Source organism: Dama dama, unplaced genomic scaffold, assembly GCF_033118175.1.
Source record: "Dama dama isolate Ldn47 unplaced genomic scaffold, ASM3311817v1 ptg000051l, whole genome shotgun sequence".
Taxonomy (NCBI): Eukaryota; Metazoa; Chordata; class Mammalia; order Artiodactyla; family Cervidae; genus Dama; species Dama dama.
This window is the reverse complement of record NW_026870882.1, coordinates 922820-1066998: the sequence shown is the minus strand read 5'-3', so window position 1 is coordinate 1066998 and position 144179 is coordinate 922820.

Here is a 144179-nt window from a genome sequence, read left to right as displayed (position 1 = left end):
TCATATTTTTCACATCATTTCAGGCTCTTCAAGTTTTTGAACATCGCTACAATGCTCCTCCTATTTTTCAGACCGTTTCATGCTCCTCATATTTTTAAAACCTTTTGAAGCTCTTCATATTTTTCACACCTTTTCAGGCTCTTCATGTTTTCCAACACCGCTTCATGCTCCTCCTATTTTTCAGACCGTTTCATGCACCTCATATTTTTGACACCTTTTGAAGCTCTTCATATTTTTAACACCTTCTCAGGCTCTTCATGTTTTTCAACACCACTTCATGCTCCTTCTATTTTTCATACCGTTTCATCCTCCTCATATATTTGACACCTTTTGAAACTCTTCATATTTTTCACACCTTTTCAGGCTCTTCATGTTTTTCCACACCACTTCATGCTTCTCCTTTTTTTCAGCCCGTTTCATGCTCCCCATGTATTTCACACCTTTTGAAGCTCTTCATATTTTTCACAACTTTTCAGGCTCTTCATATTTTTGATCACCGCTTCATACTCCTCCTATTTTTCAGACCGTTTCATGCTCCTCATATTTTTGAACCTTTTGAAGCTCTTCATATTTTTCAGACCTTTTCAGGCTCTTCATGTTTTTGAACACCGTTTCATGCTCCTCCTATTTTTTCAGACCGTTTCATGCTCCTCATATTTTTGACACCTATAGAAACTCTTCATATTTTTCACACCTTTTCAGGCTCTTCATGTTTTCCAACACCGCTTCATGCTCCTCCTATTTTTCAGACCGTTTCATGCACCTCATATTTTTGACACCTTTTGAAGCTCTTCATATTTTTCACACCTTCTCAGGTTCTTCATGTTTTTCAACACCACTTCATGCTCCTTCTATTTTTCATACCGTTTCATCCTCCTCATATATTTGACACCTTTTGAAACTCTTCATATTTTCACACCTTTTCAGGCTCTTCATGTTTTTCCACACCACTTCATGCTTCTCCTTTTTTTCAGCCCGTTTCATGCTCCCCATGTATTTCACACCTTTTGAAGCTCTTCATATTTTTCACAACTTTTCAGGCTCTTCATATTTTTGATCACCGCTTCATACTCCTCCTATTTTTCAGACCGTTTCATGCTCCTCATATTTTTGACACCTTTTGAAGCTCTTCATATTTTTCACACCTTTTCAGGCTCTTCATGTTTTTGAACACCGATTCATGCTCCTCCTATTTTTTCAGACCGTTTCATGCTCCTCATATTTTTGACACCTATAGAAGCTCTTCATATTTTTCACAATTTTTCAGGCTCTTCATGTTTTTCAACACCGATTCATGCTCCTCCTATTTTTCAGATCGTTTCATGCTCATCTAATATTTGACACATTTTGAAGCTCTTCATATTTTTTACACCTTTTGAAGCTCTTCATATTTTTAACACGTTTTCAGGCTCTTCATGTTTTTCAACACCACTTCATGCTCCTCCTATTTTTCAAACCGTTTCATCCTCCTCATATATTTGACACCTTTTGAAACTCTTCATATTTTTCACACCTTTTCAGGCTCTTCATATTTTTGAACACCGCTTCATGCTCCTCCTAATTTTCAGACCTTTTCATGCTCCATATATATTTGATACCTTTTGAAGCTTTTCATATTTTTCACACCTTTTCAGGCTATTCATGTTTTTGAACACCACTTCATGCTCCTTCTATTTTTCAGAGTTTCATGCTCCTCATGTATTTCACACCTTTTGAAGCTCTTCATATTTTTCACACCTTTTCAGGCTCTTCATGTTTTTGAACACCGATTCATGCTCCTCCTATTTTTCAGACTGTTTCTTGCTCCTCATATATTTGACACCTTTTGAAGCTGTTCATATTTTTCACATCTTTTCAGGTTTTCATGTTTTTCAATACCGCTTCATGCTCCTCCTATTTTTCAGACCATTTCATGCTCCTCATGTATTTCACATTATTTGAGGCTCTTCATATTTTTCACACCTTTTGAGGCTCTTCATATTTTTCACACTTTTTCAGGCTCTTCATGTTTTTGAACACCGTTTCATGCTGCTCCTATTTTTCAGATCGTTCTATGCTTCTCATATTTTTGACACCTTTTGAAGCTCTTCATATTTTTCACACCTTTTCAGGCTCTTCATGTTTTTCAACACCGCTTCATGGTCCTCCTATTTTTCAGACCGTTTCATTCTCCCATATTTTTGACACCTTTTGAAGCTCTTCATATTTTTCACACCTTTTCAGGCTCTTCATGTTTTTCAACACCACTTCATGCTCCTCCTATTTTTCAGACCGTTTCATGCTCCTGATATTTTTGAAAATTTTAGAAGCTCTTCATATTTTTCAACACCACTTCATGCTCCTCCTATTTTTCAGACCGTTTCGTGCTCCACATATTTTTGACACCTTTTGAAGCTCCTCATATATTTCACACCTTTTCAGGCTCTTCATGTTTTTGAACACCACTTCATGCTCCTCCTATTTTTCAGACCGTTTCATGCTCCTCCTATTTTTCAGACCGTTTCATTCTCCTCATAATTTTCACACCTTTTTCAGGCTCTTCATTTTTTTCAACACCACTTCATGCTCCTCCTATTTTTCAGACCGTTTCATGCTCCTCATATTTTTGACAGCTTTTGAAGCTCTTCATATTTTTCACATCATTTCAGGCTCTTCAAGTTTTTGAACAACACTACAATGCTCCTCCTATTTTTCAGACCGTTTCATGCTCCTCATATTTTTAAAACCTTTTGAAGCTCTTCATAGTTTTCACACCTTTTCAGGCTCTTCATGTTTTTCAACACCGCTTCATGCTCCTCCTATTTTTCAGACCGTTTCATGCACCTCATATTTTTGACACCTTTTGAAGCTCTTCATATTTTTCACACCTTCTCAGGCTCTTCATGTTTTTCAACACCACTTCATGCTCCTTCTATTTTTCAGACCGTTTCATCCTCCTCATATATTTGACACCTTTTGAAGCTCTTCATATTTTTCACACCTTTTCAGGCTCTTCATGTTTTTCAACACCAGTTCATGCGGCTCCTATTTTTCAGACCTTTTCATGCTCCTCATATTTTTGACACCTTTTGAAGCTCTTCATATTTTTCACACCTTTTCAGGCTCTTCAAGTTTTTGAACAATGTTACAATGCTCCTCCTATTTTTCAGACAGTTTCATGCTCCTCATATTTTTGACACCTTTTGAAGCTCTTCATATATTTCACACCTTTTGAAGCTCTTCATATATTTCACACATTTGCAGGCTCTTCATGTTTTTCAACACCACTTCATGCTTCTCCTATTTCTCAGACCGTTTCATGCTCATCTCATTTTTGACAGCTTTTGAAGCTCTTCATATTTTTCACACCTTTTGAAGCTCTTCATATTTTTGACACATTTTCAGGCTCTTCATGTTTTTCAACACTGCTTCATGCTCCTCCTGTTTTTCAGACAGTTTCATGCTCCTCTCATTTCTGAAATGTTTTCAAGCTCTTCATATATTTCACACATTTTCAGGCTCTTAATGTTTTTCAACACCACTTCGTGCTCCTCCTATTTTTCTGACGTTTCATGCTCATCTCATTTTTGACACCTTCTGAAGCTCTTCATCGTTTTCACAAATTTTCAGGCTCTTCATATTTTTGTACAACGCTTCATGCTTCTCCTATTTTTCAGACCGTTTCATGCTCCTCATGTATTTCACACCGTTTGAAGCTCTTCATATTTTTCACACCTTTTCAGGCTCTTCATGTTTTTGAACAGCGTTTCATGCTGCTCCTATTTTTCAGACCGTTTCATACTCCTCAAATTTTTGACACCTTTTGAAGTTCTTCATATTTTTCACACCTTTTCAGCTCTTCATGTTTTCAACACCGTTTCATGCTCCTCCTATTTTTCAGACCGTTTCATTCTCCTATATTTTTGACACCTTTTGAACCTCTTCATATTTTTCACACCTTTTCAAGCTCTTCATTTTTTTCAACACCGCTTCATGCTCCTCCTATTTTTCAGCCCGTTTCATGCTCCTCATAGTTTTGACACCTTTTGAAGCTCTTCATATATTTACACCTTTACAGGCTATTCACCTTTTTCAACACCACTTCATGCTACTCCTATTTTTCAAACCATATCATGCTCCTCCTATTTTTGACACCTTGTGAAGCTTTTCATATTCTTCACACCTTTCAGGTTCTTCATGTTTTTCAAGACCGCATCATGCTGCTCGTATTTTTCACACCGTTTCATGCTCCTCATAATTTTGACACCTTTTGAAACTCTTCATAGATATCACTCCTTTTCAGGCTCTTCATTTTTTGAACACCACTTCATGCTCCTCCTATTTTTCAGACCGTTTCATGCTCATCACATTTTTGACACCTTTTGAAGCTTTTCATATTTTTCACACCTTTTCAGTCTCTTCATGTTTTTCAAAAACGCTTCTTGCTCCTCCTATTTTTCAGACCGTTTCATGCTCATCTCATTTTTGACACGTTTTGAAGCTCTTCATATTTTTCACAGCTTTTGAAGCTCTTCATATTTTTCACACGTTTTCAGGCTCTTCATGTTTTTCAACACCGCTTCTTGCGACTCCTATTTTTCAGACCGTTTCATGCTCCTAATATTTTTGACACCTTTTGAAGCTCTTCATATTTTTCATACCTTTTAAGGCTTTTCATGTTTTTCAACACCGCTTCATGCTCCTCCTATTTTTCAGACCGTTTCATGCTCCTCATATTTTTCACACATTTTGAAGCTCTTCATATTTTTCACACCTTTTCAGGCTCTTCATGTTTTTCAACACCGCTTCATGCTCCTTCCATTTTTCAGACCGTTTCATGCTCCTCATTTATTTCACACCTTTTGAAGCTCTTCATATTTTTCACACCTTTTCAAGCTCTTCATATTTTTCCACTCCGCTTCATGCTGATCCTATTTTTCAGACCGTTTCATGCTCCTCATATTTTTCACACCTTTTGAAGCTCTTCATATTTTTCACATCTTTTGAAGCTCTCATATATTTCACACCTTTTCCGGCTCTTCATGTTTTTTAAACACCTCTTCATGCTCCGCCTATTTTTCAGGCCGTTTCATGCCCATGTAATTTTTGACACGTTTTGAAGATCTTCATATTTTTCACACCTTTTGAAGCTCTTCATATTTTCCACACCTTTTCAGGCTCTTCATGTTTTTGAACACAGCTTTATTCTCCTCGTATTTTTCACACCTTTTCATGCTCTTCATCTTTTTCAAAAAAGTTTCATGCTCATGCTATGTTTCATACTGTTTCATGCTCCTAATATTTTTGACACCTTTTGAAGCTCTTTATATTTTTCACACCTTTTCAGGCTCTTCATGTTTTTGACCACCGCATCATGCTCCTCCTATTTTTCAGTCGTTCCATGCCTCTCATATTTTTTACACCTTTTGAAGCTCTTCATGTTTTTAACACCTTTTCAGGCTCTTCATGTTTTTCAACCCAGCTTCTTGCTCCTCCTATTTTTCACACCGTTTCATGCTCCTCTCATTTTTGACACCTTTTGAAGCTCTTCATATTTTTCACACCTTTTCAGGCTCTTCATGTTTTTCAACACGGCATCATGCTCTTCCTATTTTTCAGTCGTTCCATGCCTCTCATATTTTTTACACCTTTTGAAGCTCTTCATGTTTTTCACACCTTTTCAGGCTCTTCATGTTTTTCAACCCAGCCTCTTGCTCCTCCTATTTTTCACACCGTTTCATGCACCTCAATATTTGACACCTTTTGAAGCTCATCATATATTTCACACCTTTTCAGGCTCTTCATGTTTTTCAACACGGCATCATGCTCTTCCTATTTTTCAGATAGTTTCATGCACCTCAATATTTGACAAGTTTTGAAGCTCTTCATATTTTTCACAACTTTTCAGGCTCTTCATGTTTTTAATACCGTTTCATGCTCCTCCTATTTTTCAGAAAGTTACATGCTCCTCATATATTTGAGACCTTTTAAAGCTCTTCATATTTTTCACACTTTTTCAGGCTCTTCATGTTTTTCAACACTACTTCATGCTACTCCTATTTTTCAGACCGTTTCATGCTTCTCATATTTTTGACACCTTTTGAAGCTCTTCATATATTTCACACCTTTTCAGGCACTTCTTGTTTTTAAACACCGCTTCATGCTCCTCCTTTTTTTTTGACACATTTTGTAGCTCTTCATATATTTCACACCTATTCAGGCTCTTAATGTATTTGAACACTGTTTCTTTATCCTCCTTTTTTTTGACACATTTTGAAGCTCTTCATAATTTTCACACCTTTTCAGGCTCTTCATATTTTTCAACACCACTTCATGCTCCTCCTATTTTTCAGATCGTTTCATGCTCCTCATGTATTTGACACCTTTTGTAGCTCTTCATTTTTTTCACACCTTTTCAGGCTCTTCATGTTTCTCAACATCACTTCATGCTTCTTCTATTTTTCACACCGTTTCATGCTCCTCATATTTTTGCCACCGTTTCAAGCTCTTCATATATTTCACACCTTTTCAGGCTCTTAATGTTTTCAACACCGCTTCATGCTCATCCTATTTTTCGGACCGCTTCATGCTCCTCATATTTTTGACATCTTTGGAGCACTTCATATTTTTCACACGTTTTCAGCCTCTTCATGTTTTTCAACACTGCATCATGCTCTTCCTATTTTTCAGATCGTTTCGTGCTCCTCAATGTTTGACATGTTTTGAAGCTCTTTATATTTTTCACACCTTTTCAGGCTCTTCATGTTTTGAACAACGTTTCATTCTCCTCCTATTTTTCGGAAAATTTCATGCTCCTCATATATTTGAGAACTTTTAAAGCTCTTTATATTTTTCACACCTTTTCAGCTCTTCATGTTTGTCAACACCACTTCATGCTCCTCCTATTTTTCAGACCGTTTCTTTCTCCTCATATTTTTGACACCTTTTGAAGCTCTTCATATATTTCACACATTTTCAGGCTCTTCATCTTTTTGCACACCGCTTCATGCTCCACACCGTTTCATGCTGCTCTCATTATTGACACATTTCGAAGCTATTCATATTTTTCACACCTTTTCAGGCTTTTCATGTTTTTCAACACCGCTTCATGCTTCTCCTATTTTTCAGACCGTTTCATGCTCCTCATATTTTTGACAACTTTTGAAGCTCTTCATACATTTCACACCTTTTCAGGCTCTTCATGTTTTTCAACACCGCTTCATGCTCCTCCAATTTTTCAGAAAGTTTCATGCTCTTCATATTTTTAACATCTTTTGAAGCTCTTCATATTTTTCACACCTTTTCATGCTCTTCATCTTTTTCAAAAATTTTCATGCTCATCCTATGTTTCATACAGTTTCATGCTCCTAATATTTTTGACACCTTTTGAAGCTCTTTATATTTTTCACACCTTTTCAGGCTCTTCATGTTTTTGACCACGGCATCATGCTCCTCCTATTTTTCAGTCGTTTCATGCCTCTCATAATTTTTACACCTTTTGAAGCTCTTCATGTTTTTCACACCTTTTCATGCTCTCCATCTTTTTCAAAACCGTCTCATTCTCATCCTATTTTAAAGACTGTTTCATGCTCCTCATATTTTTGACACCTTTAGAACCTCTTCATATTTTTCACAACTTTTCAGGGTCTTTATGTTTTTCAACACCGCTTCATGCTCCTCCTATATCTCAGACAGCTTCATGCTCCTCATATTTTTGACACCTTTTGAAGCTCTTCAGATTTTTCACAACTTTTCAGGCTCTTCATGTTTTTGAACACAGTTTCATGCTCCTCCTATTTTTCAGACCGTTTCATGCTCCTCATGTTTTTCACACCTTTTGAAGCTCTTCATATTTTTCACATCTTTTCAGGCTCTTCATGTTTTTCAACACCACTTCATGCTCCTCCTATTTTTCAGACCGCTTCATTCTCATCTCATTTTTGACACCTTTTGAAGCTGTTCATATTTTTCACACCTTTTCAAGCTCTTCATATTTTTCACACCTTTTCAGGCTCTTCATGTTTTTGAACACCGTTTCATTCTCCTCCTATTTTTCAGACCGTTTCATGTTCCTCCTATTTTTCAAATCATTTCATGCTCCTCATATTTTTGACACCTTTTGAAGCTCTTCATATATTTCACACTTTTTCAGGCTTTTCATGTTTTTCAACACGACTTCATGCTCCTCCTATTTTTCAGACCGTTTCATGCTCACATCATTTTTGTCACCTTTTGAAGCTCTTCTTATTTTTCACATCTTTTGAAACTCTTCATATTTTTCACACTTTTTCAGGCTCTTCATGTTTTTCAACACCGTTTCATGCTCCTCCTGTTTTTCAGACCGTTTCATGCTCCTTATATGTTTGTCTCTTTTTGAAGCTCCTCATATTTTTCACACCTTTTGAAGCTCTTCATATTTTTCACACCTTTTTAAGCTCTTCATATTTTTCACACCTTTTCAGGCTCTTCATGATTTTCAACAGCGCTTCATGTTCCTCCAGTTTTTCAGACCGCTTCATTATCATCTCATTTTTGACACCTTTTGAAGCTTTTCATATATTTCACACTTTTTGAAGCTCTTCATTTATTTCACACTTTTTCATGCTCTTCATGTTTTTCAACACCGCTCCATGCTCCTCCTACTTTTCAGACCGTTTTATGCTCCTCTTATTTTTCAGACCGTTTCAGGGTGTTGATGTTTTTGAACACCACTTCATGCTCCTCCTATATTTCAGACAGTTTCATGCTCCTCATATTTTTGACATGTTTTGAAGCTCTTCATATTTTTCACAACTTTTCAGGCTCTTCATATTTTTGAACACAGTTTCATGCTCCTCCTATTTTTCAGACCGTTTCATGCTCCTCATGTTTTTGACACCGTTGAAGCTCTTCATATTTTTCACACCTTTTCAGGCTTCTCATGTTTTTGAACACCGCTTCATGATCCTCATATTTTTCAGATCGTTTCATGCTCATCTCATTTTTGACACCTTTTGAAGCTGTTCATATTTTTCACACCTTTTCAGGCTCTTCATGTTTTTGAACACCGTTTCATGCTCCTCCTTTATTGTCAGACCGTTTCATGTTCCTAATATTTTTCAGATCATTTCATGCTCCTCATATTTTTGACACCTTTTGAGGCTCTTCATATATTTCACACTTTTTCAGGCTTTTCATGTTTTTCAACACGACTTCATGCTCCTCCTATTTTTCAGACCGTTTCATGCTCACATCATTTTTGACACCTTTTGAAGCTCTTCTTATTTTTCACATCTTTTGAACCTCTTCATATTTTTCACACGTTTTCAGGCTCTTCATGTTTTTCAAGACCGTTTCATGCTCCTCCTATTTTTCAGACCGTTTCATGCTCCTTATATGTTTGTCTCCTTTTGAAGCTCCCCATATTTTTCACACCTTTTGAAGCTCTTCATATTTTTCACACCTTTTGAAGCTCTTCATATTTTTCACACCTTTTCAGGCTCTTCATGGTTTTCAACAGCGCTTCATGTTCCTCCAATTTTTCAGACCGCTTCATTATCATCTCATTTTTGACACCTTTTGAAGCTTTTCATATTTTTCACACCTTTTGAAGCTCTTCATATATTTCACACTTTTTCATGCTCTTCATGTTTTTCAACACCGCTCCATGCTCCTCCTATTTTTCAGACCTTTTCATGCTTCTCGTATTTTTCAGACCGTTTCAGGGTGTTCATGTTTTTGAACACCACTTCATGCTCCTCCTATATTTCAGACAGTTTCATGCTCCTCATATTTTTGACATGTTTTGAAGCTCTTCATATTTTTCACAACTTTTCAGGCTCTTCATGTTTTTGAACACAGTTTCATGCTCCTCCTATTTTTCAGACCGTTTCATGCTCCTCATGTTTTTGACACCGTTGAAGCTCTTCATATTTTTCACACCTTTTCAGGCTTCTCATGTTTTTGAACACCGCTTCATGATCCTCATATTTTTCAGATCGTTTCATGCTCCTCATATATTTGACACCTTTTGAAGCTCTTCATATTTTTCACACCTTTTCAGGCTCTTCATGTTTTTGAACACCGCTTCATGCTCCTGCTAATTTCGAGACCGTTTCATATGCTCATATTTTTGATACGTTTTGAGGCTCTTCATATTTTTCACACCTTTTCAAGCTCTTCATGTTTTTGAACAACGTTTCATGATCTTCCTATTTTTCAGAACGTTTCATGCTCCTCATATTTTTGACACCTTTTAAAGCTCTTCATATTTTTCACCTTTCAAGCTCTTCGTGTTTTTGAACACCGCTTCATGCTCCTCCTATTTTTCAGACCGTTTCATGCTACTCATATTTTTGACACCTTTTGAAGCTCTCATATTTTTCACACCTTTTCAGGCTCTTCATGTTTTTGAACACCGCTTCATGCTCCTTCTATTTTTCAGACGGTTTCCTGTTCCTCATATATTTGATACATTTTGAAACTCTTCATAGATTTCACACGTTTTCAGGCTCTTCAAGTTTTTGAACACCGCTTCATGCTCCTCCTATTTTTCAGACCTTTTCATGCTCCTTCTATTTTTCACACCTTTTTAATCTCTTCATATTTTTCTCACCTTTTCAGGCTCTTCATGATTTTCAACAACGCTTAATGCTCCTCATATTTTTTAGACCGTTTCATGCTCCTCATATTTTTGACACCTTTTGAAGCTCTTCATATTTTTCACATCTTTTGAGCTCTTCATATTTTTCACACCTTTTCAGGCTCTTCATGTTTTTGAACACAGTTTCATGCTTCTCCTATTTTTCAGACCGTTTCATGCTCCTCATATTTTTGACACTTTTTGAAGCTCTTCATATTTTTCACACCTTTTCAGGCTCTTCATGTTTTTGAACACTGCTTCATGCTCCTCCTGTTTTTCAGACCGTTCCATGCTCCTCATATTTTTGACACGTTTTGAATCTCTTCATATTTTTCACACCTTTTCAGGCTCTTCATGTTTTTGAACACCGCTTCATGCTCCTCCTGTTTTTCAGACCGTTTCATTCTCCTCATGTATTTCACACGTTTTGAAGGTCTTCATATTTTTCACAGCTTTTTAGCCTCTTCATGTTTTTGAACACCGCTTCATGCTCCTCCTATTTTTCAGATCGTTTCATGCTCCTCATATTTTTGAAACCTTTTGTAGCTTTTCATATTTTTCACACCTTTTCAGGCTCTTCATGTTTTTGAACACCGTTTCATGCTCCGCTTATTTTTCAGACCGTTTCATGCTCCTCATATTTTTGACACCTTTTGAAGCTCTTCATATTTTTCACACCTTTTGAAGCTCCTCATATATTTCACACCTTTTCAGGCTCTTCATGTTTTTCAACACCGTTTCATGCTCCTCCTATTTTTCAGACCATTTCATGCTCATCTAAATTTTTAAAACTTTTGTAGCTCTTCATATTTTTCAAACCTTTTGAAGCTCTTCATATTTTGCACTCCTTTTCAGTCTCTTCATGTTTTTAAACACCGCTTCAATGTCCTCATATTTTTCAGACCGTTTCATGTTCCTCATGTATTTCACACCTTTTGAAGCTCTTCATATTTTTCACACCTTTTCAGGCTCTTCATGTTTTTGAACACCGCTTCAGGCTCCTGCTAATTTCCAGACCGTTTCATACTCCTCATATTTTTGATACGTTTTGAGGCTCTTCATATTTTTCACACCTTTTCAAGCTCTTCATGTTTTTGAACAACGTTTCATGATCTTCCTATTTTTCAGAACGTTTCATGCTCCTCATATTTTTGACACATTTTAAAGCTCTTCATATTTTTCACACCTTTCAAGCTCTTCGTGTTTTTGAACACCGCTTCATGCTCCTCCTATTTTTCAGACCGTTTCATGCTCCTCATATTTTTGACACCTTTTGAAGCTCTCATATTTTTCACACCTTTTCAGGCTCTTCATGTTTTTGAACACCGCTTCATGCTCCTTCTATTTTTCAGACCGTTTCCTGTTCCTCATATATTTGATACATTTTGAAGCTCTTCATAGATTTCACACCTTTTCAGGCTCTTCATGTTTTTGAACACCATTTCATGCTCCTCCTTTTTTTTGACACATTTTGAAGGTCTTCATAATTTTCACACCTATTCAGGCTCTTCATGTTTTTCAACACCTTTTCATGCTGCTCCTATTTTTCAGACCGTTTCATGATCCTCTTATTTTTCAGACCGTTTCATTCTCCTCATATTTTTGACACTTTTGAAGCTCTTCATGTCTTTCAACACCGTTTCATGCTGCTCCTATTTTTCAGACCGTTTCATGTTCCTCATATTTTTCACACCTTTTGAAGCTCTTAATATTTTACAAAACTTTTCAGGTTCTTCATGTTTTTGACGACTGCTTCATGCTCCTCCTATTTTTCAGACCGTTTCATGCTCCTCATATATTTGACACCTTGTGAAGTTCTTCCTATTTTTCACACCTTTTCAGGCTCTTCATGTTTTTCAACACCGTTTCATGCTCCTATTTTTCAGACCGTTTCTTGCTCCTCATATTTTTGACACCTTTTGAAGCTCCTCATATTTTTCACACCTTTTGAAGCTCTTCATATATTTCACAACTTTTCAGGCACTTCATGTTTTTCAACACCACTTCATGCTCCTCCTATTTTTCAGACCGGTTCATGCTCCTCATATTTTTGACACCTTTTGTAGCTCTTCATATTTTTCACACCTTTTGAAGCTCTTCATATTTTTCACACGTTTTCAGGCTCTTCATGTTTTTCAATGCCGCTTCATGCTCCTACTATTTTCAGACCGTTTCGACCTCCTCATGTATTTCACACCTTTTGAAGCTCTTCATATATGTCACACCTTTTAGGCTCTTCGTCTTTTTAAAACCGTTTCATGCTCATCCTATTTTTCACACTGTTTCATGCTCCTCATATATTTGACACCTTTTGAAGCTCTTCATATTTTTCACAGCTTTTCAGGCTCTTATTGTTTATCAACACAGTTTTATGCTCTTCCTAATTTTCAGACCGTTTCATGCTCTTCATATTGTTGACACTTTTTGAAGCTCTTCATATTTTTCCACCTTTTCAGGCTTTTCATGTTTTTCAACACCGCTTCATGCTTCTCCTATTTTTCAGACCGTTTCATGCTCCTCATATTTTTGACAACTTTTGAAGCTCTTCATACATTTCACACCTTTTCAGGCTTTTCATGTTTTTCAACACCGCTTCACGCTCCTCCAATTTTTCAGAAAGTTTCATGCTCTTCATATTTTTAACATCTTTTGAAGCTCTTCATATTTTTCACACCTTTTCATGCTCTTCATCTTTTTCAAAAAAGTTTCATGCTCATCCTCTGTTTCATACTGTTTCATGCTCCTAATTTTTTTGACACCTTTTGAAGCTCTTTATATTTTTCACACCTTTTCAGGCTCTTCATGTTTTTGACCACCGCATCATGTTCCTCCTATTTTTCAGTCGTTTCATGCCTCTCATAATTTTTACACCTTTTTAAGCTCTTCATGTTTTTCACACCTTTTCATGCTCTTCATCTTTTTCAAAACCGTCTCATTCTCATCCTATTTTAAAGACTGTTTCATGCTCCTCATATTTTTGACACCTTTTGAAGCTCTTCATATTTTTCACACGTTTTCAGGCTCTTCATGTTTTTCAACACCGTTTCATGCTCCTCCTATTTTTCAGACCGTTTCATGCTCCTTATATGTTTGTCTCCTTTTGAAGCTCCTCATATTTTTTACACCTTTTGAAGCTCTTCATATTTTTCACACCTTTTGATGCTCTTCATATTTTTCACACCTTTTCAGGCTCTTCATGGTTTTCAACAGGGCTTCATGTTCCTCCAGTTTTTCAGACCGCTTCATTATCATCTCATTTTTGACACCTTTTGAAGCTTTTCATATTTTTCACACCTTTTGATGCTCTTCATATTTTTCACACCTTTTCAGGCTCTTCATGTTTTTCAACACAACTTCATGCTTCTACCATTTTTCAGACCGTTCCATGCTCCTCATCTATTTCACACCTTTTGAAGCTCTTCATATATTTCACACCTCTTCAGGCTCTTCATGTTTTTGAATATCGTTTCATGCTCCTCCTATTTTTCAGACCGTTTCATGCTCCTCATATTTTTGACACCTTTTGAAGCTCTTCTTATATTTCACACCATTTCAGACTCTTCATGATTTCCAACACCGCTTCATGCTCCTCATATATTTCAGTCCGTTTCATGCTCATCACATTTTTGTCACCTTTTGAAGCTCTTCATATATTTCACACCTTTTCAGGCTCTTCATGTTTTTAACAACCACTTCATGCTCCTCCTATTTTTCAGACCGTTTCATGCATATCTCATTTTTGACACCTTTTGAAGCTCTTCATATTTTTCACACTTTTTCAGGCTCTTCATGTATTTGAACACCGCTTCATGGTCCTCCTATTTTTCAGATCGTTTCATGCTCCTCATGTATTTCACACGTTTTGAAACTCTTCATGTATTTCTCACCTTTTCATGCTCTTCATGTTTTTGAACACCGTTTCATGTTCCGCTTATTTTTCAGACCGTTTCATGCTCCTCATATTTTTGACACCTTTTGAAGCTCTTCATATTTTTCACACCTTTTGAAGCTCTTCATATATTTCACACCTTTTCAGGCTCTTCATGTTTTTCAACACCGTTTCATGCTCCTCCTATTTTTCAGACCGTTTCATGCTCGTCTAAATTTTACACCTTTTGTAGCTCTTCATATTTTTCACACCTTTTGAAGCTCTTCATATTTTTCACTCCTTTTCAGGCTCTTCATGTTTTTGAACACCGCTTCATGCTCCTCCTATTTTTCAGACCGTTTCATGCTCCTCATATTTTTGACACCTTTTGAAGCTCTTCATATTTTTCTCACATTTTGAAGCTCTACATATTTTTCACACCTTTTCAGGCTCTTCATGTTTTTGAACACCGCTTCATGCTCCTCCTGTTTTCCAGACCGTTTCATGCTCCTCATATTTTTGACACGTTTTGAAGCTCTTCATATTTTTCACACCTTTTCAGGCTCTTCATGTTTTTCAACACAACTTCATGCTTCTCCCATTTTTCAGACCGTTCCATGCTCCTCATCTATTTCACACCTTTTGAAGCTCTTCATATATTTCACACCTCTTCAGGCTCTTCATGTTTTTGAATATCGTTTCATGCTCCTCCTATTTTTCAGACCGTTTCATGCTCCTCATATTTTTGACACCTTTTGAAGCTCTTCTTATATTTCACACCATTTCAGACTCTTCATGATTTCCAACACCGCTTCATGCTCCTCATATATTTCAGTCCGTTTCATGCTCATCACATTTTTGTCACCTTTTGAAGCTCTTCATATATTTCACACCTTTTCAGGCTCTTCATGTTTTTAACAACCACTTCATGCTCCTCCTATTTTTCAGACCGTTTCATGCATATCTCATTTTTGACACCTTTTGAAGCTCTTCATATTTTTCACGCTTTTTCAGGCTCTTCATGTATTTGAACACCGCTTCATGGTCCTCCTATTTTTCAGATCGTTTCATGCTCCTCATGTATTTCACACGTTTTGAAACTCTTCATGTATTTCTCACCTTCTCATGCTCTTCATGTTTTTGAACACCGTTTCATGCTCCGCTTATTTTTCAGACCGTTTCATGCTCCTCATATTTTTGACACCTTTTGAAGCTCTTCATATTTTTCACACCTTTTGAAGCTCCTCATATATTTCACACCTTTTCAGGCTCTTCATGTTTTTCAACACCGTTTCATGCTCCTCCTATTTTTCAGACCGTTTCATGCTCGTCAAAATTTTCACCTTTTGTAGCTCTTCATATTTTTCACACCTTTTGAAGCTCTTCATATTTTTCACTCCTTTTCAGGCTCTTCATGTTTTTGAACACCGCTTCATGCTCCTCCTATTTTTCAGACCGTTTCATGCTCCTCATAATTTTGACACCTTTTGAAGCTCTTCATATTTTTCACACCTTTTCAGGCGCTTCATGTTTTTAAACACCGCTTCATGATCCTCATATTTTTCAGATCGTTTCATGCTCCTCATATATTTGACACCTTTTGACGCTCTTCATATTTTTCACACCTTTTCAGGCTTTTCATGTTTTTGAACACCACTTCATGCTTCTACTATTTTTCAGACCGTTTCATGCACCTCATGTATTTCACACCTTTTGACGCTCTTCATATTTTTCACACCTTTTCAGGCTCTTCATGTTTTTAAACACCGCTTCATTTTCCTCCTATTTTTCAGACCGTTTCATGCTCCTCATGTATTTCACACCTTTTGAAGCTCTCCATATTTTTCACACCTTTTCAGGCTCTTCATGTTTTTGAACACCGCTTCAAGCTCCTCCTATTTTTCAGACCGTTTCATGCTCCTCATATTTTGACACCTTTTGAAGCTCTTCATATTTATCACACCTTTTCAGGCTCTTCATGTTTTTGAACAACGCTTCATGGTCCTCCTATTTTTCAGACCGTTTCATGCTCCTCATGTATTTCACACCTTTTGAAGCTCTTCATATTTTTCACACCTTTTCAGGCTCTTCATGTTTTTGAACACCGTTTCATGCTCCTCCTGTTTTTCAGACCGTTTCATGCTCCTCATATTTTTCACAACTTTTGAAGCTCTTCATATTTTTCACAACTTTTGAAGCTCTTCATATACTTCACACCTACTCAGGCTCTTCATGTTTTTCAACATCACTTCATGCTCTTCCTATTTTTCAGACCCTCTCATGCTAATCTAATTTTTGACACCTTTTGAAGCTCTTCATATTTTTCTCACCTTTTGAAGATCTTCATATATTCCACACCTTTTCAGTCTCTTCATGTTTTTGAACACCGCTTCATGCTCCTCCTGTTTTTCAGACCGTTTCATGCTCCTCATATTTTTGACACTTTTTGAAGCTCTTCATATTTTTCACACCTTTTCAGGCTCTTCATGTTTTTGAACACCGCTTCATGCTCCTCCTATTTTTCAGACCGTTTCATGCTCCACATATTTGTCACACCTTTTGAAGCTCTTCATATTTATCACAGCTTTTCAGGCTCCTCATGTTTTTGATCACCGTTTCATGCTCCTCCTATTTTTCAGAACGTTACATGCTCCTCATATTTTTGACACCATTTGAAGCTCTTCATATTTTTCACACCTTTTCAGGCTCTTCATGTTTTTCCACACCATTTCTTGCAGCTTCTATTTTTCAGGACGCTTCATGCTCCTCATAATTTTCACACCTTTTGAGCTCTTCATATTTTTCACACCTTTTCAGGCTCTTCATGTTTTTCCACACCACTTCATGCTTCTCCTATTTTTCAGCCCGTTTCATGCTCCTCATGTATTTCACCCCTTTTGAAGCTCTTCATATTTTTCACACCTTTTCATTCTCTTGATTTTATTCGACACCACTTCATGCTACTCCTGTTTTTCAGACCGTTTCATGCTCCTCATATTTTTGACACCTTTAGAAGCTCTTCATGTTTTTAACACCTTTTCAGGCTCTTCATGGTTTTGAACACCGCTTCATGCTCTTCCTATATTCCAGACCGTTTCATGCTCCTCATTTATTTCACACCTTTTGAAGCTCTTCATATTTTTCACATTTTTGCAGCTCTTCATATTTTTCACACCTTTTCAGGCTCGTCATGTTTTTCAACACCGCTCATGCTCCTCCTATTTTTCAGACCGTTTCATTCTCCTCATATTTTTGACACCTTTTGAAGCTCTTGATGTTTTTCACACCTTTTCAGGCTCTTCTTTTTTTTCAACACCACTTCATGCTCGTCCTATTTTTCAGACCGTTTCATGCTCATCTCATTTTTGACACCTTTTGAAGCTCTTCATATTTTTCACAGCTTTTCAGGCTCTTCATGTTTTTCAACACCGCTTCATGCTCCTCCTATTTTTCAGACCGTTTCATGCTCCTCATATTTTTGACACCTTTTGAAGCTTTTCATATTTTTCACACTTTTCAGGCTCCTCATGTTTTTCAACATCATTTCATGCTCCTCCTATTTTTCAGACAGTTTCATGCTCCTCATATTCCTGACACTTTTTGAAGCTCCTCATATTTTTCACACATTGTGAAACTCTTCATATATTTCACACCATTTCAGGATCTTCATGTTTTTCAACACCACTTCATGCTCCTCCTATTTTTCAGACCGTATCATTCTCCTCATATTTTTGACACCTTTTGAAGGTCTTCATATATTTCACACCTTTTCAGGCTCTTCATGTTTTAACACCACTTCATGCTCGTCCTATTTTTCAGACCATTTCCTGCTCATCGATTTTTGACACCTTTTGAAGCTCTTCATATTTTTCACACCTTTTGAAGCTCTTAATATTTTTCACACCTTTTCAGGCTCTTCATGTTTTTAAACACCGCTTCATGCTCCTCCTATTTTTCAGACCCTTTCATGCTAATCTAATTTTTGAAACCTTTTGAAGGTCTTCATATTTTTCACACCTTTTGAAGCTCTTCATATTTTTCACACCTTTTCAGGCTCTTCATGTTTTGGAACACCGCTTCATGCTCCTCCCTTTTTTCAGACCGTTTCATTCTCCTCATATTTTTGACATCTTTTGAAGCTCTTCATATTTTTCAAACCTTTTCAGGCTCTTCATGTTGTTGAACACCGCTTCATGCTCCTCCTATTTTTCAGACCGTTTCATGCTCCTCATATTTTTGACACCTTTTGTAGCTCTTCATATATTTCACACCTTTACAGACTCTTCATGATTTCCAACACCGCTTCATGCTCCTCATATTTTTCAGACCGTTTCATGCTCATCTCATTTTTATCACCTTTTGAAGCTCTTCATATTTTTCACACCTTTTGAAGCTCTTCATATTTTTCACACCTTTTGAAGCTCTTCATATTTTTCACACCTTTTCAGGCTCTTGATGTTTTTCTACACCACTTCCTGCTTCTCCTATTTTTCAGACCGTTTCATGATCCTCATATTTTTGACACATTTTGAAGCTCTTCATATTTTTCACACCTTTTCAGGCTCTTCATGTTTTTCAACACCGCTTCATGCTCCTCCTCTTTTTCAGACCGTTTCATGCTCCTCATATTTTTGACACCTTTTGATGCTCTTCATATTTTTCACACCTTTTCAGACTCTTCATGATTTTCAAAACGGCTTCATGCTCCTCATATTTTCACACCATTTCATGCTCATCTCATTTTTGACACCTTTTGAAGCTCCTCTACTTTTGACCCCTTTAGAAGCTCTTAATATTTTTGACAACTTTTCAGGCTCTTCATGTTTTTCAACACCGCTTCATGCTCCCCCTAATTTTCAGACCGTTTCATGACACACATATTTTTGACACCTTTTGAAGCTCCTCGTATATTTCATACCTTTTCAGACTCTTCATGATTTCCAACACCGCTTCATGCTCCTCATTTTTTTCACACCGTTTCATGCTCATCTCATTTTTGACACCTTTTGAAGCTCTTCATATTTTGGACACCTTTAGAAGCTCTTCATATTTTTTACACCTTTTCAGGCTCTTCATATTTTTCAACACCGCTTATTGCTCCTCCTATTTTTCAGACCGTTTCATGCTCATCTCATTTTTGACAAATTTTGAAGCTCTTCATATTTTTCACATATTTTGAAGCTCTTCATATTTTACACACCTTTTCAGGCTCTTCATGTTTTTCAACACCGCTTCATGCTCCTCCTATTTTTCAGAGGGTTTCATGCTTCTCATATTTTTGACACCATTTGAAGCTCTTCATATTTTTCACACCTTTTCAGGCTCCTCATGTTTTTGATCACCGTTTCATGCTCCTTCTATTTTTCAGAACGTTACATGGTCCCCATATTTTTGACACCATTTGAAGCTCTTCATATTTTTCACACCTTTTCAGGCTCTTCATGTTTTTCCACACCACCTCATGCTTCTCATATTTTTCAGACCGTTTCCTGCTCCTCATGTATTTCACAACTTTTGAAGCTCGTCATATTTTTCACATCTTTTCAGGCTCCTCATGTTTTGTTCACCGCTCATGATCCTCCAAATTTTCAGACCGTTTCATGCTCTTCATATTTTTGACCCCTTTTGAAGCTCTTCATATTTTTCACACCTTTTCAGGCTCTTCATGTTTTTGAACACCGCTCATGATCCTCCAAATTTTCAGACCGTTTCATGCTCTTCATATTTTTGACATCTTTTGAAGCTCTTCATATTTTTCACACCTTTTCATGCTCTTCATGTTTTTGAACACCACTTCATGCTTCTCCTGTTTTTCAGACCGTTTCATGATCCTCATGAATTTCACACATTTTGAAGCTCTTCATATTTTTCACATCTTTTCAGGCTCCTCATGTTTTTGCTCACACTTTCATGCTCCTCCTATCTTTCAGACCGTTTCATGCTTCTCATATTTTTGACACCATTTGAAGCTCTATATATTGTTCACACCTTTTCAGGCTCTTCATGTTTTTGAACACCGCTCATGATCCTCCAAATTTTCAGACCGTTTCATGCTCGTCATATTTTTAACACCTTTTGAAGCTCATCATATTTTTCACACCTTTTCAGGCTCTTCATGTTTCCACACCACTTCATGCTTCTCATATTTCTAGACCGTTTCATGCTCCTCATGAATTTCACACCTTTTGAAGCTCTTCATATTTTTCACATCTTTTCAGGCTTCTCATGTTTTTGATCCCCGTTTCATGCTCCTCCTATTTTTCAGACCGTTTCATGCTCTTCATATTTTTGACGCCTTTTGAAGCTCTTCATATTTTTCACACCTTTTCAGGCTCTTCATGTTTTCCACAGCTTTTCATGCTGCTTCTATTTTTCAGGCCGTTTCCTGCTCCTCATAATTTTCACACCTTTTGAAGCTCTTTATATTTATCAAAACTTTTCACGCTCTTCATGTTTTTGAATACCGTTTCATGCTCCCCCTATTTTTCAGACCGTTTCATCCTCATCTCATTTTTGATACCTTTTGAAGCTCTTCATATTTTTCACACGTTTTGAAGCTCTTCATATTTTTCACAGCTTTTCAGGCTCGTCATGTTTTTGAACACCTCTTCATGGTCCTCCTATTTTTCAGAACGTTTCATGCTCCTCCTGTATTTCACACCTTTTGAAGCTCTTTATATTTTTCAAACCTTTTCAGGCTCTTCATGTTTTTGATCACCGTTTCATGCTCCCCCTATTTTTCAGACCGTTTCATGCTCTTCATATTTTTGACACTTTTTGAAGCTCTTCATATTTTTGACACCTTTTGAAGCTCTTAATATATTTCACACCTTTTCAGGCTCTTCATGTTTTTCAACACCACTTCATGCTCCTCCTATTTTTCAGACCGTTTCATGCTCATCTAATTTTTGACACCTTTTGAAGCTCATCATATTTTTCACACCTTTTGAAGCTCTTCATATTTTTCACATTTTTGAACCTCTTCATATTTTTCACACTTTTTCAGGCTCTTCATGTTTTTCAACACCGCTTCATGCTCCTGCTATCTTTCACACCATTTCATACTCCACATATTTTTGACACGTTTTGAGGCTCTTCATATATTTCACACATTTTGAAGCTCTTCATATTTTTCACATTTTTGCAGCTCTTCATATTTTTCACACCTTTTCAGGCTCTTCATGTTTTTCAACACAGCTCATGCTCCTCCTATTTTTCAGACCGTTTCATTCTCCTCATATTTTTGACACCTTTTGAAGCTCTTGATGTTTTTCACACCTTTTCAGGCTCTTCTTTTTTTTCAACACCACTTCATGCTCATCCTATTTTTCAGACCGTTTCATGCTCATCTCATTTTTGACACCTTTTGAAGCTCTTCATATTTTTCACACCTTTTTAGGCTCTTCATGTTTTTCAACACCGCTTCATGCTCCTCCTATTTTTCAGACCGTTTCATGCTCCTCATATTTTTGACACCTTTTGAAGCTTTTCATAATTTTCACACTTTTCAGGCTCCTCATGTTTTTCAACATCATTTCATGCTCCTCCTATTTTTCAGACAGTTTCATGCTCCTCATATTCCTGACACTTTTTGAAGCTCCTCATATTTTTCACACATTGTGAAGCTCTTCATATATTTCACACCATTTCAGGATCTTCATGTTTTTCAACACCACTTCATGCTCCTCCTATTTTTCAGACCGTATCATTCTCCTCATATTTTTGACACCTTTTGAAGGTCTTCATATATTTCACACCTTTTCAGGCTCTTCATGTTTTAACACCACTTCATGCTCGTCCTATTTTTCAGACCATTTGCTGCTCATAGATTTTTGACACCTTTTGAAGCTCTTCATATTTTTCACACCTTTTGAAGCTCTTAATATTTTTCACACCTTTTCAGGCTCTTCATGTTTTGGAACACCGCTTCATGCTCCTCCCTTTTTTCAGACCGTTTCATTCTCCTCATATTTTTGACAGCTTTTGAAGCTCTTCATATTTTTCAAACCTTTTCAGGCTCTTCATGTTTTTGAACACCGCGTCATGCTCCTCCTATTTTTCAGACCGTTTCATGCTCCTCATATTTTTGAAACCTTTTGTAGCTCTTCATATATTTCACACCTTTACAGACTCTTCATGATTTCCAACACCGCTTCATGCTCCTCATATTTTTCAGACCGATTCATGCTCATCTCATTTTTATCACCTTTTGAAGCTCTTCATATTTTTCACACCTTTTGAAGCTCTTCATATTTTTCACACCTTTTGAAGCTCTTCATATTTTTCACACGTTTTCAGGCTCTTGATGTTTTTCTACACCACTTCCTGCTTCTCCTATTTTTCAGACCGTTTCATGATCCTCATATTTTTGACACATTTTGAAGCTCTTCATATTTTTCACACCTTTTCAGGCTCTTCATGTTTTTCAACAACGCTTCATGCTCCTCCTCTTTTTCAGACCGTTTCATGCTCCTAATATTTTTGACACCTTTTGATGCTCTTCATATTTTTCACACCTTTTCAGACTCTTCATGATTTTCAAAACGGCTTCATGCTCCTCATATTTTCACACCATTTCATGCTCATCTCATTTTTGACACCTTTTGAAGCTCCTCTACTTTTGACCCCTTTAGAGCTCTTCATATTTTTGACAACTTTTCAGGCTCTTCATGTTTTTCAACACCGCTTCATGCTCCCCCTAATTTTCAGACCGATTCATGACACACATATTTTTGACACCTTTTGAAGCTCCTCGTATATTTCATACCTTTTCAGACTCTTCATGATTTCCAACACCGCTTCATGCTCCTCATTTTTTTCACACCGTTTAATGCTCATCTCATTTTTGACACCTTTTGAAGCTCTTCATATTTTGGACACCTTTAGAAGCTCTTCATATTTTTTACACCTTTTCAGGCTCTTCATATTTTCAACACCGCTTATTTCTCCTCCTATTTTTCAGACCGTTTCATGCTCATCTCATTTTTGACAAATTTTGAAGCTCTTCATATTTTTCACATATTTTGAAGCTCTTCATATTTTACACACCTTTTCAGGCTCTTCATGTTTTTCAACACCGCTTCATGCTCCTCCTATTTTTCAGACCGTTTCATGCTTCTCATATTTTTGACACCATTTGAAGCTCTTCATATTTTTCACACCTTTTCAGGCTCCTCATGTTTTTGATCACCGTTTAATGCTCCTTCTATTTTTCAGAACGTTACATGGTCCTCATATTTTTGACACCATTTGAAGCTCTTCATATTTTACACACCTTTTCAGGCTCTTCAGGTTTTTCCACACCACCTCATGCTTCTCATATTTTTCAGACCGTTTCATGCTCCTCATGTATTTCACAACTTTTGAAGCTCGTCATATTTTTCACATCTATTCAGGCTCCTCATGTTTTGATCACCGCTCATGATCCTCCAAATTTTCAGACCGTTTCATGCTCTTCATATTTTTGACCCCTTTTAAAGCTCTTCATATTTTTCACACCTTTTCATGCTCTTCATGTTTTTGAACACCACTTCTTGCTTCTCCTATTTTTCAGACCGTTTCATGATCCTCATGAATTTCACACATTTTGAAGCTCTTCATATTTTTCACATCTTTTCAGGCTCCTCATGTTTTTGCTCACACTTTCATGCTCCTCCTATTTATCAGAACGTTTCATGCTCCTGATATTTTTGACACCTTTTGAAGCTCTTCATATTTTTCACACGTTTTCAGGCTCTTCATGATTTTGAACCCCGCTTCATGCTCCTCCTATCTTTCAGACCGTTTCATGCTTCTCATATTTTTGACACCATTTGAAGCTCTATATATTGTTCACACCTTTTCAGGCTCTTCATGTTTTTGAACACCGCTCATGATCCTCCAAATTTTCAGACCGTTTCATGCTCGTCATATTTTTAACACCTTTTGAAGCTCATCATATTTTTCACACCTTTTCAGGCTCTTCATGTTTTTCCACACCACTTCATGCTTCTCATATTTCTAGACCGTTTCATGCTCCTCATGAATTTCACACCTTTTGAAGCTCTTCATATTTTTCACACCTTTTCAGGCTTCTCATGTTTTTGATCCCCGTTTCATGCTCCTCCTATTTTTCAGACCGTTTCATGCTCTTCATATTTTTGACGCCTTTTGAAGCTCTTCATATTTTTCACACCTTTTCAGGCTCTTCATGTTTTCCACAGCTTTTCATGCTGCTTCTATTTTTCAGGCCGTTTCCTGCTCCTCATAATTTTCACACCTTTTGAAGCTCTTTATATTTATCAAACCTTTTCAGGCTCTTCATGATTTTGAACACCGTTTCATGCTCCCCCTATTTTTCAGACCGTTTCATCCTCATCTCATTTTTGATACCTTTTGAAGCTCTTCATATTTTTCACACGTTTTGAAGCTCTTCATATTTTTCACACCTTTTCAGGCTCTTCATGTTTTTGAGCACCGCTTCATGGTCCTCCTATTTTTCAGAACGTTTCATGCTCCTCCTGTATTTCACACCTTTTGAAGCTCTTTATATTTTTCAAACCTTTTCAGGCTCTTCATGTTTTTGATCACCGTTTCATGCTCCCCCTATTTTTCAGACCGTTTCATGGTCTTCATATTTTTGACACTTTTTGAAGCTCTTCATATTTTTGACACCTTTTGAAGCTCTTAATATATTTCACACCTTTTCAGGCTCTTCATGTTTTTCAACACCGGTTCATGCTCCTCCTATTTTTCATACCGTTTCCTGCTCCTCATATTTTTGACACATTTTCCAACTCTTCATATTTTTCACACCTTTTCATGCTCTTCATGTTTTTCAACACCGTTTCAGGCTCCTCCTATTTTTGACATCTTTTGAATCTCTTCGTATTTTTCACACCTTTTCAGGCTCTTCCCGTTTTTGAACACCGTTTCTCTCTCCTGATATTTTTGACACCTTTTGAAGCTCTTCATATTTTTCACACCTTTTCAGGCTCTTCAAGTATTTCAACACCGCTTCATGTTCCCTCTATTTTTCAGACTGTTTCATGCTCCTCATATTTTTGCACCTTTTGAAGCTCTTCATATTTTTCACACCTTTTCAGGATCTTCATATTTTTCAAAACCGCTTCATGCTCCTCCTTTTTTCAGCCCGTATCATTCTGATCATATTTATGACATCTTTTGAAGCTCTTCATATATTTCACTCTTTTCAGGCTCTTCATGTTTTTCAACACCGCTTCATGTGCCTCCTATTTTTCAGACTGTTTCAGGCTCCTAATATTGTTAACACCTTTTCAGGCTCTTCATATTTTTCAACACCGCTTCATTCTCCTCCTGTTTCTCAGAGCGTTTCAGGTTCCTCATATATTTCACGCCTTTTTAAGCTCATCGTATATTTCACACCTTTTCAGTCTCTTCATATTTTTCAACACCGCTTCATTCTCCTCCTGTTTCTCAGAGCGTTTCAGGTTCCTCATATATTTCACGCCTTTTTAAGCTCTTCATATATTTCACACCTTTTCAGGCTCTTCATATTTTTCAACACCGCTTCATGCTCCTCCAATTTTTCAGACCGTTTCATGCTCCTAAAATTTTTGACACCTTTGAAGCTCTTCGTATATTTCACAACTTTTCAGGCTCTTCATATTTTTCAACACCGCTTCATTCTCCTCCTGTTTTTCAGAGCGTTTCAGGTTCCTCATATATTTCACGCCTTTTTAAGCTCTTCATATATTTCACCCCTTTTCAGTCTCTTCATGTTTTTCAACACCGCTTCATGCTCCTCCTATTTTTCAGACCGTTTCATGCTCCTCATATTTTTGACACTTTTTGAAGCTCTTCATATTTTTCACACCTTTTCAGACTCTTCATGTTTTTCAACACCGCTTCATGCTCCTCCTATTTTTGAGAACGTTTCTGCTCCTCATATATTTGATACATTTTGAAGCTCTTAATATATTTAACACCTTTTCAGGCTCTTCATGTTTTTTGAACAGCGCTTCATGCACCTCCTATTTTTCAGACTGTTTCATGCTCCTCATATTTTTGAAACATTTTGAAACTCTTTATATTTTTCACCCCTTTTCAGACTCTTCATGTTTTTCAACACCGCTTCTTGCTCCTCCTATTTTTCAGACCGTTTCATGTTCCTTATATTTTTGACACCTTTTGAAGCTCTTCATATTTTTCACACCTTTTCGGGCTCTTAATATTTTTGAACACCGTTGCATGCTCCTTCTATTTTTAAGACCGTTTCATACACCTCATATTTTTGACAGCTTTTGAAGCTCTTCATGTTTTTCACACCTTTTCACTCTTTTCAAGTTTTTCAACACCGCTTCATGCGCCTCCTATTTTTCAGACCGTTTCAGGCTCCTAATATTGTTAACACCTTTTCAGGCTCTTCATATTCTTCAACACCGCTTCATTCTCCTCCTGTTTCTCAGAGAGTTTCAGGTTCCTCATATATTTCACGCCTTTTTAAGCTCATCATATATTTCACAACTTTTCAGGTTCTTCATATTTTTCAACACCTATTCATTCTCCTCCTGTTTCTCAGAGCGTTTTAGGTTCCTCATATATTTACCGCTTTTTTAAGCTCTTCATATATTTCACACCTTTTTAGGCTCTTCATGTTTTTCAACAACGCTTCTTGCTCCTCCTATTTTTCAGACCGTTTCATGCTCCTCATAATTTTGACACCTTTTGACGCTCTTCATATTTTTCACAACTTTTCAGGATCTTCATGTTCTTCAACACCATTTGATGCTCCTCCTATTTTTCAGACCGTTTCATGCTCCTCATATTTTTCACACATTTTGAAGCTCTTAATATATTTCACACTTTTTCAGGCTCTTCATGTTTTTGAACACCGTTTCATGCTAGTCCTTTTTTTCAGACCATTTCATGCTCCTCATCATTTTGACACCTTTTGTAGCTCTTCATATTTTTCACATCTTTTCAGGCTCTTCATGTTCTTGAATACCATTTCATGCTCCTAATATTTTTGACACGTTTTGAAGCTCTTCATATATTTCACACCTTTTCAGGCTCTTCATGTTTTTCACAAACACTTCATGCTCCACCTATTTTTAAGACCGTTTCATGCTCCTAATATTTTTAACACCTTTTCTGGCTCTTCATGTTTTTCAACACCGCTTCATGCTCCTCCTATTTTTCAGACCATATCATGCTCCTCAAATTTTAACACCTTTTGAAGCTCTTCATATATTTCACACTTTTTCAGGCTTGTCATGTTTTTCAACACCACTTCTTGCTCTGCCTATTTTTCAGACCGTTTCATGCTCCTCATATTTTTGCACCTTTTGAAGCTCTTCATATATTTCACACATTTTCAGGCTCTTCATGTTTGCAACACTGCTTCATGCTCCTCCTATTTTTTCACACCGTTTCATGCTCCTCCTATTTTTTCAGACCATTTCATGCTCCTCATATTTTTGCACCTTTTGAAGCTCTTCATATTTTTCACACCTTTTCAGGATCTTCATATTTTTCAAAACCGCTTCATGCTGCTACTATTTTTCAGACCGTTTCATTCTCTTCAAATTTTTGACACCTTTTGAAGCTCTTCATAATTTTCACACCTTTTCAGGCTCTCCATGTTTTTCAACACTGCTTCATCATCCTACTATTTTTCAGACCGTTTCAGGCTCCTCATATTTTTGACACCTTTTGAAGCTCTTCATATTTTTCACATCTTTTCTGGCTGTTCATGTTTTTCAACACTGCTTCATGCTCCTCTTGTTTTTCAGACCGTTTCATGCTCCTCATATTTTTCACACCTTCTGAAGCGGTTCATATTTTTCACACATTCACAGGCTCTTCATGTTTTCAACACCGTTTCATGCTCCTCCTATTTTTCAGATCGCTTCATGCTCCTCATATTTTTGACACGTTTTGAAGCTTTTCATATTTTTCACAGCTTTTCATGCTCTTCATGTTTTTGAACACCGTTTGATGCTCCCCCTATTCTTCACACCGTTTCATGCTCCTCATATTTTTGACACCTTTTGAAGCTCTTCATATTTTTCATACCTTTTCAGGCTCTTCAAGTTTTCAACACGGATACATGCTCCTCCTATTTTTCAGGCCGTTTCATGCTCCTCATATTTTTCACACATTTTCAGGCTGTTCATGTTTTTGAACACCGTTTCATGCTCCTCATATTTTTGACACCTTTGGAAGGTCTTCTTATTTTTCACACCTTTTCAGGCTATTCATGTTTTTAAACACCGCTTCATGCTCCTCCAATTTTTCAGACCGTGTCATGCTCCTCATATTTTTGAAACCTTTTGAAGCTCTTCATATTTTTCACACCTTTTCAAGATCTTCATGTTTTTGAACACCGTTTCAAGCTCCTGCTATTTTTCAGACAGTTACATGCTCCTCATATTTTTGACACCTTTTGAAGCTCTTCATATTTTTCATACCTTTTCAGGCTCTTCAAGTTTTCAACACGGATACATGCTCCTCCTATTTTTCAGGCCGTTTCATGCTCCTCATATTTTTCACACCTTTTCAGGCTATTCATGTTTTTAAACACCGCTTCATGCTCCTCCTATTTTTCAGACCGTTTCATGCTCCTCTTATTTTTCACACTTTTTGAAGCTCTTCGTATTTTTCACACCTTTTCATGCTCTTCATGTTTTTCAACACCGTTTCATGCTCCTCCTATTTTTCAGACTCTTTCATGCTCCTCATATGTTTGACACCTTTTCAAGCTCTTCATATATTTCACACCTTTTCAAACTCTTCAGGTTTTTCAACACCACTTCATGCTCCTCCAATTTTACAGAGGGTTTCATGCTCCTCATATTTTTCACACCTTTTGAGGCTCTTCATATTTTTAACACCTTTTCAGGCTCTTCATGTTTTAGAACACCACTTCATGCTCCTCCTATTTTTCAGACTGTTTCATGTCCTCATAATTTTGACACCGTTTGAAGCTCTTCATATTTTTCACACATTTACAGGGTCTTCATTTTTTTCAAAACCACTTCATGCTCCTCCTATTTTTCAGACCGTTTCATGCTCCTCCTATTTTTGACACGTTTTGAAGCTCTTCACATTTTTCACACCATTTCAGTCTCTTCATGTTTTTCAACACCGCTTCTTGCTCCTCTTGTTTTTCAGACCTTTCATGCTCCTCATATTTTTCACACCTTCTGAAGCGCTTCATATTTTTCACACATTTACAGGCTCTTCATGTTTTTCAACACCGCTTCATGTGCCTCCTATTTTTCAGACTGTTTCAGGCTCCTAATATTGTTAACACCTTTTCAGGCTCTTCATATTTTTCAACACCGCTTCATTCTCCTCCTGTTTCTCAGAGCGTTTCAGGTTCCTCATATATTTCACGCCTTTTTAAGCTCATCGTATATTTCACACCTTTTCAGTCTCTTCATATTTTTCAACACCGCTTCATTCTCCTCCTGTTTCTCAGAGCGTTTCAGGTTCCTCATATATTTCACGCCTTTTTAAGCTCTTCATATATTTCACACCTTTTCAGGCTCTTCATATTTTTCAACACCGCTTCATGCTCCTCCAATTTTTCAGACCGTTTCATGCTCCTAAAATTTTTGACACCTTTGAAGCTCTTCGTATATTTCACAACTTTTCAGGCTCTTCATATTTTTCAACACCGCTTCATTCTCCTCCTGTTTTTCAGAGCGTTTCAGGTTCCTCATATATTTCACGCCTTTTTAAGCTCTTCATATATTTCACCCCTTTTCAGTCTCTTCATGTTTTTCAACACCGCTTCATGCTCCTCCTATTTTTCAGACCGTTTCATGCTCCTCATATTTTTGACACTTTTTGAAGCTCTTCATATTTTTCACACCTTTTCAGACTCTTCATGTTTTTCAACACCGCTTCATGCTCCTCCTATTTTTGAGAACGTTTCTGCTCCTCATATATTTGATACATTTTGAAGCTCTTAATATATTTAACACCTTTTCAGGCTCTTCATGTTTTTTGAACAGCGCTTCATGCACCTCCTATTTTTCAGACTGTTTCATGCTCCTCATATTTTTGAAACATTTTGAAACTCTTTATATTTTTCACCCCTTTTCAGACTCTTCATGTTTTTCAACACCGCTTCTTGCTCCTCCTATTTTTCAGACCGTTTCATGTTCCTTATATTTTTGACACCTTTTGAAGCTCTTCATATTTTTCACACCTTTTCGGGCTCTTAATATTTTTGAACACCGTTGCATGCTCCTTCTATTTTTAAGACCGTTTCATACACCTCATATTTTTGACAGCTTTTGAAGCTCTTCATGTTTTTCACACCTTTTCACTCTTTTCAAGTTTTTCAACACCGCTTCATGCGCCTCCTATTTTTCAGACCGTTTCAGGCTCCTAATATTGTTAACACCTTTTCAGGCTCTTCATATTCTTCAACACCGCTTCATTCTCCTCCTGTTTCTCAGAGAGTTTCAGGTTCCTCATATATTTCACGCCTTTTTAAGCTCATCATATATTTCACAACTTTTCAGGTTCTTCATATTTTTCAACACCTATTCATTCTCCTCCTGTTTCTCAGAGCGTTTTAGGTTCCTCATATATTTACCGCCTTTTTAAGCTCTTCATATATTTCACACCTTTTTAGGCTCTTCATGTTTTTCAACAACGCTTCTTGCTCCTCCTATTTTTCAGACCGTTTCATGCTCCTCATAATTTTGACACCTTTTGACGCTCTTCATATTTTTCACAACTTTTCAGGATCTTCATGTTCTTCAACACCATTTGATGCTCCTCCTATTTTTCAGACCGTTTCATGCTCCTCATATTTTTCACACATTTTGAAGCTCTTAATATATTTCACACTTTTTCAGGCTCTTCATGTTTTTGAACACCGTTTCATGCTAGTCCTTTTTTTCAGACCATTTCATGCTCCTCATCTTTTTGACACCTTTTGTAGCTCTTCATATTTTTCACATCTTTTCAGGCTCTTCATGTTCTTGAATACCATTTCATGCTCCTAATATTTTTGACACGTTTTGAAGCTCTTCATATATTTCACACCTTTTCAGGCTCTTCATGTTTTTCACAAACACTTCATGCTCCACCTATTTTTAAGACCGTTTCATGCTCCTAATATTTTTAACACCTTTTCTGGCTCTTCATGTTTTTCAACACCGCTTCATGCTCCTCCTATTTTTCAGACCATATCATGCTCCTCAAATTTTAACACCTTTTGAAGCTCTTCATATATTTCACACTTTTTCAGGCTTGTCATGTTTTTCAACACCACTTCTTGCTCTGCCTATTTTTCAGACCGTTTCATGCTCCTCATATTTTTGCACCTTTTGAAGCTCTTCATATATTTCACACATTTTCAGGCTCTTCATGTTTGCAACACTGCTTCATGCTCCTCCTATTTTTTCACACCGTTTCATGCTCCTCCTATTTTTTCAGACCATTTCATGCTCCTCATATTTTTGCACCTTTTGAAGCTCTTCATATTTTTCACACCTTTTCAGGATCTTCATATTTTTCAAAACCGCTTCATGCTGCTACTATTTTTCAGACCGTTTCATTCTCTTCAAATTTTTGACACCTTTTGAAGCTCTTCATAATTTTCACACCTTTTCAGGCTCTCCATGTTTTTCAACACTGCTTCATCATCCTACTATTTTTCAGACCGTTTCAGGCTCCTCATATTTTTGACACCTTTTGAAGCTCTTCATATTTTTCACATCTTTTCTGGCTGTTCATGTTTTTCAACACTGCTTCATGCTCCTCTTGTTTTTCAGACCGTTTCATGCTCCTCATATTTTTCACACCTTCTGAAGCGGTTCATATTTTTCACACATTCACAGGCTCTTCATGTTTTCAACACCGTTTCATGCTCCTCCTATTTTTCAGATCGCTTCATGCTCCTCATATTTTTGACACGTTTTGAAGCTTTTCATATTTTTCACAGCTTTTCATGCTCTTCATGTTTTTGAACACCGTTTGATGCTCCCCCTATTCTTCACACCGTTTCATGCTCCTCATATTTTTGACACCTTTTGAAGCTCTTCATATTTTTCATACCTTTTCAGGCTCTTCAAGTTTTCAACACGGATACATGCTCCTCCTATTTTTCAGGCCGTTTCATGCTCCTCATATTTTTCACACATTTTCAGGCTGTTCATGTTTTTGAACACCGTTTCATGCTCCTCATATTTTTGACACCTTTGGAAGGTCTTCTTATTTTTCACACCTTTTCAGGCTATTCATGTTTTTAAACACCGCTTCATGCTCCTCCAATTTTTCAGACCGTGTCATGCTCCTCATATTTTTGAAACCTTTTGAAGCTCTTCATATTTTTCACACCTTTTCAAGATCTTCATGTTTTTGAACACCGTTTCAAGCTCCTGCTATTTTTCAGACAGTTACATGCTCCTCATATTTTTGACACCTTTTGAAGCTCTTCATATTTTTCATACCTTTTCAGGCTCTTCAAGTTTTCAACACGGATACATGCTCCTCCTATTTTTCAGGCCGTTTCATGCTCCTCATATTTTTCACACCTTTTCAGGCTATTCATGTTTTTAAACACCGCTTCATGCTCCTCCTATTTTTCAGACCGTTTCATGCTCCTCTTATTTTTCACACTTTTTGAAGCTCTTCGTATTTTTCACACCTTTTCATGCTCTTCATGTTTTTCAACACCGTTTCATGCTCCTCCTATTTTTCAGACTCTTTCATGCTCCTCATATGTTTGACACCTTTTCAAGCTCTTCATATATTTCACACCTTTTCAAACTCTTCAGGTTTTTCAACACCACTTCATGCTCCTCCAATTTTACAGAGGGTTTCATGCTCCTCATATTTTTCACACCTTTTGAGGCTCTTCATATTTTTAACACCTTTTCAGGCTCTTCATGTTTTAGAACACCACTTCATGCTCCTCCTATTTTTCAGACTGTTTCATGTCCTCATAATTTTGACACCGTTTGAAGCTCTTCATATTTTTCACACATTTACAGGGTCTTCATTTTTTTCAAAACCACTTCATGCTCCTCCTATTTTTCAGACCGTTTCATGCTCCTCCTATTTTTGACACGTTTTGAAGCTCTTCACATTTTTCACACCATTTCAGTCTCTTCATGTTTTTCAACACCGCTTCTTGCTCCTCTTGTTTTTCAGACCTTTCATGCTCCTCATATTTTTCACACCTTCTGAAGCGCTTCATATTTTTCACACATTTACAGGCTCTTCATGTTTTTCAACACCGCTTCATGTGCCTCCTATTTTTCAGACTGTTTCAGGCTCCTAATATTGTTAACACCTTTTCAGGCTCTTCATATTTTTCAACACCGCTTCATTCTCCTCCTGTTTCTCAGAGCGTTTCAGGTTCCTCATATATTTCACGCCTTTTTAAGCTCATCGTATATTTCACACCTTTTCAGTCTCTTCATATTTTTCAACACCGCTTCATTCTCCTCCTGTTTCTCAGAGCGTTTCAGGTTCCTCATATATTTCACGCCTTTTTAAGCTCTTCATATATTTCACACCTTTTCAGGCTCTTCATATTTTTCAACACCGCTTCATGCTCCTCCAATTTTTCAGACCGTTTCATGCTCCTAAAATTTTTGACACCTTTGAAGCTCTTCGTATATTTCACAACTTTTCAGGCTCTTCATATTTTTCAACACCGCTTCATTCTCCTCCTGTTTTTCAGAGCGTTTCAGGTTCCTCATATATTTCACGCCTTTTTAAGCTCTTCATATATTTCACCCCTTTTCAGTCTCTTCATGTTTTTCAACACCGCTTCATGCTCCTCCTATTTTTCAGACCGTTTCATGCTCCTCATATTTTTGACACTTTTTGAAGCTCTTCATATTTTTCACACCTTTTCAGACTCTTCATGTTTTTCAACACCGCTTCATGCTCCTCCTATTTTTGAGAACGTTTCTGCTCCTCATATATTTGATACATTTTGAAGCTCTTAATATATTTAACACCTTTTCAGGCTCTTCATGTTTTTTGAACAGCGCTTCATGCACCTCCTATTTTTCAGACTGTTTCATGCTCCTCATATTTTTGAAACATTTTGAAACTCTTTATATTTTTCACCCCTTTTCAGACTCTTCATGTTTTTCAACACCGCTTCTTGCTCCTCCTATTTTTCAGACCGTTTCATGTTCCTTATATTTTTGACACCTTTTGAAGCTCTTCATATTTTTCACACCTTTTCGGGCTCTTAATATTTTTGAACACCGTTGCATGCTCCTTCTATTTTTAAGACCGTTTCATACACCTCATATTTTTGACAGCTTTTGAAGCTCTTCATGTTTTTCACACCTTTTCACTCTTTTCAAGTTTTTCAACACCGCTTCATGCGCCTCCTATTTTTCAGACCGTTTCAGGCTCCTAATATTGTTAACACCTTTTCAGGCTCTTCATATTCTTCAACACCGCTTCATTCTCCTCCTGTTTCTCAGAGAGTTTCAGGTTCCTCATATATTTCACGCCTTTTTAAGCTCATCATATATTTCACAACTTTTCAGGTTCTTCATATTTTTCAACACCTATTCATTCTCCTCCTGTTTCTCAGAGCGTTTTAGGTTCCTCATATATTTACCGCCTTTTTAAGCTCTTCATATATTTCACACCTTTTTAGGCTCTTCATGTTTTTCAACAACGCTTCTTGCTCCTCCTATTTTTCAGACCGTTTCATGCTCCTCATAATTTTGACACCTTTTGACGCTCTTCATATTTTTCACAACTTTTCAGGATCTTCATGTTCTTCAACACCATTTGATGCTCCTCCTATTTTTCAGACCGTTTCATGCTCCTCATATTTTTCACACATTTTGAAGCTCTTAATATATTTCACACTTTTTCAGGCTCTTCATGTTTTTGAACACCGTTTCATGCTAGTCCTTTTTTTCAGACCATTTCATGCTCCTCATCTTTTTGACACCTTTTGTAGCTCTTCATATTTTTCACATCTTTTCAGGCTCTTCATGTTCTTGAATAGCATTTCATGCTCCTAATATTTTTGACACGTTTTGAAGCTCTTCATATATTTCACACCTTTTCAGGCTCTTCATGTTTTTCACAAACACTTCATGCTCCACCTATTTTTAAGACCGTTTCATGCTCCTAATATTTTTAACACCTTTTCTGGCTCTTCATGTTTTTCAACACCGCTTCATGCTCCTCCTATTTTTCAGACCATATCATGCTCCTCAAATTTTAACACCTTTTGAAGCTCTTCATATATTTCACACTTTTTCAGGCTTGTCATGTTTTTCAACACCACTTCTTGCTCTGCCTATTTTTCAGACCGTTTCATGCTCCTCATATTTTTGCACCTTTTGAAGCTCTTCATATATTTCACACATTTTCAGGCTCTTCATGTTTGCAACACTGCTTCATGCTCCTCCTATTTTTTCACACCGTTTCATGCTCCTCCTATTTTTTCAGACCATTTCATGCTCCTCATATTTTTGCACCTTTTGAAGCTCTTCATATTTTTCACACCTTTTCAGGATCTTCATATTTTTCAAAACCGCTTCATGCTGCTACTATTTTTCAGACCGTTTCATTCTCTTCAAATTTTTGACACCTTTTGAAGCTCTTCATAATTTTCACACCTTTTCAGGCTCTCCATGTTTTTCAACACTGCTTCATCATCCTACTATTTTTCAGACCGTTTCAGGCTCCTCATATTTTTGACACCTTTTGAAGCTCTTCATATTTTTCACATCTTTTCTGGCTGTTCATGTTTTTCAACACTGCTTCATGCTCCTCTTGTTTTTCAGACCGTTTCATGCTCCTCATATTTTTCACACCTTCTGAAGCGGTTCATATTTTTCACACATTCACAGGCTCTTCATGTTTTCAACACCGTTTCATGCTCCTCCTATTTTTCAGATCGCTTCATGCTCCTCATATTTTTGACACGTTTTGAAGCTTTTCATATTTTTCACAGCTTTTCATGCTCTTCATGTTTTTGAACACCGTTTGATGCTCCCCCTATTCTTCACACCGTTTCATGCTCCTCATATTTTTGACACCTTTTGAAGCTCTTCATATTTTTCATACCTTTTCAGGCTCTTCAAGTTTTCAACACGGATACATGCTCCTCCTATTTTTCAGGCCGTTTCATGCTCCTCATATTTTTCACACATTTTCAGGCTGTTCATGTTTTTGAACACCGTTTCATGCTCCTCATATTTTTGACACCTTTGGAAGGTCTTCTTATTTTTCACACCTTTTCAGGCTATTCATGTTTTTAAACACCGCTTCATGCTCCTCCTATTTTTCAGACCGTTTCATGCTCCTCTTATTTTTCACACTTTTTGAAGCTCTTGGTATTTTTCACACCTTTTCATGCTCTTCATGTTTTTCAACACCGTTTCATGCTCCTCCTATTTTTCAGACTCTTTCATGCTCCTCATATGTTTGACACCTTTTCAAGCTCTTCATATATTTCACACCTTTTCAAACTCTTCAGGTTTTTCAACACCACTTCATGCTCCTCCAATTTTACAGAGGGTTTCATGCTCCTCATATTTTTCACACCTTTTGAGGCTCTTCATATTTTTAACACCTTTTCAGGCTCTTCACGTTTTAGAACACCACTTCATGCTCCTCCTATTTTTCAGACTGTTTCATGTCCTCATAATTTTGACACCGTTTGAAGCTCTTCATATTTTTCACACATTTACAGGGTCTTCATTTTTTTCAAAACCACTTCATGCTCCTCCTATTTTTCAGACCGTTTCATGCTCCTCCTATTTTTGACACGTTTTGAAGCTCTTCACATTTTTCACACCATTTCAGTCTCTTCATGTTTTTCAACACCGCTTCTTGCTCCTCTTGTTTTTCAGACCTTTCATGCTCCTCATATTTTTCACACCTTCTGAAGCGCTTCATATTTTTCACACATTTACAGGCTCTTCATGTTTTCAACACCGTTTCATGCTCCTCCTATTTTTCAGATCGCTTCATGCTCCTCATATTTTTGACACGTTTTGAAGCTCTTCATATTTTTCATACCTTTTCAGGCTCTTCATGTTTTCAACACCGATACATGCTCCTCCTATTTTTCAGGCGGTTTCATGCTCCTCATATTTTTCACACATTTTCAGGCTCTTCATGTTTTTTAACACTGTTTCATGCTCCTCCTATTTTTCAGACCGTTTCATGCACCTAATATTTTTGACAACTTTTGAAGCTCTTCATATTTTTCACATCTTTTTAGGCTCTTCATGTTTTTGAACAACGCTTCATGCTCCTCCTACTTTTCAGACCGTTTCATGCTCCTCATGTATTTCACACCTTTTGAAGCTCTTCATGTTTTTCAACACAGTTTCATACTCTTACTTTTTTTCAGACTGTTTCATGCTCCTCTTATTTTTCAGACCGTTTCATGTTCTTCATATATGTGACACCTTTTGAAGCTCTTCATATTTTTCACACCTTTTCATGATCTTCATTTTTTCAACACCGTTTCATGCTCCTCATATTTTTGACACCTTTTAAAACACCTCATATTTTTCACACCTTTTCATGCTCTTCCTGATTTTCAACGCCGTCTCATGTTCCTCCTATTTTTTGACCGTTTCATGCTCCTCATATTTTTGACACCTTTTGCAGCTCTTCATGTTTTACACACCCTTTCATGTTCTTCATGTTTTTCAACACGGTTTCATGCTCCTCCTATATTTCAGACCGTTTCATGCTCCTCATGTTTTTGACACCTTTTGACGCTCATCATGTTTTTCACACCTTTTCATGCTCTTCATATTTTTCAACACCGTTTAATGGCCTACTATTTTTCAGAACGTTTCGTGGTCCTCCGATTTTTCAGACCGTTTCATGCTCCTCTCAAGTTTGACACCTTTTGAAACTCTTCATATTTTTCACACCTTTTCAGGCTCTTCATGTTTCTGAACACCGTTTCATGCTCCTCATATTTTTGACGCCTTTTGAAGCTCTATATTTTTCACACCTTTCCTGGCTCTTCATGTTTTTTAACAGCGCTTCAAGCTCCTCCTATTTGTCTGACTGTTTCATGCTCCTCATATTTTTCACACATTTGAAGCTCTTCACATTTTTCACACATTTTCAGGCTCTTCATGTTTTTGAACAACGCTTCAAGCTCCTCCTATTTGTCTGACTTTTTCATGCTCCTCATATTTTTCACACCCTTGGAAGCTCTTCATATTTTTCACACATTTTCAGGCTCTTCATATTTTTGAAAACCGCTTCATGATCCTCCTATATTTCAGACCGTTTCACGCTCCTCATATTTTTGACACCTTTTGAAGCTCTTAATATTTTCACACCTTTTCAGGCTCTTCATGTTTTTCAACACCGATTCATGCTCCTCCGATTTTTCAGACCGTTTCAAGCTCCTCATATTTTTCAAACCTTTATTGGCTCTTCAAGTTTTCAACTCCGTTTCATGCTCCTCCTATTTTTCAGACCGTTTCATGTTCCTCATATTTTTGACAACTTTTGAAGCTCTCATATATTTCACACCTTTTCAGGCTCTTCATGTTTTTGAACACCGTTTGATACTCCTCCAATTTTTCAGACCGTTTCATGCTCCTCATATTTTTGACACCTTTTTAAGCTCTTCATATTTTTCACACCTTTTCAGGCTGTTCATGTTTCAACACTGCTTCATGCTCCTCCTTTTTTTCAGACCGTTTCATTCTCCACATATTTTTGACACCTTTCGCAGCTCTTAATATTTTTCACACGTTTCCAGGCTCTTCATGTTTTTCAACACCGCTTCATTCTCCTCCTATTTTTCAGACCGTTTCATGCTCCTCATATTTTTGACACCTTTTGAAGCTCTTCATATTTTTCACACATTTTCAGTTTCTTCATGTTTTTCAATACCGCTTCATGCTCTTCCTATTTTTCAGACCGTTTCATGCTCCTCTTATTTTTCACACTTTCTGAAGCTCTTCAGATTTTTCACAGCTTTACTGGCTCTTCATGTTTTCAACACCATTTCATGCTCCTCCTATTGTTCAGACCGTTTCATGCTCCTCTCAATTTTGACACCTTTTGAAGCTCTTCATATTTTTCACACCTTTATTGGCTCTTCATGTTTCTGAACACCATTTCATGCTCCTCATATTTTTGACGCCTTTTGAAGCTCTATATTTTTCACACCTTTCCTGGCTCTTCATGTTTTTTAACAGCGCTTCATGCTCCTCCTATTTTTCAGACCATTTCATGCTCCTCATATTTTTCACACATTTGAAGCTCTTCACATTTTTCACACCTTTTCAGGCTCTTCATGTTTTTGAACACCGCTTCACGCTCCTCCTATTTTCAGACCGTTTCATGCTTCTCATATTTTTGACACCTTTTGAAGCTCTTCATATTTTTCACACCTTTTAAGGCTCTGCATGCTTTTCAATACCGCTTCATGCTCCTCCTATTTTTCAGACCGTTTCATGCTCCTCATATTTTTCACAACTTTTATGGCTCTTCGTATTTTTCACAGCTTTTCATGTTCTTCGTGTTTTTCAACACTGCTTCATGCTCCTCCTATTTTTCAGACCGTTTCATGCTACTCATAATTTTCACACCTTTTGAAGCTCTTCATATTTTTCACACATTTTCAGGCTCTTCATGTTGTTCAACACCGCTTCATTCTCCTCCTATTTTTCAGACTGTTTCATGCTCCTCATATTTTTGACACCTTTTGAAGCTCTTCATATTTTTCACACGTTTTCAGGCTCTTCATGTTTTTCAACACCGCTTCTGGCTCCTCCTATTTTTCAGACAGTTTCATGCTCCTCATATTTTTCAGACTTTCTGAAGCTCTTCAGATTTTTCACACCTTTTCAGGCTCTTCATGTTTTTTAACACCGTTTGATACTCCTCATAATTTTCAGGCCGTTTCATGCTCCTCATATTTTTGACACCTTTTGAAGCTCTTCACGTTTTTCAACACCGTTTCATGCTCCTCTTAATTTTCAGACCATTTGATCCTCCTCTTATTTTTCAGACCGTTTCATGCTCCTCATATTTTTCACACCTTTTCAGGCTCTTCATGTTTTTCAACACCATTTCAAGCTCCTCATATTTTTGATAGCTTTTTAAGCTCTTCATATTTTTCACACCTTCTCAGGCTTTTCATGTTTCTGAACACCGTTTCATGCTAATCCTATTTTTCAGACCGTTTCACGCTCCTCATATTTTTGAAACCTTTTGAAGCTCTTCATATTTTTAACACCTTTTCAGGCTCTTCAAGTAATTCAACAACGTTTCATGCTCCTCCTATTTTTCAGACCCATTCATGCTCCTGATATTTTTGACACCTTTTGAAGCTCTTCATATTTTTCACACCCTTTCAGGCTCTTCATGTTTGTCAACACCGTTTCATGCCAATCCTATTTTTCAGACCGTTTCACGCTCCTCATATTTTTGACACCGTTTGAAGATCTTCATATTTTATCACATTTTCAGGCTCTTAAAGTTTTTCAACAACGTTTCATGCTCCTCCTGTTTTTCAGACGTTTACATCCTCCTCATTTTCTTGAAACTTTTTGCAGCTTTTCATATTTTTCACATCTTTTCATGCTCTTCATATTTTTCAACACGGTTTCATGCTCCTCCTGTTTTTCAGACCGTTTCATGCTCCTCGTATTTTTGACACTTTTTGAAGCTCTTCATATTTTTCAACACCGTTTCATGCTTGTCCTATTTTTCAGACCGTTTCATGGTCCTCATTATTTCAGACCGTTTCATGCTTCTCATATTTTTGACAACTTTTGCAGCTCTTCATATTTTTCACACCTTTTCAGGTTCTTCATGTTTTTCAACATCGTTTCATGCTCCTCCTATTTTTCAGACCTTTTCATGCTCCTCATATTTTTCACACCTTTGGAAGCTCTTCATATTTTTCACACCTTTTCAGGCTCTTCATGTTTTTGAACATCACTTCTTGCTGCTTAATTTTTGGAGATCGTTTCATGCTTCTCATATTTTTGACACCTTTTGAATCTCTTCATATTTTTCACACCTTTTCATGCTCTTCATGTTTTCATACAACGTTTCATGCTCCTCCCATTTTTCAGACCATTTCGTGCTCCTCATATTTTTCAGACCGTCTCATGCTCCTCTTATTTATGACAGCTTTTGAAGCTCTTCATATTTTTCACACTTTTTGAAGCTCTTCATGTTTTTCAACACCGTTTCATGCTCCTCCAATGTTTATGACCCTTTCATGCTCCTCATATTTTTAACATCTTTTGAAGCTCTTCATATTTTTCATACCTTTTCAAGCAATTCATGTGTTCAACACCATTTTATGCTCCTCCTATTTTTCAGACCTTTTCATGCTCCTCATATTATTGACACCTTCTGAAGCTCTTATTGTTCACAGCTTTTCAGCCTCTTCATGATTTTCAACACCGTTTCATGCTCCTCCTATTTTTCAGATGGTTTCAGACTCCTCATATTTTTGACACCTTTTGAAGCTCTTCATGTTTTTCAACACCGTTTCATGCTCGTCCTATTTTTTAGACCGTTTCATGGTCCTCATATTTTTCTGACAGTTTCATGTTCCTCATATTTTTGACACCTTTGAAGCTCTTCATATTTTTCACACCTTTTCAGGCTCTTCTTGTTTTTGAACACTTTTTCATGCTCCTCCTATATTTGACACCTTTTGAAGCTCTTCATATTTTTCACACTTTTTCAGGCTCTTCATATTTTTAAACAGCGCTTCATGCTCCTCCTCTTTTTCAGACCGTTTCATGCTCCTCATATTTTTGACACCATTTGAAGCTCTTCATATTTCTCACAGTTTTTCAGGTTCTTCATGTTTCTCAACACCGCTTCATGCTCCTCCTCTTTTTCAGACCGTTTCATGCTCATCTAATTTTTGACAACTTTTGAAGCTCTTCATATTTTTCACACCTTTTGAAGCTCTTCATATTTTTCACACCTTTTCAGGCTCTTTATGTTTTTCAACACCGCTTCATGCTCCTCCCATTTTTCAGACCGTTTCATGTTCCTCATATTTTTGACAACTTTTGAAGCTCTCATATATTTCACACCTTTTCAGGCTCTTCATGTTTTTGAACACCGTTTGATACTCCTCCAATTTTTCAGACCGTTTCATGCTCCTCATATTTTTGACACCTTTTTAAGCTCTTCATATTTTTCACACCTTTTCAGGCTGTTCATGTTTCAACACTGCTTCATGCTCCTCCTTTTTTTCAGACCGTTTCATTCTCCGCATATTTTTGACACCTTTCGCAGCTCTTAATATTTTTCACACGTTTCCAGGCTCTTCATGTTTTTCAACACCGCTTCATTCTCCTCCTATTTTTCAGACCGTTTCATGCTCCTCATATTTTTGACACCTTTTGAAGCTCTTCATATTTTTCACACATTTTCAGTTTCTTCATGTTTTTCAATACCGCTTCATGCTCTTCCTATTTTTCAGACCGTTTCATGCTCCTCTTATTTTTCACACTTTCTGAAGCTCTTCAGATTTTTCACAGCTTTACTGGCTCTTCATGTTTTCAACACCATTTCATGCTCCTCCTATTGTTCAGACCGTTTCATGCTCCTCTCAAATTTGACACCTTTTGAAGCTCTTCATATTTTTCACACCTTTATTGGCTCTTCATGTTTCTGAATACCATTTCATGCTCCTCATATTTTTGACGCCTTTTGAAGCTCTATATTTTTCACACCTTTCCTGGCTCTTCATGTTTTTTAACAGCGCTTCATGCTCCTCCTATTTTTCAGACCATTTCATGCTCCTCATATTTTTCACACATTTGAAGCTCTTCACATTTTTCACACCTTTTCAGGCTCTTCATGTTTTTGAACACCGCTTCACGCTCCTCCTATTTTCAGACCGTTTCATGCTTCTCATAATTTTGACACCTTTTGAAGCTATTCATATTTTTCACACCTTTTAAGGCTCTGCATGCTTTTCAATACTGCTTCATGCTACTCCTATTTTTCAGACCTTTTCATGCTCCTCGTATTTTTGACACTTTTTGAAGCTCTTCATATTTTTCAACACCGTTTCATGCTTGTCCTATTTTTCAGACCGTTTCATGGTCCTCATTATTTCAGACCGTTTCATGCTTCTCATATTTTTGACAACTTTTGCAGCTCTTCATATTTTTCACACCTTTTCAGGTTCTTCATGTTTTTCAACATCGTTTCATGCTCCTCCTATTTTTCAGACCTTTTCATGCTCCTCATATTTTTGACACCTTTGAAGCTCTTCATGATTTTCCAACCTTTTCAGGTTCTTCATGTTTTTCAACACCGTCTCATGCTCCTCCTATTTTTCAGACCGTTTCATGCTCCTTATATTTTTCACACCTTTGGAAGCTCTTCATATTTTTCACACCTTTTCAGGCTCTTCATGTTTTTGAACATCACTTCTTGCTGCTTAATTTTTGGAGATCGTTTCATGCTTCTCATATTTTTGACACCTTTTGAATCTCTTCATATTTTTCACACCTTTTCATGCTCTTCATGTTTTCATACAACGTTTCATGCTCCTCCCATTTTTCAGACCATTTCGTGCTCCTCATATTTTTCAGACCGTCTCATGCTCCTCTTATTTATGACAGCTTTTGAAGCTCTTCATATTTTTCACACTTTTTGAAGCTCTTCATGTTTTTCAACACCGTTTCATGCTCCTCCAATGTTTATGACCCTTTCATGCTCCTCATATTTTTAACATCTTTTGAAGCTCTTCATATTTTTCATACCTTTTCAAGCAATTCATGTGTTCAACACCATTTTATGCTCCTCCTATTTTTCAGACCTTTTCATGCTCCTCATATTATTGACACCTTCTGAAGCTCTTATTGTTCACAGCTTTTCAGCCTCTTCATGATTTTCAACACCGTTTCATGCTCCTCCTATTTTTCAGATGGTTTCAGAATCCTCATATTTTTGACACCTTTTGAAGCTCTTCATGTTTTTCAACACCGTTTCATGCTCGTCCTATTTTTTAGACCGTTTCATGGTCCTCATATTTTTCTGACAGTTTCATGTTCCTCATATTTTTGACACCTTTGAAGCTCTTCAGATTTTTCCAACGTTTTCAGGTTCTTCATGTTTTTACACCGTCTCATGCTTCTCCTATTTTTAAGACCGTTTCATGCTCCTCATATTTTTGACACCTTTTGAAGCTCTTCATATTTTTCACACCTTTTCATTCTCTTCATGTTTTTCAACACCGTTTCATGCTTCTCCTCTTTTCCAGACCGTTTCTTGCTCCTCATATTTTTGACAGCTTTTGAAGCTGTTTATATTTTTCACACTTTTAATGCCCCTCATGTTTTCAACACCATTTCATGCTCCTCATATATTTGACACCTTTTGAAGCTCTTCATATTTTTCACCTTTTCAGGCTTTTCATGTTTTTCAACACCGTTTCATGCTCCTCATATTTTTGACACCTTTTGAACTCTTGATATATTTCACACCTTTTCAGGCTCTTCATGTTTTTTAACACTGTTTAATAATCCTCCTATTTTCCAGACAGTTGCATGCTCCTCATATTTTTGATACATTTTGAAGCTCTTCCTATTTTTCACACCTTTTCATGCTCTTCAGGTTTTTCAACACGTTTTCATGCTCCTCCTGTTTTTCAGACCGTTTCATGCTCCTCATATTTTTGACACCTTTTGAAGCTCTTCATATTTTTCACACCTTTTCATGCTGTTCATATTTTTCAACACGTTTTCATGCTCCTCCTGTTTTTCAGACCGTTTCATGCTCCTCATATTTTGACACCTTTTGAAGCTCTTCATATTTTTCACACATTTTCATTCTCTTCATGTTTTTCAACACCGTTTCATGCTCCTCCTATTTTTCAGAACGTTTCATGCTCCTCTTTTTTTTGACACCTTTTGAAGCTCTTCATATTTTTCACACATTTTCATGCTCTTCAGGTTTTTCAACACGTTTTCATGCTCCTCCTGTTTTTCAGACCGTTTCATGCTCCTCTTTTTTTGACACCTTTTGAAGCTTTTCATATTTTTCACACCTTTTCATGCTGTTCATATTTTTCAACACGTTTTCATGCTCCTCCTGTTTTTCAGACCGTTTCATGCTCCTCTTTTTTTTTGACACCTTTTGAAGCTCTTCATATTTTTCACACCTTTTCATGCTCTTCAGGTTTTTCAACACGTTTTCATGCTCCTCCTGTTTTTCAGACCGTTTCATGCTCCTCTTTTTTTTGAAACCTTTTGAAGCTCTACATATTTTTCACCGCTTTTCAGGCTCTTCATGTTTTTCAACACCGCTTCATGCTCCTCGTATTTTTCAGACCGTTTAATGCTCCTCATATTTTTCACAACTTTTGAAGCTCTTTATATTTTTCACACCATTTCAGCCTCTTCATGTTTTTAAACACCACTTCATACTCCTCCTATTTATCAGACTGTTTCATGCTCCTCATATTTTTGACACCTTTTGAAGCTCATCATATTTTTCACACCTTTTCAGGCTCTTCTTGTTTTTGAACACTTTTTCATGCTCCTCCTATATTTGACACCTTTTGAAGCTCTTCATATTTTTCACACTTTTTCAGGCTCTTCATATTTTTAAACAGCGCTTCATGCTCCTCATATTTTTGATCCATTTTGAAACTCTTCATATTTTTCACACCTTTTCAGGCTCTTCATGTTTTTCAACATCGCTTCATGCTCCTCCTATTTTTGAGTCCGTTTCATGCTCCTCATATATTGCACACCTTTTGAAGCTCTTCATATTTTACAGAACTTTTCAGGCTCTTCATGTTTTTGAACACCGCTTCATGCTCCTCCTATTTTTCAGACTGTTTCATGCTCCTCATATTTTTGACACGTTTTGAAGCTCTTCATATTTTTCACACCTTTTCAGCCTCTTCATGTTTTTGAACACCGTTTCATGCTCCTCCTATATTTCAGACCGTTTCATGCTCCTCATATTTTACACACCTTTTGAAGCTCTTCATATTTTTCACACCTTTTCAGGCTCTTTAGGTTTTCTAACACCGCTTCATGCTCCTCCGATTTTTCAAAAGGTTTCATGTTCCTCATATTTTTGACACTTTTTGAAGCTCTTCATAAATTTTACACCTTTTCAGGCTCTTCATGTTTTTGAACACCGCTTCATGCTCCTCCTCTTTTTCAGACCGTTTCATGCTCCTCATATTTTTGACACCATTTGAAGCTCTTCATATTTCTCACAGTTTTTCAGGTTCTTCATGTTTCTCAACACCGCTTCATGCTCCTCCTCTTTTTCAGACCGTTTCATGCTCATCTAATTTTTGAACAACTTTTGAAGCTCTTCATATTTTTCACACCTTTTGAAGCTCTTCATATTTTTCACACCTTTTCAGGCTCTTCATGTTTTTCAACACCTCTTCATGCTCCTCCTATATTTCAGACCGTTTAATCCTCCTCATGTATTTCACCCTTTTTGAAGCTCTTTATATTTTTCACACCTTTTGAAGCTCTTCATATTTTTCACACTTTTTCAAGCTCTTCATGTTTTGTAACACCGTTTCATAATCCTCCTATTGTTCAGACAGTTTCAAGCTCCTCATATTTTTGACACCTTTTGCAGCTCTTCATATTTTTCACACCTTTTGAAGCTCTTCATATTTTTCACACGTTTTCAGGCTCTTCATGTTTTTCAACACCACTTAATGCTCCTTCTATTTTTCAGAGAGTTTCATGCTCCTCATGTATTTCACATCTTTTGAAGCTCTTCATATTTTTCACACCTTTTCAGGCTCTTCATGTTTTGAACACAGTTTCATGCTCCTCATATTTTTCACATATTTTTATGCTCTTCATATTTTTCACATATTTTCAGGCTATTCATGTTTCTCAAAACCGTTTCATGCTCCTCATATTTTTCACATATTTTTATGCTCTTCATATTTTTCACATATTTTCAGGATATTCATGTTTCTCAAAACCGTTTCATGCTCCTCATATTTTTGACACCTTTAGAAACTCTTCATATTTTTCAAACCTTTTCAGGCTCTTCATGTTTTTGAACACCGCTTCATGCTCCTCCTCTTTTTCAGACCGTTTCATGCTCCTCATATTTTTGACACCATTTGAAGCTCTTCATATTTCTCACAGTTTTTCAGGTTTTTCATGTTTCTCAACACCGCTTCATGATCCTCCTCTTTTTTAGACCGTTTCATGCTCATCTAATTTTTGACAACTTTTGAAGCTCTTCATATTTTTCACACCTTTTGAAGCTTTTCATATTTTTCACACCTTTTCAGGCTCTTCATGTTTTTCAACACAGCTTCATGCTCCTCCTATATTTCAGACCGTTTAATCCTCCTCATGTATTTCACCCTTTTTGAAGCTCTTCATATTTTTCACACCTTTTGAAGCTCTTCATATTTTTCACACTTTTTCAAGCTCTTCATGTTTTGTAACACCGTTTCATAATACTCCTATTGTTCAGACAGTTTCAAGCTCCTCATATTTTTGACAACTTTTGCAGCTCTTCATATTTTTCACACCTTTTGAAGCTCTTCATATTTTTCACACCTATTCAGGCTCTTCATGTTTTTGAACACCGCTTCATGCTTCTCCTATTTTTCAGACCCTTTCTTACTCCTCATATTTTTGACACCTTTAGAAACTCTTCATGTCTTTCACACCTTTTCAGGCGCTTCATGTTTTTCAACACCGCTTCATGCTCCTCCTATTTTTCAGACCGCTTCATTCTCCTCATATTCTTGACACCATTTGAAGCTCTTCATATATTTCACACCTTTTCAGGCTCTTCATTTTTTTCAACACCACTTCATGCTCCTCCTATTTTTCAGACAGTTTCATGCTCATCTATTTTTTGACACCTTTTGAAGCTCTTCATATTTTTCACACCATTTGAAGCTCTTCCTATTTCTCACACTTTCTCAGGCTCTTCATGTTTTTCAACACCACTGGATGCTCCTCCTATTTTTCAGACCGTTTCATGCTCCTCATATTTTTGACACCTTTTGAAGCACTTCATATTTTTCACACCTTTTAAGGCTCTTCATGTTTTTGAACACCGCTTAATGCTCCTCCTATTTTTCAGACCGGTTCATGCTCCTCATATTTTTGACACCTTTTGAAGCTCTTCATATTTTTCACACCTTTTCAGGCTCTTCATGTGTTTGAGCCCAGCTTCATGCTCTTCCTATTTTTCAAGCCGTTTCAGGCTCCTCATATATTTCACATCCTTTGAAGCTCTTCATAGTTTTCACACGTTTTCATGCTCTTCATCTTTTTGAACAAAGCTTCATGCTCCTCCTATTTTTCAGACCGTTTCATGCTCATCTGAATTTTGATACCTTTGAAGCTCTTCAGATTTTTCACAGCTTTTGAAGCTCTTCATATTTCGCACAGCTTTTCAGGCTCTTCATGTTTTTGAACACCGCTTCATGCTCCTCCTATTTTTCAGACCGTTTCTTGCTCATCTACTTTTTGACATCTTTTGAAGCTCTTCATATTTCTCACACCTTTTCAGGCTCTTCATGTTTTTGAACACCGCTTCATGCTTCTCCTATTTTTCAGACCGTTTCATGCTCCTCATATTTTTCACACCTTTTGAAGCTCTTCATATTTTTCAAACCTTTTCAGGCTTTCATGTTTTTCAGCACCAGTTCATGCTCCTCCTATTTTTCAGACCGTTTCATGCTCCTCATATTCTTGACACCTTTTGAAGCTCTTCATATTTTGCACACATTTTCAGACTCTTCATGTTTTTCAGCTCCACTTCATGCTCCTCCTATTTTTCAGACCGTTTCTTGCTGCTCTCATTTTTTACACCGTTTGAAGCTCTTCATATTTTGCACACCTTTTCAGGCTCTTCATGTTTTTCAGCACCACTTCATGCTCCTCCTATTTTTCAGACCGTTTCATGCTCATCTCATTTTTTACACCTTTTGAAGCTCTTCATATTTTGCACACCTTTTCAGGCTCTTCATGTTTTTCAGCTCCACTTCATGCTCCTCCTATTTTTCAGACCGTTTCATGCTCCTCATATTTTTCACACCTTTTGAAGCTCTTCATATTTTTCAAACCTTTTCAGGCTCTTCATGTTTTTCAGCACCAGTTCATGCTCCTCCTATTTTTCAGACCGTTTCTTGCTCCTCATATTTTTGACACTTTTTGAAGCTCTTCATATTTTTCACACCTTTTCAGGCTCTTCATGTTTTTGAACACAGCTTCATGCTCCTCCTATTTTTCAGACCGTTTCATTCTCCTCAAGTTTTTGACACCTGTTGAAGCTCTTCACATTTTTCACATCTTTTCAGTCTCTTCACGATTTTCAACACCGCTTCATGATCCTCCTATTTTTCAGACCGTTTCATGCTCTTCCTATTTTTGAGACTGTTTTAGGCTCCTCATATTTTTGACAGGTTTTGCAGCTTTTCATATTTTTCACACCTTTTCAGGCTCTTAATGTTTTTCAACACCGCTTCATGCTCCTCCTATTTTACAGACCGTTTCATGCTCCTCTCATTATTCATACCTTTTGAAGCTCTTCATATTTTTCACACCTTTTCAGGCTCTTCATGTTTCTGAACACTGCTTCATGCTCCTCCTATTTATCAGACCGTTTCATGTTACTCTTATTTTTCAGACCGTTGCAAGCTCCTCATATATTTGATACCTTTTGAAGCTCTTCATATTTTTCACAGCTTTTCAGGCTCTTCATGTTTTTCAACACTGTTTCATGCTCCTCCTATTTTTCAGACCGTTTCATGCTCCTCCTATTTTTCAGACCGTTTCATGCTCCTCATAATTTTGACACTTTTGAAGCTCTTCATATTTTTCACAGCTTTTCAGGCTCTTCATGTTTTTCAACACTGTTTCATGCTCCTCCTATTTTTCAGACCGTTTCATGCTCCTCCTATTTTTCAGACCGTTTCATGCTACTCATAATTTTGACACGTTTTGAAGCTCTTCATATTTTTCACACCTTTTCAGGCTCTTCATGTTTTTGAGCCCTGCTTCATGCTCTTCCTATTTTTCAGGCCGTTTCATGCTCATCTCATTTTTGACACCTTTTGAAGATCTTCATATTTTTCACAGCTTTTGAAGCTCTTTATATTTTTCACACTTTTTCAGGCTCTTCATGTTTTTGAACAACGATCCATGCTCCTCCTATTTTTCAGACCGTTTCTTTCTCCTCATATATTTGACACTTTTTGAAGCTCTTCATATTTTTCACACCTTTTCAGGCTCTTCATGTTTTTGAACAACGATCCATGCTCCTCCTATTTTTCAGACCGTTTCATGCTCCTCATATTTTTCACACCTTTTGAAGCTCTTCATATTTTGCACACCTTTTCAGGCTCTTCAGGTTTTTCAGCTCCACTTCATGCTCCTCCTATTTTTCAGACCGTTTCATGCTCCTCATATTTTTCACACCTTTTGAAGCTCTTCATATTTTGCACACCTTTTCAGGCTCTTCAGGTTTTTCAGCTCCACTTCATGCTCCTCCTATTTTTCAGACCGTTTTCATGCTGCTCAAATTTTTTACACCTTTTGAAGCTCTTCATATTTTTCACACCTTTTCAGGCTCTTCATGTTTTTGAACACAGCTTCATGCTCCTCCTATTTTTCAGATCGTTTCATGCTCCTCCTATTTTCCGACCGTTTCTTGCTCCTCATATTTTTGACACTTTTTGAAGCTCTTCATATTTTTCACACCTTTTCTGGCTCTTCATGTTTTTGAACACAGCTTCATGCTCCTCCAATTTTTCAGACCGTTTCATGCTCGTCATATTTTTCACACCTTTTAAAGCTCTTCATATTTTTCACACCTTTTCAGGCTCTTCATGTTTTTCAGCTCCAGTTCATGCTCCTCCTATTTTTCAGACCGTTTCATGCTCATCTCATTTTTTACACCTTTTGAAGCTCTTCATATTTTTCACACCTTTTCAGGCACTTCATGTTTTTCAGCTCCACTTCATGCTCCTCCTATTTTTCAGACCGTTTCATGCTGCTCTCATTTTATACACCTTTTGAAGCTCTTCATATTTTTCACACCTTTTCAGGCTCTTCAGGTTTTTGAACACGGTTTCATGATCCTCCTATTTTTCATAAAGTTTCATGCTCCTCATATTTTTGACACCTTTTAAACCTCTTCATATTTTTCACACCTTTTCAGGCTCTTCATGTTTTTCAACACCGGTTCATGCTCCTCCTCTTTTTCAGAAAGATTCATGCTCCTCATATTTTTGAAACCTTTTGAAGCTCTTCATATTTTTCTCACATTTTCAGGCTCTTCCTGTTTTTCAACACCATTTCATGCTCCTCTTATTTTTCAGACCGTTTCATGTTGCTCCTATTTTTCAGACCGTTTCATGATCCTCATATTTTTGAAACCTTTTGAAGCTCTTCATATTTTTCACACCTTTTCAAGCTCTTCAAGATTTTCAACAACGCTTCATGCTCCCCCTTTTTTTCAGACCGTTTCATGCTCATCTCATTTTTGACAGCTTTTGAAGCTCTTCATATTTTTCACACCTTTTCAGGCTGTTCATGTTTTTGAACACCGCTTCATGCTCCTCCTTTTTTTCAGACCGTTTCTTTCTCCTCATATATTTGACACTTTTTGAAGCTCTTCATATTTTTCACACCTTTTCAGGCTCTTCATGTTTTTGAACAACGATCCATGCTCCTCCTATTTTTCAGACCGTTTCATGCTCCTCATATTTTTCACACCTTTTGAAGCTCTTCATATTTTGCACACCTTTTCAGGCTCTTCAGGTTTTTCAGCACCACTTCATGCTCCTCCTATTTTTCAGACCGTTTCATGCTGCTCAAATTTTTTACACCTTTTGAAGCTCTTCATATTTTTCACACCTTTTCAGGCTCTTCATGTTTTTGAACACAGATTCATGCTCCTCCTATTTTTCAGATCGTTTCATGCTCCTCCTATTTTCCGACCGTTTCTTGCTCCTCATATTTTTGACACTTTTTGAAGCTCTTCATATTTTTCACACCTTTTCTGGCTCTTCATGTTTTTGAACACAGCTTCATGCTCCTCCAATTTTTCAGACCGTTTCATGCTCGTCATATTTTTCACACCTTTTAAAGCTCTTCATATTTTTCACACCTTTTCAGGCTCTTCATGTTTTTCAGCTTCAGTTCATGCTCCTCCTATTTTTCAGACCGTTTCATGCTCATCTCATTTTTTACACCTTTTGAAGCTCTTCATATTTTGCACACCTTTTCAGGCACTTCATGTTTTTCAGCTCCACTTCATGCTCCTCCTATTTTTCAGACCGTTTCATGCTGCTCTCATTTTTTACACCTTTTGAAGCTCTTCATATTTTTCACACCTTTTCAGGCTCTTCATGTTTTTCAACACCGCTTCATGCTCCTGTTATTTTTCAGACCGTTTCATACTCCTCATATTTTTGACATTTTTTAAGGCTCTTCATATTTTTCACACCTTTTCAGGCTCTTCATGTTTTTGAACACGGTTTCATGATCCTAATATTTTTCAGAAAGTTTCATGCTCCTCATATTTTTGACACCTTTTAAACCTCTTCATATTTTTCACACCTTTTCAGGCTCTTCATGTTTTTCAACACCGGTTCATGCTCCTCCTCTTTTTCAGAAAGTTTCATGCTCCTCATATTTTTGAAACCTTTTGAAGCTCTTCATATTTTTCTCACATTTTCAGGCTCTTCCTGTTTTTCAACACCATTTCATTCTCCTCTTATTTTTCAGACCGTTTCATGTTGCTCCTATTTTTCAGACCGTTTCATGATCCTCATATTTTTGAAACCTTTTGAAGCTCTTCATATTTTTCAAACCTTTTCAAGCTCTTCAAGATTTTCAACAACGCTTCATGCTCCCCCTTTTTTCAGACCGTTTCATGCTCATTTCATTTTTGACAGCTTTTGAAGCTCTTCATATTTTTCACACCTTTTCAGGCTCTTCATGTTTTTGAACACCGCTTCATGCTCCTCCTTTTTTTCAGACCGTTTCTTTCTCCTCATATATTTGACACTTTTTGAAGCTCTTCATATTTTCCCACCTTTTCAGGCTCTTCATGTTTTTTCAGCACCAGTTCATGCTGCTCCTATTTTTCAGACCGTTTCATGCTCATCTCATTTTTTACACCTTTTGAAGCTCTTCATATTTTGCACATATTTTCAGGCACTTCATGTTTTTCAGCTCCACTTCATGCTCCTCCTATTTTTCAGACCGTTTCATGCTGCTCTCATTTTTCACACCTTTTGAAGCTCTTCATATTTTTCACACCTTTTCAGGTTCTTCATGTTTTTCAACACCGCTTCATGCTCCTGCTATTTTTCAGACCGTTTCATACTCCTCATATTTTTGACATATTTTAAGGCTCTTTATATTTTTCACACCTTTTCAGGCTCTTCATGTTTTTGAACACGGTTTCATGATCCTCCTATTTTTCAGAAAGTTTCATGCACCTCATATTTTTGACACCTTTTAAACCTCTTCATATTTTTCACACCTTTTCAACACTTCATGTTTTTCAACACCAGTTCATGCTCCTCCTCTTTTTCAGAAAGTTTCATGCTCCTCAAATTTTTGAAACCTTTTGAAGCTCTTCATATTTTTCTGACATTTTCAGGCTCTTCCTGTTTTTCAACACCATTTCATGCTCCTCTTATTTTTCAGACCGTTTCATGTTGCTCCTATTTTTCAGACCGTTTCATGATCCTCATATTTTTGAAACATTTTGAAGCTCTTCATATTTTTCACACCTTTTCAAGCTCTTCAAGATTTTCAACAACGCTTCATGCTCCTCCTTTTTTTCAGAACGTTTCATGCTCATCTCATTTTTGACAGCTTTTGAAGCTCTTCATATTTTTCACACCTTTTCAGGCTCTTCATGTTTTTGAACACCGCTTCATGCTCCTCCTTTTTTTCAGACCGTTTCTTTCTCCTCATATATTTGACACTTTTTGAAGCTCTTCATATTTTTCACACCTTTTCAGGCTCTTCATGTTTTTGAACACCGATCCATGCTCCTCCTATTTTTCAGACCGTTTCATGCTCCTCATATTTTTCACACCTTTTGAAGATCTTCACATTTTTCACACCTTTTCAGGCTCTTCAGGTTTTTCAGCACCAGTTCATGCTCCTCCTATTTTTCAGACTGTTTCATGCTCATCTCATTTTTTACACCTTTTGAAGCTCTTCATATTTTGCACACCTTTTCAGCACTTCATATTTTTCAGCTCCACTTCATGCTCCTCCTATTTTTCAGACCGTTTCATGCTGCTCAAATTTTTTACACCTTTTGAAGCTCTTCATATTTTTCACACCTTTTCAGGCTCTTCATGTTTTTGAACACAGCTTCGTGCTCCTCCTATTTTTCCGATCGTTTCATGCTCCTCCTATTTTCCGGCCGTTTCTTGCTCCTCATATTTTTGACACTTTTTGAAGCTCTTCATATTTTTCACACCTTTTCTGGCTCTTCATGTTTTTGAACACAGCTTCATGCTCCTCCTATTTTTCAGACCGTTTCATGCTCGTCATATTTTTCACACCTTTTAAAGCTCTTCATATTTTTCACACCTTTTCAGGCTCTTCATGTTTTTCAGCACCAGTTCATGCTCCTCCTATTTTTCAGACCTTTTCATGCTCATCTCATTTTTACACCTTTTGAAGCTCTTCATATTTTGCACACCTTTTCAGGCTCTTCATGTTTTTCAACACAGTTTCATGCTCCTCCTATTTTTCAGATTGTTTCATGCTACTCCTATTTTTCAGACCGTTTCTTGCTCCTCATATTTTTGACACTTTTTGAAGCTCTTCATATTTTTCACACCTTTTCTGGCTCTTCATGTTTTTGAACACAGCTTCATGCTCCTCCTATTTTACAGAAAGTTTCATGCTCCTCATATTTTTGACACCTTTTAAACCTCTTCATATTTTTCACACCTTTTCAGGCTCTTCATGTTTTTCAATGCCGGTTCATGCTCCTTCTCTTTTTCAGAAAGTTTCATGCTCCTCATATTTTTGAAACCTTTTGAAGCTCTTCATATTTTTCTCACATTTTCAGGCTCTTCCTGTTTTTCAACACCATTTCATGCTCCTCTTATTTTTCAGACCGTTTCATGTTGCTCCTATTTTTCAGACCATTTCATGATCCTCATATTTTTGAAACCTTTTGAAGCTCTTCATATTTTTCACACCTTTTCAAGCTCTTCAAGATTTTCAACAACGCTTCATGCTCCTCCTTTTTTTCAGACCGTTTCATGCTCATCTCATTTTTGACAGCTTTTGAAGCTCTTCATATTTTTCACACCTTTTCAGGCTGTTCATGTTTTTGAACACCGCTTCATGCTCCTCCTTTTTTTCAGACCGTTTCTTTCTCCTCATATATTTGACACTTTTTGAAGCTCTTCATATTTTTCACACCTTTTCAGGCTCTTCAGGTTTTTGAACACCGATCCATGCTCCTCCTATTTTTCAGACCGTTTCATGCTCCTCATATTTTTCACACCTTTTGAAGCTCTTCATATTTTGCACACCTTTTCAGGCTCTTCAGGTTTTTCAGCACCACTTCATGCTCCTCCTATTTTTCAGACCGTTTCATGCTGCTCAAATTTTTTACACCTTTTGAAGCTCTTCATATTTTTCACACCTTTTCAGGCTCTTCATGTTTTTGAACACAGCTTCATGCTCCTCCTATTTTTCAGATCGTTTCATGCTCCTCCTATTTTCCGACCGTTTCTTGCTCCTCATATTTTTGACACTTTTTGAAGCTCTTCATATTTTTCACACCTTTTCTGGCTCTTCATGTTTTTGAACATAGCTTCATGCTCCTCCAATTTTTCAGACCGTTTCATGCTCGTCATATTTTTCACACCTTTTAAAGCTATTCATATTTTTCACACCTTTTCAGGCTCTTCATGTTTTTCAGCTTCAGTTCATGCTCCTCCTATTTTTCAGACCGTTTCATGCTCATCTCATTTTTTACACCTTTTGAAGCTCTTCATATTTTGCACACCTTTTCAGGCACTTCATGTTTTTCAGCTCCACTTCATGCTCCTCCTATTTTTCAGACCGTTTCATGCTGCTCTCATTTTTTACACCTTTTGAAGCTCTTCATATTTTGCACACCTTTTCAGGCTCTTCATGTTTTTGAACACCGCTTCATGCTCCTCCTATTTTTCAGACCGTTTCTTGCTCCTCATATTTTTGACACTTTTTGAAGCTCTTCATATTTTTCACACCTTTTCTGGCTCTTCATGTTTTTGAACACAGCTTCATGCTCCTCCTATTTTACAGAAAGTTTCATGCTCCTCATATTTTTGACACCTTTTAAACCTCTTCATATTTTTCACACCTTTTCAGGCTCTTCATGTTTTTCAATGCCGGTTCATGCTCCTCCTCTTTTTCAGAAAGTTTCATGCTCCTCATATATTTGAAACCTTTTGAAGCTCTTCATATTTTTCTGACATTTTCAGGCTCTTCCTGTTTTTCAACACCATTTCATGCTCCTCTTATTTTTCAGACCGTTTCATGTTGCTCCTATTTTTCAGACCGTTTCATGATCCTCATATTTTTGAAACCTTTTGAAGCTCTTCATATTTTTCACACCTTTTCAAGCTCTTCAAGATTTTCAACAACGCTTCATGCTCCTCCTTTTTTCAGACCGTTTCATGCTCATCTCACTTTTGACAGCTTTTGAAGCTCTTCATATTTTTCACACCTTTTCAGGCTGTTCATGTTTTTGAACACCGCTTCATGCTCCTCCTTTTTTTCAGACCGTTTATTTCTCCTCATATATTTGACACTTTTTGAAGCTCTTCATATTTTTCACACCTTTTCAGGCTCTTCATGTTTTTGAACACCGATCCATGCTCCTCCTATTTTTCAGACCGTTTCATGCTCCTCATATTTTTCACACCTTTTGAAGCTCTTCATATTTTGCACACCTTTTCAGGCTCTTCAGGTTTTTCAGCTCCACTTCATGCTCCTCCTATTTTTCAGACCGTTTCATGCTGCTCAAATTTTTTACACCTTTTGAAGCTCTTCATATTTTTCACACCTTTTCAGGCTCTTCATGTTTTTGAACACAGCTTCATGCTCCTCCTATTTTTCAGACCGTTTCATTCTCCTCAAGTTTTTGACACCTGTTGAAGCTCTTCACATTTTTCACACCATTTCAGGCTCTTCACGATTTTCAACACCGCTTCATGATCCTCCTATTTTTCAGACCGTTTCATGCTCTTCCTATTTTTCAGACCGTTTCATGCTCCTCCTATTTTTCAGACCGTTTCATTCTCCTCATATATTTGACACATTTTGAAGCTCTTCCTATTTTTCCACACCTTTTCAGGCTCTTCATGTTTTTCCACACCGTTTAATGCTCCTCCTATTTTTCAGACCGTTTCATGCTCATCTAATTTTTGAGAACTTTTGAAGCTCCTCATATTTTTCACATTTTTGAAGCTCTTCATATTTTTCACACCTTTTCAGGCTCTTCATGATTTTCAACACCGCTTAATGCTCCTCCTATTTTTAAGACCGTTTCATGCTCATCTCATTTTTGACACCTTTTGAAGCTCTTCATAATTTTCAGGCCTTTTCAGGCTCTTCATATTTTTCGCACCTTTTCAGTTTCTTCATGTTGTTGAACACAGCTTCATGCTCCTCCTATTTTTCAGACCGTTTAATGCTCCTCATAATTTTGACACCTTTTTAAGCTCTTCATATTTTTCACCCCTTTTCAGGCTCTTCATGTTTTTGAACACCGCTTCATGCTCCTGCTCTTTTTCAGACCGTTTCATGCTCATCTCATTTGACAGCTTTTGAAGCTCTTCATATTTTTCACACCTTTTGAAGCTCTTCATATTTTTCACACCTTTTCAGGCTCTTCATGTTTTTGAACACCGTTTCATGCTCTACCTATTTTTCAGACCGTTTCATTCTCCTCATATTTTTGACACCTTTTGAAGCTCTTCATATTTTTGACACCTTTTGAAGCTCTTCATATTTTTCACACCTTTTGAAGCTCTTCATATTTTTCACACCTTTTGAAGCTCTTCATATTTTTCACACCATTTCAGGCTCTTCATGTTTTTGAACACCGTTTCATGCTCCGCCTATTTTTCAGACCGTTTCATTCTCCTCATATTTTTGACACCTTTTGAAGCTCTTCATATTTTTGACACCTTTTGAAGCTCTTCATATTTTTCACACCTCTTCAGGCTCTTCATGTTTTTCAACACCGCTTCATGCTCCTCCTATTTTACAGAAAGTTTCATGCTCCTCATATTTTTGACACCTTTTAAAGCTCTTCATATTTTTCACACCTTTCAGGCTCTTCATGTTTTTCAATGCCGGTTCATGCTCCTCCTCTTTTTCAGAAAGTTTCATGCTCCTATATTTTTGAAACCTTTTGAAGCTCTTCATATTTTTCTGACATTTTCAGGCTCTTCCTGTTTTTCAACACCATTTCATGCTCCTCTTATTTTTCAGACCGTTTCATGTTGCTTCTATTTTTCAGACCGTTTCATGATCCTCATATTTTGAAATCTTTTGAAGCTCTTCATATTTTTCACACCTTTTCAAGCTCTTCAAGATTTTCAACAACGCTTCATGCTCCTCCTTTTTTTCAGACCGATTCATGCTCATCTCATTTTAGACAGCTTTTGAAGTTCTTCATATTTTGCACACCTTTTAAGGCTCTTCATGTTTTTGAACACCGCTTCATGCTCCTCCTTTTTTTCAGACCGTTTCTTTCTCCTCATATATTTGACACTTTTTGAAGCTCTTCATATTTTTCACACCTTTTCAGGCTCTTCATGTCTTTGAACACCGATCCATGCTCCTCCTATTTTTCAGACCGTTTCATTCTCCTCATATTTTTCACACATTTTGAAGCTCTTCATATTTTGCACACCTTTTCAGGCTCTTCAGGTTTTTCAGCTCCACTTCATGCTCCTCCTATTTTTCAGACCGTTTCATGCTGCTCAAATTTTTTACACCTTTTGAAGCTCTTCATATTTTTCACACCTTTTCAGGCTCTTCATGTTTTTGAACACAGCTTCATGCTCCTCCTATTTTTCAGATCGTTTCAGGCTCCTCCTATTTTCCGACCGTTTCTTGCTCCTCATATTTTTGACACTTTTTGAAGCTCTTCATATTTTTCACACCTTTTTTGGCTCTTCATGTTTTTGAACACAGCTTCATGCTCCTCCTATTTTTCAGACCATTTCATGCTCGTCATATTTTTCACACCTTTTAAAGCTCTTCATGTTTTTCACACCTTTTCAGGCTCTTCATGTTTTTCAACACAGCTTCATGCTCCTCCTATTTTTCAGATCGTTTCATGCTACTCCTATTTTTCAGACCGATTCTTGCTCCTCATATTTTTGACAGGTTTTGAAGCTCTTCATATTTTTCGCACCTTTTCAGTCTCTTCATGTTGTTGAACACAGCTTCATTCTCCTCCTATTTTTCAGACCGTTTAATGCTCGTCATAATTTTGACACCTTTTTAAGCTCTTCATATTTTTCACAACTTTTCAGGCTCTTCATGTTTTTGAACACCGCTTCATGCTCCTCCTTTTTTTTCAGACCGTTTCTTTCTCCTCTTATATTTGACACTTTTTGAAGCTCTTCATATTTTTCACACCTTTACAGGCTCTTCATGTTATTGAACACCCATCCATGCTCCTCCTATTTTTCAGACCGTTTCATGCTCCTCATATTTTTCACACCTTTTGAAGCTCTTCATATTTTTCACACCTTTTCAGGCTCTTCAGGATTTTCAGCACCAGTTCATGATCCTCCTATTTTTCAGACCGTTTCATGCTCATCTCATATTTTACACCTTTTGAAGCTCTTCATATTTTGAACACCTTTTCAGGCACTTCATATTTTTCAGCTCCACTTCATGCTCCTCCTATTTTTCAGACCGTTTCATGCTGCTCAAATTTTTTACACCTTTTGAAGCTCTTCATATTTTGCACACCTTTTCAGACTCTTCATGTTTTTGAACACAGCTTCATGCTCCTCCTCTTTTTCAGATCGTTTCATGCTACTACTAATTTTCAGACCGTTTCTTGCTCCTCATATTTTTGACACTTTTTGAAGCTCTTCATATTTTTCACACCTTTTCTGGCTCTTCATGTTTTTGAACACAGCTTCATGCTCCCCCTATTTTTCAGACCGTTTCATTCTCCTCAAGTTTTTGACACCTGTTGAAGCTCTTCACATTTTTCACACCATTTCAGGCTCTTCACAATTTTCAACACCGCTTCATGATCCTCCTATTTTTCAGACCGTTTCATGCTCTTCCTATTTTTCAGACCGTTTCATGCTCCTCCTATTTTTCAGACCGTTTCATGCTCCTCATATTTTGACACCTTTTGAAGCTCTTCATATTTTCCACATATTTTGAAGCTCTTCATATATTTCACACCTTTTCAGGCTCTTCATGTTTTTCAACACCACTTCATGCGCCTCCGATTTTTCAGACCATTTCATGCTCATCTAATTTTTGACACCTTTTGAAGCTCTTCATATTTTTCACAAGTTTTCAGGCTCTTCATGTTTTTGAACACAGCTTCATGCTCCCCCTATTTTTCAGACCGTTTCATTCTCCTCATATATTTGACACATTTTGAAACTCTTCCTATTTTTCCACACCTTTTCAGGCTCTTCATGTTTTTCCACATCGTTTAATGCTCCTCCTATTTTTCAGACCGTTTCATGCTCATCTCATTTTTGACACCTTTTGAAGTTCTTCATATTTTTCACACCATTTCACGCTCTTCATATTTTTGAACACCGCTTCATGCTCCTCCTATATTTCAGACCGTTTCATGCTCCTCCTAATTTGACACCTTTTGAAGCTCTTCATATTTTTCACACCATTTCAGGCTCTTCATGTTTTTGAACACCGTTTAATGCTCCTCCTATTTTTCAGACCGTTTCATGCTCCATATTTTTGACACCTTTGAAGCTCTTCATAGTTTACCCACCTTTTCAGGCTGTTCATGTTTTTCAACACCGCTTCATGCTCCTCCTATTTTTCAGACCGTTTCATGCTCCTCCTGTATTTCCAACCTTTTGAAGCTCTTCATATTTTTCACACCATTTCAGGCTCTTCATGTTTTTGAACACCGTTTAATGCTCCTCCTATTTTTCAGACCGTTTCATGCTCCTCATAATTTTCACACCTTTTGAAGCTCTTCATAATTTACACACCTTTTCCGGTTCTTCATGTTTTTGAACACTGCTTCATGCTCCTCCTATTTTTTAGACTGTTTCATGCTCCTCATGTATTTCACACCTTTTGAAACACTTCATATATTTCGCATGTTTTCAGGCTCTTCATGTTTTTCAAAACCAATTCATGCTCCTCCTATTTTTCAGACTGTTTCATGCTCCTCATAGTTTTGACACCTTTTGAAGCGCTTCATATTTTTCACACCATTTCAGGCTCTTCATGTTTGTCAACAACGCTTCATGCTCCTCCTATTCTTCAGAACTTTTCATGATCCTCATATTTTTGAAATCTTTTGAAGCTTTTCATAATTTTCACACCTTTTCAGACTCTTCATGTTTTTCAACACCGCTTCATGCTCCTCCAATTTTTCAGACCGTTTCATGCTCCTCATATGTTTCACAACTTCTGAAGCTCTTCATGTTTTTTAACACCTTTTCATGCTCCTGCTATATTTCAGACAGTTTCATGCTCCTCTTATTTTGACACCTTTTGAAGCACTTTATATTTTTCACACCTTTTCCGGGTCTTCATGTTTTTCTACTCCACTTCATGCTCCTCCTATTTTTCAGACCGTTTCCTGCTCCTCATATATTTGACTCCTTTTGAAGCTCTTCATAATTTCACACCTTTTCAGGCTCTTCATGTTTTTGAACACCGCTTCATGCTCCTCCTATTTTTCAGACCGTTTCATGCTCCTCATATATTTGACACCTTTTGAAGCTCTTCATATTTTTCACACCTTTTCAGGCTCTTCATGTTTTTGAACACTGCTTCATGCTCCTCCTATTTTTCAGACCGTTTCATGCTCCTCATAATTTTCACACATTTTGAAGCTCTTCATATTTTTCACACCTTTTGAATCTCTTCATATTTTTCATATTTTTGAAGCTCTTCATATTTTTCACACGTTTTCAGGCTCTTCATGTTTTTCAATACCACTTCATGCTCCTCCTATATTTCAGACCGTTTCATGCTCATCTCATTTTTGATACCTATTGATGCACTTCATATTTTTCACACCTTTTGAAGCTCTTCGTATATTTCACACCTTTTCAGGCTCTTCATGTTTTCAACACCACTTCATGCTCCTCCTATTTTTCAGACCCTTTCATTCTAAACTAATTTTGACACCTTATGAAGCTCTTCATGTTTTTCACACCTTTTCATGCTCTTTATATTTTTGAACACCGGTTCATGCTCCTCCTATTTTTCAACCCGTTTTACACTCCTCCTATTTTTTACACCTTTTGAAGCTCTTCATATTTTTCACAATTTTTCAGTCTCTGCATTTTTTTGAACACCGCTTCATGCTCCTCCTATTTTTTAGACCGTTTCATGCTCATCTCATTTTTGACACATTTTGAATCTCTTCATATTTTTTACACCTTTTGAAGCTCTTCATATTTTTCACACCTTTTCAGGCTCTTCATGTTTTTGAACACCGCTTCATGCTCGTCCTATTTGCAGACCGTTTCATGCTCCTCATATTTTTGGTACCTTTTGAAGCTCTTCATATTTCTCACACCTTTTCAGGCTCTTCATGTTTTTCAACAACACTTCATGCTCCTCCTATTTTTCAGACCGTTTCATACTCCCTAATATATTTGACACCTTTTGAAGCTCTTCATATTTTTCACACTTTTTCAGGCTCTTCATGTTTTTCAACACAAGTTCATGCTCCTCCTATTTTGCAGACAGTATCATGCTCCTCATATTTTTGACACCTTTTGAAGCTCTTCATATTTCTCACACCTTTTCAGGCTCTTCATGTTTTTGAACACCACTTCATGCTCCTCCTATTTTTAAGACCGTTTCATGCTCCTCATGAATTTCACACATTTTGAGGCTCTTCATATTTTTAACACCTTTTCAGGCTCTTCATGATTTTCAACACCGCTTCAAGCTCCTCGTATTTTTCAGACCCTTTCATGCTCATGTCATTTTTGACACATTTTGAATCTCTTCACATTTTTCACACCTATTGAAGCTCTTCATTTTTTTCATAATTTTGAAACTCTTCATATTTTTCACACGTTTTCAGGCTCTTCATCTTTTTCAACACCGCTTCATGCTCCTGCTATTTTCCAGACCGTTTCATACTCCTCATATTTTTGACACGTTTTGAGGCTCTTCATATTTTTCACACCTTTTCAAGCTCTTCATGTTTTTGAACAACGTTTCATGATCCTCCTATTTTTCAGAACGTTTCATGCTCCTCTTATTTGTGACACCTTTTAAAGCTCTTCATATTTTTCACACCTTTCAAGCTCTTCGTGTTTTTGAACACCGCTTCATGCTCCTCCTATTTTTCAACTGTTTCATGCTCCTCATGTATTTCACACCTTTTGAAACGCTTCATATATTTCGCATGTTTTCAGACTCTTCATGTTTTTCAAAACCAATTCATGCTCCTCCTATTTTTCAGACTGTTTCATGCTCCTCAAATTTTTGACACCTTTTGAAGCTCTTCATATATTTTCCACCTTTTCTGGCTCTTCATTTTTGTGAACTCTGCTTCATGCTCCTCATTTTCTTCAGACCATTTCATGCTCATCTCATTTTTGACATCTTTTGAATCTCTTCATATTTTTCACACCTTTTGAATCTCTTCATATTTTTCATATTTTTGAAGCTCTTCATATTTTTCACACGGTTTCAGGCTCCTCATGTTTTTCAACACCGCTTCATGCTCCTCCTGTTTTTCAGACCGTTTCATGCTCCTCATATTTTTGACACATTTTGAAGCTCTTCATATTTTTCACATCTTTTCAGGCTCTTCATGTTTTTCAACACCACCTCATGCTCCTCGTATTTTTCAGACCTTTTCATGCTCCTCATATTCTTGACACATTTTGAAGCTCTTCATATTTTTCACACCTTTTGACGCTCTTCGTATTTTTCACACCTTTTCAGGCTCTTCATGTTTTTCAACACCGCTTCATGCTCCTCCTATTTTTCAGAACTTTTGAAGCTCTTCATATTTTTCACACCTTTTCAGGCTCTTCATGTTTTTCAACACCACTTCATGCTGCTCCTGTTTTTCAGACCGTTTCATGCTCCTCATATTTTTGAAAGCTTTTGAAGCTCTTTATATTTTTCACACATTTTCAGGCTCTTCATATTTTTCAACACCACTTCATGATCCTCCTATTTTTCAGACCGTTTCATGCTCCTCATGAATTTCACACCTTCTGAAGCACTTCATATTTTTCACACGTTTTCAGGCTCCTCATGTATTTCATCAAAGCTTCATGCTCCTTCTCTTTTTCAGACCGTTTCATGCTCCTCATATTTTTCACACCTTTTGAAGCTCTTCATATTTTGCACACCTTTTCAGGCTCTTCAGGTTTTTCAGCTCCACTTCATGCTCCTCCTATTTTTCAGACCGTTTTCATGCTGCTCAAATTTTTTACACCTTTTGAAGCTCTTCATATTTTTCACACCTTTTCAGGCTCTTCATGTTTTTGAACACAGCTTCGTGCTCCTCCTATTTTTCCGATCGTTTCATGCTCCTCCTATTTTCCGGCCGTTTCTTGCTCCTCATATTTTTGACACTTTTTGAAGCTCTTCATATTTTTCACACCTTTTCTGGCTCTTCATGTTTTTGAACACAGCTTCATGCTCCTCCTATTTTTCAGACCGTTTCATGCTCGTCATATTTTTCACACCTTTTAAAGCTCTTCATATTTTTCACACCTTTTCAGGCTCTTCATGTTTTTCAGCACCAGTTCATGCTCCTCCTATTTTTCAGACCGTTTCATGCTCATCTCATTTTTACACCTTTTGAAGCTCTTCATATTTTGCACACCTTTTCAGGCTCTTCATGTTTTTCAACACAGTTTCATGCTCCTCCTATTTTTCAGATTGTTTCATGCTACTCCTATTTTTCAGACCGTTTCTTGCTCCTCATATTTTTGACACTTTTTGAAGCTCTTCATATTTTTCACACCTTTTCTGGCTCTTCATGTTTTTGAACACAGCTTCATGCTCCTCCTATTTTACAGAAAGTTTCATGCTTCTCATATTTTTGACACCTTTTAAACCTCTTCATATTTTTCACACCTTTTCAGGCTCTTCATGTTTTTCAATGCCGGTTCATGCTCCTCCTCTTTTTCAGAAAGTTTCATGCTCCTCATATTTTTGAAACCTTTTGAAGCTCTTCATATTTTTCTCACATTTTCAGGCTCTTCCTGTTTTTCAACACCATTTCATGCTCCTCTTATTTTTCAGACCGTTTCATGTTGCTCCTATTTTTCAGACCGTTTCATGATCCTCATATTTTTGAAAACTTTTGAAGCTCTTCATATTTTTCACACCTTTTCAAGCTCTTCAAGATTTTCAACAACGCTTCATGCTCCTCCTTTTTTTCAGACCGTTTCATGCTCATCTCATTTTTGACAGCTTTTGAAGCTCTTCATATTTTTCACACCTTTTCAGGCTGTTCATGTTTTTGAACACCGCTTCATGCTCCTCCTTTTTTTCAGACCGTTTCTTTCTCCTCATATATTTGACACTTTTTGAAGCTCTTCATATTTTTCACACCTTTTCAGGCTCTTCATGTTTTTGAACACCGATCCATGCTCCTCCTATTTTTCAGACCGTTTCATGCTCCTCATATTTTTCACACCTTTTGAAGCTCTTCATATTTTGCACACCTTTTCAGGCTCTTCAGGTTTTTCAGCACCACTTCATGCTCCTCCTATTTTTCAGAGCGTTTCATGCTGCTCAAATTTTTTACACCTTTTGAAGCTCTTCATATTTTTCACACCTTTTCAGGCTCTTCATGTTTTTGAACACAGCTTCATGCTCCTCCTATTTTTCAGATCGTTTCATGCTCCTCCTATTTTCCGACCATTTCTTGCTCCTCATATTTTTGACACTTTTTGAAGCTCTTCATATTTTTCACACCTTTTCTGGCTCTTCATGTTTTTGAACATAGCTTCATGCTCCTCCAATTTTTCAGACCGTTTCATGCTCGTCATATTTTTCACACCTTTTAAAGCTATTCATATTTTTCACATCTTTTCAGGCTCTTCATGTTTTCAGCACCAGTTCATGCTCCTCCTATTTTTCAGACCGTTTCATGCTCATCTCATTTTTTACACCTTTTGAAGCTCTTCATATTTTGCACACCTTTTCAGGCACTTCATGTTTTTCAGCTCCACTTCATGCTCCTCCTATTTTTCAGACCGTTTCATGCTGCTCTCATTTTTTACACCTTTTGAAGCTCTTCATATTTTGCACACCTTTTCAGGCTCTTCATGTTTTTCAACACAGCTTCATGCTCCTCCTATTTTTCAGATCGTTTCATGCTACTCCTATTTTTCAGACCGTTTCTTGCTCCTCATATTTTTGACACTTTTTGAAGCTCTTCATATTTTTCACACCTTTTCTGGCTCTTCATGTTTTTGAACACAGCTTCATGCTCCTCCTATTTTACAGAAATTTTCATGCTCCTCATATTTTTGACACCTTTTAAACCTCTTCATATTTTTCACACCTTTTCAGGCTCTTCATGTTTTTCAATGCCGGTTCATGCTCCTCCTCTTTTTCAGAAAGTTTCATGCTCCTCATATTTTTGAAACCTTTTGAAGCTCTTCATATTTTTCTGACATTTTCAGGCTCTTCCTGTTTTTCAACACCATTTCATGCTCCTCTTATTTTTCAGACCGTTTCATGTTGCTCCTATTTTTCAGACCGTTTCATGATCCTCATATTTTTGAAACCTTTTGAAGCTCTTCATATTTTTCACACCTTTTCAAGCTCTTCAAGATTTTCAACAACGCTTCATGCTCCTCCTTTTTTCAGACCGTTTCATGCTCATCTCACTTTTGACAGCTTTTGAAGCTCTTCATATTTTTCACACCTTTTCAGGCTGTTCATGTTTTTGAACACCGCTTCATGCTCCTCCTTTTTTTCAGACCGTTTCTTTCTCCTCATATATTTGACACTTTTTGAAGTTCTTCATATTTTTCACACCTTTTCAGGCTCTTCATGTTTTTGAACACAGCTTCATGCTCCTCCTATTTTTCAGATCGTTTCATGCTCCTCCTATTTTCCGATAGTTTCTTGCTCCTCATATTTTTGACACTTTTTGAAGCTCTTCATATTTTTCACATCTTCTCTGGCTCTTCATGTTTTTGAACACAGCTTCATGCTCCTCCTATTTTTCAGACCGTTTCATGCTCATCATATTTTTCACACCTTTTAAAGCTCTTCATATTTTTCACACCTTTTCAGGCTCTTCATGTTTTTCAGCACCAGTTCATGCTCCTCCTATTTTTCAGACCGTTTCATGCTCATCTCATTTTTTACACCTTTTGAAGGTCTTCATATTTTGCACACCTTTTCAGGCTCTTCATGTTTTTCAACAGAGCTTCATGCTCCTCCTGTTTTTCAGACCGTTTCTTGCTCCTCATATTTTTGACACTTTTTGAAGCTCTTCATATTTTTCACACCTTTTCAGGCTCTTCATGTTTTTGAACACCGATCCATGCTCCTCCTATTTTTCAGACCGTTTCATGCTCCTCATATTTTTCACACCTTTTGAAGATCTTCATATTTTTCACACCTTTTCAGGCTCTTCAGGTTTTTCAGCACCAGTTCATGCTCCTCCTATTTTTCAGACTGTTTCATGCTCATCTCATTTTTTACACCTTTTGAAGCTTTACATATGTTGCACACCTTTTCAGCACTTCATATTTTTCAGCTCCACTTCATGCTCCTCCTATTTTTCAGACCGTTTCATGCTGCTCAAATTTTTTACACCTTTTGAATCTCTTCATATTTTTCACACCTATTCAGGCTCTTCATGTTTTTGAACACAGCTTCATGCTCCTCCTATTTTTCAGATCGTTTCATGCTCCTCCTATTTTCCGACCGTTTCTTGCTCCTCATATTTTTGACACTTTTTGAAGCTCTTCATATTTTTCACACCTTTTCTGGCTCTTCATGTTTTTGAACACCGATTCATGCTCCTCCTATTTTTCAGACCGTTTCATGCTCCTCATATTTTTCACACCTTTTGAAGCTCTTCATATTTTTCACACCTTTTCAGGCTCTTCAGGTTTTTCAGCACCAGTTCATGCTCCTCCTATTTTTCAGACCGTTTCATGCTCATCTCATTTTTTACACCTTTTGAAGCTCTTCATATTTTGCACACCTTTTCAGGCACTTCATATTTTTCAGCTCCACTTCATGCTCCTCCTATTTTTCAGACCGTTTCATGCTGCTCAAATTTTTTACACCTTTTGAAGCTTTTCATATTTTTCACACCTTTTCAGGCTCTTCATGTTTTTGAACACAGCTTCATGCTCCTCCTATTTTTCAGATCGTTTCATGCTTCTCCTATTTTCCGACAGTTTCTTGCTCCTCATATTTTTGACACTTTTTGAAGCTCTTCATATTTTTCACATCTTTTCTGGCTCTTCATGTTTTTGAACACAGCTTCATGCTCCTCCTATTTTTCAGACCGTTTCATGCTCATCATATTTTTCACACCTTTTAAAGCTCTTCATATTTTTCACACCTTTTCAGGCTCTTCATGTTTTTCAGCACCAGTTCATGCTCCTCCTATTTTTCAGACCGTTTCATGCTCATCTCATTTTTTACACCTTTTGAAGGTCTTCATATTTTGCACACCTTTTCAGGATCTTCATGTTTTTCAACAGAGCTTCATGCTCCTCCTGTTTTTCAGACCGTTTCTTGCTCCTCATATTTTTGACACTTTTTGAAGCTCTTCATATTTTTCACACCTTTTCAGGCTCTTCATGTTTTTGAACACCGATCCATGCTCCTCCTATTTTTCAGACCGTTTCATGCTCCTCATATTTTTCACACCTTTTGAAGATCTTCATATTTTTCACACCTTTTCAGGCTCTTCAGGTTTTTCAGCACCAGTTCATGCTCCTCCTATTTTTCAGACTGTTTCATGCTCATCTCATTTTTTACACCTTTTGAAGCTTTACATATTTTGCACACCTTTTCAGCACTTCATATTTTTCAGCTCCAATTCATGCTCCTCCTATTTTTCAGACCGTTTCATGCTGCTCAAATTTTTTACACCTTTTGAATCTCTTCATATTTTTCACACCTATTCAGGCTCTTCATGTTTTTGAACACAGCTTCATGCTCCTCCTATTTTTCAGATCGTTTCATGCTCCTCCTATTTTCCGACCGTTTCTTGCTCCTCATATTTTTGACACTTTTTGAAGCTCTTCATATTTTTCACACCTTTTCTGGCTCTTCATGTTTTTGAACACCGATTCATGCTCCTCCTATTTTTCAGACCGTTTCATGCTCCTCATATTTTTCACACCTTTTGAAGATCTTCATATTTTTCACACCTTTTCAGGCTCTTCAGGTTTTTCAGCACCAGTTCATGCTCCTCCTATTTTTCAGACTGTTTCATGCTCATCTCATTTTTTACACCTTTTGAAGCTTTTCATATTTTGCACACCTTTTCAGCACTTCATATTTTTCAGCTCCACTTCATGCTCCTCCTATTTTTCAGACCGTTTCATGCTGCTCAAATTTTTTACACCTTTTGAATCTCTTCATATTTTTCACACCTATTCAGGCTCTTCATGTTTTTGAACACAGCTTCATGCTCCTCCTATTTTTCAGAACGTTTCATGCTCATCTCATTTTTACACCTTTTGAAGCTCTTCATATTTTGCACAACTTTTCAGGCTCTTCATGTTTTTCAACACAGTTTCATGCTCCTCCTATTTTTCAGTTTGTTTCATGCTACTCCTATTTTTCAGACCGTTTCATGCTGCTCAAATTTTTTACACCTTTTGAATCTCTTCATATTTTTCACACCTATTCAGGCTCTTCATGTTTTTGAACACAGCTTCATGCTCCTCCTATTTTACAGAAAGTTTTATGCTCCTCATATTTTTGACACCTTTTAAACCTCTTCATATTTTTCACACCTTTTCAGGCTCTTCATGTTTTTCAATGCCGGTTCATGCTCCTCCTCTTTTTCAGAAAGTTTCATGCTCCTCATATTTTTGAAACCTTTTGAAGCTCTTCATATTTTTCTCACATTTTCAGGCTCTTCCTGTTTTTCAACACCATTTCATGCTCCTCTTATTTTTCAGAACGTTTCATGTTGCTCCTATTTTTCAGACCGTTTCATGATCCTCATATTTTTGAAACCTTTTGAAGCTCTTCATATTTTTCACACCTTTTCAGGCTCTTCATGTTTTTGAACACAGCTTCATGCTCCTCCTTTTTTTCAGACCGTTTCATGCTCATCTCATTTTTGACAGCTTTTGAAGCTCTTCATATTTTTCACACTTTTTCAGGCTGTTCATGTTTTTGAACACCGCTTCATGCTCCTCCTTTTTTTCAGACCGTTTCTTTTTCCTCTTATATTTGACACTTTTTGAAGCTCTTCATATTTTTCACACCTTTTCAGGCTCTTCATGTTTTTGAACACCGATCCATGCTCCTCCTATTTTTCAGACCGTTTCATGCTCCTCATATTTTTCACACCTTTTGAAGCTCTTCATATTTTGCACACCTTTTCAGGCTCTTCAGGTTTTTCAGCTCCACTTCATGCTCCTCTTATTTTTCAGACCGTTTCATGCTGCTCAAATTTTTTACACCTTTTGAAGCTCTTCATATTTTTCACACCTTTTCAGGCTCTTCATGTTTTTGAACACAGCTTCATGCTCCTCCTATTTTTCAGATCGTTTCATGCTCCTCCTATTTTCCGACCGTTTCTTGCTCCTCATATTTTTCACACTTTTTGAAGCTCTTCATATTTTTCACACCTTTTCAGGCTCTTCATGTTTTTGAACACTGATTCATGCTCCTCCTATTTTTCAGACCGTTTCATGCTCCTCATATTTTTCACACCTTTTGAAGCTCTTCATATTTTTCACACCTTTTCAAGCTCTTCAAGATTTTCAACAACGCTTCATGCTCCTCCTTTTTTTCAGACCGTTTCATGCTCATCTCATTTTTGACAGCTTTTGAAGCTCTTCATATTTTTCACACCTTTTCAGGCTTTTCATGTTTTTGAACACCGCTTCATGCTCCTCCTTTTTTTCAGACCGTTTCTTTCTCCTCTTATATTTGACACTTTTTGAAGCTCTTCATATTTTTCACACCTTTTCAGGCTCTTCTTGTTTTTGAACACCGATCCATGCTCCTCCTATTTTTCAGACCGTTTCATGCTCGTCATATTTTTCACACCTTTTGAAGCTCTTCATATTTTTCACACCTTTTCAGGCTCTTCAGGTTTTTCAGCACCAGTTCATGCTCCTCCTATTTTTCAGACCGTTTCATGCTCATCTCATTTTTTACACCTTTTGAAGCTCTTCATATTTTGCACACCTTTTCAGGCACTTCATATTTTTCAGCTCCACTTCATGCTCCTCCTATTTTTCAGACCGTTTCATGCTGCTCAAATTTTTTACACCTTTTGAAGCTCTTCATATTTTTCACACCTTTTCAGGCTCTTCATGTTTTTGAACACAGCTTCATGCTCCTCCTATTTTTCAGATCGTTTCATGCTCCTCCTATTTTCCGACAGTTTCTTGCTCCTCATATTTTTGACACTTTTTGAAGCTCTTCATATTTTTCACATGTTTTCTGGCTCTTCATGTTTTTGAACACAGCTTCATGCTACTCCTATTTTTCAGACCGTTTCATGCTCATCATATTTTTCACACCTTTTAAAGCTCTTCATATTTTTCACACCTTTTCAGGCTCTTCATGTTTTTCAGCACCAGTTCATGCTCCTCCTATTTTTCAGACCGTTTCATGCTCATCTCATTTTTTACACCTTTTGAAGGTCTTCATATTTTGCACACCTTTTCAGGCTCTTCATGTTTTTCAACAGAGCTTCATGCTCCTCCTGTTTTTCAGACCGTTTCTTGCTCCTCATATTTTTGACACTTTTTGAAGCTCTTCATATTTTTCACACCTTTTCAGGCTCTTCATGTTTTTGAACACCGATCCATGCTCCTCCTATTTTTCAGACCGTTTCATGCTCCTCATATTTTTCACACCTTTTGAAGATCTTCATATTTTTCACACCTTTTCAGGCTCTTCAGGTTTTTCAGCACCAGTTCATGCTCCTCCTATTTTTCAGACTGTTTCATGCTCATCTCATTTTTGACACCTTTTGAAGCTCTTCATAATTTTCACACCTTTTGAAGCTCTTCATATTTTTCACACCTTTTCAGGCTCTTCATGTTTTTGAACACCGTTTCATGCTCCGCCTATTTTTCAGACCGTTTCATTCTCCTCATATTTTTGACACCTTTTGAAGCTCTTCATATTTTTCACACCTTTTGAAGCTCTTCATATTTTTCACTCCTTTTCAGGCTCTTCATGTTTTTCAACACCGCATCATGCTCCTGCTATTTTACAGACCATTTCATACTCCTCATATTTTTGACATTTTTTAAGGCTCTTCATATTTTTCACACCTTTTCAGGCTCTTCATGTTTTTGAACACGGTTTCATGATCCTCCTATTTTTCAGAAAGTTTCATGCTCCTCATATTTTTGACACCTTTTAAACCTCTTCATATTTTTCACACCTTTTCAGGCTCTTCATGATTTTCAACACCGGTTCATGCTGCTCCTCTTTTTCAGAAAGTTTCATGCTCCTCATATTTTTGAAACCTTTTGAAGCTCTTCATATTTTTCTCACATTTTCAGGCTCTTCCTGTTTTTCAACACCATTTCATGCTCCTCTTATTTTTCAGACCGTTTCATGTTGCTCCTATTTTTCAGACCTTTTCATGATCCTCATATTTTTGAAACCTTTTGAAGCTCTTCATATTTTTCACACCTTTTCAAGCTCTTCAAGATTTTCAACAACGCTTCATGCTCCTCCTTTTTTTCAGACCGTTTCATGCTCATCTCATTTTTGACAGCTTTTGAAGCTCTTCATATTTTTCACACCTTTTCAGGCTGTTAATGTTTTTGAACACCGCTTCATGCTCTTCCTTTTTTTCAGACCGTTTCTTTCTCCTCTTATATTTGACACTTTTTGAAGCTCTTCATATTTTTCACACCTTTTCAGGCTCTTCTTGTTTTTGAACACCGATCCATGCTCCTCCTATTTTTCAGACCGTTTCATGCTCCTCATATTTTTCACACCTTTTGAAGCTCTTCATATTTTTCACACCTTTTCAGGCTCTTCAGGTTTTTCAGCACCAGTTCATGCTCCTCCTATTTTTCAGACCGTTTCCTGCTCATCTCATTTTTTACACCTTTTGAAGCTCTTCATATTTTGCACACCTTTTCAGGCACTTCATATTTTTCAGCTTCACTTCATGCTCCTCCTATTTTTCAGACCGTTTCATGCTGCTCAAATTTTTTACACCTTTTGAAGCTCTTCATATTTTTCACACCTTTTCAGGCTCTTCATGTGTTTGAACACAGCTTCATGCTCCTCCTATTTTTCAGATCGTTTCATGCTCCTCCTATTTTCCGACACTTTCTTGCTCCTCATATTTTTGACACTTTTTGAAGCTCTTCATATTTTTCACACCTTTTCAGGCTCTTCATGTTTTTGAACACAGCTTCATGCTCCTCCTATTTTTCAGACCGTTTCATGATCATCATATTTTTCACACCTTTTAAAGCTCTTCATATTTTTCACACCTTTTCAGGCTCTTCATGTTTTTCAGCACCAGTTCATGCTCCTCCTATTTTTCAGACCGTTTCATGCTCATCTCATTTTTTACACCTTTTGAAGGTCTTCATATTTTGCACACCTTTTCAGGCTGTTCATGTTTTTCAACAGAGATTCATGCTCCTCCTATTTTTCAGACCGTTTCTTGCTCCTCATATTTTTGACACTTTTTGAAGCTCTTCATATTTTTCACACCTTTTCAGGTTCTTCATGTTTTTGAACACCGATCCATGCTCCTCCTATTTTTCAGACCGTTTCATGCTCCTCATATTTTTCACACCTTTTGAAGATCTTCATATTTTTCACACCTTTTCAGGCTCTTCAGGTTTTTCAGCACCAGTTCATGCTCCTCCTATTTTTCAGACTGTTTCATGCTCATCTCATTTTTTACACCTTTTGAAGCTCTTCATATTTTCCACACCTTTTCAGCACTTCATATTTTTCAGCTCCACTTCATGCTCCTCCTATTTTTCAGACCGTTTCATGCTGCTCAAATTTTTTACACCTTTTGAAGCTCTTCATATTTTTCACACGTTTTCAGGCTCTTCATGTTTTTCAGCACCAGTTCATGCTCCTCCTATTTTTCAGACCGTTTCATGCTCATCTCATTTTTACACCTTTTGAAGCTCTTCATATTTTGCACACCTTTTCAGGCTCTTCATGTTTTTCAACACAGTTTCATGCTCCTCCTATTTTTCAGCTTGTTTCATGCTACTCCTATTTTTCAGACCGTTTTTTTCTCCTCATATTTTTGACACTTTTTGAAGCTCTTCATATTTTTCACACCTTTTCTGGCTCTTCATGTTTTTGAACACAGCTTCATGCTCTTCCTATTTTTCAGACCGTTTCATTCTCCTCAAGTTTTTGACACCTGTTGAAGCTCTTCACATTTTTCACACCATTTCAGGCTCTTCACGATTTTCAACACCGCTTCATGATCCTCCTATTTTTCAGACCGTTTCATGCTCTTCCTATTTTTCAGACCGTTTCATGCTCCTCCTATTTTTCAGACCGTTTCATTCTCCTCATATATTTGACACATTTTGAAGCTCTTCGTATTTTTCCACACCTTTTCAGGCTCTTCATGTTTTTCCACACCGTTTAATGCTCCTCCTATTTTTCAGGCCGTTTCATGCTCATCTAATTTTTGAGACCTTTTGAAGCTCTTCATATTTTTCACATTTTTGAAGCTCTTCATATTTTTCACACCTTTTCAGGCCCTCCTGATTTTCAACACCGCTTAATGCTCCTCCTATTTTTCAGACCGTTTCATGCTCATCTCATTTTTGACACCTTTTGAAGCTCTTCATAATTTTCACACCTTTTCAGGCTCTTCATATTTTTCGCACCTTTTCAGTCTCTTCATGTTGTTGAACACAGCTTCATGCTCCTCCTATTTTTCAAACCGTTAAATGCTCCTCATAATTTTGACACCTTTTTAAGCTCTTCATATTTTTCACCCCTTTTCAGGCTCTTCATGTTTTTGAACACAGCTTCATGCTCCTCCTATTTTTCAGACCGTTTCCTGCTCATCTCATTTGACAGCTTTTGAAGCTCTTCATATTTTTCACACGTTTTGAAGCTCTTCATATTTTTCACACATTTTCAGGCTCTTCATGTTTTTCAACACCTCTTCTCGCTCTTCCTATTTTTCAGACCGTTTCATGCTCCTCATATTTTGACACGTTTTGAAGCTCTTCATATTTTTCACACCTTTTCAGGCTCTTCATGTTTTTGAACACCGTTTCATGCTCCGCCTATTTTTCAGACCGTTTCATTCTCCTCATATTTTTGACACCTTTTGAAGCTCTTCATATTTTTGACACCTTTTGAAGCTCTTCATATTTTTCACACCTTTTCAGGCTCTTCATGTTTTTCAACACCGCTTCATGCTCCTGCTATTTTACAGACCATTTCATACTCCTCATATTTTTGACAATTTTTAAGGCTCTTCATATTTTTCACCCCTATTCAGGCTCTTCATGTTTTTGAACACGGTTTCATGATCCTCCTATTTTTCAGAAAGTTTCATGCTCCTCATATTTTTGACACCTTTTAAACCTCTTCATATTTTTCACACCTTTTCAGGCTCTTCATGTTTTTCAACACCGGTTCATGCTCCTCCTCTTTTTCAGAAAGTTTCATGCTCCTCATATTTTTGAAACCTTTTGAAGCTCTTCATATTTTTCTCACATTTTCAGGCTCTTCCTGTTTTTCAACACCATTTCATGCTCCTCTTATTTTTCAGACCGTTTCATGTTGCTCCTATTTTTCAGACCGTTTCATGATCCTCATATTTTTGAAACCTTTTGAAGCTCTTCATATTTTTCACACCTTTTCAAGCTCTTCAAGATTTTCAACAACGCTTCATGCTCCTCCTTTTTTCAGACCGTTTCATGCTCATCTCACTTTTGACAGCTTTTGAAGCTCTTCATATTTTTCACACCTTTTCAGGCTGTTCATGTTTTTGAACACCGCTTCATGCTCCTCCTTTTTTTCAGACCGTTTCTTTCTCCTCATATATTTGACACTTTTTGAAGCTCTTCATATTTTTCACACCTTTTCAGGCTCTTCATGTTTTTGAACACCGATCCATGCTCCTCCTATTTTTCAGACCGTTTCATGCTCCTCATATTTTTCACACCTTTTGAAGCTCTTCATATTTTGCACACCTTTTCAGGCTCTTCAGGTTTTTCAGCTCCACTTCATGCTCCTCCTATTTTTCAGACCGTTTCATGCTGCTCAAATTTTTTACACCTTTTGAAGCTCTTCATATTTTTCACACCTTTTCAGGCTCTTCATGTTTTTGAACACAGCTTCATGCTCCTCCTATTTTTCAGATCGTTTCTTGCTCCTCCTATTTTCCGACCGTTTCTTGCTTCTCATATTTTTGACACTTTTTGAAGCTCTTCATATTTTTCATACCTTTTCTGGCTCTTCATGTTTTTGAACACAGCTTCATGCTCCTCCAATTTTTCAGACCGTTTCATGCTCGTCATATTTTTCACACCTTTTAAAGCTCTTCATATTTTTCACACCTTTTCAGGCTCTTCATGTTTTTCAGCACCAGTTCATGCTCCTCGTATTTTTCAGACCGTTTCATGCTCATCTCATTTTTTACACCTTTTGAAGCTCTTCATATTTGACACCTTTTCAGGCACTTCATGTTTTTCAGCTCCACTTCATGCTCCTCCTATTTTTCAGACCGTTTCATGCTGCTCTCATTTTTTACACCTTTTGGAGCTCTTCATATCTTGCACACCTTTTCAGGCTCTTCATGTTTTTCGACACAGCTTCATTCTCCTCCTCTGTTTCAGATCGTTTCATGCTACTCCTATTTTTCAGACCGTTTCTTGCTCCTCATATTTTTGACACTTTTTGAAGCTCTTCATATTTTTCACACATTTTCTGGCTCTTCATGTTTTTGAACACAGCTTCATGCTCCTCCTATTTTTCAGACCGTTTCATTCTCCTCAAGTTTTTGACACCTGTTGAAGCTCTTCACATTTTTCACACCATTTAAGGCTCTTCACGATTTTCAACACCGCTTCATGCTCCTCCTATTTTTCAGACCGTTTCATGCTCTTCCTATTTTTCAGACCGTTCATGCTCCTCCTATTTTTCAGACCGTTTCATTCTCCTCATATATTTGACACATTTTGAAGCTCTTCCTATTTTTCCACACCTTTTCAGGCTCTCATGTTTTTCCACAACGTTTAATGCTCCTCCTATTTTTCAGGCCGTTTCATGCTCATCTAATTTTTGAGAACTTTTGAAGCTCCTCATATTTTTCACATTTTTGAAGCTCTTCATATTTTTCACACCTTTTCAGGCTCTTCATGATTTTCATCACCGCTTAATGCTCCTCCTATTTTTCAGACCGTTTCATGCTCATCTCATTTTTGACACCTTTTGAAGCTCTTCATAAATTTCACACCTTTTCAGGCTCTTCATATTTTTCGCACCTTTTCAGTTTCTTCATGTTGTTGAACACAGCTTCATGCTCCTCCTATTTTTCAGACCGTTTAATGCTCCTCATAATTTTGACACCTTTTTAAGCTCTTCATATTTTTCACCCCTTTTCAGGCTCTTCATGTTTTTGAACACCACTTCATGCTCCTGCTCTTTTTCAGACCGTTTCATGCTCATCTCATTTGACAGCTTTTGAAGCTCTTCATATTTTTCACACCTTTTGAAGCTCTTCATATTTTTCACACATTTTCAGGCTCTTCATGTTTTTCAACACCGCTTCTTGCTCCTCCTATTTTTCAGACCGTTTCATGCTCCTCATATTTTGACACGTTTTGAAGCTCTTCATATTTTTCACACCTTTTCAGGCTCTTCATGTTTTTGAACACCGTTTCATGCTCTGCCTATTTTTCAGACCGTTTCATTCTCCTCTTATTTTTGACACCTTTTGAAGCTCTTCATATTTTTCACACCTTTTGAAGCTCTTCATATATTTCACTCCTTTTCAGGCTCTTCATGTTTTTCAACACCGCATCATGCTCCTGCTATTTTACAGACCATTTCATACTCCTCATATTTTTGACATTTTTTAAGGCTCTTCATATTTTTCACACCTTTTCAGGCTCTTCATGTTTTTCAATGCCGGTTCATGCTCGTCCTCTTTTTCAGAAAGTTTCATGCTCCTCATATTTTTGAAACCTTTTGAAGCTCTTCATATTTTTCTCACATTTTCAGGCTCTTCCTGTTTTTCACACCATTTCATGCTCCTCTTATTTTTCAGACCGTTTCATGTTGCTCCTATTTTTCAGAACGTTTCATGATCCTCATATTTTGAAACCTTTTGAAGCTCTTCATATTTTTCACACCTTTTCAAGCTCTTCAAGATTTTCAACAATGGTTCATGCTCCTCCTTTTTTTCAGACCGTTTCATGCTCATCTCATTTTTGACAGCTTTTGAAGCTCTTCATATTTTTCACACTTTTTCAAGCTCTTCATATATTTCAACACCCCTTCATGCTCTTCCTATATTTCAGACCGTTTCATGCACCTCATATTTTTCACACTTTTTGAAGCTCTTCATATTTTTCACACCTTTTCAGGCTCTTCATATTTTTGAACACCGCTTCATGCTCCTCCTGTTATTCAGAATGTTTCATGCTCCTCATATTTTTGTCACCTTTTGAAGCTCTTCCTATTTTTCACAGCTTTTCAGGCTCTCCATGTTTTTCCACACCATTTCATACTTCTCCTATTTTTCAGACCGTTTCATGCTCCTCCTATTTTTCCGATCGTTTCACGCTCCTCATATTTTTGACACCTTTTGAAGCTCTTCATATATTTCACACCTTTCAGGCTCTTCATGTTTTTCAACACCACTTCATGCTCCTCCTATTTTTCAGAACTTTTCATCCTCATTTCAATTTGAACACCTTTTGAAGCTCTTCATATTTTTCACACCTTTTGAAGCTCTTCATATTTTTCACACCTTTTCATGCTCTTCATCTTTTTCAAAACAGTTTCATGATCATCCTATTTTTCAGACCGTTTCATGCTCCTCATATTTTTGACACCTTTGAAGCTCTTCAAATTTTTAACATCTTTCATGCTCTATATTTTTCAACACCGTTTTATGCTCTTCCTATTTTTCACACTGTTTCGTGCACCTCATATTGTTGACACCTTTTGAAGCTCTTCATATTTTTCATACCTTTTCAGGCTCTTCATGCTTTTGAACACCATTTCATGCTCCTCCTCCTATTTTTCAGACCTTTTCATGCTCCTCATATTTTTCACACCTTTTGAAGCTCTTCATATTTCTCACACCTTTCCACGCTCTTCATGTTTTTGAACAGCACTTCATGCTCCTCCGATTTTTCAGACCGTTTCATGCTCCTCCTATTTTTCAGACCGTTTCATGCTCCTCATATTTTTCACACCTTTTGAAGCTCTTCATATATTTCACACCTTTCAGGCTCTTCATGTTTTTCGACACCGTTTCATGCTGCTTCTATTTTTCAGACCGTTTCATGAGCCTCATATTTTTCACACCTTTTGAAGATCTTCATATTTTTCACACGTTTTCAGACTCTACATGTTTTTCAACACCACTTCATGCTTCTCTTATTTTTCAGACCGTTTCATGCTCATCTCATTTTTGACACCTTTGAAGCTCATCATATTTTTCACACCTTTTGAAGATCTTCATATTTTTCACTCCTTTTCAGGCTCTTCATGTTTTTCAACACCGTTTCATGCTGCTTTTATTTTTCAGACCGTTTCATGCTCCTCAATAATTTCACACCTTTTGAAGCTCTTCATATTTTTCAAACGTTTTCAGGCTGTTCATTTTTTTCAACACCGCTTCTTGCTCCTCCTATTTTTCAGACCGTTTCATGCTCCCCATATTTTTGACACGTTTTGAAGCTCTTCATATTTTTCACACCTTTTCAGGCTCTTCATGATTTTGAACACCGCTTCATGATCCTCCTATTTTACAGACCGTTTCATGCTCTTCATATTTTTGACCCCTTTTGAACCTCTTCATATTTTTCACACCTTTTCAGGCTCATCATATTTTTCAACACCGTTTCATGCTGCATCTATTTTTCAGGCCGTTTCATGCTCCTCATATTTTTCATACCTTTTGAAGCTCTTCATAATTTTCACACCTTTTCAGGCTCTTCATGTTTTTCAACACCATTTCATGCCGCATCTATTTCTCAGACCGTTTAATGCTCCTCATATTTTTGACATCTTTTGAAACTCTTCATATTTTTCACACCTTTTCAGGCTCTTCATGTTTTTCAACACCGTTTCATGATCCTCCTATTTTTCAGACCGTTTCATGCTCATCTCATTTTTGACACCTTTTGAAGCTTTTCATATTTTTCACAACTTTTTAGGCTCTTCATGGTTTTGAACACCGCTTCATGCTCCTCCTATTTTTCAGAGTGTGTCATGCTCCTAATGTATTTCACTCCTTTTGAAGCTCTTCATATTTTTCACACCTTTTCAGGCTCTTCATGTTTTTCCACACCACTTCATGCTTCTATTTTTCAGCTCGTTTCATGCTCCTCATGTATTTCACACGTTTTGAAGCTCTTCATATTTTTCACACCTTTTCACTCTCTTCATGTTTTTCAACACCATTTCATGCCGCATCTATTTTTCAGACCGTTTCATGCTCCTCATATTTTTCACACCTTTTGAAGCTCTTCATATTTTTCACAACTTTTCAAGCTCTTCATGTTTTTGAACACCACTTCATGCTCCTCCTATTTTTCAGAGAGTTTAATGCTCCTCATGTATTTCACACCTTTTGAAGCTCTTCATATTTTTCACACCTTTTCAGGCTCTTCATGTTTTTCCACACCACTTCATGCTTCTGCTATTTTTCAGACCGTTTCATGCTCCTCATGAATTTCACACCTTTTGAAGCTCTTCATATTTTTCACAATTTTTCAGGCTCTTCATGTTTCCGATCACCGTTTCATGCTCCTCCTATCTTTCAGACCGTTTCATGCTTCTCATATTTTTGACACCATTTGAAGCTCTTCATATTTTTCACACCTTTTCAGGCTCGTCATGTTTTTGAACACCGCTCATGATCCTCCAAATTTTCAGACCGTTTCATGCTCTTCATATTTTTGACACCTTTTGAAGCTCTTCATATTTTTCACACCTTTTCAGGGTCCTCATGTTTTGGATCACCGTTTCATGCTCCTACTATTTTTCAGAACGTTACATGGTCCTCATATATTTCACACCTTTTGAAACTCTTCATATTTTTCACACCTTCTCTGGCTCTTCATGTTTTTCAACATCACTTCATGTTCCTCCTATTTTTCAGACCCTTTCATGCTAATCTAATTTTTGACACCTTTTGAAGGTCTTCATATTTTTCACACATTTTGAAGCTCTTCAAATTTTTCACACCTTTTCAGCCTCTACATGTTTTTGAACACTGCTTCATGCTCCTCCTATTTTTCTGACCGTTTAATGCTCCTCATATTTTGACACGTTTTGAAGCTCTTCATATTTTTCACAACTTTTAGGGCTCTTCAATTTTTGGAACACTGCTTCATGCTCCTCCTATTTTTCAGACCGTTTAATGCTCCTCAATTATTTCACACCTTTTGAAGCTCCTCATATTTTTCAAACCGTTTCAGGCTCTTCATGTTTTTGAAGACCGTTTCATGCTCCTCCAATTTTAGACAGTTTCAGGCTCCTCATATTTTTGACACCTTTTGAAGCTCCTCATATTTTTCACACCTTTTGAAGCTCTTCCAATATTTCACACCTTTTCAGGCACTTCATCTTTTTCAACACCGCTTCATGCTCCTCCTATATTTCAGACCTTTTCATGCTCATCTCATTTTTGACACCTTTTTAAGCTCCTCATATTTTTGACACCTTTTGAAGCTCTTCATATTTTTCACACCTTTTCAGGCTGTTCATGTTTTTGAACACCGCTTCATGCTCCTCCTATTTTTCAGACCGGTTCATGCTCCTCATAATTTTGACACCTTTTGAAGCTCTTCATATATTTCACACCTTTTCACGCTCTTCATGTTTTTCAACACTACCTCATGCTCCTCCTATTTTTCAGACCGTTTCATACCCATCTCATTTTTTACACCTTTTGAAGCTCTTCATATTTTTCACATCTTTTGAAGCTCTTCATATTTTTCACACCGTTTCAGGCTCAACATGTTATTGAACACCGCTTCATGTTCCTCCAATATTTCAGACCGTTTCATTCTCCTCATATTTTTGACACCTTTTAAGGCTCCTCGTATTTTTCACACCTTTTGAAGCTTTTCATATATTTCACCCCTTTACTGGGTTTTCATGTTTTTGAAGAAAGCTTCATGCTCCTCCTATTTTTCACAACTTTTGAAGCTCTTCATATTTTTCACACCTTTTCAGGCTCTTCATGTTTTTGAACAATGCTTCATGCTCTTCCTATATTTCAGACCTTTTCATGCTCCTCATATTTTTGACACCTTTTGAAGGTCTTCATATATTTCACACCTTTTCAGTCTCTTCATGTTTACCAACACCACTTCATGATCCTCCTATTTTTCAGATCGTTTCATGCTGATCTCTTTTTTGACAACTTTTGATGCTCTTCATATTTTTCATACCTTTTGAAGCTCTTCATATTTTTCACACCTTTTCAGGCTCTTCTGTTTTTCAACAGCACTTCATGCTCCTCCTATTTTTCAGACCGTTTCATGCTCCTCATATTTTTGACACCTTTTGAAGCTCTTCAAATTTTTCACGCCTTTTCAGCCTCTACATGTTTTTGAACACTGCTTCATGCTCCTCCTATTTTTCTGACCGTTTAATGCTCCTCATATTTTGACACGTTTTGAAGCTCTTCATATTTTTCACAACTTTTAGGGCTCTTCATTTTTTGGAACACCGCTTCATGCTCCTCCTATTTTTCAGACCGTTTAATGCTCCTCAATTATTTCACACCTTTTGAAGCTCCTCATATTTTTCAAACCGTTTCAGGCTCTTCATGTTTTTGAAGACCGTTTCATGCTCCTCCAATTTTAGACAGTTTCAGGCTCCTCATATTTTTGACACCTTTTGAAGCTCCTCATATTTTTCACAACTTTTGAAGCTCTTCCAATATTTCACACCTTTTCAGGCACTTCATCTTTTTCAACACCGCTTCATGCTCCTCCTATATTTCAGAACTTTTCATGCTCATCTCATTTTTGACACGTTTTTAAGCTCCTCATATTTTTGACACCTTTTGAAGCTCTTTATATTTTTCACACCTTTTCAGGCTGTTCATGTTTTTGAACAGCGCTTCATGCTCCTCCTATTTTTCAGACCGGTTCATGCTCCTCATAATTTTGACACCTTTTGAAGCTCTTCATATATTTCACACCTTTTCACGCTCTTCATGTTTTTCAACACTACCTCATGCTCCTCCTATTTTTCAGACCGTTTCATACCCATCTCATTTTTTACACCTTTTGAAGCTCTTTATATTTTTCACATCTTTTGAAGCTCTTCATATTTTTCACACCGTTTCAGGCTCAACATGTTATTGAACACCGCTTCATGTTCCTCCAATATTTCAGACCGTTTCATTCTCCTCATATTTTTGACACCTTTTAAAGCTCCTCGTATTTTTCACACCTTTTGAAGCTTTTCATATATTTCACACCTTTACTGGGTTTTCATGTTTTTGACGAAAGCTTCATGCTCCTCCTATTTTTCACAACTTTTGAAGCTCTTCATATTTTTCACACCTTTTCAGGCTCTTCATGTTTTTGAACAATGCTTCATGCTCTTCCTATATTTCAGACCTTTTCATGCTCCTCATATTTTTGACACCTTTTGAAGCTCTTCATATATTTCACACCTTTTCAGTCTCTTCATGTTTACCAACACCACTTCATGCTCCTCCTATTTTTCAGATCGTTTCATGCTGATCTCTTTTTTGACAACTTTTGATGCTCTTCATATTTTTCATACCTTTTGAAGCTCTTCATATTTTTCACACCTTTTCAGGCTCTTCATGTTTTTCAACCCCGCTTCATGCTCCTCCTATTTTTCAGACCTTTTCATGCTCCTCATATTTTTGACACCTTTTGAAGCTCTTCATATATTTCACACCTTTTCAGGCTCTTCATTTTTTTGAACACCACTTCATGCTCCTCCTCTTTTTCAGACCGTTTAATGCTCATCTCATATTTGACAACTTTGGAAGCTCTTCATATTATTCACACTTTTTGAAGCTCCTCATATTTTTCACACCTTTTCAGGCTCTTCATATTTTTCAACACCGCTTCATGATACTCTTATTTTTCAGACCGTTTCATGCTCCTCATATTTTTGACACCTTTTGAAGTCTTTATATTTTTCACACGTTTTCAGGCTCTTCATGTTTTTCAACACCACTTCATGCTCCTCCTATTTTTTGTCCGTATCATGCTCCTCATATTTTTGACAATTTTTGAAGCTCTTCATATTTTTCACACCTTTTCAGGCTCTTCAAGTTTTTGAACACCGCTTCATGCTCCTCCTATTTTTCAGACCATTTCATGCTCCTCACATGTTTCACCCCTTTTGAAGCTCTTCACATTTTTCACACCTTTTCAGGCTATTCATGTTTTTGAGCACAGCTTCATGCTCCTCATATTTTTCAGACCGTTTCATGCTCCTCATGTATTTCACACCTTTTGAAGCGCTTCATATTTTTCCCACCATTTCAGGCTCTTCTTGTTTTTGAATACAGCTTCATGCTCCTCCTATTTTTCAGACAGTTTCATGCTCATCTCATTTTTGACACCTTTTGAAACTCTTCATATTTTTCACACGTTTTCAGGCTCTTCATGTTTTTGAACACCGCTTCATGCTCCTCCTATTTTTCTGACCGTTTCGTGCTCCTCATATTTTTGATACGTTTTGAAGCTACTCCTATTTTACACACCTTTTCAGTTTCTTCATGTATTTCAACACCGCTTAATACTCATCCTATTATTCAGACCGTTTCTTGCTCCTAATATATTTCACACCTTTTATAGCCCTTCATATTTTTCACACCTTTTCAGGTTCTTCACGTTTTTCAACACCATTTCACGATCCTCCTGTTTTTCAGACCGTTTCATGCTCCTCATATTTTTGACACACTTTGAAGCCCTTCATAAATTCACACCTTTTCAGGCTCTTCATGTTTTTCAACACCACTTCATTCTCCTCCTATTTTTCAGACGTTTCATGCTCATCTCATTTTTGACACCTTTTGAAGCTCTACATATTTTTCACACCATTTGAAGCTCTTCACATTTTTCTAACTTTTTCAGGCTCTTCATGTTTTTCAACACCGCTTCATTCTACTCCTATTTTTCAGATCCTTTCATGTTCCCCATATTTTTGACACCTTTTGAAAATCCTCCTATTTTTCACACCTTTTGAGGCTCTTCATGTCTTTCAACACCGTTTCATGCTCCTCCTATTTTTCAGACCGTTTCATGCTCCTCGCATTTTTCAGACCGTTTCATGCTCCTCATATACTTGACACAATTTGAAGCTCTTCATATTTTTCACACCTTTTCAGGCTCTTCATGTTTTTCAACACGGCTTCATGCTCCTCCTATTTTTCAAACCGTTTCATGCTCCTCATATTTTTCACACCTTTTGAAGCTCTTCATATTTTTCACACCTTTTCAGGCTCTTCATGTTTCTGAACACCGCTTCATGCTCCTCCTATTTTACAGACCATTTCATGTTCCTCATATTTTTGACACCTTTTGAAGCTCTTCATATTTTTCACACCTTTTGAAGCTCTTCATATTTTTCACACCTTTTCAGGCTCTTCATGTTTTTCAACACGGCTTCATGCTCCTCCTATTTTTCAGACCGTTTCATGCTCATCTCATTTCTGACACCTTTTGAAGCTCTTCATATTTTTCACACCTTTTGAAGCTCTTCATACTTTTCAAACCTTTTCAGGATCTTCATGTTTTTGACAACCGCTTTATGCTTCTCCTATTTCTCAGACCGTTTCATGCTCCTCGTATTTTTGACACCTTTTGAAGCTCTTCATATTTTTCACACCTCTTCAGGCTCTTCATGTTATTGACAACCGCTTCATGCTCCTCCTATTTTTCAGACCGTTTCATGCTCCTCATATTTTTGACACCTTTTGAAGCTCTTCATATTTTTGACACCTTTTGAAGCTCTTCATATTTTTCACACCTTTTCAGGCTATTCATGTTTTTGAACACCGCTTCATGCTCCTCCTATTTTTCAGACCGTTTCATGATACTCATATTTTTGACACCTTTTCAAACTCTTCATATTTTTCACATTTTTGAAGCTCTTCATATTTTTCACACGTTTTCAGGCTCTTCATGTTTTTCAACACCGCTTCATGCTCCTCCTATTTTTCAGACCGTTTCATGCTCCTCATGTATTTCACACCTTTTGAAGCTCTTCATGTTTTTCACACCTTTTCAGGCTCTTCATGTTTTTCAACACTGCTTTATGCTCCTCCTATTTTACAGACCGTTTCATGCTCCTCATATTTTCACACCTTTTGAAGCTCATCATATTTTTCACACCTTTTCAGTCTCTTCATGTTTTTGAACACCGTTTCATGCTCCTCCTATATTTCAGACCGTTTCATGCACCTCATATTTTTGAAACCTTTGGAAGCACTTCATATTTTTCACACCTTTTCAGGCTCTTCATGTTTTTGAACACCGCTTCATGCTCCTCCTATTTTCAGACCGTTTCATGCTCCTCATATTTTGACACCTTTTGAAGCTCTTCATAAATTTCACACCTTTCAGGCTCTTCATGTTTTTCAACACCACCTCATGCCCCTCCTAATTTTCAGACCGTTTCATACTCATCTCATTTTTTACACCTTTTGAAGCTCTTCATATTTTTCACACATTTTGAAGCTCTTCATATTTTTCTCACCTTTTCAGGCTCTACATGTTATTGATCACCGCTTCATGTTCCTCCAATTTTTCAGACCGTGTCATGCTCCTCATATTTTTGAAACCTTTTGAAGCTCTTCCTATTTTTCACACCTTTTCAGGCTCTTCATGTTTTTGAACACCGTTTCAAGCTCCTCCTATTTTTCAGACATTTTCTTGCTCCTCATATTTGTGACACCTTTTGAAGCTCTTCATATCCTTCACACCTTTCAGGCTCGTCATGTTTTTATACATCGCTTCATGCTCCTCCTATTTTTCAGACCGTTTCATGCTCCTCATATTTTTGACACCTTTTGAAGCTCTTCATAATTTTCTCACCTTTTCAGGATCTTCATGTTTTTGAGAACCGCTTCATGTTCCTCGTATTTTCAGACGTTCCATGCTCCTCATGTATTTCTGTCTTTTTGAAGCTCTTCATATTTTTTACACATCTTCAGGCTCTATATGTTTTTGAACACCGTTTCATGCTCCTCCTATTTTTCAGACCGTTTCAGGCTCCTCATATTTTTGACACCTATTGATGCTCCTCTTATTTTTCACACCTTTTGAAGCTCTTCATATATATCACATATTTTCAGGCACTTCATGTTTTTCAACACCGCTTCATGCTCTTCCTATATTTCAGACCTTTTCATGCTCCTCATATTTTTGACACCTTTTGAAGCTCTTCATATATTTCACACCTTTTCAGTCTCTTCATGTTTACCAACACCACTTCATGCTCCTCCTATTTTTCAGATCGTTTCATGCTGATCTCTTTTTTGACAACTTTTGATGCTCTTCATATTTTTCATACCTTTTGAAGCTCTTCATATTTTTCACACCTTTTCAGGCTCTTCATGTTTTTCAACCCCGCTTCATGCTCCTCCTATTTTTCAGACCTTTTCATGCTCCTCATATTTTTGACACCTTTTGAAGCTCTTCATATATTTCACACCTTTTCAGGCTCTTCATTTTTTTGAACACCACTTCATGCTCCTCCTCTTTTTCAGACCGTTTAATGCTCATCTCATATTTGACAACTTTGGAAGCTCTTCATATTATTCACACTTTTTGAAGCTCCTCATATTTTTCACACCTTTTCAGGCTCTTCATATTTTTCAACACCGCTTCATGATACTCTTATTTTTCAGACCGTTTCATGCTCCTCATATTTTTGACACCTTTTGAAGTCTTTATATTTTTCACACGTTTTCAGGCTCTTCATGTTTTTCAACACCACTTCATGCTCCTCCTATTTTTTGTCCGTATCATGCTCCTCATATTTTTGACAATTTTTGAAGCTCTTCATATTTTTCACACCTTTTCAGGCTCTTCAAGTTTTTGAACACCGCTTCATGCTCCTCCTATTTTTCAGACCATTTCATGCTCCTCACATGTTTCACCCCTTTTGAAGCTCTTCACATTTTTCACACCTTTTCAGGCTATTCATGTTTTTGAGCACAGCTTCATGCTCCTCATATTTTTCAGACCGTTTCATGCTCCTCATGTATTTCACACCTTTTGAAGCGCTTCATATTTTTCCCACCATTTCAGGCTCTTCTTGTTTTTGAATACAGCTTCATGCTCCTCCTATTTTTCAGACAGTTTCATGCTCATCTCATTTTTGACACCTTTTGAAACTCTTCATATTTTTCACACGTTTTCAGGCTCTTCATGTTTTTGAACACCGCTTCATGCTCCTCCTATTTTTCTGACCGTTTCGTGCTCCTCATATTTTTGATACGTTTTGAAGCTACTCCTATTTTACACACCTTTTCAGTTTCTTCATGTATTTCAACACCGCTTAATACTCATCCTATTATTCAGACCGTTTCTTGCTCCTAATATATTTCACACCTTTTATAGCCCTTCATATTTTTCACACCTTTTCAGGTTCTTCACGTTTTTCAACACCATTTCACGATCCTCCTGTTTTTCAGACCGTTTCATGCTCCTCATATTTTTGACACACTTTGAAGCCCTTCATAAATTCACACCTTTTCAGGCTCTTCATGTTTTTCAACACCACTTCATTCTCCTCCTATTTTTCAGACGTTTCATGCTCATCTCATTTTTGACACCTTTTGAAGCTCTACATATTTTTCACACCATTTGAAGCTCTTCACATTTTTCTAACTTTTTCAGGCTCTTCATGTTTTTCAACACCGCTTCATTCTACTCCTATTTTTCAGATCCTTTCATGTTCCCCATATTTTTGACACCTTTTGAAAATCCTCCTATTTTTCACACCTTTTGAGGCTCTTCATGTCTTTCAACACCGTTTCATGCTCCTCCTATTTTTCAGACCGTTTCATGCTCCTCGCATTTTTCAGACCGTTTCATGCTCCTCATATACTTGACACAATTTGAAGCTCTTCATATTTTTCACACCTTTTCAGGCTCTTCATGTTTTTCAACACGGCTTCATGCTCCTCCTATTTTTCAAACCGTTTCATGCTCCTCATATTTTTCACACCTTTTGAAGCTCTTCATATTTTTCACACCTTTTCAGGCTCTTCATGTTTCTGAACACCGCTTCATGCTCCTCCTATTTTACAGACCATTTCATGCTCCTCATATTTTTCACACCTTTTGAAGCTCTTCATATTTTTCACACCTTTTCAGGCTCTTCATGTTTCTGAACACCGCTTCATGCTCCTCCTATTTTACAGACCATTTCATGTTCCTCATATTTTTGACACCTTTTGAAGCTCTTCATATTTTTCACACCTTTTGAAGCTCTTCATATTTTTCACACCTTTTCAGGCTCTTCATGTTTCTGAACACCGCTTCATGCTCCTCCTATTTTACAGACCATTTCATGTTCCTCATATTTTTGACACCTTTTGAAGCTCTTCATATTTTTCACACCTTTTGAAGCTCTTCATATTTTTCACACCTTTTGAAGCTCTTCATACTTTTCAAACCTTTTCAGGATCTTCATGTTTTTGACAACCGCTTTATGCTTCTCCTATTTCTCAGACCGTTTCATGCTCCTCGTATTTTTGACACCTTTTGAAGCTCTTCATATTTTTCACACCTCTTCAGGCTCTTCATGTTATTGACAACCGCTTCATGCTCCTCCTATTTTTCAGACCGTTTCATGCTCCTCATATTTTTGACACCTTTTGAAGCTCTTCATATTTTTGACACCTTTTGAAGCTCTTCATATTTTTCATATTTTTGAAGCTCTTCATATTTGTCACACGTTTTCAGGCTCTTCATGTTTTTCAACATCACTTCATGCTCCTCCTATTTTTCAGACCGTTTCATGCTCCTCATATTTTTGACACCTTTTGAAGCTCTTCATATTTTTGACACCTTTTGAAGCTCTTCATATTTTTCATATTTTTGAAGCTCTTCATATTTGTCACACGTTTTCAGGCTCTTCATGTTTTTCAACATCACTTCATGCTCCTCCTATTTTTCAGACCGTTTCATGCTCCTCATATTTTTGACACCTTTTGAAGCTCTTCATATGTTTCACACCTTTTGAATCTTTTCATATTTTTCATATTTTTGAAGCTCTTCATATTTGTCACACGTTTTCAGGCTCTTCATGTTTTTCAACATCACTTCATGCTCCTCCTATTTTTCAGACCGTTTCATGCTCATCTCCTTTTTGACACCTTTTGAAGCTCTTCATATTTCTCACAACTTTTAAGCTCTTCATGTTTTTCAACACCGCTTCATACTCCTCCTATTTTTCAGACTGTTTCATGCTTTTCATATTTTTCACAACTTTTGAAGCTCTTCATATTTTTCACACCTTTTCAACTCTTCATGTTTTCGAACACCGCTTCACGCTTCTCCCATTTTTCAGATCCTTTCATGCTCCTCCTATTTTTCAACCCGATTCATGCTCCTCCTATTTTTTACACCTTTTGAAGCTCTTCATATTTTTCACAATTTTTCAGTCTCTGCATTTTTTTGAACATCGCTTCATGCTCCTCCTATTTTTCAGACCGTTTCATGCTCATCTCATTTTTGACACCTTTTGAAGATCTTCATATTTTTTACACCTTTTGAAGCTCTTCATATTTTTCACACCTTTTCAGGCTCTTCATGTTTTTGAACACCGCTTCATCCTCCTCCTATTTTTAAGAGGGTTTCATGCTCGTCATATTTTTGACACATTTTGAAGCTCTTCATATTTTTCACAATTTTTCAGGCTCTTCATGTTTTTGAACACCACTTCATGCTCTTCCTATTTGCAGACCGTTTCATGCTCCTCCTATTTTTCAGACCGTTTCATGCTCATCTCATTTTTGACACTTTTTGAAGCTCTTTATTTTTCAGACCGTTTCATGCTCCTCCTATTTTTCAGACCGTTTCATGCTCCTCATATTTTTGACACCTTTTGAAGCTCTTCATATTTTTCACACCATTTCAGGCTCTTCAAGTTTTTGAACAATGCTACAAGCTCCTCCTATTTTTCAGACCGTTTCATGCTCCTCCATTTTTCAGACAGTTTCATGCTCCTCATATTTTTCACACCTTTTGAAGCTTGACATAATTTGACAGCTTTTCAGGTCTTCATATTTTTGAATACCGCTTCATGCTCCTCCTATTTTTCAGACCGTTTCATGCTCCTTATAATTTTGACGCCTTTTGAAGCTCTCTATATATTTCACACCTTTTCAGGCTCTTCATGTTCTTTAACACCGCTTCATGCTCCTCCTATTTTTCAGACAGTCTCATGCTCCTCAAATTTTTCACACCTTTTGAAGCTTGACATAATTGCACAGCTTTTCAGGCTCTTCATGTTTTTGAATACCGCTTCATGCTTCTCCTATTTTTCAGACCGTGTCATGCTACACATATTTTTGACACCTTTTGAAGCTCTTCCTATTTTTCAAACCTTTTCAGGCTCTTCAAGTTTTTCAACAACGCTTCATGTTCCTCCTATTTTTCATAGCGTTTCATGCTCCTCATATTTTTCACACCTTTTGAAGCTCTTCATATTTTTCACACCTTTTCAGGCTCTTCATGTTTTTCAACACCACTTCATGCTCCTCCTATTTTTCAGACCGTTTCATGCTCCTCATATTTTTCACACCTTTTGAAGCTCTTCATATTTTTCACACCTTTTCAGGCTCTTCATGTTTTTCAACACCACTTCATGCTCCTCCTCTTTTTCAGACCGTTTCATGCTCCTCATATTTTTCACACCTTTTGAAGCTCTTCATATTTTTCACACCTTTTCAGGCTCTTCATGCTTTTGAACACCGCTTCATGTTCCTTCTATTTAACAGAACGTTTCATGCTCCTATTATTTTTGACATCTTTTGAACCTCTTCATATATTTCACACCTTTTCAGGCTCTTCATGTTTTTCAACATCGCTTCATGCTCCTCCTATTTTTCAGACCGTGTCATGCTACACATATTTTTGACACCTTTTGAAGCTCTTCCTATTTTTCAAAGCTTTTCAGGCTCTTCACGTTTTTCAACAACGCTTCATGTTCCTCCTATTTTTCATACCGTTTCATGCTCCTCATAATTTTCACACCTTTTGAAGCTCTTCATATTTTTCACACCTTTTCAGGCCTTTCATATTTTTGAACACCGTTTCATGCTCCTCCTATTTTTAAGACCGTTTCATGCTCCTCATATTTTTGACACCTTTTGAAGCTTTTCATATATTTCACAACTTTTCAGGTTCTTCATGATTTTCAACACCACTTCATGCTCCTCCTATTGTTCAAACTGAATCATGCTCGTCATATTTTTGACACCTTTTGAAGCTCTTCATATATTTCACACCTTTTCAGGCTCTTCATGTTTTTGAACACCACTTGTGGTCCTCCTATTTTTCACAATGTTTCATGCTCCTCATATTTTTGACACCTTTTGAAGCTCTTCATATATTTCACACGTTTTCAGGCTCTTCATGTTTTTGAACACCACTTGTGGTCCTCCTATTTTTCACACCGTTTCATGCTCCTCATGTTTTTGACAGCTTTTGAAGCTCTTCATATTTTTCACACCATTTCACGCTCTTCATGTTTTTGAACACCGCTTCATGATCCTCCTATATTTCAGACCGTTTCATGCTCCTCCTATTTTTGACACCTTTAGAAGCTCTTCATATTTTTCACACCATTTCATGCTCTTCATGTTTTTGAACACCGTTTAATGCTCCTCCTATTTTTCAGACCGTTTCATGCTCCTCATATTTTTGACACCTTTTGAAGCTCTTCATAATTTACCCACCTTTTCAGGCTGTTCATGTTTTTCAACACCGCTTCATGCTCCTCCTATTTTTCAGACCTTTTCATGCTCCTCATAATTTTCACATCTTTTGAAGCTCTTCATATTTTACAACCTTTTCAGGTTCTTCATGTTTTTCAACACCGCTTCATGCTTCTCATATTTTTCAGACCGTTTCATGCTCCTCATATTTTTGACACCTTTTGAAGCTCTTCATATGTTTCACACCTTTTGAAGCTCTTCATGTTTTTCAACACCGTTTCATGCTCCTCCTATTTTTCAGACCATTTCATGCTCCTCATATGTTTCACACCTTTTGAAGCTCTTCATGTTTTTTAACACCGTTTCATGCTCCTCCTATTTTTCAGACAGTTTCATGCTCCTCACATTTTTACACCTTTAGAAGCTCTTCATATTTTTCACACCTTTTCAGGGTCTTCATGTCTTTCAACACCGCTTCATGCTCCTCCTATATTTCAGACCGTTTCATGCTCCTCCTATTTTTGACACCTTTTGAAGCTCTTCATATTTTTCACACCATTTCAGGCTCTTCATGTTTTTGAACACCGTTTAATGCTCCTCCTATTTTTCAGACCGTTTCATGCTCCTCATATTTTTGACACCTTTTGAAGCTCTTCATAGTTTACCCACCTTTTCAGGCTGTTCATGTTTTTCAACACCGCTTCATGCTCCTCCTATTTTTCAGACCGTTTCATGCTCCTCCTGTATTTCCAACCTTTTGAAGCTCTTCATATTTTTCACACCTTTTCAGGCTCTTCATTATTTTGAACACCGCTTCATGCTCCTCCTATTTTTCAGACCCTTTGATGCTCTTCATATTTTTGACACCTTTTGAAGCTCTTCATATATTGCACACATTTTCAGGCTCCTCAGTTTTTTCAAACCCGCTTCATGCTCCTCCTACTTTTCAGAACGTTTCATGCTCTCCATGTATTTCCAACCTTTTGAAGCTCTTCATATTTTTCACACCTTTTCAGGCTCTTCATGTTTTTGAACACCATTTCATGCTCCTCCTATTTGTCAGACCGTTTCATGCTCCTCATTATTTTCACACCTTTTGAAGCTCTTCATATTTTTCACACCTTTTCCGGTTCTTCATGTTTTTGAACACTGCTTCATGCTCCTCCTATTTTTCAGACCGTTTCATGCTCCTCTTGTATTTCACACCTTTTGAAGCTCTTCATAATATTCACACCTTTTCAGGCTCTTCATGTTTTTGAACACCGTTTCATGCTCCTCCTATTTTTCAGACCGTTTCATGCTCCTCATATTTTTGACACCTTTTGAAGCTGTTCATATTTTTTACACGTTTTCCGACTCCCGATGTTTTTCAACACGGCTTCATGATCCTCCTGTTTTTCAGACCGTTTCATGCTCCTCATATTTTTGACACCTTTTGAAGCTGTTCATATTTTTTACACGTTTTCCGACTCCCGATGTTTTTCAACACGGCTTCATGATCCTCCTGTTTTTCAGACCGTTTCATGCTCCTCATATTTTTGACACGTTTTGAAGCTCTTCATGTTTTTCACACCTTTTCAGGCTCTTCATGTTTTTCAACACCGCTTCATGCTCCTCCTATATTTCAGACCGTTTCATGGTCCTCCTATTACTGACACCTTTTGAAGCTCTTCATATTTTTCACACCTTTTCAGGCTCTTTATGTTTTTGAACACCGTTTAATGCTCCTCCTATTTTTCAGACCGTTTCATGCTCTTCATATTTTTGACACCTTTTAAAGCTCTTCATATTTTACCCACCTTTTCAGCTGTTCATGTTTTTCAACACAGCTTCATGCTCCTCCTATATTTCAAACCGTTTCATGCTCCTCATGTATTTCCAACCTTTTGAAGCTCTTCATGTTTTTCACACCATTTCAGGCTCTTCATGTTTTTGAACACCGTTTAATGCTCCTCCTATTTTTCAGACCGTTTCATGCTCCTCATATTTTTGACACCTTTTGAAGCTCTTCATATTTTACCCACATTTTCAGGCTCTTCATGTTTTTCAACACCGCTTCATGCTCCTCCTTTTTTTCAGACCGTTTCATGTTCCTCATGTATTTCCAACCTTTTGAAGCTCTTCATATTTTTGACACCTTTTCAGGCTCTTCATGTTTTTGAACACCGCTTCATGCTCCTCCTATTTTTCAGACCGTTTCATGCTCTTCATAATTTTCACACCTTTTGAAGCCCTTCATATTTTTCACACCTTTTCAGGCTCTTCATGTTTTTGATCACAGTTTCTTGCTCCTCCTAATTTTCAGACCGTTTCATGCTCCTCATAATTTTGACACCTTTTGAAGCTCTTCATATTTTTCACAAATTTTCAGGCTCTTCATGTTTTTCAACACCGCTTCATGCTCCTCCTATTTTTCAGATCGTTTCATGCTCCTCCTATTTTTCAGACCGTTTCATGCTCCTCCTATTTTTGACACCTTTTGAAGCTCTTCATATTTTTCACACCATTTCAGTCTCTTCATGTTTTTGAACACCGTTTAATGCTCCTCCTATTTTTCAGACTGTTTCATGCTCCTCATATTTTTGACACCTTTTGAAGCTCTTCATATTTTACCCACCTTTTCAGGCTCTTCATGTTTTTCAACACCGCTTCATGCTCATCCTATTTTCCAGACCGTTTCATGCTCCTCATGTATTTCCAACCTTTTGAAGCTCTTCATATTTTTCACACCTTTTCAAGCTCTTCATGTTTTTGAACACCCTTTCATGCTCCTCCTATTTTTCAAACCGTTTCATGCTCCTCATAATTTTCACACCTTATGAAGCTCTTCATATTTTTCACATCTTTTCCGGTTCTTCATGTTTTTGAACACTGCGTCATGCTCCTCCTATTTTTCAGACCGTTTCATGTTCCTCATTTATTTCACACCTTTAGAAGCTGTTCATATTTTTCACAGCTTTTCAGGCTCTTCATGTTTTTGAACACCGTTTCATGCTTCTCCTATTTTTCAGACCATTTCATGCTCCTCATATTTTTGAGACCTTTTGAAGCTCTTCATATTTTTCATACCTTTTCAGGCTCCCCGTGTTTTTCAACATGGCTTCATGATTCTCCTATTTTTCAGACCGGTTCATGCTCCTCATATTTTTGACACCTTTTGAAGCTCTTCATATTTTTCACACCTTTTCAGGCTCTTCATATTTTTGAACATCGTTTCATGCTCCTCCTATTTTTCAGACCGTTTCATGCTCCTCATATTTTTGACACCTTTTGAAGCTCTTCATATTTTTCACACGTTTTCACGCTCTTCATGTTTTTGAACACCGCTTCATGCTCCTCCTATTTTTCAGACCGTTTCATGATCCTCATATATTTGTAACCTTTTGAAGCTCTTCATATTTTTCACACATTTTCAGGCTCTTCATGTTTTTCAAAACCGCTTCACGCTCCTCGTATTCTTCAGAAATTTTCATGATCCTCATATATTTGACATCTTTTTAAGCTCTGCATATTTTTCACACCTTCTCAGACTCTTCATGTTTTTCAACACCGCTTCATACTCCTCCTATTTTTCAGATTGTTTCATGCTTTTCATATTTTTTACAACTTTTGAAGCTCTTCATATTTTTCACACCTTTTCAACTCTTCATGTTTTCGAACACCGCTTCACGCTACTCCTATTTTTCAGACCGTTTCATGCTCCTCAAATTTTTGACACCTTTTGAAGCTCTTCATATTTTTTCCACCTTTTCAGGCTCTTCATTTTTTTGAACTCCGCTTCATGTTCCTCCTATTTTTCAGACCGTTTCATGCTCCTCATATTTTTGACACCTTTTGAAGCTCTTCATATTTTTCACACATTTTCAGGCTCTTCATGTTTTTCAATACCACTTCATGCTCCTCTATTTTTCAGACCGTTTCATGCTCCTCATATATTTCACATATTTTCAGGCTCTTCAAGTTTTTGAACACCGCTTCATGATCCTCCTATTTTTCAGACCGTTTCATACTCCTCATATTTTTCACACCTTTTGAAGCTCTTCATATTTTTCACACCTTTTCAGGCTCTTTATGCTTTTGAACACCGCTTCATGTTCCTTCTATTTTTCAGAACGTTTCATGCTCCTATTATTTTTGACATCTTTTGAAGCTCTTCATATATTTCACACCTTTTCATGCACTTCATGTTTTTCAACTTCGCTTCATGCTACTCCTATTTTTCAGACCGTCTCATGCTACTCATATTTTTGACACCTTTTGAAGCTCTTCCTATTTCAGGCTCTTCACGTTTTTCAACAACGCTTCATGTTCCTCCTATTTTTCATACCGTTTCATGCTCCTCATAATTTTCACACCTTTTGAAGCTCTTCATATTTTTCAAACCTTTTCAGGCCTTTCATATTTTTGAACACCCTTTCATGCTCCTTCTATTTTTAAGACCGTTTCATGCTCCTCATATTTGTAACACCTTTTGAATCTCTTCATATTTTTCACACCTTTTCAGGCTCTTCATGTTTTGAACACCACTTCATGGTTCTCCTATTTTTCAGAAAGTTTCATGCTCCTCATATTTTTGACGCCTTTTGAAGCTCTTCATATTTTTCACAGCTTTTGAAGCTCTTCCTATATTTCACACCTTTTCAGGCTCTTCATGATTTTCAACACCGCTTCATGCTCCTCCTATTTTTCAGACCGTTTCATGCTCCTCATATTGTTGACACCTTTTGAAGCTCTTCATATTTTTCACACCTTTTCAGGCTCTTCATGATTTTCAACACCGCTTCATGCTCCTCCTATTTTTCAGTCCGTTTCATGCTCTTCATATTGTTGAAACCTTTTGAAGCCCTTCCTATTTTTCACACCTTTTAGGCTCTTCATGTTTTTCAACACCACTTCATGCTCCTCGTATTTTTCAGACCGTTTCAATCTCCTCATATTTTTGACAATTTTGAAGCTCTGCCTATTTTTCACACCTTTTCAGGCTCTTCATGATTTTCAACACCGCTTCATGCTCCTCCTATTTTTCAGACCGTTTCATGCTCATCTCATTTTTGACATCTTTTGAAGCTCTTCATATTTTTCACACCTTTTGAATCTTTTCATATTTTTCATATTTTTGAAGCTCTTCATATTTGTCACACGTTTTCAGGCTCTTCATGTTTTTCAACATCACTTCATGCTCCTCCTATTTTTCAGACCGTTTCATGCTCATCTCCTTTTTGACACCTTTTGAAGCTCTTCATATTTCTCACAACTTTTAAGCTCTTCATGTTTTTCAACACCGCTTCATACTCCTCCTATTTTTCAGACTGTTTCATGATTTTCATATTTTTCACAACTTTTGAAGCTCTTCATATTTTTCACACCTTTTCAACTCTTCATGTTTTCGAACACCGCTTCACGCTCCTCCCATTTTTCAGATCTTTTCATGCTCCTCCTATTTTTCAACCCGATTCATGCTCCTCCTATTTTTTACACCTTTTGAAGCTCTTCATATTTTTCACAATTTTTCAGTCTCTGCATTTTTTTGAACACCGCTTCATGCTCCTCCTATTTTTCAGACCGTTTCATGCTCATCTCATTTTTGAAACCTTTTGAAGCTCTTCATATTTTTTACACCTTTTGAAGCTCTTCATATTTTTCACACCTTTTCAGGCTCTTCATGTTTTTGAACACCGCTTCATCCTCCTCCTATTTTTAAGAGGGTTTCATGCTCGTCATATTTTTGACACATTTTGAAGCTCTTCATATTTTTCACAATTTTTCAGGCTCCTCATGTTTTTGAACACCACTTCATGCTCGTCCTATTTGCAGACCGTTTCATGCTCCTCCTATTTTTCAGACCGTTTCATGCTCATCTCATTTTTGACACCTTTTGAAGCTCTTTATTTTTCAGACCGTTTCATGCTCCTCCTATTTTTCAGACCGTTTCATGCTCCTCATATTTTTGACACCTTTTGAAGCTCTTCATATTTTTCACACCATTTCAGGCTCTTCAAGTTTTTGAACAATGCTACAAGCTCCTCCCATTTTTCAGACCGTTTCATTCTCCTCCTATTTTTCACACCGTTTCCTGCTCCTCCATTTTTCAGACAGTTTCATGCTCCTCATATTTTTCACACCTTTTGAAGCTTAACATAATTTCACAGCTTTTCAGGTCTTCATATTTTTGAATACCGCTTCATGCTCCTCCTATTTTTCAGACCGTTTCATGCTCCTTATAATTTTGACGCCTTTTGAAGCTCTTTATATATTTCACACCTTTTCAGGCTCTTCATGTTCTTTAACACCGCTTCATGCTCCTCGTATTTTTCAGACAGTCTCATGCTCCTCAAATTTTTCACACCTTTTGAAGCTTGACATAATTGCACAGCTTTTCAGGCTCTTCATGTTTTTGAATACCGCTTCATGCTCCACCTATTTTTCAGACCGTTTCATGCTCCTTATATTTTTGACACCTTTTGAAGCTCTTCATATTTTTCACACCTTTTCAGGCACTTCATGTTTTTCAACACCACTTCATTCTTCTCCTATTTTTCAGACCGTTTCATGCTCCTCATATTTTTGACACCTTTTGAAGCTCTTCATATGTTTCACACCTTTTGAAGCTCTTCATGTTTTTTAACACCGTTTCATGCTGCTCCTATTTTTCCGACCGTTTCATGCTCCTCATATGTTTCACACCTTCTGAAGCTCTTCATGTTTTTTACCACCTTTTCATGCTCCTCCTATATTGCAGACAGTTTCATGCTCCTCATATTTTGACACCTTTTGAAGCTCTTTATATTTTTCACACCTTTTCAGGGTCTTCATGTTTTTCTACACCACTTCATGCTTCTCCTATTTTTCAGACCGTTTCCTGCTCCTCATATATTTGACTCCTTTTGAAGCTCTTCATATTTTTCACACCTTTTCAGGCTCTTCATGTTTTTGAACACGGCTTCATGCTCCTCCTATTTTTCAGACCGTTTCATGCTCCTCGTATATTTGACACCTTTTGAAGCTCTTCATATTTTTCACACCTTTTCAGGCTCTTCATGTTTTTCAACACCGCTTCATGCTCCTCCTATTTTTCAGACCGTTCATCCTCCTCATATTTTTGACAACTTTTGAAGCTCTTCATATTTTTCACACCTTTTCTTAATCTTCATGTTTTTGAACTCTGTTTCTTGCTCCTCCAATATTTCAGACCGTTTCATTCTCCTCATATTTTTGACCCCTTTTGAAGCTCTTCATATTTCTCACAGCTTTTAAGCTCTTCATATTTTTCACACGTTTTCAGGATCTTCATGTTTTTCAACATCGCTTCATGCTCCTCCTATTTTTCATACCGTTTCATGCTCCTCATATTTTTCACACCTTTTGAAGCTCTTCATATTTTTCACACCTTTTCAGGCTCTTCATGTTTTTCAACACCACTTCATGCTCCTCCTATTTTTCAGACCGTTCCATGCTCCTCATATTTTTCACACCTTTTGAAGGTCTTCATATTTTTCACAACTTTTCAGGCTCTTCATGCTTTTGAACACCACTTCATGTTCCTTCTATTTTTCAGAACGTTTCATGCTCCTATTATTTTTGACATCTTTTGAAGCTCTTCATATATTTCACACCTTTTCAGGCTCTTCATGTTTTTCAACATCGCTTCATGCTCCTCTTATTTTTCAGACCGTGTCATGCTACACATATTTTTGACACCTTTTGAAGCTCTTCCTATTTCTCAAACCTTTTCAGGCTCTTCACGTTTTTCAACAACGCTTCATGTTCCTCCTATTTTTCATACCGTTTCATGCTCCTCATAATTTTCACACCTTTTGAAGCTCTTCATATTTTTCACACCTTTTCAGGCCTTTCATATTTTTGAACACCGTTTCATCCTCCTCCTATTTTTAAGACCATTTCATGCTCCTCATATTTTTGACACCTTTTGAAGCTTTTCATATATTTCACAACTTTTCAGGTTCTTCATGATTTTGAACACCACTTCATGCTCCTCCTATTGTTCAAACTGAATCATGCTCGTCATATTTTTGACACCTTTTGAAGCTCTTCATATATTTCACACCTTTTCAGGCTCTTCATGTTTTTGAACACCACTTGTGGTCCTCCTATTTTTCACACCGTTTCATGCTCCTCATATTTTTGACACCTTTTGAAGCTCTTCATATTTTTCACACGATTTCACGCTCTTCATGTTTTTGAACACCGCTTCATGCTCCTCCGATATTTCAGACCGTTTCATGCTCCTCCTATTTTTGACACCTTTTGAAGCTGTTCATATTTTTCACACCATTTCAGGCTCTTCATGTTTTTGAACAACGTTTAATGCTCCTCCTATTTTTCAGACCGTTTCATGCTCCTCATATTTTTGACACCTTTTGAAGCTCTTCATAGTTTACCCACATTTTCAGGCTCTTCATGTTTTTCAACACCTCTTCATGCTCCTCCTATTTTTCAGACCGTTTCATGCTCCTCCTGTATTTCCAACCTTTTGAAGCTCTTCATATTTTTCACACCTTTTCAGGCTCTTCATGTTTTTGAACACCGCTTCATGCTCCTCCTATTTTTCAGACCCTTTGATGCTCTTCATATTTTTGACACCTTTTGAAGCTCTTCATATATTTCACACATTTTCAGGCTCTTCAGTTTTTTCAAACCCGCTTCATGCTCCTCCTACATTTCAGACCGTTTCATCCTCCTCATATATTTGACACCTTTTGAAGCTCTTCATGTATTTCACACCTTTTCAGGCTCTTAATGTTATTCAACAGTGCTTCATGCTCCTCCTATTTTTCAGACCGTTACAATCTCCACATATTTTTGACACCTTTTGAAGCTTTTCATATATTTCACAACTTTTCAGGTTCTTCATGATTTTCAACAAAACTTCATGCTCCTCCTATTGTTCAAACTGAATCATGCTCGTCATATTTTTGACACCTTTTGAAGCTCTTCATATTTTTCACACTTTTTCAGGCTCTTCATGTTTTTCAACAACGCTTCATGCTCCTCATATTTTTCAGACCGAATCATGCTCCTCATATTTTTGACACCTTTTGAATCTCTTCATATATTTCACACCTTTTCAGGCTCTTCATGTTTTTGAACACCACTTGTGGTCCTATTTTTCACACCGTTTCATGCTCCTCATATTTTTGACACATTTTGAAGCTCTTCATATATTTCACACGTTTTCAGGCTCTTCATGTTTTTGACCACCACTTGTGGTCCTCCTATTTTTCACACGGTTTCATGCTCCTCATATTTATGACACCTTTTGAAGCTCTTCATATTTTTCACACCATTTCACGCTCTTCATGTTTTTGAACACCGCTTCATGCTCCTCCTATATTTCAGACCGTTTCATGCTCCTCCTATTTTTGACACCTTTAGAAGCTCTTCATATTTTTCACACCATTTCAGGCTCTTCATGTTTTTGAACACCGTTTTATGCTCCTCCTATTTTTCAGACCGTTTCATGCTCCTCATATTTTTGACACTTTTTGAAGCTCTTCATAATTTACCCACCTTTTCAGGCTGTTCATGTTTTTCAACACCGCTTCATGCTCCTCCTATTTTTCAGACCGTTTCATGCTCCTCCTGTATTTCCAACCTTCTGAAGCTCTTCATGTTTTTCACATTATTTCAGGCTCTTCATGTTTTTGAACACCGTTTAATGCGCCTCCTATTTTTCAGACCGTTTCATGCTCCTCATATTTTTGACAACTTTTGAAGCTCTTCATATTTTACCCACCTTTTCAGGCTCTTCATGTTTTTCAACACCGCTTCATGCTCCTCCTATTGTTCAGACCTTTTCATGCTCCTCATAATTTTCACACCTTTTGAAGCTCTTCATATTTTACACACCTTTTCCGGTTCTTCATGTTTTTGAACACTGCTTCATGCTCCTCCTATTTTTTAGACTGTTTCATGCTCCTCATGTATTTCACACCTTTTGAAGCGCTTCATATATTTCGCATGTTTTCAGGCTCTTCATGTTTTTCAAAACCAATTCATGCTCCTCCTATTTTTCAGACTGTTTCATGCTCCTCAAAATTTTGACATCTTTTGAAGCACTCCATATTTTTCACACCTTTTCAGGCTCTTCATGTTCTTCAACACCGCTTCATGCTCCTCCTATTTTTCAGACCGTTTCATGCTCCTCATATTTTTGACACCTTTTGAAGCGCTTCATATTTTTCACACCATTTCAGGCTCTTTATGTTTTTCACCACCGCTTCATGCTCCTCCTATTCTTCAGAACTTTTCATGATCCTCATATTTTTGAAATCTTTTGAAGCTCTTCATAATTTTCACACCTTTTCAGACTCTTCATGTTTTTCAACACCGCTTCATGCTCCTCCTATTTTTCAGACCGTTTCATGATCCTCATATTTTTGACACCTTTTGAAGCTCTTCATATTTTTCACACCATTTCAGGGTCTTCATGTTTTTTACACCGCTTCATGCTCCTCCTATTTATCAGACCGTTTCATGCTCTTCCTATTTTTGACACCTTTTGAAGCTCTTCATATTTTTCACACCTTTTCAGGCTCTTCATGTTTTTGAACACCGCTTCAAGCTCCTCCTATTTTTCAGACCGTTTCATGCTCCTCATAATTTTCACACCTTTTGAAGCTCTTCATATTTTTCACACCTTTTCCGGTTCTTCATGTTTTTGAACACTGCTTCATGCTCCTCCTATTTTTCAACTGTTTCATGCTCCTCATTTATTTCACACCTTTTGAAGTGCTTCATATATTTCGCATGTTTTCAGTCTCTTCATGTTTTTCAAAACAAATTCATGCTCCTCCTATTTTTCAGACTGTTTCATGCTCCTCAAATTTTTGACACCTTTTGAAGCTCTTCATATATTTTCCACATTTCACGCTCTTCATTTTTGTGAACTCCGCTTCATGCTTCTCCTGTTCTTCAGACCGTTTCATGCTCATCTCATTTTTGACATCTTTTGAAGCTCTTCATATTTTTCACACCTTTTGAATCTCTTCATATTTTTCATATTTTTGAAGCTCTTCATATTTTTCACACCTTTTCAGGCTCTTCATGTTTTCAACACCACTTCATGCTCCTCCTATTTTTCAGACCCTTTCATTCTAAACTAATTTTGACACCTTATGAAGCTCTTCATGTTTTTCACACCTTTTCATGCTCTTTATGTTTTGAACACCAGTTCATGATCCTCCTATTTTTCAACCCGTTTCACGCTCCTCCTATTTTTTACACCTTTTGAAGCTCTTCATATTTTTCACAATTTTTCAGTCTCTGCATTTTTTTGAACACCGCTTCATGCTCCTCATATTTTTTACAGCGTTTCATGCTCATCTCATTTTTGACACATTTTGAAGCTCTTCATATTTTTTACACCTTTTTTAACTCTTCATATTTTTCACATCTTTTCAGGCTCTTCATGTTTTTGAACACCGCTTTATGCTCCTCCTATTTTTCAGACTGTTTCATGCTCCTCATATTTTTGACACCTTTTGAAGCTCTTCATATTTCTCACACCTTTTCAGACTCTTCATGTTTTTGAACACCACTTCATGCTCTTCCTATTTTTCAGACTGTTTCATGCTCCTCATGTATTTCACACCTTTTGAGGCTCTTCATATTTTTAACACCTTTTCAGGCTCTTCATGATTTTCAACACCGCTTCATGCTCCTCGGATTTTTCAGACCATTTCATGCTCATGTCATTTTTGACACATTTTGAATCTCTTCACATTTTTCACACCTATTGAAGCTCTTCATATTTTTCATAATTTTGAAGCTCTTCATATTTTTCACACGTTTTCAGGCTCTTCATCTTTTTCAACACCGCTTCATGCTCCTGCTATTTTCCAGACCGTTTCATACTCCTCATATTTTTGACACGTTTTGAGGCTCTTCATATTTTTCACACCTTTTCAGGATCTTCATGATTTTGAACAACGTTTCATGATCCTCCAATTTTTCAGAACGTTTCATGCTCCTCATATTTTTGACACTTTTTAAAGCTCTTCATATTTTTCACACCTTTCAATCTCTTCGTGTTTTTGAATACCGCTTCATGCTCCTCCTATTTTCAACTGTTTCATGCTCCTCATGTATTTCACACCTTTTGAAGCGCTTCATATATTTCGCATGTTTTCAGGCTCTTCATGTTTTTCAAAACCAATTCATGCTCGTCCTATTTTTCAGACTGTTTCATGCTCCTCAAATTTTTGACAGCTTTTGAAGCTCTTCATATATTTTCCACCTTTTCAGGCTCTTCATTTTTGTGAACTCCGCTTCATGCTCCTCCTTTTCTTCAGACCGTTTCATGCTCATTTCATTTTTGACATCTTTTGAAGCTCTTCATATTTTTCACAGCTTTTCAGGCTCTTCATGTTTTTAAACACCGCTTCATGCTCCTCCTATTTTTCAGACCGTTTCATGCTTCTCATGTATTTCACACTTTTTGAAGCTCTTCATTTTTCACACCTTTCCAGGCTCTTCATGTTTTTGACACGGTTTCATGCTCCTCCTATTTTTCAGACCGTTTCATGCTCCTCACATTTTTGACACCTTTTGAAGCTCTTCATATTTTTCACATGATTTCAGGCTCTTCATATTTTTCAACAACACTTCATGTTCCACCATTTTTCAGACCGCTTCATGCTCATCTCATTTTTGACACTTTTTGAAAGTGTTCATATTTTTCACACCTTTTGAAGCTCTTCATATTTTTCACACGTTTTCAGGCTCTTCATGTTTTTCAACACCGCTTCATGTTCCTCCTATTTTTCACACCTTTTGAAGCTCTTCATATTTTTCACACCTTTTCAGGCTCTTCATGTTTTTGAACAGCCCCTCATGCTGCTCCTATTTTTCAGACCGTTTCATGCTTCTCATATTTTTGACACGTTTTGAAGCTCTTCATATTTTTCACACATTTTCAGGCTCTTCATGTATTTCAACACCACTTCATGCTCCTCCTATTTTTCAGACCGTTTCATGCTCCTCATATTTTTCACACTTTTGAAGCTCTTCATATTTTTCACACCTTGTCAGGCTGTACATGTTTTTGAACACCTCTTCATGCTCTTCCTATTTTTCAGATCGTTTCATGCTCATGTCAATTTTCACACCTTTTCAGGCTCTTCTTATTTTTCAAACCAGTGAAGCTCTTCATATTTTTCACACTTTTTCAGGCTTTTGATGTTTAGAACATCACTTCATGCACCTCCTATTTTTCAGACCGTTTCATGCTCATCTCATTTTTGACACCTTTTCAGGCTCTTCATATTTTCAAACCTTTTGAAGCTCTTCATATTTTTCACACTTTTTCAGGCTCTTCATATTTTGAACACCGCTTCATGCTCCTCCTATTTTTCAGACCGTTTCATGCTTATCATATTTTTGAAACCTGTTGAAGCTCTTCATATATTTCACACCTTTTGAAGCTCTTCATATTTTTCACTCCTTTTCAGGCTCTTCATGTTTTTCAACACCGCTTCATGCTACTCCTATTTTTCAGACCGATTAATGCTCCTCATGTATTTCACACCTTTTGAAGCTCTTCATATTTTTCACACGATTTCAGGCTCTTCATGTTTTTCAACAACACTTCATGCTCCACCATTTTTGAGACCGCTTCATGCTCATCTCATTTTTGACACTTTTTGAAGCTGTTCATATTTTTCACACCTTTTGAAGCTCTTCATGTTTTTCACACGTTTTCAGGCTCTCCATGTTTTTCAACACCGCTTCATGCTTCTCCTATTTTTCACACCTTTTGAAGCTCTTCATATTTTTCACACGTTTTTAGGCTCTTCATGATTTTGAACACGGCTTCATGCTCCTCCTCCTTTTCAGACCGTTTCATGCTCCTCATGTATTTCACACATTTTGAAGCTCTTCATATTTTTCACACCTTTTCAGGCTCTTCATGTTTTTGAACACGATTTCATGGTCCTCCTATTTTTCAGACCGTTTCATGCTCCTCACATTTTTGACACCTTTGAAGTTCTTCATATTTTTCACAACTTTTCAGGCTCTTCATGTTTTTCAACACTGCTTCATGATCCTCCAATTTTTCAGACCATTTCAAGCTCCTAATATTTTTGACACCTTTTGAATCTCTTCATATGTTTTACACCTTTTCAAGCTCTTCATGTTTTTCAACACCACTTCATGCTCCTCCTTTTTAAGACCATTTCATGCTCATCTCATTAGTCACACTTTTTGAAGCTCTTCATATTTTTGACACCTTTAGAGCTCTTCATATTTTTCACAAGTTTTCAGGCTCTTCATGTTTTTCAACACCACTTCATGCTCGTCCTATTTTCCAAAAAGTTACATGCTCCTCATATTTTTGACACTTTTTGAATCTATTCATATATTTCACACCTTTTCAGGCTCTTCATGCTTTTGACACGGTTTCATGCTCCTCCTATTTTTCAGACCGTTTCATGCTCCTCACATTTTTGACACCTTTTGAAGCTCTTCATATTTTTAACACCTTTTCAGGTTCTTCATGTTTTTCAACACCGCTTCATGCTCCTCCTATTTTTCTGACCGTTTCATGCTCCTCATGTATTTCACACCTTTTGAAGCTCTTCATATTTTTCACAACTTTTGAAGCTCTTCATATTTTTCACACCTTTTGGAGCTCTTCATATTTTTCACACCTTTTCAGGCTCTTCATGTTTTGGAACACCGCTTCATGCTCCTCCTAATTTTCACACCTTTTGAAGAACTTCAAATTTTTCACACCTTTTCAGGCTCTTCATACTTTTGAACACGGTTTCCTGCTTCTCGTTTTTTTCAGACCGTTTCATGCTCCTCATATTTTTGACACCTTTTGAATCTCTTCATATATTTCAAACGTTTTCAGGCTCTTCATGTATTGGAACACCGCTTCATGCTCCTCCTATTTTTCAGAAGGTTTCATTCTCCTCATGTACTTCACACCTTTTGAAGCTCTTCATATATTTCACACTTTTTCAGGCTCTTCATGTTATTCAACACCACTTCATGCTCCTCCTATTTTTCAGACCGTTTCATGCTCATCTCATTTTTGACAGCTTCTGAAGCTCTTCATATTTGTTAAACCCTTTCAGGCTCTTCATGTTTTTCAACACGGCTTCATGCTCCTCCTATCTTTCAGACCGTTTCATGATCCTCATATTTTTCACACCTTTTCAAGCTCTTCATATTTTTCACACCTTTTGAAGCTCTTCATATTTTTCACACCTTTTGGAGCTCTTCATATTTTTCACACCTTTTCAGGCTATTCATGTTTTTGAACACCGTTTCATGCTCCTCCTATAATTCAGACGGTTTCTTGCTCCTCATGCATTTCACTCCTTTTGAAGCTCTTCATATTTTACACACCTTTTCAGGCCCTTCATGATTTTCAACCCCACTTCATGCTCCTCCGATTTTTCAGACCGTTTCATGCTCATCTCATTTTTGACACCTTTTGAAGCTCTTCTAATTTTTCACACCTTTTGAAGCTGTTCATATTTTTAACACCTTTTCAGGCTCTTCATGTTTTTGAACACCTTTTCATGCTCCTCCTATTTTTCAGACCATTTCATGCTCCGCATGTATTTCACAGCTTTTGAAGCTCTTTATGTTTTTCACACCTTTTCAGGCTCTTCACGTTCTTGAACACCTTTTCATGCTCCTCCTATTTTTCAGACCGTTTCCTGCTCCTCATATTTTTGACACCTTTAGAAGCTCTTCATATTTTTCACACCTTTTGAAGCTCTTCATTTATTTCACACCTTTTCAGGCTCATCATGTTTTTCAACACCACTTCATGCTCCTCTTATTTTTCAGACCGTTTAATGCTCTGCATGTATTTCACACCTTTTGATGCTCTTTATATTTTTCACACCTTTTCAGGCTCTTCATGTTCTTGAACACCTTTTCATGCTCCTCCTATTTTTCAGACAGTTTCATGCTCCTCATGTATTTCACACCTATTGAAGCTCTTCATATTTTCACACCTTTTCAGGCTCTTCATGTTTTGAACACCGCTTCATGCTCCTCCTATTTTTCACACCGTATCATGCTCCTCATATTTTTCACACCTTTTGAACCTCTTCATATTATTCACACCTTTTCAGGCTCTTCATGTTTTTGAACACGATTTCATGCTCCACCTATTTTTCAGACCGTTTCATGCTCCTCCCATTTTTGACACCTTTGAAGCTCTTCATATTTTTAACAACTTTTCAGGCTCTTCATGTTTTTCAACACAAATTCATGCCTCTCCTATTTTTCAGACCGTTTCATGCTCCTCATATTTTTGACACCTTTTGAACCTCTTCATATTTTTCACACCTTTTGAAGCTCTTCATATTTTTCACACGTTTTTAGGCTCTTCATGATTTTGAACACGGCTTCAAGCTCCTCCTCCTTTTCAGACCGTTTCATGCTCCTCATGTATTTCACACATTGTGAAGCTCTTCATATTTTTCACACCTTTTCAGGCTCTTCATGTTTTTCAACATGATTTCATGCTCCTCCTATTTATCAGACCGTTTCATGCTCCTCCCATTTTTGACAACTCTGAAGCTCTTCATATTTTTCACACCTTTTCTGGCTCTTCAGGTTTTTGAACACCGCTTCATGCTCCTCCTATTTTTCAGATCGTTTCATGCTACTCATATTTTTGACAACTTTTGAAGCTCTTCATATTTTTAACACCTTTTCAGGCTCTTCATGTTTTTGAACACCGTTTCATGCTGCTTCTATTTTTCAGATCGTTTCATACTCCTCATAGTATTGACACCTTTTGAAGCTCTTCATATTTTTCACACCTTTTCAGGCTCTTCATGTTTTTCAACACCGCTTCATGCTCCTCCTATTTTTCAGACCATTTCATGCTCCTCAAGTATTTCACACCTTGAGGCTCTTCATATTTTTCACAGCTTTTCAGGCTCTTCATGTTTTTGAACACCGTTTCATGCTCCACCTATTTTTCAGACCTTTTCATGCTCATCTCATTTTTGACACCATTTTAAGCTCTTCATATTTTTCACACCTTTTGAAGCTCTTCATATTTTTCACACCTTTTCAATCTCTTCATGTTTTTGAACACCGCTTCATGCTCCTCCAGTTTTTCAGAGCATTTCATGCTCCTCATGTATTTCACATCTTTTGAAGCTCTTCATATTTTGACACTTTTTGAAGCTCTTCATATTTTTCACACCATTTCAGGCTCTTCATTTTTTTGAACACTGCTTCATGCTCCTCCTATTTTTCAGACCGTTTCATGCTCCTCATATATTTCACACCTTTTGAAGCTCTTCATATTTTTCACACCTTTTGAAGCTCTTCATATTTTTTACAACTTTTCAGGCTCTTCATGTTTTTCTACACCACTTCATGCTCCTCCTATTTTTCAGACCATTTCATGCTCATCTCATTCTTGGCACATTTTGCAGCTCTTCATATTTTTCACACGTTTTCAGGCTCTTCATATTTTTCAACACCGCTTCATGATCCTCCTATTTTTCAGACCGTTTCATGCTCCTCATGTATTTCACATCTTTTGAAGCTCTTCATATTTTTCAGACCTTTTCAGACTCTTCATATTTTTGAACACGGTTTCATGCTCGTCCTATTTGTCAGAACGTTTCATGCTCCTCATATATTTCTCACCATTTGAAGCTCTTCATATATTTCACACCTTTTGAAGCTCTTCATATATTTCACACCATTTCAGGCACTTCATGTTTTTCAACACCACTTCTTACTCCTCCTATTTTTCGGACCGTTTCATGCTCCTCATATATTTCTCACCATGTGAAGCTCTTCATATATTTCACACCTTTTGAAGCTCTTCATCTATTTCACACCATTTCAGGCACTTCATGTTTTTCAACACCACTTCATGCTCCTCCTATTTTTCAGACCGTTTCATGCTCATATATTTCTCACCATTTGAAGCTCTTCATATATTTCACACCTTTTGAAGCTCTTCATATATTTCACACCATTTCAGGCACTTCATGTTTTTCAACACCACTTCATGCTCCTCCTATTTTTCAGACCGTTTCATGCTCCTCATATATTTCTCAGCATTTGAAGCTCTTCATATATTTCACACCTTTTGAAGCTCTTCATATATTTCACACCATTTCAGGCACTTCATGTTTTTCAACACCACTTCATGCTCCTCCTATTTTTCAGACCGTTTCATGCTCCTCATATATTTCTCACCATTTGAAGCTCTTCATATATTTCACACCTTTTGAAGCTCTTCATATATTTCACACCATTTCAGGCACTTCAAGGTTTTCAACACCACTTCATGCTCCTCCTATTTTTCAGACCGTTTCATGCTCCTCATATATATCTCACCATTTGAAGCTCTTCATATATTTCACACCTTTTGAAGCTCTTCATATTTTTCACAACTTTTCAGGCTCTTCAGATTTTTCAACACCGCTTCATGATCGTCCTGTTTTTCAGACCGTTTCATGCTCCTCATATTATTGACAGCTTTTGAAGCTCTTCATATTTTTCACACTTTTTCAGGTCTTCATGTTTATGAACAACGTTTCATGCTTCTCCTATTTTTCAGACCGTTTCATGCTGCTCATATTGTTGACACCTTTTGAAGCTCTTCATATTTTTCACACCTTTTCAGGCTCTTCATTTTTTTCAACACCGCTTCATGCTCCTCCTTTTTTTCAGATCGTTTCATGCTCCTCATGTATTTCACACCTTTTAAAGCTCTTCAAATTTTTCTCACCTTTTCAAGCTCTTCATGTTTTTGAACACCGTTTCATGCTCCTCCTGTTTATCAGACAGTTTCATGCTCCTCATATTTTTGACACCTTTTGAAGCTCTTCATATATTTCATACCTTTTCAGACTCTTCGTGTTTTTGAACACCGCTTCATGCTCCTCCTATTTTTCAGACCGTTTCATGTTCCTCCTATTTTTCAGTTCGTTTCATGCTCCTCATATTTTTGACACCTTTTGAAGCTCTTCATATTTTTCACACCTTTTCAGGCTCTTCATGTTTTTCAACACCGCTTCATGCTCCTCCTATTTTTCAGACCTTTTCATGCTCCTCATATTTTTGACTCCTTTTGAAGGTCTTCGTATTTTTCACACCTTTTCATGCTCTTCATATTTTTCAACACCGTGTCATGCTCCTCCTATTTGTCACACGGTTTCATGCTCCTCATATTTTTCACACCTTTAAAGCTCTTCATATATTTGACAACTTTTCATGCTCTTCATGTTTTCAACACCGATTCATGCTCCTCCTATTTTTGAGACCGTTTCTTGCTCCTCATATCTTTGACTCCTTTTGAAGCTCTTCATATTTTTAAAATCTTTCAGGCTCTTTATGTTTTTCAAGACCGCTTCAGGATCCTCCTATTTTTCTGACCGTTTCATGCTCCTCATATTTTTGAAACCTTTTGAAGCTCTTCATATTTTTCACACCTTTTGAAGCTCTTCATATTTTGCACACCTTTTCAGGCTCTTCATGTTTTTGAACACCATTTCATGCTCCTCCTACTTTTCAGACCATTTCATGCTCCTCATATTTCTGACACCTTTTGAAGCTCTTCATATTTTTCACACCTTTTCATGCTCTTCATGTTTTTCAACACTGCTTCAAGATCCTCCTATTTTTCATACCGTTTCATGCTCCTCATATTTTTGACACCTTTTGAAGCTCTTCATATTTTTCACACCTTTTCAGGGTCTTCATGTTTTTCAACACCACTTCATGCTCCTCCTATTTTTCAGACCGTATCATGCTCATCTAATTTTTGACAGCTTTTGAAGCTCTTCATATTTTTCACACCTTTTGAAGCTCTTCATATTTTTCACACATTTTCAGGCTCTTCATGTTTTTGAACACCGTTTCATGCTCCTCCTATTTTTCAGACAGTTTCATGCTCCTCATGTATTTCACACCATTTGAAGCTCTTCATATTTTTCACACCTTTTCAGGCTCTTCATATTTTTGAACCCCGTTTCATGTTCCTCCTCTTTTTCAGACAGTTTCATGCTCCTCATATTTTTGACATCTTTTGAAGCACTTCATATTTTTCACACCTTTTCTGTTTCGTCATGTTTTTCAACACCGCTTCATGCTCCTCCTATTTTTCAGACCGTTTCATGCTCCTCATATTTTTGACACCTTTTGAAGCTCTTCATATATTTCATACCTTTTCAGACTCTTCATGTTTTTGAACACCGCTTCATGCTCCTCCTGTTTTTCAGAATGTTTCCTGTTCCTCCTTTTTTTCAGACCTTTTCATGCTCCTCATATTTTTGACTCCTTTTGAAGCTCTTCATATTTTTCACACCTTTTCATGCTCTTCATATTTTTCAACACCGTGTCTTGCTCCTCCTATTCATCAGACCGTTTCATGCTCCTCATATTTTTCACACCTTTAAAGCTCTTCATATATTTCTCACATTATAAGTCTCTTCATGTTTTTCAACACCGTGTCATGCTCCTCCTATTTTTCAGACCGTTTCATGCTCCTCATAATTTTCACACCTTTAAAGCTCTTCATATTTTCACGCCTTTGAAGGCTCGTCATATTCTTGAACACCACTTCATGCTCCTCCTATTTTTCAGACCGTTTCATGTTCCTGCTATTTTTCAGACCTTTTCATGCTCCTCATATTTTTGACTCTTTTTGAAGCTCTTCATATATTTCACACCTTTTGAAGCTCTTCATATTTTTCACACCTTTTCAGGCTCTTCATGTTTTTCAACACCACTTCTTGCCCCTCCTAATTTTCAGACCGTTCCATGCTCCTCATATTTTTGACACGTTTTGAAGCTCTTCATATTTTTCACACCTTTTCAGGATCTTCATGTTTTTGAACAACGTTTCATCCTGCTCCTGTTTTTCAGACCGTTTAATGCTCGTCATATTTTTGACATTTTTTGAAGCTCTTCATATTTTTCACACCTTTTCAGGCTCTTCATGTTTTTGAACACTGCTTCATGCTCCTCCTATTTTTCAGACCGTTTCATGCTCCTCATGTATTTCACACGTTTTGAAGCTCTCCATATTTTTCACACCTTTTCAGCCTCTTCATGATTTTGAACACCGCTTCATGATCCTCCTATTTTTCAGAATGTTTCATGCTCCTCATATTTTTGACAACTCTTGAAGCTTTTCATATTTTTCACAACTTTTCAGGCTCTTCATGTTTTTGAACAGAGCTTCATGCTCCTCTTATTTTTCAGACCGTATCATACTCGTAATATTTTTCACACCTTTTGAACCACTTAATATTTTTCACACCTTTTCAGTCTCTTCATCTTTTTCAACACAACTTCATGCTCATCCTATTTTCCAGACCGTTTCATGTTCCTCATGTATTTTACACCTTTTGAAGTTCTTCATATTTTTCACACCTTTTCAGGTTTCATGTTTTTCAACACCGCTTTATGCTCCTCGTTTTTTTCAGACCGTTTCATGCTCCTCTTGTATTTCACACCTTTTGAAGCTCTTCACATTTTTCACACCTTTTCAGGCTCTTCATGTTTTTGAACACCGCTTCATGCTCCTCCTATTTTTCAGACCGTTTCATGCTCCTCATATTTTTGACACCTTTTGAAGCTCTTCATATTTTTCACGCATTTTCACGCTTTTCGTGTTCCTGAACAATGCTTCATGCTCCTCCTATTTTTCACAACTATTGATGCTCTTCATATTTTTCACACCTTTTCAGGCTCTTCATGTTTTTCAACACCGCTTCATTCTCCTTTTATTTTTCAGACCGTTTCATGGTCCTCATGTATTTCACACCTTTTAAAGCTCTGCATATTTTTCACACCTTTTCAGGCTCTTCATGTTGTTGAACACCGCTTCATGCTCCTCTTATTTTTCAGACCGTTTCATGCTCCTCATGTATTTCACACCTTGTGAAGCTCTTCATATTTTTCAAACCTTTTCAGGCTCTTCATTTTTTTGAAATCCGTTTCATGCTCCTCCTATATTTCAGACCGTTTCATGCTCTTCATATTTTTGACACCTTTTGAAGTTCTTCATATTTTTCACACCTTTTGAACCTCTTCATATACTTCACACCTTTTCAGGCTCTTCATGTTTTTAAACACCACTTCATGCTCCTCCTATTTTTTAGACCGTTTCATGCTCATCTAATTTTTGACATCTTTTGAAGCTCTTCATATATTTCACACCTTTTGAAGCTCTTCATATTTTTAATATTTTTAAGCTCTTCATATTTTTCACAACTTTTCAGTCTCTTCATGTTTTTGAACACCGCTTCATGCTCCTCCTATTTTTCAGATCGTTTCATACTCCTCATATTTTTGAGACCTTTTGAAGCTCTTCATGTATTTCACACCTTTTGAAGCTCTTCATATATTTCACACCATTTCAGGCACTTCATGTTTTTCAACACCACTTCATGCTCCTCCTATTTTTCAGACCGTTTCATGCTCCTCATATATTTCTCACCATTTGAAGCTCTTCATATATTTCACACCTTTTGAAGCTCTTCATATATTTCACACCATTTCAGGCACTTCATGTTTTTCAACACCACTTCATGCTCCTCCTATTTTTCAGACCGTTTCATGCTCCTCATATATTTCTCACCATTTGAAGCTCTTCATATATTTCACACCTTTTGAAGCTCTTCATATATTTCACACCATTTCAGGCACTTCAAGGTTTTCAACACCACTTCATGCTCCTCCTATTTTTCAGACCGTTTCATGCTCCTCATATATATCTCACCATTTGAAGCTCTTCATATATTTCACACCTTTTGAAGCTCTTCATATTTTTCACAACTTTTCAGGCTCTTCATATTTTTCAACACCGCTTCATGATCGTCCTGTTTTTCAGACCGTTTCATGCTCCTCATATTATTGACAGCTTTTGAAGCTCTTCATATTTTTCACACTTTTTCAGGCTCTTCATGTTTATGAACAACGTTTCATGCTCCTCCTATTTTTCAGACCGTTTCATGCTGCTCATATTGTTGACACCTTTTGAAGCTCTTCATATTTTTCACACCTTTTCAGGCTCTTCATTTTTTTCAACACCGCTTCATGCTCCTCCTTTTTTCCAGATCGTTTCATGCTCCTCATGTATTTCACACCTTTTAAAGCTCTTCAAATTTTTCACACCTTTTCAAGCTCTTCGTGATTTTGAACACCGTTTCATGCTCCTCCTGTTTATCAGACAGTTTCATGCTCCTCATATTTTTGACACCTTTTGAAGCTCTTCATATATTTCATACCTTTTCAGACTCTTCGTGTTTTTGAACACCGCTTCATGCTCCTCCTATTTTTCAGACCGTTTCATGTTCCTCCTATTTTTCAGATCGTTTCATGCTCCTCATATTTTTGACACCTTTTGAAGCTCTTCATATTTTTCACACCTTTTCAGGCTCTTCATGTTTTTCAACACCGCTTCATGCTCCTCCTATTTTTCAGACATTTTCATGCTCCTCATATTTTTGACTCCTTTTGAAGGTCTTCGTATTTTTCACACCTTTTCATGCTCTTCATATTTTTCAACACCGTTTCATGCTCCTCCTATATTTCACACGGGTCATGCTCCTCATATTTTTCACACCTTTAAAGCTCTTCATATTTTTGACAACTTTTCATGCTCTTCGTGTTTTCAACATCGATTCATGCTTCTCCTATTTTTCAGACGGTTTCTTGATCCTCATATTTTTGACACATTTTGAAGCTCTTCATATTTTTGACACCTTTTCATGCTCTTCATGTTTTCAACACCGATTCATGCTCCTCCTATTTTTCAGAACGTTTCATGCTCCTCATATTTTTTAACAGCTTTTGAATCTCTTCATATTTTTCACACCTTTTGAAGCTCTTCATGTTTTTCACACGTTTTCAGACTCTTCATGTTTTTCGACACCGCTTCATGCTCCTCCTACTTTCCAGACCGTTTCATTCTCCTCATATTTTTGACACATTTTGAAGCTCTTCATATTTTTCACACCTTTTCAGGCTCTTCATGTTTTTGAACACCGTTTCATGCTCCTCCTATTTTTCAGACCGTTTCATGCTCCTCATATCTTTGACTCCTTTTGAAGCTCTTCATATTTTTAAAACCTTTCAGGCTCTTCATGTTTTTCAAGACCGCTTCAGGATCCTCCTATTTTTCTGACCGTTTCATGCTCCTCATATTTTTGAAACCTTTTGAAGCTCTTCATATTTTTCACACCTTTTGAAGCTCTTCATATTTTTCACACCTTTTCAGGCTCTTCATGTTTTTGAACACCATTTCATGCTCCTCCTACTTTTCAGACCATTTCATGCTCCTCATATTTCTGACACCTTTTGAAGCTCTTCATATTTTTCACACCTTTTCATGCTCTTCATGTTTTTCAACACTGCTTCAAGATCCTCCTATTTTTCATACCGTTTCATGCTCCTCATATTTTTGACACCTTTTGAAGCTCTTCATATTTTTCACACCTTTTCAGGGTCTTCATGTTTTTCAACACCACTTCATGCTCCTCCTATTTTTCAGACCGTATCATGCTCATCTCATTTTTGACAGCTTTTGAAGCTCTTCATATTTTTCACACATTTTCAGGCTCCTCATGTTTTTGAACACCGTTTCATGCTCCTCCTATTTTTCAGACAGTTTCATGCTCCTCATGTATTTCACACCATTTGAAGCTCTTCATATTTTTCACACCTTTTCAGGCTCTTCATATTTTTGAACCCCGTTTCATGTTCCTCCTCTTTTTCAGACAGTTTCATGCTCCTCATATTTTTGACACCTTTTGAAGCACTTCATATTTTTCACACCTTTTCTGTTCCGTCATGTTTTTCAACACCGCTTCATGCTCCTCCTATTTTTCAGGCTGTTTCATGCTTCTCTTGTACTTCACACCTTTGGAAGCTCTTCATATTTTTCACACCTTTTCATGCTCTTCATGTTTTTGAACATCGCTACAATCCTCCTCCTATTCTTCAGACCGTTTCATGCTCCTCATATTTTTCACACCTTTTGAAGCTCTTCATATTTTTCACACCTTTTCAGGCTCTTCATATTTTTAACACCGCTTCATGCTCCTCCGTTTTTTAAGACGTTTTCATGCTCCTCATATTTTTGACACATTTTGAAGCTCCTCATATTTTTCACACTTTTTGAAGCTCTTCATATATTTCACACTTTTTCAGTATCTTCATGTTTTCAACACTATTTCATGCTCCTCCTATTTTTCAGACCGTTTCATGCTCATCTCATTATTGACAGCTTTTGAAGCTCTTCATATATTTCACACCTTTTGAAGCTCTTCATATTTTTCACACCTTTTCAGGTTTTTCTTGTTTTTCAACACCGCTTCATGCTCCTCCTATTTTTCAGACCGTTTCATGCTCCTCATATTTTTGACACCTTTTGAAGCTCTTCATATATTTCATACCTTTTCAGACTCTTCATGTTTTTGAACACCGCTTCATGCTCCTCCTGTTTTTCAGAATGTTTCCTGTTCCTCCTTTTTTTCAGATCATTTCATGCTCCTCATATTTTTGACACCTTTTGAAGCTCTTCATATTTTTCACACCTTTTCAGGCTCTTCATGTTTTTCAACCCCACTTCATGCTCCTCCTATTTTTCACACCTTTTCATGCTCTTCATATTTTTCAACACCGTGTCTTGCTCCTCCTATTCATCAGACCATTTCATGCTCCTCATATTTTTCACACCTTTAAAGCTCTTCATATTTTTCTCACATTATAAGTCTCTTCATGTTTTTCAACACCGTGTCATGCTCCTCCTATTTTTCAGACCGTTTCATGCTCCTCATAATTTTCACACCTTTAAAGCTCTTCATATTTTTCACACCTTTGAAGGCTCGTCATATTCTTGAACACCACTTCATGCTCCTCCTATTTTTCAGACCGTTTCATGTTCCTGCTATTTTTCAGACCTTTTCATGCTCCTCATATTTTTTACTCTTTTTGAAGCTCGTCATATATTTCACACCTTTTGAAGCTCTTCATATTTTTCACACCTTTTCAGGCTCTTCATGTTTTTCAACACCACTTCTTGCCCCTCCTAATTTTCAGACCGTTCCATGCTCCTCATATTTTTGACACGTTTTGAAGCTCTTCATATTTTTCACACCTTTTCAGGATCTTCATGTTTTTGAACACCGTTTCATGCTGCTCCTGTTTTTCAGACCGTTTAATGCTCGTCATATTTTTGACATTTTTTGAAGCTCTTCATATTTTTCACACCTTTTCAGGCTCTTCATGTTTTTGAACACTGCTTCATGCTCCTCCTATTTTTCAGACCGTTTCATGCTCCTCATGTATTTCACACGTTTTGAAGCTCTTCATATTTTTCACACCTTTTCAGGATCTTCATGTTTTTGAACACCGTTTCATGCTGCTCCTGTTTTTCAGACCGTTTAATGCTCGTCATATTTTTGACATTTTTTGAAGCTCTTCATATTTTTCACACCTTTACAGCCTCTTCATGATTTTGAACACCGCTTCATGATCCTCCTATTTTTCAGAATGTTTCATGCTCCTCATATTTTTGACAACTCTTGAAGCTTTTCATATTTTTCACAACTTTTCAGGCTCTTCATGTTTTTGAACAGAGCTTCATGCTCCTCTTATTTTTCAGACCGTATCATACTCGTAATATTTTTCACACATTTTGAACCACTTCTTATTTTTCACACCTTTTCAGTCTCTTCATCTTTTTCAACACAACTTCATGCTCATCCTATTTTCCAGACCGTTTCATGTTCCTCATGTATTTTACACCTTTTGAAGTTCTTCATATTTTTCACACCTTTTCAGGTTTCATGTTTTTCAACACCGCTTTATGCTCCTCGTTTTTTTCAGACCGTTTCATGCTCCTCTTGTATTTCACACCTTTTGAAGCTCTTCACATTTTTCACACCTTTTCAGGCTCTTCATGTTTTTGAACACCGCTTCATGCTCCTCCTATTTTTCAGACCGTTTCATGCTCCTCATATTTTTGACACCTTTTGAAGCTCTTCATATTTTTCACGCATTTTCACGCTTTTCGTGTTCCTGAACAATGCTTCATGCTCCTCCTATTTTTCACAACTATTGATGCTCTTCATATTTTTCACACCTTTTCAGGCTCTTCATGTTTTTCAACACCGCTTCATGCTCCTTTTATTTTTCAGACCGTTTCATGGTCCTCATGTATTTCACACCTTTTAAAGCTCTGCGTATTTTTCACACCTTTTCAGGCTCTTCATGTTGTTGAACACCGCTTCATGCTCCTCTTATTTTTCAGACCGTTTCATGCTCCTCATGTATTTCACACCTTGTGAAGCTCTTCATATTTTTCAAACCTTTTCAGGCTCTTCATGTTTTTGAAATCCGTTTCATGCTCCTCCTATATTTCAGACCGTTTCATGCTCTTCATATTTTTGACACCTTTTGAAGTTCTTCATATTTTTCACACCTTTTGAACCTCTTCATATACTTCACACCTTTTCAGGCTCTTCATGATTTTCAACACCACTTCATGCTCCTCCTATTTTTCAGACCGTTTCATGCTCATCTAATTTTTGACATCTTTTGAAGCTCTTCATATATTTCACACCTTTTGAAGCTCTTCATATTTTTAATATTTTTAAGCTCTTCATATTTTTCACAACTTTTCAGTCTCTTCATGTTTTTGAACACCGCTTCATGCTCCTCCTATTTTTCAGATCGTTTCATACTCCTCATATTTTTGAGACCTTTTGAAGCTCTTCATGTATTTCACACCTTTTCAGGCTCTTCATGTTTTAGGACAACGCTTCATGCTCCTACTATTTTTCCGACCGCATCATGCTCCTCATATTTTTCACACCTTTTGAAGCTCTTCATATTTTTCACACCTTTTCAGGCTGTTCATATTTTTGAACACCACTTCATCCTCCTCCTATTTTTCAGACCGTTTCTTCCTCCTCATGTATTTCACACCTTTTGAAGCTCTTCTTATTTTTCACACCGTTTCAGGCTCTTGCTGTTTTTCCACACCACTTCATGCTTCTCCTAATTTTCAACCCGTTTCATGCTCCTCATGTATTTCACACCTTTTGAAGCTCTTCATATTTCTCACACCTTTTCAGGCTCTTCATGTTTTTCAACACGCTTCATCCTCCTCATCATTTTCAGACCGTTTCATGCTGCTCATATATTTCACACCTTTTGAAGCTCTTCATATTTTTCACATCTTTTGAAGCTCTTCATATTTTTCACATTTTTTGAAGCTCTTCATATTTTTCACACCTTTTCAGGCTCTTCATGTTCTCTAACACCGCTTCATGCTCCTCCTATTTTTCAGACCGTTTCATGCCCCTCATATTTCTGACACCTTTTGAAGCTCTTCATATTTTTCACACCTTTTCAGGCTCTTCATGTTTTTGAACACCCCTTCATGCTCCTCTTATTTTTCAGACCGTTTCATGCTCCTCATATTTTTGACACCTTTTGAAGCTTTTCATATTTTTCACATCTTTTCAGGCTCTTCAAGTTTATCAACTCCACTTTATGCTCCTCCTTTTTTGCAGACCGTTTCATGCTCCTCATATTTTTGACAGCTATTGAGGCTCTTAATATTTTTCACGCCTTTTCATGCTCTTCATTTTTTCAACACCACTTCTTTCTCCTCCTATTTTTCAGACCGTGTCATGCTCATCTCATTTTTGACACCTTTTGAAGCTCTTCATATTTTTCACACCTTTTGAAGCTCTTCATATTTTTCACAAGTTTTCAGGCTCTTCATATTTTTCAACACCGCTTCATCCTCCTCCTATTTTTCAGACCGTATCATGCTCCTCATATTTTTGAAACCTTTAGAAGTTCTTCATATTTTTCACACCTTTTCAGGCCCTTCATGTTTTTTAACACTGCTTCATCCTCCTCCTATTTTTCAGACCTTTTCATGTTCCTCATATTTTTGACATCTTTTGAAGCTCTTCATATATTTCACTCTTTTCAGGCTCTTCATGTTTTTGAACACCGCTTCATGCTCCTCCTGTTTTTCAGACTGTTTCATGCTCCTCATATTTTTGAAACATTTTGAAACTCTTTATATTTTTCACACCTTTTAAGACTCTTCATGTTTTTCAACACCGCTTCTTGCTCCTCCTATTTTTCAGACCGTTTCATGCTCCTCATATTTTTGACACCTTTTGAAGCTCTTCATATTTTTCACACCTTTTCGGGCTCTTCATATTTTTGAACACCGTTGCATGCTCCTCCTATTCTTCACACCGTTTCATGCTCCTCATGTTTTTGACACATTTTGAAGCTCTTCATATTTTTCATACCTTTTCAGGTTCTTCAAATTTTCAACACGGATACATGCTCCTCCTATTTTTCAGGCCGTTTCATGCTCCTCATATTTTTCACACATTTTCAGGCTCTTCATGTTTTTCAACATTGCTTCATGCTCCTCCTATTGTTCAGACCGTTTCATGCTCCTCATATTTTTGACACGTTTTGAAGCTCTTCATATTTTTCACATCTTTTCAGGCTCTTCATGTTTTTGAACAACACTTCATGCTCATCCTATTTTTCAGACTGTTTCATGCTCCAAATATTTTTGACACCTTTTGAAGCTCTTCATATTTTTCAAACCTTTTCAGGCTCTTCATGTTTTTCAACACCGCTTCATGCTCCTCCTATTTTTCAGACAGTTTCATGCTCCTCATATTTCTGACACCTTTTGAAGCTCTTCATATTTTTCACACCTTTTCAGGCTCTTCATGTTTTTCAACACCCCTTCATGCTCCTCTTATTTTTCAGACCGTTTCATGCTCCTCATATTTTTGACACCTTTTGAAGCTCTTCATATTTTTCACACCTTTTTAGGCTCTTCATGTTTTTGAACAACGCTTCATGCTCCTCCTACTTTTCAGACCGTTTCATGCTCCTCATGTATTTCACACCTTTTGAAGCTCCTCATGTTTTTCAACACAGTTTCATACTCTTACTTTTTTTCAGACTGTTTCATGCTCCTCCTATTTTTCAGACCGTATCATGTTCTTCATATATGTGACACCTTTTGAAGCTCTTCATATTTTTAACACCTTTTCATGATCTTCATTTTTTTCAACACCGTTTCATGCTCCTCATATTTTTGACACCTTTTAAAACACCTCATATTTTTCACACCTTTTCATGCTCTTCCTGATTTTCAAAGCCGTTTCATGTTCCTCCTATTTTTTGACCGTTTCATGCTCCTCATATTTTGACACCTTTTGCAGCTCTTCATGTTTTTCACACCCTTTCATGCTCTTCATGTTTTTCAACACGGTTTCATGCTCCTCCTATATTTCAGACCGTTTCATGCTCCTCATGTTTTTGACACCTTTTGAAGTTCTTCATGTTTTTCAACACCGTTTCATGCTTCTCCTATTTTTCACATCGTTTCAGGCTCCTCATATTTTTCAGACCGTTCCATGGTCCTCATATTTTTCACACCTTTTGACGCTCCTCATATTTTTCAAAACCGTTTCATGCTCTTCCTAGTTTTCAGAACGTTTCATGCTCCTCGTATTTTTTAGGCCATTTCGTGCTCATCATATTTTTGACACCTTTTGACGCTCATCATGTTTTTCACACCTTTTCATGCTCTTCATGTTTTTCAACACCGTTTAATGGCCTATTATTTTTCAGAACGTTTCGTGGTTCTCCGATTTTTCAGACCGTTTCTTGCTCCTCATATTTTTGACACCTTTTGAAGCTCTTCATATTTTTCACACCTTTTCATGTTCTTCATGGTTTTCAACACCACTTCATTCTCCTCCTATTTTTCAGAACTTTTCATGCTCCTCATATTTTTCACACCTTTTGAAGCTCTTCATATTTTTCACACATTTTCAGGCTCTTCATGTTTTACAACAACGCTTCATGCACCTCCTATATTTCAGAGCGTTTCATGGTCCTCATATTTTTCCCACATTTTCAGGCTCTTCTTATTTTTGAAATCCGCTTCATGCTCCTCCTATTTTCCTGACCGTTTCATGCTCCTCATACTTTGACACCTTTAGAAGCTCTTACTTAATATTTTTCACTGCTTTTCAGGCTCTTCATGTTTTTCAACACCGCCTCATGCTCCTCCAATTTTTCAGACCGTTTCATGCTCCTCATATTTTTGACACCTTTTGAAGCTCTTCATATTTTTCACACCTTATCAGGCTCTTCATTGTTTCAACACCATTTCATGCTCCTCCTATTTTTCAGACTGTTTCATGCTCCTCATATTATGACACCTTTTGAAGCTCTTCATATTTTTGACACCTTTTGAAGCTCTTCATATTTTTCACACCTTTTCAGGCTCTTCATGTTTTTGAACACCGTTTCCTGCTCCTCCTATTTTTTACACATTTTGAAGCTCTTCATATTTTTCACACATTTTCACGCTTTCCATCTTTTTCAACACCGTTGCATGCTGCTCCTATTTTTCAGAACGTTTCATGCTACTGATATTTTTGAGACGATTTGAAGCTCTTCAGATTTTTCACACCTTTTCAGGCTCTTCATGTTTTTCAACACCGCTTCATGCTCCTCCTATTTTTCAGACCGTTTCATGCTCCTAATATTTTTGACAACTTTTGAAGCTCTTCATATTTTTCACACCTTTTCAGGCTCTTCATGTTTTTTAAGAACGCTTCATGCTCCTCCTACTTTTCAGACCGTTTCATGCTCCTCATGTATTTCACACCTTTTGAAGCTCTTCATGTTTTTCAACACAGTTTCATATTCTTACTTTTTTTCAGACTGTTTCATGCTCCTCTTATTTTTCAGACCGTTTCATGTTCGTTATATATGTGACACCTTTTGAAGCTCTTCATATTTTTCACACCTTTTCATGATCTTCATTTTTTTCAACACCGTTTCATGGTCCTCATATTTTTGACACCTTTTAAAACACCTCGTATTTTTCACACCTTTTCATGCTCTTCCTGATTTTCAACGCCGTCTCATGTTCCGCCTATTTTTTGACCGTTTCTTGCTCCTCATATTTTTGACACCTTTTGCAGCTCTTCATGTTTTTCACACCCTTTCATGCTCTTCATGTTTTTCAACACCGTTTAATGGCCTACTATTTTTCAGAACGTTTCGTGGTCCTCCGATTTTTCAGACCGTTTCTTGCTCCTCATATTTTTGACACCTTTTGAAGCTCTTCATATATTTCCAACCTTTTCAGGTTCTTCATGTTTTTCAACACCATCTCATGTTCCTACATTTTTTCACCGTTCCATGCTCCTCATATTTTTGACACCTTTTGCAGTTCTTCAAATTTTTCACACCTTTTCATGCTCTTCATGTATACATACAAAGTTTCATGTTCCTCCTATTTTCAGTCCCTTTCATGCTCCTCATATGTTTGATAACTTTTGAACCTCTTCATATTTTTCACACCTTTTCATGCTCTTCATGTTTTTCAACACCGTCTCATGCTCCTCCTATTTTTTTACCCGTTTCATGCGACTAATAATTTTGAAACCTTTTGAAGCTCTTCATATTTTTCACACCTTTTCAGGCTGTTCATGTTTTTCAATACCATTTCATGCTCCTCCTATCTTTCAGACCCATTCATGCTACTGAAGTTTTTGACACCTTTTGAAGCTCTTCATATTTTTCACACCTTTTCAGGCTCTTCATTTTTTTCAACATCGTTTCATGCTCCTCCTATTTTTCAGACCGTTTCATGCTCCTCATATTTTTGACACCTTTTGGAGATTTTCATATATTTCACACTTTTTCAGGCTCTACATGTTTTTCAACACCACTTCATGATCCTCCTATTTTTCAGATCGTTTCTTGCTCCTCTAATTTTTGACACCATTTGAAGCTCTTCATATTTTTCACACCTTTTGAAACTCTTCATATTTTTCACACCTTTTGAAGCTCTTCATAGTTTTCACACCTTTTCAGGCTCTTCATGTTTTTGAACACCGTTTCATGCTCCTCCTATTTGTGACAACTTTTGAAGCTCTTCATATTTTTCACACCTTTTCAGGCTCTTCATGTTTTTCAACACCACTTCATTCTCCTCGTATTTTTCAGACCGTTTAATGCTCCTCATATTTTTCACACCTTTTGAAGCTCTTTATATTTTTCACACCTTTTCAGGCTCTTCATGTTTTTGAACACCGCTTCATGCTCCTCCTAGTTTTCAGACCATTTCATGCTCCACATATTTTTGGCACCTTTTGAAGCTCTTCATATTTTTCACACCTTTTCATGTTCTTCATGTTTTTCAACACCGTTTCATGCTCCTCCTGTTTTTCAGACCGTTTCATGCTCCTCGTATTTTTGACACTTTTTGAAGCTCTTCATATTTTTCAACACCGTTTCATGCTTGTCCTATTTTTCAGATCGTTTCATGGTCCTCATTATTTCAGACCGTTTCATGCTTGTCATATTTTTGACACCTTTTGCAGCTCTTCATATTTTTCACACCTTTTCAGGTTCTTCATGTTTTTCAACACCGTTTTATGCTCCTCCTATTTTTCAGACCTTTTCATGCTCCTCATATTTTTGACATCTTTGAAGCTCTTCATGATTTTCCAACCTTTTCAGGTTCTTCATGTTTTTCAACACCGTCTCATGCTCCTCCTATTTTTCAGACCGTTTAATGCTCCACATGTATTTCACACCTTTTGAAGCTCCTCATATTTTTCACACCTTTTCAGGCTCTTCTTGTTTTTGCACACCGTTTCATGCTCCTCCTATTTTTCAGACCGTTTAATGCTCCACATGTATTTCACACCTTTTGAAGCTCCTCATATTTTTCACACCTTTTCAGGCTCTTCTTGTTTTTGCACACCGCTTCATGCTCCTCCTGTTTTTCAGACCGTTTAATGCTCCACATGTATTTCACACCTTTTGAAGCTCTTCATATTTTTCACACCTTTTGAAGCTCTTCATATTTTTCACATGTTTTCAGGCCTTCATGTTTTTCAACACCGCTTAATGCTCCTCCTATTTTTCAGACCTTTTAATCCTCCTCATGTATTTCACACTTTTTGAAGCTCTTCATATTTTTCACACCTTTTCAGGCTCTTCATGTTTTTGAACACGGCTTCATGCTCCTCCTATTTTTCAGACAGTTTCATGCTCCTCATATTTTTGACACCTTTTGAAGCTCTTCATATTTTTCACACCTTTTCAGGCTCTTCATGTTTTTGAACACGGCTTCATGCTCCTCCTATTTTTCAGACTGTTTCATGCTCCTCATATTTTTTTTTCCAGTGGGTTTTGTCATACATTGATGTGAATCAGCCATGGATTTACATGTATTCCCAATCCCGATCCCCCCTCCCACCTCCCTCTCCCCCCGATTCCTCTGGGTCTTCCCAGTGCACCAAGCCGGAGCACTTGTCTCTTGCATCCTACCTGGGCTGGTGATCTGTTTCACCATAGATAGGATACATGCTGTTCTTTTGAAATGTCCCACCCTCACATTCTCCCACAAAGTTCAAAAGTCTGTTCTGTATTTCTGTGTCTCTTTTTCTGTTCTGCATATAGGGTTATCGTTATCACCTTCCTAAATTCCATATACATGTGTCAGTATGCTGTAATGTTCTTTATCTTTCTGGCTTACTTCACTCTGTATAATGGGCTTCAGCTTCATCCATCTCATTAGGACTGGTTCAAATGAATTCTTTTTAATGGCTGAGTAATAGTCCATGGTGTATATGTACCACAGCTTCCTTATCCATTCATCTGCTGATGGGCATCTAGGTTGCTTCCATGTCCTGGCTATTATAAACAGTGCTGCGATGAACATTGGGGTGCACGTGTCTCTTTCAGTTCTTGTTTCCTCAGTGTGTATGCCCAGAAGTGGGATTGCTGGGTCATATGGCAGTTCTATTTCCAGTTTTTTAAGAAATCTCCACACTGTTTTCCATAGCGGCTGTACTAGTTTGCATTCCCACCAACAGTGTAAGAGGGTTCCCTTTTCTCCACACCCTCTCCAGCATTTATTGCTTGTAGACTTTTGGATAGCAGCCATCCTGACTGGCGTGTAATGGTACCTCATTGTGGTTTTGATTTGTATTTCTCTAATAATGAGTGATGTTGAGCATCTTTTCATGTGTTTGTTAGCCATCTGTATGTCTTCTTTGGAGAAATGTCTGTTTAGTTCTTTGGCCCATTTTTTGATTGGGTCATTTATTTTTCTGGAATTGAGCTGCAGGAGTTGCTTGTATATTTTTGAGATTAATCCTTTGTCTGTTTCTTCATTTGCTATTATTTTCTCCCAATCTGAGGGCTGTCTTTTCACCTTACTTATAGTTTCCTTTGTAGTGCAAAAGCTTTTAAGTTTCATTAGGTCCCATTTGTTTAGTTTTGCTTATATTTCCAATATTCTGGGAGGTGGGTCATAGAGGAACTTGCTTTGATTTATGTCAGAGAGTGTTTTGCCTATGTTCTCCTCTAGGAGTTTTATAGTTTCTGGTCTTACATTTAGATCTTTAATCCATTTTGAGTTTATTTTTGTGTATGGTGTTAGAAAGTGTTCTAGTTTCATTCTTTTACAAGTGGTTGACCAGTTTTCCCAGCACCACTTGTTAAAGAGGTTGTCTTTTTTCCATTGTATATCCTTGCCTCCTTTGTCAAAGATAAGGTGTCCATAGGTTCGTGGATTTATCTCTGGGCTTTCTATTCTGTTCCATTGATCTATATTTCTGTCTTTGTGCCAGTACCATACTGTCTTGATGACTGTGGCTTTGTAGTAGAGTCTGAAGTCAGGCGGGTTGATTCCTCCAGCTCCATTCTTCTTTCTCAAGATTACTTTGGCTATTCGAGGTTTTTTGTATTTCCATACAAATTGTGAAATTCTTTGGTCTAGTTCTGTGAAAAATACCATTGGTAGCTTGATAGGGATTGCATTGAATCTATAGACTGCTTTGGGTAGAATAGCCATTTTGACAATATTAATTCTTCCAATCCATGAACACGGTATGTTTCTCCATCTGTTTGTGTCCTCTTTGATTTCTTTCATCAGTGTTTTATAGTTTTCTATGTATAGGTCCTTTGTTTCTTTAGGTAGATATACTCCTAAGTATTTTATTCTTTTTGTTGCAATGGTGAATGGTATTGTTTCCTTAATTTCTCTGTCTGTTTTTTCATTGTTAGTATATAGGAATGCAAGGGATTTCTGTGTGTTAATTTTATATCCTGCAACTTTACTATATTCATTGATTAGTTCTAGTAATTTTCTGGTAGAGTCTTTAGGGTTTTCTATGTAGAGGATCATGTCATCTGCAAACAGTGAGAGTTTTACTTCTTCTTTTCCTATCTGGATTCCTTATACTTCTTTTTCTGCTCTGATTGCTGTGGCCAGAACTTCCAACACTATGTTGAATAGTAGTGGTGAGAGTGGGCACCCTTGTCTTGTTCCTGATTTCAGGGGAAATGCCTTCAATTTTGACACCTTCTGAAGATCTTCATATTTTTCATACCTTTTCAGGCTCTTCATGTTTTGAACACAGTTTCATGCTCCTCATATTTTTCACATATTTTTATGCTCTTCATATTTTTCACATATTTTCAGGCTATTCATGTTTCTCAAAACAGTTTCATGCTCCTCATATTTTTCACATATTTTTATGCTCTTCATATTTTTCACATATTTTCAGGCTATTCATGTTTCTCAAAACCGTTTCATGCTCCTCATATTTTTGACACCTTTTGAAGCTCTTCATATTTTTCACACCTTTTCAGGCTCTTCTTGTTTTTGAACACCCCTTCATGCTCCTCCTATTTTTGAGACAGTTTCATGCTCCTCATATTTTTGACACCTTTTGAAGCTTTTCATATTTTTCAAACCTTTTCAGGCTCTTCATTTTTTTCAACACCACTTCATGCTCCTCCTATTTTTCAGACCGTTTCATGCTCCTCATATTTTTGACACCTTGAAAGCTCTTCATATATTTCCAACCTTTTCAGGTTCTTCAGGTTTTTCAACACCATCTCATGCTCCTACTATTTTTCAGACCGTTTCATGCTCCTCATATTTTTGACACCTTTTGAAGCTTTTCATATTTTTCACACTTTTAATGCTCTTCATGTTTTTCAACACCGTTACATGCTCCTCATATTTTTGACACCTTTTGCAGCTCTTCAAATTTTTCACACCTTTTCATGCTCTTCATGTATACATACAAAGTTTCATGCTCCTCCTATTTTCAGACCCTTTCATGCTCCTCATATTTTTGATAACTTTTGAATCTCTTCATATTTTTCACACCTTTTCATACTCTTCATGTTTTTCAACACCGTCTCATGCTCCTCCTTTTTTTGAAACCTTTTGAAGCTCTTCATATACTTCACACCTTTTCAGGATCTTCATGTTTTTCAACACCGTCTCATGCTCCTCCTATTTTTTTTACCCGTTTCATGCGAAAATAATTTTGAAACCTTTTGAAGCTCTTCATATTTTTCACACCTCTTCAGACTATTCATATTTTTCAAGACCGTTTCATGCTCCTCCTATTTTTCAGACCGTTTCATTCTCCTCATGTTTTTGACACCTTTTGAAGCTCTTCATATTTTTCACACCTTTTCATTCTCTTCATATTTTTCAACACCGTTTCATGCTCCTCCTATTTTTCAGACCGTTTCTTGCTCCTCTAATTTTTGACACCTTTTGAAGCTCTTCATATTTTTCACACCTTTTGAAACTCTTCATATATTTCACACCTTTTGAAGCTCTTCATATTTTTCACACCTTTTCAGGCTCTTCATGTTTTTGAACACCGCTTCATGCTCCTCCTATTTCTCAGACCGTTTCAAGCTCCTCATATTTTTGGCACCTTTTGAAGCTTTCATATTTTTCACACCTGTTCAGACTCTTCATGTTTTTGACCACAGTTTCATGCTCCTCCTATTTGTGACATCTTTTGAAGCTCTTCATATTTTTAACACATTTTCAGGCTCTTCATGTTTTTCAACACCGCTTCATGCTCCTCTTATTTTTCTGACCGTTTCATGCTCCTCGAATTTTTGACACCTTTTGAAGCTCTTCATATTTTTCACACCTTTTCAGGCTCTCCATGTTTTGGAACACCTTTTCATGCTCCATTTATTTTTTAGACGGTTTCATGCTACTCATATTTTTGACACCTTTTCAAGCTCTTCATATTTTTTACACATTTTCAGGCACTTCATGATTTTCAACACCGCTTCATGCTCCTCCTTTTTTTCACACAGTTTCATGCTCCTCATATTTTTGACACCTTTTGAAACTCTTCATATATTTCACACCTTTTCAGGCTATTAATGTTTTTCACCACCAGTTCATGCTCCTCCTATATTTCAATGGTTTCATGCTCCTCGCATTTTTGACACCTTTTGAACCTCTTCATATATTTCACACCTTTTCAGGCTCTTCATTTTTTTCAACACCGCTTCATGCTCCTCCTAGTTTTGAGACCGTTTCATGGTCCTCACATTTTTGACACCTTTTGAACCTCTTCATATTTTTCACACCTTTTCACAGTCTTCATGTTTTTGAACACCGTTTCATGCTCCTCACATTTTTGACACCTTTTGAACCTCTTCATATTTTTCACACCTTTTCAGGCTCTTCATGTTTTTCAACACCGCTTCATGCTCCTCCTATTTTTCAAACCGTTTCATGCTCATCTTATTTTTGTCACATTTGGAAGCTATTCATATTTTTCACACCTTTACTGGCTCTTCATGTTTTTGAACACCGTTTCATGCTCCTCCTATTTGTGACACCTTTTGAAGCTCTTCATATTTTTCACACCTTTTCAGGCTCTTCATATTTTTCAACACCGTTTGATGCTCCTCCTATTTTTCATACCGTTTCATGCCCTTCATAATTTTGACACCTTTTGAAAGTCTTCATATTTTTCACATCATTTCAAGCCCTTCATGTTTCTGAACAACATTTCATGCTCCTCCTATTTTCAGACCGTTTCATGCTCCTCATATTTTTCACACCTTTTGAAAGTCTTCATATTTTTCACAGATTTTCAGGCTCTTCATGTTTTGGAACTACTTTTCATGCTCCTCCTATTTTTCAGACCGTTTCATGCCCCTCATATTTTTGACACATTTTGAAGCTCTTCATATTTTTCACACATTTTCAGGCTCTTCTTTTTTTTCAACACCGCTTCATGCTCCTCCTATTTTTCAGACCGTGTCATGCTCCTCATATTTTTGAACACACTTTGAAGCTCTTCATATTTTTCACACCTTTTCAGGCTCTTAATATTTTTCAACACCGCTTCATGCTCCTCCTATTTTTCAGACCGTTTCATGCTCCTCATATTTTTGAGAACTTTTGAAGTCTTCATATTTTTCACACTTTTTCAGGCTCTACCGTTTTTCAACACCGCTTCATGCTCCTCCTATTTTTCAGACCGATTCATGCTCCTCTCAATTTTGACACCTTTTGAAGTTCTTCATATTTTTCACATCTTTTGAAGCTCTTCATATTTTTCACACCTTTTGAAGCTCTTCATATTTTTCACACCTTTTCAGGCTCTTCATGTTTTTCTACACCGCTTCGTGCTGTTCGTATATTTCAGACCGTTTCATGCTCATCTCATTTTTGACACATTTTGAAGGTCTTCATATTTTTCACACCTTTTGAAGCTCTTCATATTTTTCACACTTTTTGAAGCCCTTCATATATTTCAAACCTTTTCAACTCTTCATATTTTTGAACACCTTTTCAGGCTCTTCATATTTTTCAACACCGCTTCATGCTCCTCCTATTTTTCAGACCGTTTCATGCTCCTCATATATTTCACACCTTTTGAAACTCTTCATATTTTTCACATCTTTTCAGGCTATTCATGTTTTTGAACACTGTTTCATGCTCCTCCTATATTTGACACATTTTGAAGTTCTTCATATTTTTCACACAATTTCACGCTCTTCATGTTTTTCAACACCTTTTCATGCTCCTCCTATTTTTCAGACCGTTTCATGCTCCTCTTATTTTTGACACGTTTTGAAGCTCTTCGTACTTTTCACACCATTTCAGGCTCTTCATGTTTTTAAACACCGCTTCATGATCCTCCTATTTTTTAGACCGTTCATGATCCTCATATTTTGACCGCTTTTGAAGCTCTTCATATATGTCACACCATTTCAGGCTCTTCATGTTTTTCAACACTGCTTCATGCTCCTCCTATTTTTCTGACCGTTTCATGCTCCTCATATTTTTGACACCTTTTGAAGCTCCTCATATTTTTCACACCTTTTCAGGGTCTTCATGTTTTTGAACACCGTTTCATGTTCCTCATCTTTTTGAAACCTTTTGAAGCTCTTCATATTTTTCACCGCTTTTCAGGCTCTTCATGTTTTTCAACACCGCTTCATGCTCCTCGTATTTTTCACACCGTTTAATGCTCCTCATATTTTTCACACCTTTTGAAGCTCTTCATATATTTTACACCTTTTCAGGCTCTGCATTTTTTTGAACACCGCTTCATGCTCCTCATATTTTTCACACATTTTCATGCTCTTCATATTTTTCACACCTTTCAGGCTCTTCATGTTTTTGAACACCGTTTCATGCTCCTCCTATTTTTCAGACTGTTTCATGCTCCTCATAACTTTGACACCTTTTGAAGCTCTTCATATTTGTCACACCTTTTAAGTATCTTCAGGTTTTTGAACACGGTTTCATGCTCCTCGTATTTTTCAGCCCGTTTCATGCTCCTCATATTTTTCACACTTTTTCATGCTCTTCATATTTTTCACATCTTTTCATGCTCTTCATGTTTCTCAACACCGTTTCATGCTCTTCAGGTTTTGAACACGGCTTCATGCTCCTCGTATTTTTCAGACCGTTTCATGCTCCTCATATATTTCACACCGTTTAAAGCTCTTCATATTTTTCACACCTTTTCAGGCTCCTCAGGTTTTTGAAAACCGCTTCATGCTCCTCCTATTTTTCAGACCGTTTCATGCTCATCTAATTTTTGACACCTTTTGAAGCTCTTCATATTTTTCACACCTTTTCAGGCTCTTCAGTTTTTTGAACACGGCTTCATGCTCCTCCTATTTTTCAGACCGTTTCATGCTCATCTAATTTTTGACACCTTTTGAAGCTCTTCATATTATTCACACCTTTTGAAACTCTTCATATTTTTCACACGTTTTAAGGCTCTTCATGTTTTTCAACACCGCTTCATGCTCCTCCTATTTTTCAGACCGAATCATGCTCCTCATATTTTTCACACCTTTTGAAGCTCTTCATATTTTTCACACCTTTTCAGGCTCTCCATGTTTTTCAACACCAGTTCATGCTCCTCCTTTTTTTCACACCGTTTCATGCTCCTCATATTTTTGACACCTTTTGAAACTCTTCATATATTTCACACCTTTTCAGGCTATTAATGTTTTTCACCACCAGTTCATGCTCCTCCTATATTTCAATGGTTTCATGCTCCTCGCATTTTTAACACCGTTTGAACCTCTTCATATATTTCACACCTTTTCAGGCTCTTCATTTTTTTCAACACCGCTTCATGCTCCTCCTAGTTTTGAGACCGTTTCATGCTCCTCACTTTTTTGACACCTTTTGAACCTCTTCATATTTTTCACACCTTTTCACGCTCTTCATGTTTTTGAACACCGTTTCCTGCTCCTCATATTTTGAACACCTTTTGAACCTCATCATATTTTTCACACCTTTTCAGGCTCTTCATGTTTTTCAACACCGCTTCATGCTCCTCCTATTTTTCAAACCGTTTCATGCTCATCTTATTTTTGTCACATTTGGAAGCTATTCATATTTTTCACACCTTTACTGGCTCTTCATGTTTTTGAACACCGTTTCATGCTCCTCCTATTTGTGACACCTTTTGAAGCTCTTCATATTTTTCACACCTTTTCAGGCTCTTCATATTTTTCAACACCGTTTGATGCTCCTCCTATTTTTCATACCGTTTCATGCCCTTCATAATTTTGACACCTTTTGAAAGTCTTCATATTTTTCACATCATTTCAAGCCCTTCATGTTTCTGAACAACATTTCATGCTCCTCCTATTTTCAGACCGTTTCATGCTCCTCATATTTTTCACACCTTTTGAAAGTCTTCATATTTTTCACAGATTTTCAGGCTCTTCATGTTTTGGAACTACTTTTCATGCTCCTCCTATTTTTCAGACCGTTTCATGCCCCTCATATTTTTGACACATTTTGAAGCTCTTCATATTTTTCACACATTTTCAGGCTCTTCTTTTTTTTCAACACCGCTTCATGCTCCTCCTATTTTTCAGACCGTGTCATGCTCCTCATATTTTTGACACCTTTTGAAACTCTTCATATATTTCACACCTTTTCAGGCTATTAATGTTTTTCACCACCAGTTCATGCTCCTCCTATATTTCAATGGTTTCATGCTCCTCGCATTTTTGACACCTTTTGAACCTCTTCATATATTTCACAACTTTTCAGGCTCTTCATTTTTTTCAACACCGCTTCATGCTCCTCCTAGTTTTGAGACCGTTTCATGCTCCTCACATTTTTGACACCTTTTGAACCTCTTCATATTTTTCACACCTTTTCACGCTCTTCATGTTTTGAACACCGTTTCCTGCTCCTCATATTTTGAACACCTTTTGAACCTCATCATATTTTTCACACCTTTTCAGGCTCTTCATGTTTTTCAACACCGCTTCATGCTGCTCCTATTTTTCAGACCGTTTCATGCTCATCTTATTTTTGTCACATTTGGAAGCTATTCATATTTTTCACACCTTTACTGGCTCTTCATGTTTTTGAACACCGTTTCATGCTCCTCCTATTTGTGACACCTTTTGAAGTTCTTCATATTTTTCACACCTTTTCAGGCTCTTCATATTTTGCAACACCGTTTGATGCTCCTCCTATTTTTCATACCGTTTCATTCCCCTCATAATTTTGACACCTTTTGAAAGTCTTCATATTTTTCACATCATTTCAAGCCCTTCATGTTTCTGAACAACATTTCATGCTCCTCCTATTTTCAGAACGTTTCATGCTCCTCATATTTTTGACACCCTTTGAAGCTCTTCATATATTTCACACCTTTTCAGCTTCTTCATGTTTTTCAAAACCGCTTCATGCTCCTCCTATTTTTCAGATCGTTTCATGATCCTCATATTTTTCACACCTTTTGAAAGTCTTCATATTTTTCACACATTTTCAGGCTCTTCATGTTTTGGAACTACTTTTCACGCTCCTCCTATTTTTCAGACCGTTTCATGCCCCTCATATTTTTGACACATTTTGAAGCTCTTCATATTTTTCACACATTTTCAGGCTCTTCTTTTTTTTCAACACCGCTTCATGCTCCTCCTATTTTTCAGACCATGTCATGCTCCTCATATTTTTGAACACACTTTGAAGCTCTTCATATTTTTCACACCTTTTCAGGCTCTTCATGTTTTTGAACACCGCTTCATGCTCCTCCTATTTCTCAGACCGTTTCAAGCTCCTCATATTTTTGGCACCTTTTGAAGCTTTCATATTTTTCACACCTGTTCAGACTCTTCATGTTTTTGAACACAGTTTCATGCTCCTCCTATTTGTGACATCTTTTGAAGCTCTTCATATTTTTAACACATTTTCAGGCTCTTCATGTTTTTCAACACCGCTTCATGCTCCTCTTATTTTTCTGACCGTTTCATGCTCCTCGAATTTTTGACACCTTTTGAAGCTCTTCATATTTTTCACACCTTTTCAGGCTCTCCATGTTTTGGAACACCTTTTCATGCTCCATTTATTTTTTAGACGGTTTCATGCTACTCATATTTTTGACACCTTTTCAAGCTCTTCATATTTTTTACACATTTTCAGGCACTTCATGATTTTCAACACCGCTTAATGCTCCTCCTTTTTTTCACACCGTTTCATGCTCCTCATATTTTTGACACCTTTTGAAACTCTTCATATATTTCACACCTTTTCAGGCTATTAATGTTTTTCACCACCAGTTCATGCTCCTCCTATGTTTCAATGGTTTCATGCTCCTCGCATTTTTGACACCTTTTGAACCTCTTCATATATTTCACAACTTTTCAGGCTCTTCATTTTTTTCAACACCGCTTCATGCTCCTCCTAGTTTTGAGACCGTTTCATGCTCCTCACATTTTTGACACCTTTTGAACCTCTTCATATTTTTCACACCTTTTCAGGCTCTTCATGTTTTTCAACACCGCTTCATGCTCCTCCTATTTTTCAAACCGTTTCATGCTCATCTTATTTTTGTCACATTTGGAAGCTATTCATATTTTTCACACCTTTACTGGCTCTTCATGTTTTTGAACACCGTTTCATGCTCCTCCTATTTGTGACACCTTTTGAAGCTCTTCATATTTTTCACACCTTTTCAGGCTCTTCATATTTTTCAACACCGTTTGATGCTCCTCCTATTTTTCATACCGTTTCATGCCCTTCATAATTTTGACACCTTTTGAAAGTCTTCATATTTTTCACATCATTTCAAGCCCTTCATGTTTCTGAACAACATTTCATGCTCCTCCTATTTTCAGACCGTTTCATGCTCCTCATATTTTTCACACCTTTTGAAAGTCTTCCTATTTTTCACAGATTTTCAGGCTCTTCATGTTTTGGAACTACTTTTCATGCTCCTCCTATTTTTCAGACCGTTTCATGCCCCTCATATTTTTGACACATTTTGAAGCTCTTCATATTTTTCACACATTTTCAGGCTCTTAATATTTTTCAACACCGCTTCATGCTCCTCCTATTTTTCAGACCGTGTCATGCTCCTCATATTTTTGAACACACTTTGAAGCTCTTCATATTTTTCACACCTTTTCAGGCTCTTAATATTTTTCAACACCGCTTCATGCTCCTCCTATTTTTCAGACCGTTTCATGCTCCTCATATTTTTGACAACTTTTGAAGTCTTCATATTTTTCACACTTTTTCAGGCTCTACCGTTTTTCAACACCGCTTCATGCTCCTCCTATTTTTCAGACCGATTCATGCTCCTCTCAATTTTGACACCTTTTGAAGTTCTTCATATTTTTCACATCTTTTGAAGCTCTTCATATTTTTCACACCTTTTGAAGCTCTTCATATTTTTCACACCTTTTCAGGCTCTTCATGTTTTTCTACACCGCTTCGTGCTGTTCGTATATTTCAGACCGTTTCATGCTCATCTCATTTTTGACACATTTTGAAGGTCTTCATATTTTTCACACCTTTTGAAGCTCTTCATATTTTTCACACTTTTTGAAGCCCTTCATATATTTCAAACCTTTTCAACTCTTCATATTTTTGAACACCTTTTCAGGCTCTTCATATTTTTCAACACCGCTTCATGCTCCTCCTATTTTTCAGACCGTTTCATGCTCCTCTTATTTTTGACACGTTTTGAAGCTCTTCATATTTTTCACACCTTTTCAGGCTCTTCATGTATTTTAACACCGTTTCATGCTTCTCCTATTTTTCAGACCGTTTCATGCTCCTCATATATTTCACACCTTTTGAAACTCTTCATATTTTTCACATCTTTTCAGGCTATTCATGTTTTTGAACACTGTTTCATGCTCCTCCTATATTTGACACATTTTGAAGTTCTTCATATTTTTCACACAATTTCACGCTCTTCATGTTTTTCAACACCGTTTCATGCTCCTCCTATTTTTCAGACCGTTTCATGCTCCTCTTATTTTTGACACGTTTTGAAGCTCTTCGTACTTTTCACACCATTTCAGGCTCTTCATGTTTTTAAACACCGCTTCATGATCCTCGTATTTTTTAGACCGTTCATGATCCTCATATTTTGACCGCTTTTGAAGCTCTTCATATATGTCACACCATTTCAGGCTCTTCATGTTTTTCAACACTGCTTCATGCTCCTCCTATTTTTCTGACCGTTTCATGCTCCTCATATTTTTGACACCTTTTGAAGCTCCTCATATTTTTCACACCTTTTCAGGGTCTTCATGTTTTTGAACACCGTTTCATGTTCCTCATCTTTTTGAAACCTTTTGAAACTCTTCATATTTTTCACCGCTTTTCAGGCTCTTCATGTTTTTCAACACCGCTTCATGCTCCTCGTATTTTTCACACCGTTTAATGCTCCTCATATTTTTCACACCTTTTGAAGCTCTTCATATATTTTACACCTTTTCAGGCTCTGCATTTTTTTGAACACCGCTTCATGCTCCTCATATTTTTCACACATTTTCATGCTCTTCATATTTTTCACACCTTTCAGGCTCTTCATGTTTTTGAACACCATTTCATGCTCCTCCTATTTTTCAGACTGTTTCATGCTCCTCATAACTTTGACACCTTTTGAAGCTCTTCATATTTGTCACACCTTTTAAGTATCTTCAGGTTTTTGAACACGGCTTCATGCTCCTCGTATTTTTCAGACCGTTTCATGCTCCTCATATTTTTCACACCTTTTGAAGCTCCTCATATTTTTCACACCTTTTCAGGGTCATCATGTTTTTGAACACCGTTTCATGTTCCTCATCTTTTTGAAACCTTTTGAAGCTCTTCATATTTTTCACTGCTTTTCAGGCTCTTCATATTTTTCAACACCGCTTCATGCTCCTCCTATTTTCAGACCGTTTCATGCTCCTCATATTCTTCACACCTTTTGAAGCTGTTCATATATTTTACACCTTTTCAGGCTCTTCATGTTTTTGAACACGCTTCATGCTCCTCCTATTTTCAGACAGTTTCATGCTCCTCATATTTTTGACACGTTTTGAAGCTCTTCATATTTTTCACACCTTTTCACACTCTTCATGTTTTTCAACACCGCTTCATGCTCCTCCTATTTTTGAGACCGTTACATGCTCCTCATATTTTTGACACCTTTTGAAGCTCTTCATATTTTTCACACCTTTTCAGGTTCTTCATGTTTTTCAACACCGCTTCATGCTCCTCCTACTTTTCAGAGTGTTTCATGCTCCTCATATTTTTGTCACCTTTTGAAGCTCTTCATATTTTTCACACCTTTTCAGGCTCTTGATTTTTTTGACCACCCTTCATGCTTCTCCTATTTTTCAGACCGTTACATGCTCCTCATATTTTTGACACCTGTTGAAGCTCTTCATATTTTTCACACCTTTTCAGGTTCTTCATGTTTTTCAACAGCGCTTCATGCTCCTCCTACTTTTCAGACCGTTTCATGCTCCTCATATTTGTGTCACCTTTTGAAGCTCTTCATATTTTTCACACCTTTTGAAGCTCTTCTTATTTTTCACACCTTTTCAGGCTCTTCATGTTTTTCAACACTGCTTCATGCTCCTCCTATTTTTCAGATCGTTTCATGCTCCTCATATTTTTGACACGTTTTGAAGCTCTTCACAGTTTTCACACTTTTTGAAGCTCTACATATTTTTCACACCTTTTCAGGCTCTCATGTTTTTGAACACAGCCTCTTGCTCCTCCTATTTTTCAGGCCGTTTCATGCTCCTCATGTATTTCACACCTTTTGAAGCCCTCATATTTTTCACAACTTTTCAGACTCTTCATGTTTTTGAACACGGTTTCATGCTCCTCCTCTATTCAGACTGTTTCATGCTCCTCATATTTTTGTCACCTTTTGAGGCTCTTCATATTTTTCACACCTTTTCATGCTCTTCAGGTTTTTGAACACCACTTCATGCTCCTCCTATTTTTCAGATCGTTTCATGCTCCTCATATTTTTGACACCTTTTGAAGCTCTTCATATTTTTCACACCTTTTCAGGCTCCTCAGGTTTTTGAATACCGCTTCATGCTCCTCCTATTTTTCAGACCGTTTCATGCTCATCTAATTTTTGACACCTTTTGAAGCTCTTCATATTTTTCACACCTTTTCAGGCTCTTCAGTTTTTTGAACACGGCTTCATGCTCCTCCTATTTTTCAGACCGTTTCATGCTCATCTAATTTTTGACACCTTTTGAAGCTCTTCATATTATTCACACCTTTTGAAACTCTTCATATTTTTCACACGTTTTAAGGCTCTTCATGTTTTTCAACACCGCTTCATGCTCCTCCTATTTTTCAGACCGAATCATGCTCCTCATATTTTTCACACCTTTTGAAGCTCTTCATATTTTTCACACCTTTTCAGGCTCTCCATGTTTTTCAACACCAGTTCATGCTCCTCCTTTTTTTCACACCGTTTCATGCTCCTCATATTTTTGACAACTTTTGAAACTCTTCATATATTTCACACCTTTTCAGGCTATTAATGTTTTTCACCACCAGTTCATGCTCCTCCTATATTTCAATGGTTTCATGCTCCTCGCATTTTTGACACCTTTTGAACCTCTTCATATATTTCACACCTTTTCAGGCTCTTCATTTTTTTCAACACCGCTTCATGCTCCTCCTAGTTTTGAGACCGTTTCATGCTCCTCACTTTTTTGACACCTTTTGAACCTCTTCATATTTTTCACACCTTTTCACGCTCTTCATGTTTTTGAACACCGTTTCCTGCTCCTCATATTTTGAACACCTTTTGAACCTCATCATATTTTTCACACCTTTTCAGGCTCTTCATGTTTTTCAACACCGCTTCATGCTCCTCCTATTTTTCAAACCGTTTCATGCTCATCTTATTTTTGTCACATTTGGAAGCTATTCATATTTTTCACACCTTTACTGGCTCTTCATGTTTTTGAACACCGTTTCATGCTCCTCCTATTTGTGACACCTTTTGAAGCTCTTCATATTTTTCACACCTTTTCAGGCTCTTCATATTTTTCAACACCGTTTGATGCTCCTCCTATTTTTCATACCGTTTCATGCCCTTCATAATTTTGACACCTTTTGAAAGTCTTCATATTTTTCACATCATTTCAAGCCCTTCATGTTTCTGAACAACATTTCATGCTCCTCCTATTTTCAGACCGTTTCATGCTCCTCATATTTTTCACACCTTTTGAAAGTCTTCATATTTTTCACAGATTTTCAGGCTCTTCATGTTTTGGAACTACTTTTCATGCTCCTCCTATTTTTCAGACCGTTTCATGCCCCTCATATTTTTGACACATTTTGAAGCTCTTCATATTTTTCACACATTTTCAGGCTCTTCTTTTTTTTCAACACCGCTTCATGCTCCTCCTATTTTTCAGACCGTGTCATGCTCCTCATATTTTTGACACCTTTTGAAACTCTTCATATATTTCACACCTTTTCAGGCTATTAATGTTTTTCACCACCAGTTCATGCTCCTCCTATATTTCAATGGTTTCATGCTCCTCGCATTTTTGACACCTTTTGAACCTCTTCATATATTTCACAACTTTTCAGGCTCTTCATTTTTTTCAACACCGCTTCATGCTCCTCCTAGTTTTGAGACCGTTTCATGCTCCTCACATTTTTGACACCTTTTGAACCTCTTCATATTTTTCACACCTTTTCACGCTCTTCATGTTTTGAACACCGTTTCCTGCTCCTCATATTTTGAACACCTTTTGAACCTCATCATATTTTTCACACCTTTTCAGGCTCTTCATGTTTTTCAACACCGCTTCATGCTGCTCCTATTTTTCAGACCGTTTCATGCTCATCTTATTTTTGTCACATTTGGAAGCTATTCATATTTTTCACACCTTTACTGGCTCTTCATGTTTTTGAACACCGTTTCATGCTCCTCCTATTTGTGACACCTTTTGAAGTTCTTCATATTTTTCACACCTTTTCAGGCTCTTCATATTTTGCAACACCGTTTGATGCTCCTCCTATTTTTCATACCGTTTCATTCCCCTCATAATTTTGACACCTTTTGAAAGTCTTCATATTTTTCACATCATTTCAAGCCCTTCATGTTTCTGAACAACATTTCATGCTCCTCCTATTTTCAGAACGTTTCATGCTCCTCATATTTTTGACACCCTTTGAAGCTCTTCATATATTTCACACCTTTTCAGCTTCTTCATGTTTTTCAAAACCGCTTCATGCTCCTCCTATTTTTCAGATCGTTTCATGATCCTCATATTTTTCACACCTTTTGAAAGTCTTCATATTTTTCACACATTTTCAGGCTCTTCATGTTTTGGAACTACTTTTCACGCTCCTCCTATTTTTCAGACCGTTTCATGCCCCTCATATTTTTGGCACCTTTTGAAGCTTTCATATTTTTCACACCTGTTCAGACTCTTCATGTTTTTGAACACAGTTTCATGCTCCTCCTATTTGTGACATCTTTTGAAGCTCTTCATATTTTTAACACATTTTCAGGCTCTTCATGTTTT